Raw genomic sequence first — 144,179 nt, forward strand, 5'->3', positions numbered from 1 at the left:
TGGACAAAAAGGAGGGAAAAATGTCTTTCCATTTACCAATGTGCTTAGCAAGAAGTGAAAAAGGTCTGAGAAAAGTGAATCCTGAAATTAGTAAGAACTCACGCTTTTTGTGTGTTTCAGAGGAAATTGAAGACAGATATTATGCTTCCTTTACTGTGTAAGAAAAATGCAATACTTTTGCCATGATTGACATAGGCGCACAGGCCACAATTATGTCCAAAGAATTGGTAAAAAGTATCAATGAAGGAAGATCTCCACAGAATCAGATCACAGTGAGACAGAGTGAAGGCCCAGCGCATAACTGTAACAGTGAGGAGATACCTATTGTTGGTGTCACAGAGATTGACATAAAGATAGGAAAACACAGAATGAAACAGGAAGTGTTGATCACATCTATTTGTGAAATTCCATTCCTAATGGGAACAGATTGCCTGAAAAGATTGTCTCCTCTCATAGATGGGGTAAATAGGGTACTGTGGTCTTTAACCAAAAAACCATTAAGACCTAAGAAAATAAAATCACAAAACAAACGTATAAATGAATGCCACACTGTTGCTAAAACGAATGATGCAGTGGAGGTATACCTACAGAATAGCTGTGTGCCTAGTGTCACTGTCATTTTGATGTGCCAGAATAAAATGCAAAATGAAAAAGAAAAGCAATCTGTGCAGATTTATTTGGATCCCTGGAAGAAATGGCAAACTGAAATAGATGAACACACATTGCGTTTTTATTTAAAAGAGAAGAAATGCAAACAGAATACTATTCCTAAAACAGACACAGAAAAACACATTACCACCCTTGCTGAAATACATATGGAAGATGAGCAGCCATGGATTCACATTGTTATAAATGACCATTCTAGAGTGATGAAAGCTGCTTTGGTGCTTTAACAGGAAAGGAGCTTTATTAATGAGAAATTACTGCAGAAAATAATGGAGAGGGAGGAGATCCCAAAATTTAGAATCAAAAACCAATATGTCTCTGGTTTGGACAACCCAGATTCTGAAAACCGAATTGCAGGAAGATGCATGCTAAAGATTGATATTGGACAGAAAACCATCTACCACAATGTGTGGATAGTGAGTGGAACACAAATGATTTTTACATGGGCAATGATATCATGCACAGAATGTGTATGGTGTTAGATTTTCTTATTAATACAAAACAGGAGGGATAATAGGTATCAGAGAGGAGGGAGTAAACCTGATACAAAGATATCTAACTTGTGGAAAACAGACTCCCTGTCTCATAAGGTCAGGTAAGGTAACTTACTAGACTTATAGGGGATAAGTCACTTACGTTCCCTTAACATCTTGTACAGTTGTGTGTGTGGAGAATTCAACCAGGGTACACTTAAATTGATCATAAAAATTAAATTCCTTTAATACACAATTATAAAAAACAATTCAGTAAAACTTTATTAAAAAAACATTTAAAATCTCCTAAAGTGACATGTGCATCAACAACCACATAATGGTAGAAGCCTCCAAGGGGTCTACCTATCCAAAGTGCGAAGTGCAGAGGTAATGCAAATAAGAAAGCAAAAGAAAAAGCACCTTTTTACAACACACTCAAGTTTCACGTAATTTAGTACAACAACATTATTTGTTGGAAAAAATCCTAGTAACCACATTTAAAAACCACATACAAGAAAAAAAGCAAAAGGAAACCAAATTATAGAGCACTAAAAATGGTTGATATTTCTGTTACGTACTGCCCTATTGTCAACGTGTAAGGGTATTAGTCCCATTCCAAACACTTCATATTAGTGTTGACATGAACCCTACATGTTTCGTTCCTACAATTAGTAGTTTTGCTACAGGAACTTCTTCAGGGGTATAATGTTTCCAAAGTATGGACCCGACAAGGGTCACAAGATTAGTGGTTTCAAATCCACCCAATTAAGGGTATCGGAGTGTCAGATGTTTAAAAGGCGGGTGACATAGATGGTGTGTCTCCCCAACGGAACGGTTGCAATGTAACTTGTTCCAAGTACTCTTCTCTGATCAGTAGAGTATGAGCGTCTAGACCAGACCTATATATAAAAACACAAGAAAGGGACCTAATTAGTAATAGTCACCAATCTCATTACCCACAAAAGTAAATCATCATGGTGTAACATTGGCGCTTACCATAACACTGTTTAGGTGAAGCGCCCTTGGTGGCTGATAAGGATCACTACATAACAGTCACCACAATCCCTTTGGACACAAGAATGGGGACATGAGAGGATCCTGTCATCAAAACATTGCGAAATTCTAGCAGTTATAAAGGATTAAATTACAGTAGGCGGTGGAATAATCCACTTCGTGGTGATAAAAGTATTGAACTTACTGTAATTCTGTATAGCGTCATGTTCGGAAGTGGGTTAAATAAGTTTGAAGGTATTGGGTGCACCTGTAGAAAACAGACACACATTCATTAGCCCAATAGGGAATAGGTATCCATATATGTAAAATATACAAAAGTGCCGTCAGTCAAGTATTATCAACGTGTAACCAGTGCAGTGATAGATAAGTTTGTATCAATGCTGTATCGTAAATGGGCACGAAAGGGGGAAGAGCCTACATTGCATAACATTCACATGAACATGAGCATGGAGGGCGTGTCAGAACTGATGTACTATTTGACACGGTTGTAGTGAAACAAAAAATTGCCAGAGTAAAGAGAGGTACAATCGAGATCTCTCGAGCGAATCATCACGTGACAGACACGTTTGGGGTGCGGAGATAGAGAGGAGAAAAATCACTGCAAATGTACAAGGCTGTTTAATGTTCATTTTCATATAAAGGTTACACATTTGTGTAACAGCAATATCGTCAAAGGCGTGTAATAAGCTGACAAATGGTGTAGTATTTATCAACGGGACACGGTGTAGAACCGCGAAACGAATCGCATAAACCAGGAGATGGAGATTACAAGATCAAGAACGCTTACCGTGTTAGAACAGTCTTGAGGGGAGCAACGAGTGACGAGGTCTCGAAAGCACACTCTCCAACTGAGGTACGGACGCTTAGGGGAAAATAAAACATAAATAAAGAGTTGCATAATTAGTGCTGCACGCTCAAGGCGTCGGACGTATCAAAAATAAAGGAAGGACTCAAAAAATACGCAACCTCCGTTTTATGACGGCCTGCCATGTTAGAGTAGTTTAGTGTTTAAAAGTATTTATTTGTGTTGGACTAACACCTAATGAATGTCTTGGTAGCGGAGATGTCTATACTATCTATGCGATATAGCAGTAAAGTGTTAATACCACAAAATACATCCACGCCTAAGTGTGAAATCACAAAAAGACATCTCCCGATACAAGGACTAAAGGTCCTTGTCCCCTATTGTAATCTTCCTCACAGGAATGGCAAATTAAGGTAAAAAGTATATTCAAGCAAGAATGGGGATAGAGGACATGGTGCAGAGGAATAGTGACCGTGTAATAACTCACTAGACTAAAATGGCAATTAGTAAGATAAATGTCTCAAAAAACGAAGTGTTTAATCTAACGGATTTTGTTGTATATAACAGTAGTATAGTATAGCATTATCTCTCCTCAAGAAGTTAAGAACACACTCCAGTTAATGCCTTCATTTAAGCCCGACAAGTGACTTTTTGTAAGGAAAATCATTTTTTGCTCTTGTATGCTAAGCATGTGTTTACTGTTGCACGTATTATCTGAGTGTCCAATCTTCATTACAACAGTCTATCTATACTCTTCAGGCTTATGACCCACACTATTAAAGTGGCCTGTTAAGGGTGCATTTAGAGTATTGTTTCTTATATAACTTTTATGTTCTCCAATTCTGATCTTTATTTTTCTTTCTGTTTTGCCAATATACAGTCTGTCACATGGACACCAGATTGCATATACAACCATTGTGGTGTTACAGTTACTAAAGGATCTTTGTTCCCACAATTTTGGTAATCCTAGGTCAATCTGTTTGGTTCTATTAGTTTGGGCACAGCAGCTACATGAACCACACGGACTATGTCCGTTCGGTTTAGGTAGCCCCCATTGTTCCATAAGTGTGGTTTGGTTTACTTTGGTAAGGATATCATTTCTTGTTGTCAATTCCTTGAGGTTCTTACTCCGCTTAAATGCACATTTAGGTTGTGAAAGCGGATAATTTCCTTCTTCTAGAATGTGCAAATTACGTTTTATAATTTTAGAGATTTCATTTGTTAAAGGATTGAACGTGCTCACAAACACTAGGTTGTCTTCTAGTGTATTTTTTTGTTCGTACTCCAACAATGACTCTCTATTGTTGTTAGTAGCCCTTTTAAGGAAGCGCTTGACCATTTTCTTAGGGTAGCCTCTTTTGATTAAATTCACTTGCAGTTGGTTGGCCTCATGCACAAAATCTTTCTTAGTGCTGCTATTCCTCTTCAATCTGAGGAATTGTCCGAACGGTAAATTTTGTCTGGTATGTTTGGGGTGAAAACTAGAAAACAAAAGCAGTGAGTTTTTGTCAGTGTCCTTATGGTATGGTTTAACTTCTAACACTGCTTCATTTTTGTTTACAGATATGGTCAAATCAAGAAAATTGATTTTGTCATTGCTTTTAGTGTTCGTAAATTTTAAGAATGGATTTTGTACATTCAGCCATGAAATAAACAAATCCTATACAGTATCATCTCCAGACCACACCATGAGGATATCATCGATATACCTCTTCCATAGTTGTATGTGTTGTAAGTAAGGATAAGTCTGATTCAATATCACATTGATTTCAATAGTTTCAACATACAGGTTTGCCAGTGTAGGGGCCAACGCTGACCCCATTGCTGTCCCGTGTATCTGTTTGAAAAATTGACCGTTGAAAACAAAGTAATTTTCAAGGGAGAGCCATTTCCGTACACCACAGAATAAATGAATTCGGAGTTCTACCGGTTTGTCTGGACTCTAGCAATTTCTCTTCAATCATGTTTAGAGTTTCTGTTTGTGGAATTTTGATGTGTAGAGGGACCACATCTAAACCTACTAGTGAATAATTTGTCTGAAGCCTTCTACTAGTTTATTGACTTCCGTAGTATCCTGTACATATGAAGTCATTTGTTTTACATAGGGGCTTAAGTAATGGTCAGCAAATTTAGATAAGGGTTCCAGAAGGGAGCCTGTTCCTGAAACTATTGGTCTGCCTGGAGGGTCGACTAGAGTTTTATGAATTTTGGGCAGAGTACAGAACTTAGGCACATTCGGTTTGGGTGGCATCAGATATTCGGCTTCTTGTTTCGAAATCCAATTCCTATCAAGGGCTTTCTTGACTTTGTTATTAATCAAAATTTATAATTTGTCAGTTGGGTCTCCCATTAGATGTTCATAAAAGGAGGTATCGCTTAGTTGGCGATCACATTCATCAATATAATCTTGTCTGTCCAATATCACAATTGCTCCTCCTTTATCAGCTTTTCTGAGGATGATCTCCTGGTTCAGTTTGAGTGATTGAATCGCCTCACGTTCTTTTCTGGAGAAATTTTGAAATGTTCATGCTCTGTTCTTTTTCTCAAGTGTCTCCATGGCACTCATCACTCTTTTTTTAAATACTATAGATTCTGTCGTGTAGTTAGTAGTCGCTGGGTTAAATTTAGAATGTCTGCGTAAGCCCGTTTCATTCTCTTCACCAGTCGAGGCATTCTCCATGAATAACTGTTTCAGATGTATTTTCCTGAATAGTTCTTCCAATTCTGTTCTAGTTCTAAATTTATCTTAACCAGAAAATATGGTCCCAGCTAGGGGGACTGCACCTGAATTTGAAGATAAGAGAAAGGCTTATCATTGTGCACAACTGGTCCCATATGCAATTGAATTACAGGTGAAAAGGGATATTACTATTCCTGCATTCACCAAGCATGTTGCTATTACACTAAAGTGCAAGAATGGACAGCATATGAAAGATTCTGATGCATCTGTGTGCTTGAATGAATCTATGAAACAGCAGGGCCTGGATTATGAATACACCCCATTGATAAGTGTTGGAGAAGGATCTGCCAAAATTATGGTGAACAATAAAGGGTGTCAGGATATTCATTTAGAAGAGAATTCTTCATTAGGAATGGCCATACAAAAAGCACATTATACTGTAGACTTCAGTAACATGGTGATTGGAAATATCCCTGAGAGATATGTAGATGCATAGGGTGTGTTGCCAGAATATCTGGATTCTCAACCGAAAGCGATCTGTAAAAGTTCAATCTGTGTACCCTTATGATTCCAATGAAAAAGTGTGCTGTCACCAAGAGAATTGTATAGTATTTGACTTAAATGAAAATGAAATAGAAAATCAGCACATTGAAGTGGAGGCTGATATTTCAAATTATTTTAAAGTGGCAGCTTTACAGAGAGACACAGCCACACATTTGGAAGAAACCACAGAGATTCCTCCACTGGAGGATTTCCCAGAATTTTCAAAAATGGTTGAGGAGCAGATTTTGTTAGCAGATGCATGTGATAGCGAAGAGGATAAAAATGAATTGAGGAAAATATTTATGGAATTTAAAGAAGTTTTTGCCAAAGATGCATATGATTGCGGCCTAACTTATTTACATGTTGCCACATTACCGGAAGGATATGGTAGAAATCCAGTGTTTGTGCGCCAATATAGATTACCACTGGCATGCATTGAGTCATTGGCAGGGATAATTAAAGACTTGGAGTCTCGGGGAATTATCAGGCCCATTCATAGCACATCCAAAACTCCTATTTTGGGTGTGTTAAAGCCAAATGGTCAATGGCGTCTGTGTGCAGACTTGAGAGAGTTAAATAAAAGAGTGCCAGTGTCCAGATGGCCACTGCCATTCATTGATCAAGGCCTTGATCAGGTGCATGGCTCAAAGATATTTACTACCTTAGATCTCACATCTGGATATTGGTGTGTGCCACTGGCAGAGGATATTCAGATTTTGTTTTCATTTTCATTTGATAAAACGCAATACGCATGGGCTAGAACACCATTCGGGTACATCAATAGCTGGAGTGAATTTGGAATATTTTTGAGAAAGGCTATGCCTGATGCAGCGGAAAGAGGATCTATAGTTTATGTGGATGATGTCCTGTTAAAAAATGAAAACTTAAAAAGCCATTTTGATGAAATTAGACGTGTTCTTGGCCAATTGCAAAAGGCGGGTGCCAAAGTATCTTTACAGAAAGCACAATGGTGCAAGAAAAAGGTGAATTTCCTAGGCCATGAAGTAACTGAACATGGACTTAATCCACAAAAGAAAAAGGTGGAGGCCATACAAAAATTGAAAGATCCTAGAAATGTGAAAAGCTTAAAAAGTATATTAGGAATGACAGGAAATAACAGGAAATGTATTGAAATATATGCTGAAATTACTCAACCATTAACTAAACTATTGACGCTGAATACACCCTGGAAATGGGAAAAGGAGCCATCTGAGGCAGTTGCTAAATTAAAGGAATGTCTCATAAAGGTACCATGTTTAGCATACCCCATAAAAAACAGGAATTTCTTTATAGAAATAGGTTTCACTGAACATTGTATGTCAGCAGTGATATCTCAAAAACAAGATTTGAACCACAAAAACATTGCTTAGGCAAGTAAGGCATTTTCTCAAGTTGAAATTAAATTCAGTGAAAGTGAAAAGGCCCTTTTGACCACTGTGTGGGTGTTGCAGCATTTCCGCCCCATTGTTCAAGGAGAAAAGGTGATCATTGAGACAAATCATCAACCATTGCAGTTTTTACAGAGTAATAGGATTAGGTAAGGCAACCTAGCACAGTCCAGAATTACTTCATGGACATTGGCATTGCAAGGCTTTCCTGTAGAAGTGAGGTATGGCCAAAATAAAAAGAGCCCAATTGCTCAAGGATTAGCGGATTTAAATGACTGTGCAGCTGAATGTGTATCAGACGAAGTAGAGGTGGAATCTAGTTTGCAGGAGTTTGAACAATCACCACACAAAGTTTTTGATGAAAAGTCATGCAAGAATTTACCAACTGTATATTTTGACGGTTGTGCTATTCACATCGAAAATGACAGTAATAAACAATTGGTATCAGGAATAGGAGATGCCTGGTTGAAATGTGAAGGCATTCCCACTATAGGGATGAGAATTGGGGCTAGGAGTAGTCAGGTAGCGGAATTGGCAGCCATTTATAAAGCAATTACTACTGCAGTTGATAATAAATTCAGTGAAATTGTCCTGATGACTGATTCTGATTATGCACGAAATAGTTTTGTAGAGTATTTGCCTGGCTGGGAAACAAGAGGCATGCTCACATATAATAAAAAGCCCCATAAACATGGAAAAATGATAAAGGCTATAAACAAATTAGTGTCAGAGAATGATTAAGCAATATATTGGAGGAAATTTTGTGGGCATTTAAAAATTCCAGGAGACGATAAGGAGGGAAATGATAAAGCAGATCATTTAGCCAAAATTGGGGCTGTGATGGGAGAGTTGCTATCCATTGAACACTTAATTGGTGAAATACAGATTGATGCAGTTACACGCTCTAAAGCTCCAAAAGAGGAAGAACAACCAGTAATGCAATGGAGGTATGATACACCAGATCAAGATTTGATTAAGGCGCAAAAAGATGATCCAATATTGGGGATCTATTATAATAATTTAATGGAGCACGAACAAAATCCCTTAACTGAAAATGATTGTACAGGAAAAGAAGAGTTGAGGGTATTATTAAAGAATAAAAGACGAATTAGACTACAGGATGGGCTCATGATCAGGGAATCCATAACAGGACAAATACAGTGGGTGGTACCCCTTTCATTCAGAGGGCTAATGCTACACCATGCACATGATGCAATAACTGCAGGACACAGAGGTTCACAAAAGACTTTAGAAATACTAAAAGATTATGCTTACTGGCCACATATGTCCCAAGATGTGGAATTATATTCTAGGGGGTGCCTAGTATGTGCCCAATTTAAACGGCTTCACCAATGCATAGGGCCCCACTGAGGAAAAGAGGCTTAACCCTTCCATGGTCACATTTACAAATAGACTATGTAGGGCCTGTAAAAAGGTCGAGTAGGGGGAACCGTTATATTTTGAGGGTGGTTTGTTTGATGTCAAAATGGATGGAGTGTATTCCTGCACCATATTGTAGTGCGCAAACCGCAGCTACATTACTGGTAAATCATATATTTTCAAGGTTTGGGTTTCCACAAAGAATAGAGTCAGACAGGGGAAGTCATTTCACAAGCGCTTTAATGAGTAAAGTGTGGCAGATACTGGGGGTGAAAAGGAAACTGCATATTGCGTACCAACCCGTCTTTTCTGGGAATATTGACCGTTGCAACAGGTCTTTTGTGGAGCTATTAAAGAAGTTTGTAGCAGAGGCAGGTTCCAGCTGGGATTTACGATTACCCCTGGTTTTGATGGCAATCACATCGACTCCTGCAAAAGCAACAGGTATCAGCCCTCTTGAGGTATTGACAGGTAGGAGGATGGTACTGCCACAACATTTATTATACAGGACACATGAACAGACACTTGTAAGCGCATCTACAGTTCACGAATATGTGGAAGAACTGAGGAAGCATTTACAACATGCATTTGCTTTTGTGCAGCAAAATTTGGAGAGAGCTGCTGACAGTGTAAAGTCACATTATAATAGAAAGACGTCAGTGAAAGAGTATAATGTATGGGATCAGGTATATACATTTCATTTTGCAAAAGGTAAACAGAAAAATTCTTACTTTCTTGCGGCTTGGCAAGGGCCGTTTGACATTGTGGATAAGGTGGTCCCAGTAGTTTACAAAATATTGAAGACAGGGTGAAACGGTAACAGAGCAATTTTTTCATTTTAACCAAATCAAGCCATGTCATCCCAAACATGAAGTAAGGAGGCTTGAGCAAGTAGAAACAGCTTAAGTGCCCTGAGTACATGGAAGGAAAACATAGTAGCTATTTTCATACTATTCCACATCATAAAAGAAAATGCAATGTTTATTGTATTTATTGTAGAGATAAATGTAAATGAAAATACCAGGGGTGATAAACATTGACAAAAGGGGATGAATTAGAATGAATTATTATGGTGTAAGGTTGAAATATATTTTGATGTATAATGGTGTATTTTGTATATGTTTGTTTTCTCTCTAACATGTGCTTAGTTTCAGAAAGCGAGCGGAATGTTTTGGACTATATATATGTTTTTTTTGGTAGAAAGGGTGAAATGGGTATTGTGCTATGTACTTAATCTGTCTCTTTTCTATTTGATTTAGAACAACTAATATATCTTTTGAGGTTGGAGGTCGCAGGACCAGAGGACACGAGAGATGACGGAGTCTTGGAGTCCACGGGATGAAGCTCAAGTAATTCCTCTGGACTGAAATATGGAGGTGAAGACAAAGTAACAGGGACGCCCAAAGGGATGACCTCTATGGAAAAGAATCCAAGGGTGCCAGGATGGATTTCACCGAATGAACCAGATAACGAAAAAATGATGATCAGAACATCGTGGAGGTGCATGTTAATCATAAAAATGATAAACTTTTTAAAAGAACAGTAGTGAATTGAACTTAATTCTACGGCGTTCTTGGTGGGGATTCTGGAATGTTGGTGAACAAGGCAGCAGCTTAAACCAACTGCTCCTGCTCCCTCCCAGCCTATGGATAATAATAATACTGGAAATTGAGAAAAATGAATCCTGCGCTGATATCAAAGAAGAAGATTGAGATCCCTGACAACCCCAACTCAAAAAAGCTAAACAAGGGGAGAAGATGGGTGAGAGTTCAGAGAATGGTGACATGTATGCACTGCTTCTCCAGATTGCCCAGGATGTGAAGGAAATGAAGTTTACCCTCAGTGAATTGTCCTCTCAAGTCGGTCACCTGGAGAATAGAGTCACCAAAGTGGAAGCAGAAAATACAACCTTGGCCACGGAGATTGCAGGGAGTTATAGGGCCTACAAGGAGTTGAGATATGAAGTTTCTGATTTGAAGAGGAGGAACCTGATGTTGGAGGCTGATCAAAGGAACTTGAACTTGCGCTTGCTGGGTGTGAGTGAAGACTCTGCTTTGGACAAAAACCTCGATCACAGAGTCAGAGGAGTACTGGAGGCAACTTTGGGTAACAACATCCTAAAAGAAATGGACATGGATTACTCCTTTAGAGCTGGTAAGCTGGTCCAGGCCAGAAAACCAAGACAGATCATCATGGTGATGTCCAGAGTGAGTGCAAAGGAAAGGATTTTAAAGGCTGCGAGAGAAAAAGGAAAACTTCTGCTAAATGGAAATCAATTGGCGATCTATCCAGATTTCCCTAAGGAAATAGTGGAAATGAGGAAGGCGTTCAAAAGTGCAAAAGCTTTGGCACAAGAAAAGGGGATTAAAACTCTGCTGGTGAAACCAGCGACACTGAAGATATTTTTTGGATCAGGTGTCAAAACCACAGAGGATCCAGCTGAAGCTGAAAAGTGGCTGAGGGCTGGGGGCTTAAACTTGGATAATAGTATTGCAGATTGATGTGATGCATGATGTATGAAGCTGTGAAGATGTAAGGTTACTTTTCTTTATTGATTCATTTTTCCTGAATTTGTTAGATGGGAATTGGTTTGTTTAGGTATCAGAGCGTTATTAATGTTTCAAATATGCTGTAACGGTTTTTCGCTCGAGCGTAGGCTTGATGTGGGCTCGGATAATGGGTGCTTTACTCTACGGCTGTACGCGCTCTATAGATTTTTTATAGGTGATGGTGCTTGTTTTTGTTTGGACGGAGTGCGGGAGGTGTCGTGCTGTCCGGAAATGTCGGCCGTGCGACACCCTTCGGAGTCTTGCCGGCAGTGGTGTGTTGGATTGGTGGATGCGGGTGACCGGCCACTGTTGACGCACATTTGAGGTAAGGCGTAGTGGCGCGTTCTCCTTTGGGGCCGCAGCACGCGTGTTCCGGGCAATGCGCCTTGCTGCATGCTCAGGTGTTTGGGGGGCACAGTGGGTGTAGAGGCTGGGGTGCATGTGTTGTGGCTGAGGGGAGGGGAATGCTCTTTGCACTGCTTTATCCCGGACTGCTGTGGTACGTTGATCGCATTGTAATGTGTTTCCATAGCCAGAATTAGATGAAGGAATGCCACGTTTGCGAGTATGCTGCCCACTGCTAATCCCCTGCATATGTAACAGTTGTTCTTGTCCTGGTTGCACACCCCTGACATGCTGAGTGGGGTATATTTGACATGTACTTGTACTGTAATAACGAAGCCAACTGTATGCCATTACCATCACTGCATAAAGAAGGTGAGAGTTGTCACTATTGGGTACCTGGGGTTCCACTGTAGTCTACACCTTTTACTTTGCATGGGTACGTTTCCTTTCGTGCAGTAACGAAATCAGCTGTGAGAATGTAATAGTGCTGTCATCTAATGTGAACACTGACGAGGCCTATGGTTAAGATATGATTGTGCACCTCTGTCTACTTACCAACTCACAGACAGAATTTTCGATTAGGGTTTTTTTTTGCAGTAATGCTTACGTTGGAGAGGGTTTGATTGCATTCTCAAAGCGCATTGAGTGATGTGCCAACACGTTATATCTGGAGTGCCCAGTTATACAGTACATTTGGATTAACACGGTGGGGGTTGCAGTTTTGTGCCATGGAAGTCACATGGGGGAATGTAGTGTCCAGGAAATACCGGAGATTCTGATTTTTATGCTTGGCAAGGTGAGTGGTAAGGCCACCGGGATAGTCATGGATTGGTGTGTGAATGCCATGGAAAAGTTTAATGCTGTATCTGGCTTCTAATCTCATTTGGTAGAGTGCAGGGACACAGGTATTTTGCAACTCTCTGTACACTTGTTCACACTTTCTAGTGATGATTCACGCTCAATTGCTCAGCATGCCCGCAGTAGTTGGGATTTGTGATGTTTACACTGATGGTTGTGACGGTAGGTGGATTAGTGTGATTCGTTGATGGTTATAATAAGAGAATTCAGGTTTTGTCTAGGCATGTCATTGACACATGGTGTGGTATTTAGCGTTTTTGAGTAGGGGATGTTGCATCTATTCAGGAATGCTCTTATTTGTGCTTTCATTTGCTGGAGAGTTGTGGGAATTCCTTTAGACCAAATTGTATTTTCAACTTCATTTGAATTTGACCAAATGTGGTCTGTGACACCCTTTATGGGCTTTCTATAGGCTGACCTAAGGGAGGGAGGGGGGTAGTCCCTTTCAGCGTGTAGCTGGAAGGGATGTTCTGGATGGTTGGGTGGTTCAAGCCCAGGAGTGTGTTTTTTTTATTTTATATTTTATTTCTTTACTTGACTATAGGTTTAGGTAGTATTGTGTCTTGTGAATTCATTGCAAGGATTGGGAAACGGGATCTAGCAATGTCTTACACTTATCAGAGGAATTTCAGAGTGGTATCTTGGAATGTGAATGGTGCACATTGTGCTGTCAAGAGGAAGGTGATTTTGAGTAAACTAGGGGAGATGGGGGTGGATGTCGCGATGCTTCAGGAGACTCATTTGTTAGATGCGGATATAGATAAGTGGAAAAAGGAGTGGGTTGGTGATGTTTATGGTTCATCGTTCACTACTGGTTCTAGGGGTGTGTGTATTCTTTTTAGGAAGAATCTCCAGATCACTGGGGTGAAGTGTGTGAAGGATGGGGATGGAAGGATAGTATGTGTCACTGCACATATTCAGGATGCTCAGTATTGTTTCTGCAATATATATGCTCCGAATGGGGGTGATGGTAGTTTTTTTGTAGCTTTAACGCAAATGTTGCAGAATGTAAATGCGATTAATGTGATTTTGGGAGGGGACTTCAATGTGGTTTTAGAACCTGGACTTGATAAAAGTGTGGGGGGTGTGGACAATGCCAACGCTCTGAAAAGAACAGCATTAAAGAGACTAATTGATGAATGGAACCTCACAGATGTTTGGAGATTGCAAAACCCTTCTACGAGACAATATACTTTCTTCTCTGCAAGGCATAATGCTTATTCGAGAATTGACCTCTTTATGACCTCTGGCCTCTGTACACAATCATTCCAAAAGGGTAACATCGGATCACTACTTGTTTCGGACCATGCTCCAATCTCCATAGACTTGCGATTGACCTTCCCGGTTCCTAGGTCTAACACCTGGCGGATGAATGACTCCCTCTTGGACGACGATGAAATTGTGGACAAAATTGTTCAAGAAGCGAGATTCTTTATATCTGTGAATTGGACTGGTGAAGTCCGGGTGGAGTTTGTGTGGGAAGCCTTCAAATCATATATGCGAGGATTGTTGATTGGTTTGTCCAGCAAAAAGAAAAAAATGAGGGATGCAGAAGTGAAAAAGCTTATTGTGGACATTCAGGATCTTGAGAGAAATAATATGCAAAACTTTTCAGATGAGACTATTAAAATATTGAAGCAGAAAAGGAGACGATTGGAAGATTTGTATTCTTCGAAGGCTGAGTGGTTGCTTTTTAGAACCAAAAGCAACTACTATGAAAAAGGAGAAAAATGTGATTGACTTCTGGCACATCGGTTGAGGGTTATGGACAGTGGCAGATCTGTCAATGCAGTGGAAAGACAGGATGGGTTGGTGACTTTTGATCCTGTGGAGATTAATGCAGCATTTCTGTCGTATTATAAAACCTTGTACTCTTCAGAGATCAACTTATCTGAGCGTACAATTGGTCAATTCATTGATGACTGCCATCTGAAGAAAGTGAGTTTGGAATCCTTGGAGTGTATGGAAAGAGATTTGAACGTGGAGGATCTCAGGTTGGCTGCTTATGCGCTGAATTCTGGGAAGTGTCCAGGCCCGGATGGGCTACCAGCTGAACTTTTCAAAATTTTCCCAGAAGAGGTGTTTGCTTTGATGCTAGAGATGCTGCGCGCCTCTTTGAGGAATGGGTGCCTTCCAAGTTCAACAAGACATGCTTCAATCTCCGTTTTTCTGAAGGAGGGACGATCACCAGTGAAAACTGGCAGCTATAGGCCGATCAGTTTATTGAACACGGAAAACAAGATTTTCGCCAAGGCGTTAGCTTTGAGGATTGAGAATGCGCTGATGGATATCATAGATGTAGGCCAATCTGGATTTGTAAAAGGCAGACATGTTTCAGAAAATGTGAGAAGATTGTTGCTGACACTGTATGAAAGCAAAGAACACCATAGTGATGTGGTGACGTTGTCCTTGGATGCTGAGAAAGCTTTCGACCGTATTGAATGGACATATCTTTTAAGTACATTGAAAGGCTTTGGTTTTGGAGATACCATGATCGGATGGATAAGACTGCTGTATTCCCGGCCGACTGCTTGTGTTCGGACTAATGGCATGGACTCGGGCATTTTTGAACTTGGGAGAGGGACGAGGCAAGGCTGTCCACTGTCGCCAATTCTGTTTGTGATCGCCATGGAATTGCTGGCTGTGAGGATAAGAGAAGAGGATAGAATTGAGGGCGTACGCTTTGGTGCAGCCTCCCAGAAAGTTTGGTTGTATGCGGATGACATGCTGGTGGTGGTTCAGAATGTGGAGAGCTCCATTCCTGTGCTGATGGAGTTGATCGATGTGTTCAACAAGGTTTCTGGATACAAGATCAATTGGACCAAGTCGGAAGCGCTGCCGGCATCAACCACTTGCACTGTTTTGAAGATGCAGGGTTTTCCCTTTAAGTGGTGTCCGAATAAGATGAGATACCTTGGGATTTGGCTAACGAATGATGTCTCGAAAATAATGGATGTCAATATTACACATGTGATTCAATCTTTGGAGGTGGACCTGAAGAGATGGAATGCACTTAAATTGAGTCTCTGGGGGAGAGTGAATGCCATCAAAATGACATCAACACCGCAAATCAACTATGTGCTCAGTGTGCTTCCCCTGGACGTAAAGAAGGGCCATTGGCGGAAAATTGAGAGTTTAATCCAGTCTTTTCTCTGGGAGAACAAACAGCCACGCCTCAGCTTGTGGAAATTGCAGCTGCCCCAAGACTGTGGAGGTTTGGGGGTTCCTGACTTTGAGAATTATCATTTGGCCTTTGGAGCCAGGCATCTGGTTCCATTTATTGAAGATTCGGAGGATGTCTGGACGCTAGCGGAATCAAGTAGTTCTTCTCCGTTGCCGCCTAGGGCCATACTGTCCACGGTGGATGGATCTGGTTATCGCTCATTTCCGCCGACAAGATTCCTGAGAACTTGTTGGAGGGAACTATGGAAGAAAAGTAAGCGTAAGGTATGTGATAATGATTACATCCCTATCTGGTTGAATCCAGGTATTTTGCTGAATGGGAGGCCGCTATTGTGGTTGAACTGGCTCCTGAGTGGTGTACTATGGTTGAGTGATCTGATGGAAGACGGCAAATGGATCAGCTATAGAAGACTTTCACAAATTAAAGATCTCAGAGACTGTACAGTGGGTGAATACAGAAAATTGAGAGGTTTGCTGCGGAACCAGAGAACTGTTGATGGCGGTGGTTGGCAGTTATGGCTACCTGAATATTAGACATTAGGTGGTATGGCGTCCAAAGTATATAGAAATCTGAGCCAACAGTACACGCCAGCAGAGGGGTTGTTAACTAAGTGGTCTGAGGTCCTTGGCTCTGATATGACTGTGGAGAGGTGGAGGTTTCTTTGTAAAAACGTAACTCTGACATCCATTAATCTTGGAGAACAATGCCGCCAAATCAAAATTCTTAATAGAGTGTTTTGGACTCCCCAGAGACTTTATGCGAGAGGGATGATTGACTCAGAGTCCTGTTGGAGGTGTAAGCATGATGTCGGCTCCTTTGAACACTTGATCTGGGACTGTTATGAACTGAGGACATTTTGGAGGAGTGTCACTGAAAAGATTAATGAGGTTCTATTACTGCAAGAGGATTTTGATTATAACACTATCATCTTGGGTGAGGATGATAAAGTGGAAGATCTCACTTATCCACAGAAATGCTGGTTTTTTAGGGCTACAAATTCTGCGAAAAAAATTGTTTTCAGAAAATGGAAATGTGATGAGAGACCGACCTGTTCAGAATGGGTGGAGGACTTGAGGCAAGTGGCCAGAATTGAGAAGGTTATCCTTCGCAGGAACAAAAAGTTGAAATTGTTTGATGATATGTGGGGTGGGTTTTTAGATGACATGTGATAATAAGTTGGCCTGTTTTGCTTTTTAGATTCTGTGAAGGTTGGGGATGGATATGGGGTGTGGATTCTATGCAATGAGTTCTACGATTACAATGCTGATAAGTTTGTTGCTTGTATGTTTTCTATAAAATTCAATAAACTTAATAATAAAAAAAAAAAATTCTACGGCGTTCTTGATGAAGCATAGTATTATTCTATGGAACTGAAAAGGAGTGTGGTATAGAATCACATGTTTGTTATTTTAATTCGTTGTTTTAGTTAATTACGTAAAACATTTATTTTATTCATTTATTTTATTTTATTGTTTTGTTATTATACATAAAATGTTGATGGCGGTCACTTCGTTTAAAAAAGAAAAGCTATACATACATATGCACATGTGTATGAGGACTCATGGACACATTTGGAAGATGTTACTGACATTATGATTAAGTAGTGGTGTATTATGAAACGTTTCAATGTTCATTATATTAAGTTGCTTTTATTTCAATTGTGATTCATATGATGGAAAGAAAGAATAACAATTTGGGTTTCCTCCAATTGTGGATATGAGTAGACGGAATTGTCGGAAAAGGAGGGAATATGTAAGAATATATATAGCATTTTACTAAATGTGATGGCATTTTTTATATATTTTATTGCATAATGTAGTGGTATTTTGTTGCCAGCAGTAATATGGCACACACACAAATATATATATATATATGTAGTTTTCCCAGTATAACATGTAAATATGTTCTTGGTGGCATGTAAGGTACAGATTTTACAACACAGCCAAGCCCAACTTGAAACTACAGGGAATGAAATGCATGAATAGAAAAGCTTGGTGCTGCTAGGCCAAAATATTGAAGTGCACCATTGTTGGATACCTCATGCATGGAAACTACATTAGAATATACCTAACTACCTAACCTTATTTAATATTACTAAAATACTAACTCTAACTGCTCTAACATTAAATTGCAGTTTTCTATGCAAAATGAGGTGACAATACATGCTTTGGTGGCACTGCTGTGATTCGTTTTTAAATGCATACTGGCATTTTTTGTTCTTCTTTTTCTTCTGTGTTAGCTTGTGGAGAGCAGAGGGAAGAGGCAGCAGGAAACCAAAGAGATACAATTATTGTGTACTGAAACTCTCATTGTTTGGAACATGAGTTTGATACAGTATGAATTCTTGTTGACCTGATTGGGGGAGAATTATAGGCAGACATGCCACATAAATAAAGTGGGAAGGCTCAGAGTTTTGCTAATGGAAAAACTTGTGGAGAGGAGTTAGTTGGCGCTGGGCGGTGAAGGCTGACAGAGTTAAAAAGGGTTCCTAGCTCTGGCTGGGAGAGAAATCTTGCTGATGCTCCCCAAACAAGATTACAGGAGCCGTCCGTGCTGATACTGGGCCTGCATTTGCGAAAATAGCAAGGTCACGCTCGGAGCTTCAAAGAAATTATAATCTTGGTAAGATATATATGTGCCAAGTGAGGGTCATTTGAATGCTGTATTTTTGGCCAAGGTTTGTTACAGAGTAGAAAGGTTAGAAAATCCCTGCATGTTTATTATCGTCATGTTCAGAATGTGGGAACATTAACCCATATTTTAAAAGGATTGTTTGTTCTGCTTCTCTTTTATTTTGTATTTCAGATGCTGTTGTAAATAACCCTGGTAAGACTTGATGACATGCAGTAGTGCAGTTGCCAATTTACCAATGCAATTCAATTAACAGATAAGAGAAGGTTTGTGTGTGAGTGTGTGCCTTGTTTGCATGCTGATTGAAAGGAATCTGATATAATATATAGATTACTGGACGTCCATGAGCCATTGATACCTAAGGGCACATAGATTGCTGGATGTAGATAAGCCAGGGATACCAGCCACAAACTGTAGATGGCGCTCTGAATAAAATTATTGGGTTATAACAGTGCATAGGTCCAGGGCTCTCTATAGACCACTGGGAGGTATTATAATAGAAAGGAAGGTGTTGTTTTATGATGGGGTTATAATATAAGGAAGAAAGCTATGCTCATTAGTAAATACCCAATCCAAATGCAAGACAAATTTACCACCAAATTACCGTCAACATTTTTACAGTAAGAAAATACTGCCAAACCCCAAATTTACCCCAATAAGACAGGGGCCTCATTCCGAGATTGGTGGTAGTCCTGGCGCTATTTGCGCCATGACTGCCTCCATTAACGGATCCGGCACTGGTGTTGTTCAATGGGGACTTACCGGTGCAGTCCAACCCTGGTGGGACCGGTAGGTCCCCATTGAACAAACCATTCTCCATTCCCATTTGAGCCCCCATAGGGCTCAATGGGAATGGGGAGGGTGCTAATAGCGGGCTCGCGACTTGCAAGCCTGTTATTAGCGCCCTGGTCCCTTAGTGGGACCCGTAAGGGATGTGTGGTCAGACCACACGTTCCTTACGGTCCACGCCAAGGGACGGACCTTGGAATAGGGCGGTAAAAGATTACCAGCACCGGTCTCCTTACTGCTGCCCGGTATCCCTTACCGCCCAGGTCGTAATGACCCCCAAAATATCTTACAACACGCTTCATTGCGTAAAGTTCAGCATTTGAAAGGTTTATGCAGAAGAGTGCATTTTTAGTAAGATTAGTTGATGAGATCTTGGGGATCCATCTAAGTACATCACACTTCCCACCCTCGAATAACATCTATATGCATCACATCCCCTACCCCTGAATACCACCTAAGTGCATCATTTTTCCTATCCCTGTATACCACCTAAGTGCATCATATTTCCTACCCTTGAATACCACCCAAGGGCGTCACATTTCCTACCCCTGAATACCATCTAAGTGCATCACATTTCCTACCCCTGTGTACCATTTAGGTGCATTACATTTCCTACACCTGAGTTCCATCCAGGTGCTTAACATCTCCCACCCCAAATTCCATCCAAGTTCATCACATTTCCTACCCCTGAATACCAACCAACTGCATGACATTTCCTATCCTGAAAAACATCTAAGTTCATCACATTTCCTATCCTGAGAGCCATCTTAAGTATGTGAAAATTAGGTAATGGCACAAAATGGGCCTAGATTTTAAATGTGGTTAACTGATGCATTTTGCCTAAGTGTGAGATGTGGCTTGCGAACACGATTCACCTAGATGTGATATGGCTGACTAGTACAATTTGCTTAGATATGAAATAGGCAACTAGCACAGCTCACCAGAATACGAGAAATGGCTAACTAACACACCTACATGAGTGTCAGGCCGTATCGCTCTGACCATTTTACTTACACTAAAAGAGGTTTGGCTGCAATTTATTGTCAGGTGTGTTAGCCATTTTCATAGAGTTAGTGGTTATAGCATCCTCAAAAAAGGATGACACAATAACTGGCTTAACAAACACCATCAAAGTGAGTTTGCATTCAATGAAAAAGGACTCTTGATTTTGAATGAGCTATACATTGGTATTTTGCTTGTCACAGAGGGGGAAAGACTAAATGGGGTATAATCTCATTTGCTCTAGCTTGCTTATGGGTTTGCATGTTTGTGTACAATATGCACGCAAGGTATCCACTGCAGCCCATCCAATATGATGAGGGGAGATGGTAGAGGGGCAAGGGTGGTACCCACTGCGTCAGCTTGAAGGTATAGCGATATGCTGCAATTGTGATCCCCACAATGCACTGCGTTGGTGACCAGAACATTAGGAAATGCATGTTCCTCAAACTTTTCACAAAATAAGCACATATTTGTACCGCCTTCGTCACTGCCCCTTCTTCCCGGGTTCACCATTCTGCATGCCCTCTCCAGCAATGTCATGCGATTTATGCCAGTATTTTGTTCCTGTGAATGCCCAAAATATGCAGTTCAGCATCACAATACCTTTGTTGGGTAAACTTGGTGTTGACCTTTGATATACATATTTGCTATCAACACAAGAAACTGTTGCTGAGGCAGTTGCTCGCTCTCATAGCACAAATTGAATAGTACTATACAGCATGTGTGTATGGCACCTTTTGCTAAAATCCAAATGCAGATGAAGAGGGAAAGTGACACGTGTTGCGGGGTGACCTTTCAACTACAGATTAAGGCTCTGACTTTCATCCATGCATGTGAAGGGGTTGTGAGTTAGTCCTCACCATATCATGAGTGAAAACGACATTGAAAATAACCATTTTAGTGACATAGTGTGGCATGTTTGGTATCTATTGGTTGTTGACAGTGCTGCTGTGATCGATGTAGGCTTACACATGCAACACTCACATCAAAAGCCTGATAGATACCTAGAAACATACTGTATTGTGTTGTACTGGAATTTATTAAGAGCATTGTTTACCCGAAGGCGTCTTGATGGATTGATTTGGTATTTATAATGCGCCTATACACACGTGTTTCAAGGAGTATCTTGGCACTCCTTAGAAGGGAGGTGGTCAATGAGTTCATAACAGAACAGTTTTCAGGGCCTTATGCCAAGAGAGATGGCAAGGAATTACATAGTCCAGCGGCTACTACTGAAAAGGAACAGCCCCCAATCCGGCTATACTTAGTGTTAGGAACAGGGACTAGACAAGTATGGCACACTGCAGAGCTCTGCCGGGACATAGGGCGAAATTTGGGCTGCAGATATTCTGCTCCCTGACCATAAAAAGCCTGGTGTACCAGATGTGTTGGGCTACTGCTAGCTAGTGGAGTTTCCGAAGAATGGGAGCGATATGGGCACAGCAGGGAGTAGAAGTAGCCAACCAGGTAGAAGCATTTTGAAGGGCCTGTAAGCATTGTATGAGATAGATGGATTGGGCAAGGAAAAGAGAATTGCACTAATCGATAGAGGAGGTGACAAGGGCAGAAACTACAGGGGCATGAAGCTGCACTAAAATGGAAGGAAGAACACGGCAAAGGAGTTTAAGCTGAAAGTAACCCTGCTGACAAACTGTGCTAACCTGTGGCTCCATTGAAATAGAAGAGGAGTGTTTCACCCCAAGATCTTTAACAATACAAACAGGTGCAGGAAAAGGGCCCAGGAGGAGGGCCAGAAGTCAGGGGTCCAGAAAGAGGAAGTGGAAGAGGGGCCCACCACCAGCACCTCGGTCTTCTTGGCATTCAACTTAAGCCAGGTGTTATGCATCCATTCCCACACGCCTCCAGACAGACACGGAACCTGGTCGCAGACCAGAATCTGGGTGTTGTCATTTTCACTTTCGAGCACAATGTAGATAATCTGTGGGATATTTGTGTATCTTAATCACAGAGCTGGGTAGGGGAGCATAAGGAGAGCATCCACCTCCAAATCCATATCAGCGGAAAATACTTTACTCACATAACATTTTCATTTGGGCAGAGAGTCTCTATTCTACATGGAATTTTGCATGTTTTTTACACTTGCAAAGCCAGGAGGAATTAGTTGGGAGTCAAGTAAATGCCATCCATTATGAACAAACATGATGAGTGGTATTTATGATTTGTTTTCATGAATAGGTATATAATATGAATGGAAACCGGTCGCGCTCAATTGACGGTGCATTATTTATTTATTTGTATTTATTCATTTGCATTTGTATAGCACACCTGCAGCCAAAGGCATTGTGGCGCTTGTTACATGAGGTGTATAAACATTTCCAGTAGGAAAGGTTACATGTGACCGTGAGGTCTCTTGGTTGCAGGTACATAATTCAGCAGTAATACATACACAGAGTTTAGTCATACATAGGAAAGCAATTGAATGGTATTAGATGAAGAGTTTTGTTTTGATTGCTTTGCGGAAGGCTTGGTGAGACTCACTCATTCTTAGGTTGGGTGGAATACACACTGATTTTACGCAACCTTGAAACACTTATGTATAGGCGCGTTATAAATGCCATATCATATCATAACCAGATCATCAACTTAACTAGACGTGCTTTCACTGCGGCATTCATTATCTGAGGTATTTCTAGTGTGTCACACTATGCCTTTTTAGGAGTTTAAAAGGATTAGAAAAAAATTTGAATATTTACTCATGATCAGGATCTCTGAGTCGGGGATCCTTTTATAAAGCTGTCAAACAGATCTGGGTAGAACATCCTCTTTCGAGCCTTAACCAGGTGTTGTTGGGATATCCCATCAGACCTTTATTGCAGAAATAATATGTGAGCCTCTCTGCCATCTCTCAGATCACAGAGAGAGCTTGAATGCTTCCCGAGTCTCACAGATCGCCTAGGATAGCCCGTGTTCTCTCAGCAGGCCTCCTATGTTGTTGGTGCTCAGTGACATGCATTCCATTGTAGACCAAACATGCATGAAAAATGTGGTCGTCTCCTTGACTACAAGTAAATGGCCGCATGCAGGTGATTCAAAGAAAGACAAGTCTGGGGCTGTTCCAGGTTACATTCTCACCAAGGAACAGCAGGGACTAGTCCAGTCAGAGTCACTGGGCCTCATTACATGTTGTCCGGTAAACCATGGCGCCATTAGCGCCATGGTTGCCGCCAGGCCCTTACCGGGTCCGCCTTGGTGGATGGCGGAATTAGCGCCATATTCCAAGGTGAGTGGGGGCGCTAATTCCGCCATACACCATTGCCCCTTCACCATTGCCAGTCAGCCCCATAGGGCTCCATGTTAATGGTGAAGGGGCTAATTACGGTACCGCAAATTGCGGTACCGTAATTAGCACCAAGGTCCTTTTGCGGGTCCCGTCCTTAACGGCTGGAAAAACCAGGCATTAAGGGAGGACCCGCAAAGGGACCTCGTAGTAAGGCGGTAAGGGTTTACCGGTACCGGTACCCTTACCGGTACTGGTAAACCCTTACCGCACAACGTGTAATGAGGCCCACTGTCTCTTTTTCTCCTGCATCCCAAGTCCCTGTATCAGTCAGTTTACTCATATCTATCATCTCCTCACATCCACCACTCTCTCCATAATAACAGTCCTTTCCCAATTCTAGTAGCTTCTGGGCAATGGTCAGTCACCGACTGGACTCCTAGGCTCACTACACTCAATCACAGAAACCTTTGCAGGAAACTTCCAAGGCTATTATTTCAGGCTTGAGCAGGCAGTATTTAGACACTGGCTCTCATTCATGGTCCCAGTCTATAGCTTTCGTACTTTATCGATATAAATACAATATCATATCATATCATATATCTACTGACCTAGTGTGTGACGCTTCACTCTCTGGGTTACAGCTAAACAGTGTTGCGTGTTTATATATAATTACATGCTAATTAGCTGATTTGGTTGGCTTTTTTAGAGTAGAAACCTACTTAGGAAGGAACGTTGTGTTCCACAAGGATAGCGGAACACATTGGAACAATTCAAGATCTTGCAAATAGGAGGTAATAAGGGCCAATGAAGGGCGGTGTGCCGTGGTAGTCATTAGCAGAGGTCGAAGATGTGGTCCCTGAAGAGATGGGTTTTCAAGTCTTTACTAAATTCCATGATTGATATGATTGCATGTTGTTCTACATCCTGGGAACATAGTGGATGCAGGCTTGTTTCCTCGACTTTCACCTCTTGCGTGGTGTCCAGGCTGACGTTGTTGTGGCTGCTGGCGTTGCACTGAAATGTTGAGCATCTCTGTCAGATATGGTGATGTCATGGCTCTTACGCACTTGCAGGTGAGGCACCAAGTCTTCAGTACAATGCAGGCCGGGAAGAGCAGCAGTACAAGTTGAATTAAGTTGCAGTGATATGCTCAAAATTTGTCAGCCTTTTTTTGGGGTGATCATCCATGCATAGTTTCCTCTTCAGTGGTGTTAACGTAGCCTCTGGGATTTCAGTCATTAGGGCTTTGCCACTGTCCAGGTGGAAGGGGATTACGGCCTGGATGCTGGTTTTGAATCCTGGCAACATGCGTCTTGGAGGAAAGATCGCCTGTGTTGTGCACTCTGAGTGATTTAGCGTTGTCGACAAGCTGGGGTGTGAACCTCTTACGTTTTAAGCCAGTGACCCAGGCTTTTATTTGGCGCTTTCTGAAGTTGTTCAAAGTGAGGTTGGACTTTTAATCAATACTTCACGTCCAGGCCCAAATGATGGCAAGGCTTCTTTCAGTCAATGTATGTTCTACAATGTGTTTACATGTTCAGCTATTCCAGCCTAATTCAGAATTCAAGAAAAGTCCTGGACCCTCTACTCAGTTGATGTTCTATGTTCAACTATGAGTAAGAAGCCTATACCTTCACAGTGTGCTGAAAAGCAGATAAGCTAAAAATGTGACCCCTCTTTTTAGCTTACAAGCATTGCAGCCCGTTCCTCAGGACTGCAAGTGGCAGAATAGAACACAGGGAAGTGGGACAATATATATGCCAGTAGACAGACCTTTTAACATTTCAAACAGTCTTGTGCATCACTCAGCACCTCATTCAGGGCTAACAATGGCTCTACCTCAGCATGGTCCAAAAATGACCCTCAAGCCAGGACTTGGCCATGGCTCCCCGTTTGTTTTTCCCATGTGTAAGGTAAATAAACAGATGATAATGGACAATGTTGTTTTTTTCCCAATAGATGCCACTGCCACCAATGTTTAGAACCACATTATCAGTCTCAGACATGTTACAGTTAGATTAATGTTTTTGTCACACACTGAAGGGAAAACATATTATAGAGAATATATTGCTAAATTGTTTCAACATATAATACTGAATTCATCTCATTGGAATGAAGGCAAAACAATAATTACTACAAAAGAATCATACATTTCCTTCAAAAGAACCAACATTTGAACCTGCATTAACCTATTCTGATTTCCTTTCATCATTATATTTGAATATCTTTATTCTAGTCATTTTATGACTGTTTGTCAATTGTGTTATATTGAACACACCTTTTAATGTAGATTTTACTCCCTTTCATGCTGGGTATAAAAACACAATAGCGTCTGTTAGGCCATACAGCTTTTAAAGGTCACTTAGCTACTTGCAATAGTTAAGCTATGTCAGACACTTCTTAGGCCCCACCCCAATATTGTTTTGATGTAATTAGGGAGCCTTTGATTACCTATCTGAATAACAGCACTGATCTCACCAACTGCCCCCCCCCCAAGGAAGGAGATTCATTTGAAATATGGGTGCCTTCAATCCTGAGTGACCCTCCACCATCTGTGACAACTGAACTTGGTGTAACAGGTCCTTCCCTGGTCACACAAGGAGAGATCAATTCCAGTTCATAAGAATATCAGTTCACAGAGATGGATTGATTCATCCAAGGCAATGCTGCCAGTGTGGAACTTCCTCCTGATGATGAGGAAGGCTGACCAGGGTCATCCCTCCAATAAAAGAGTGCATTGGAGCGCAATTCCAGGGTCTGTGGGATGGCTCAATAACTTCCAAGTCCAACATGTTGAAAATATGTTCCTTGATGGTGTCCTTGACCTTCTCAGACATCCAGTGAATTGTACTCCTCACCAGTGTACTGTCCCCAGTATCAACACCATGTAAGCACCAGTCACTCTTTCCTAGAGTTAGCAAGAACTCACCTGTGAAACAGCCCTGCAGCTCTTAGAAGTCTTTCAGCTGCTGATCAGTTAGGTCAGAGGAGTCCCTCTAGAGACCACATCGGTGGACTCGGTGTGTGTAGCAAGTCTGTGTGGGATCTGTCTGTAATGAGGCTTCAGCCAGTTGACATGGAACATTCGATGTGTCTGCCTCGGGGCCTTGTTATCAATAATCGGGTACTTAACCTGACTGATTTTCTCCAGTACCACATAGGCCCACTCCACTTATCATGAAGGGCACTGGGCTTGACGGGTTCCATTATCCAGACCATTTGGCCTGGCGTGCACTCAGTCAGAGTTGCCTTTGGTCATGCCAGTGCTTCATTAGCTCCTGACTGACCAAAAGGTTCTAGGTACTCCCTTCCTTGTACTGGCCAGACTGGATCTGAGGCCAAGTACATAGTTCACTAGAAGAATATCAATATGGTTCCATATACATGAGCTGACATCAGATGAAAAAAAATCCAGGCCTAAGATACAGTACAAATATTGAAGAGATTCTTTATTGTAATCCTGATTGAGAAACTGACGGTGCCGACACTTGTTTCGACCATATAGGTCCTTTTCAAGGCACATAGAATGTTAGCAAATCGGTCCTTGTGAGTTAGCCTGATTAAGAAATATAGAGTAATCTGGTCACAGTCAATTGAATTTGCGCGTCACATGTGGGCTCAAAACACTTGTGACGCAGTCTTCTTGACAATAACAGGCACAATTCCAAAAATGTTAAATCTGTTGGGTACACTGAAATACAGCGACCCTGCCCCAGTCTGGCATCCGAAATTCAACTATGTTGTGGGACAGAGTTTGGGGATTGCCCTCCCATTCTTCATGCACCAGACGTAGAGGATCCAAAACAGGATGGCGAAGCAGGAGCTCTGAGGGACCAAGTCCTACACCATTCTTTAATGCCACCTGTCATGCCCTTTTTGGTCTTGTTGAACTCAACAGGCCCATTTGGCTGTGGGTGAAAGGCTATGGAGAACTTGTAAGTGACTCCACATTCATCCCACATGGCCTTTATATATGCAGATATGAAGTTGCATTCCCCTGTCACAAATAACGTATTTAATTCCTTAGGCAATCCCACTTGAAAGAATATCCCTATAAAGGCCTTTGCCACCACAATGTCAGTGATGCTCCTCAATGGTACACCCTCTGTGTACCAGGTGGCATGCCCTACCACTAGCAGGATTTTCTGGTTCCCAGAGTAGATTTGGAGATCCAAAGGACCCACAATGTCATACATATTCTCTCAAAAGCCTCAAAACCACTGGCGGTGGAATTAAGGGGGCCTTTGTGTCTCTGCCAGACTTGCCAGATGCTTAACAAGTGTAGCAGGACAAGACAAACTCTCTTAATTTCACTCCTATCTGGGGACCGTAAAAATGGGCAGACAGCCTGCCAGCTGTGTTGGTCAATCCTAAATGACCCACCAAAGGAATGCCATGCATCAAGTCCAGGAGGAACCTCGTGTGGACTGGGAGCACAACCAACCTCCAGTTTGCCCCAGCCTCAGAATTCTTAGGCTCACTGTACAGGATACAGTTCTCCCAGTACAACCCGAGCATCCCAGGGGCTTCCAACTGAGCCTGTTTCTCTGCCCGTTTTTGCAGATCTGCCAGTGTGGGGCAGTCACACTGTGCTTGGCAAACTACATCCTGGCTGGGGCTTCCAGCTAATGACAAGTAACTCACTTCTGGCAGGCCCTTGAGTTCTAGTGCCCCACAGCAGGCACCACAGTGGCCACTAGGCCCTCTATGGCAGGTGCCTTTGTGCACTCTCAATCTGGACTGGGTAGTACCGGCAGTGCCAGTCTTTCACCATATCCAGATGGAAGCTCCCCTGGGCTGATGTCCACCAGGGATGGTTACTGCGCAGCTTCCCTGGCCCTAGAACTAGTGACAGTGACAATAATTCCTTTGTTGGTCACGTCAATACCTAGCAAACAGTCCACTGGAATTGCGTCTTTGACAGAAAAGCAGAGCTGAGAGGTTGCATCGCTCCAACTGAACTCTGTGACAGCCAGTGAGCATTGGGTAAGGCCATGAAAAGATAACTAACTAGTTTGTCAGGAACAGGGAGGATCGGTTTCTCTTGTCCCCACTGCCGTCTGACTGATGTGATACTAGCAGAAGTATATCTGTTCCCGTTTATGAACACATAATCCAAGATTATTTCTGTATTAGCAGCAACCTGGACCTCTACTTGAAACACAGTACCTTTCCAAGCGAGGGACACTAAGGTACATTTGGCCAGCACCTGAACTATTGAAAATTCATCATCTATGAATCCCACAATGACTATCTCCTCCACCTCCATGAGGGTAGCACTAACTACAGCTGGCTTGATTCTACCCTTACAGGCAGGCTCTCCCTGGACACACAAGAGCTCTGTGGGGCTGTGAATTTGGGTGCTCCAGTAATATGTGTGCCCTCAATCTTCCTTTCTGTGGGCACCTAGGCTTTCCAGGGGAGCCACCAAAGGAGACACATCCCTACCTACTGGAATCTTTGCTAGCCTCCTTCTGGGCCTCAATCTACTTCTTGCAAATCATCACAAAATACCTCTACTTCCACTCTGCTAGAGCTTCTGCAGCCTTCCGCTCCTATTTGGCTAGAGCAGCTGCTTCCCTTTGCTTTCTCTCAGGTAGGGCCACCCTTCTTGCTCTCTGGAGGCACCTTTTATCGACTATGTCATCCCCATTCAGACCCACCTGTGACCTGATAGAATTTAAGAGCTTGCTGAAGTTTGGGATCTAACAGATGCTTGTGACTTGCGGGATGTTTGGGCCTTTTGCGAAACAACACTACCAACTTTATGAGAGGAATGCAGAGAAGCACTATCACTTTTACAATCTCCATCTAGTTCCTCATCACCCCAGATAAATTGGCAGCTGAGCTGGGAGCTCCAGCTCGCTGCAGTCCCCATGGAAACCCTCCACCCCCTAACTTCTTCAAAAGCGTGGAGGCTCTTGAGCAGTTCAGCCTTCTTAACTTTACTGCCATGATGGATTACCCTCTCTTTGTTCAAGCAAGATGCTTGCTTTTGCTTAACACTCACATCGAGTTGCATTGTAGAATAAATGACTATCAGTGTTCATAATGTTAATTGCACACACTTTTATTTTGGATGAATAAGCTGTAGGCACAGTCTTTCTCAAATCCCACCACTGACACCACTTTGACAAAATGACTTCTGCTCAGTAGGGGTATAAGTATAGTAGTGGCTAAACCACCAGATCAGCCCCCACACTTCTACAAACCAATGGTGATACCAATCATAAAGGTAAAATAGGCACAGCTAAGATTTATACCTCCTTCATCTTTTGTGGTAACATGGGGAGAGAGAAGGCTATACTCTCACAAGGGGTGTGAATGTGATCCACTAGCAATCCAAACAGCGAAGTAAAAACACACTAATGCACAAATAACTATAAAACACTCTAAAAACCCACCCCTGTAAGAGATAACAAAGAACATGCAAAAGATGGAAAGATGCAGCACTATGGGTAATGAAACAGGGATGACTTTGAACTGGAGCTCCAAGCCCTTTAAGATGAGGTAGCAATACCCTTGAGATGGATGGGGATGCAGAAATTATTCAAACATCCATAATCGAAATGGCTCAGGTAGTTGGCAAAAGGATAACTGTTTTAATATCAATTATCTAAAACAGGGAGTACAATGGACATCAACGGACGTCTCAGTGTAAGGACTATCAATGCATTTTGAATAAAGCTTGCTTTTATAACAAAAAATCATCATAGGTGACGTCAACCTACGTATTACTAACATCATTCTATGTGGCAAACTACAAAAACCTAGTGGCAAGTGTGATTGGGTTTTAAGGAACATCTAAGTATACAATCCATACTCATCTAAGGCAGTGGAAGATAATGATTTGTTTCTTAACTTCAAGTGGGGCAACTAAGTCCTCCCCTTAAACAGGTCACTATGAAGGTCACTAAATACACAACGTCCCATTTGCTACACAACTATAGGACCCTTATTCATGCAGTCCTCTACCATTGGTTGGCTTCTAACCTCTGTCAGTACTTTGCCACGTACGTTTGAAAGCAGCATGCAGGCTGAGCATCCAGGTGCTGGTGAGCTAGTCTTAACAATAGCTTCCCACCAATTAGCATAATCATCCATCATAAACCTCAGTGGTCTACTGCCAATGAAGGCTTTGAACTTGTCCTTGGGAGTGTTCTCTTTCTCTGGAGAATTCAGAGGAGTGAAGGCACGCTCTGCCCTCATGCGTAGGTGTGACCATCATGCTCAACCCACTTCATCCCTCCACGTGACTGTAGACCACAAAATTGAGTTTCTAGTGTATTAAAATACTATTTTTTACTAGACCTATGACGTCTTCCTTGTTTTTGTTCATGCCCTCTGAACAGGAGCTTCGTTCTTTCACATGATTTATATCCAATGTCTGCTCACTCAAGCCTGATAAGACCTTGGCTTCTTGGCTCATCCAGTCTCGCCTTTCTGAGATTCACTTTGTAATTCACTTGTTTTCTAACTGCGACTCACTGGAAACAAAGCCTTCCATCTTCACCCCAGCTCTGCTATAACACGTAGTGGAAACATCCATTCTTTACTGACTTCAATATATATGTATATGTTGGCGCATGCCGAAATCTATTCACTATAAGATTACTAGCCTCAAGAATACTTTGTCTGCTTGCGTTTCTTTGCATATGTACACGTGATCTCTTCATCCATTTTGCAGCATACGTTTCTTCATCTTGATCCCAATGATCTTCGATAATTTCTTGATGCCTTATAGAATATCTGCATTCTCTAGTCTCTGCATCTTTTCTATGTATGTCAACTCGACTCTGTATGACGTCACCATTCATCTTTGTCATTCAACCATCCTGTTTCTTCCAGGATTTCATTCAAATGGCCATCATACTGTCTCATATGTTATGTTATGTTATGTTACATGGCATTTATATAGCGCCTCATATATCATGGGTATGACCTCAAAGCGCTGGTAGGTTGAATGCCTTCGGGATCCGCAGTTCAAGTCAGTAGAGAGAGAGAGTGTTGTATGTGTGTGGGCGCACCGGATATGTATGCAGCTGCTGTGGTTGTTGCATGATAGCTGCTTCTTAGCAGTAGTAGTGGTACTGAGGAGATCAGTTGGATGTGTTCAGTCTGCAGGGTGGACACCCAGACTGAGTTCTGGCTGTGTTAGGCCTGAGGAGACGCCTAAACTAGCCGGTATGTGCTCAGCTAGCTGTGTTTTATTAGGATGATGAGGTGTTTGTGGGGTCATGTTAGTATCAGAACAGCTAGGCCGAATTTATCGTATTATAGCTGTGTTCTAGTTGAATGATGGTGTATAGGAGAGAGTGAGCGTAGTAGTGTGATATGGTGGTTATCAGTAAATCGCCTGCGACCATGCACGAGAGCAGGACAGCGGGGCGTATATAGCGGCATACGTATATAAAGCGACAGGATGGATAGTGGTAAAACATGTGATACAGATAACATTGGGATACAGGTATATAGCGTATACAGGAGATACAGATATGTACCATCTGCCGCAACATCCGTACCGTCTGCAGCATCCGCACCATCTGTAGCATCAGCGCCATCCATAGCATCCGCACCGTTCACACCATCCACAGAATCTGCATCATCCGCAGCATCCACAGCATCTGCACCATCCGCAGCATCCACACCATCTGCAGCATCAGCATCATCCGTAGCATGCACACCATCTGTAGCATCCGCACCATCCGTAGCATCCGCACCGTCCGTAGCATCTGCCCTGTCCACGGCATCCACACCACCCGTGGCGTCCGCAACACGCACTGCATCCGCACCACACGTCGCATCTGCACCATTCTTTGCATCCGCGTCATCCGTCGCATCCACGCCATCCATCGCATCCACACCTGTGGCCTACATTCCGTCTGTTCCGTCTGTTCCATGCATTACATGCATTCCAACACTCCATCCGTTCCATCACTCCATCCATCCGTTCCATCCACTCCATCCGTTCCATCCACTTCATGGAGAAGCCATCCACTCTGTCCGTTCCATCCACTTCATCCGTTCCATCCACTTCAACCGTTCCGTCCACTTCATGCGTTCCATCAACTTCATCCGTTCCATCCACTCCATCCACTCCAACCACTCTATCCACTCTATCCACTCTATCCATTCTGTCCGTTCTATCCACTCCGCCTGTTCTATCCACTCCGTCTGTTCTATCCACTCCGTCCTTTTTCTATCCACTCTGTCCATTCTATTCACTCTGTCTGTTCTATCCACTCTGTCTGTTCCATCCACTTCATCCGTTCCAACCACTTCATCCTTTCCATCCCTTTTATCCGTTCCATCCACTTCATCCACTCCATCCACTCTGTCCACTCATTTCGTTCTATCTGCTCCGTCCGTTCTATCCGCTCCGTCCGTTCTATCCACTCCATCCATCCAGTCCATCCACTTTATCCTTTCCATCCTTTCCAACCGTTCTATCCCCTCATACGTTCCATCCACTTCATCTGTTCCATCCACTCGATCCATTCCATCCACTTGATCCACTCCATCCTTTCCATCCAGTCCATCCGTTCCATCTGTTCCATCCATTCCATCTGTTCTATCCGTTCATTCACTCCATCCGTTCCATCCACTTCATCAGTTCCATCCACTTCGTCTGTTGCATCCACTTCGACTGTTCCATCCACTTCGTCTGTTCAATCCACTTCATCCATTCCATTGTCTTCATCTATTCCATCCACTCCATCCATTCAATTCACTTCATCCGTTCCATCCATTCTATCCGTTCCATCTACTCCATCCTTTCCATCTACTCCATCCCTTCAATTCACTTAATCCATTCCGTCCATTCTATCCATTCCATCTACTCCATCCTTTCGATCTACTCATCCATTCGATCCACTTCATCCGTTTAATTTTCTTCATCTATTCCATCCACTTCATCCGTTCCATCCACTTCATCCGTTCCATCCACTTTGTCTATTCCATCCACTCCATCCGTTCAATTCACTTCATCCGTTCCGTCCGTTCTATCTGTTCCATCTACTCTATCCTTTCCATCCATTTAGTCCGATTCATCTACTTTATCCAGTTCCATTCTCTTCACCTATTCCATCTACTCCATTCGTTCCATTCACTTCATCGGTTCTATCCCCTCATCCGCTCCATCCCTCATCCGTTCCATCCCTCATCCGTTCCATCCACTCTATCCGTTCCATCCACTCTATCCATTCCATCCACTCTATCCGTTCTATCTACTCTATCCGTTCCATCCACTCTGTCTGTTCCATCTACTCTGTCCGTTCCATCCACTCTATCTGTTCCTTTCCATCCTTTCCATCCTTTCCATCCATTCTATCCCCTCATCCATTCAGTCCACTTCATCTGTTCCATCCACTCGATCCATTCCATCCACTCCATCTACTCTATCCGTTCCATCTACTCTATCCGTTTCATCTACTCAATCTGTTCCATCTACTCTATCTGTTCCATCTATTCCATCCATTTCACTTACTCTATCTGTTTCACTCAGTCTATCCGTTTTAGTTACACTATCCGTTTTAGTCTTTCTATCTGTTCCATTGACTCCCATTGCTCTTTTGTTATCTTTTTTCAAACAACCTAGGATTTCTGTTTACTGTGGCTATCATTTCATTTGCTCTAAGCGTCGATTCTTTAAGGGAAGAGCCACGTTTTCAGTAATTTGCGGAAAGACTGGTAGTCTTCGGTGAGTCGAATGTGAAGTAGAAGCGAATTCCATAGAGTGGGGGCAAAGGCTGAGAATGATGATCTTCCTAACCTGATTGAGTTGGTGTTTGGTATCCCTAAAAGGAGAGCAGAGCTTGATCTTAGTGTGCGTGGTAGGTGGTAGGGTTTAAGCTTGTCCTGTAGGTATAGATGGCCGGTTTTATGCACTGCTCGGTGCGAGCTGCATAAGCCAGTGTGTTGAAAGTCACACTTCGTTCAACCGGCAGCCAGTGGAGAGTTTCTGAGAGCTGGAGAGGTGTGGTCTCTTGGGCCAAGTGCTAGAAGCAATTTGGGTGCAGCGTTTTGTGCTCTTTGTAGTTTAATGAGGTGGTATGCTTGGACCCCGAGGTAGAGGGAGTTGGCATAGTCCAGTCTCGACATTACAATAGATTGGACAGCGGCAAGTCTGTTGGGAAAGGAGAGGTACGGAAAAATGCGTCTGAGAATTTTGAGGTGGCAATGGCAGGACTTAGAGACATTGTTGATTTGGCGAGAGAGGGTTAGGTCAGAGTCGAGAGTGCATCCACGGTTTTTTACTGTGGTAGAGGTGGAGGGTGGATTGCCCATGGATGATGGTGGGAGAGAAGCTCGGTGTTGCTGCACGCCATGGTTCGGTTTTAGTGGGGTTTAAGAGGAGGCGGTTTGTGGTCATCCAGCGATCAATGTCAAGGAGCCAGGCTGCAAGGTCGGGCTGACAGTTGGGGTTTGAGTTGAGGAGTTTTAGGATTAATTGGGTGTCATCAGTGTAGTTATAGCACAGGATATTGTGCGGGCGGATTATTCCTGGGAGGGTGGACATATAGAGGTTGAACAGTAGGGCTGATAGGCATGCTCCTTGTAGAACTCCGGTATTGACTGGTCGAGCGGCAGAAGCAAAGGTGGAGAGGAGGGTTATTTGTTTCCTATTGTTGAGGAAGGATGCTATCCACTTGAGAGCGTTTCAACGGATTCCTAGGGAGTGGAGGCGGTCGAGGAGGATTGAGTGGTTGATTGTGTCAAAGGCGGCGGAGAGGTCTAGAAGGATTAGTGCAGCGCATCCCACAGAGTCTGCAGTGATCTTAAGGCCATCCCAGATTGAGGTCAGAGTGGTTTCTGTTCTGTGTTGAGGTCTGAAGACTGATTGTGGAGGGTCTAGGAGATTGTTGGATTCTACAAAGGAATTTAGTTGGGAGTATGCGGTTCGAACGATGAGTTTAGCAAGGAACTTGGTGTTTGAGATGGGGCGGTAGTTTTTGGGGTTGAGAGGGATGAGGGAAGTTTTTTTTAGAAGAGGCCTGGCATGGGCAGTTTTGAAGGTGTCGGGAAAGATTCCTGAGGAGAGGGAGTCATTTATGATGGTTCTTGCCTACTCTCCTGCGCAGGTAGATGAGAATATTTCTTTGAGGATTGAGGTGGGCCAGATGGTTTCCAGGCAGAGAGAAGTTTGAGAAATTGGTCTCTTGATATTGGTGGGTTGAGTTGTAGTTGCTGTGGCAGGTGGGGGGGTGACTGGTAGGGCGGTTGGATTATGTGGCGGGGGCATGAGGGCCAGTTTGTTGTTTAGAGAATTTGTTCTGTCGAGAGCAGTGGTGTAGAAGTGGAGAGAGAGTGAGTCGCGGAGTGACTGAGATGGGGTCAATTGGGTGGTGGTACAGGTTGGTTTGGTGAATTCAGAAATGATTTTGTAGAGTTCCTTGCTGGGATTTTCACAGTTGAGAATTCGAGAGTTGTAGTGAACTTTCTTTGCTTTTCGGATTATGGCTTTGTAGTGGTGCCGGGCCAGGGTGGATCTACTGATTTGGTATTATCTTTCCGCCATTTGCATTCGAGGGATCTATACAGATGTTTTGCAGTCTTCAGGTCTGGTGTAAACCATCTGCGATACGGGCCACGGTGAGCAGAGGATTGGCAAGTGGGGGTGAGCGGGATTAATGAGGTATTGAGCCACGAGTTAAAGGAGTCGGTGGTTAAGGGTTCATTACGTGGGTTGGTTGAGGGAGGGGTTTGGAGCAGCGCATCAGCTAGGTCAGGGAGGATTTTTAGTTTCGTCCAGCATTTGCATTGATTCGGGGGTTCTGGTTTAAGTATGGGGGGGGTGGACAAGAGAATGGTAAAAGGCACAATGAAGTGATCAGACCAGATGGTAGGTGTAGGTAGGCTTAGATGTATCTGGTCGTGGGAGCTAAAGATGGCATCAAGGGTACGTCCTTTAGAGTGAGTTGGCCCGTTCATGTGAAGGCAGAGGTTAAGCGCATCTAGGCAGTTGACCAGTGAGTAGGTCATGTGGTTGGTGGGAATGTCCAGCCAGATGTTGAAGTCCCCTAGAAGAGTGAGGGTGGGATGGTTAATTTGGATGGTGGCTATCGAATCGGGGACTGTAGATGTTTAGGAAGCTGTGGGAGAATGTTAGGAGGAGGGGATAGTTTGACGAGAAGCAATTCGCAGGATGGGATGATTGTCTGGCAGTCGATGATTGATCCGGAGAAGTGTGACTTGAAACCAATTGCTACTCCTCCTCCTCTAGAGGGTCGGTTGAGTGGGATGAAGGAGTAGTCCGGGGGGAAGGCTTCATGGGCGATAGGGGCGAAGTCGAGTATGCAGGTATGGTTTGCTCAATGGGAACCTTGCTTCCAGGATTCTCCTTGGTATCGTTATTTTCACTGGTACCGCACATGTCTCACTCTCTGGTTACAACATATAGGCAGGATGGGCGAAGTGGTTGAGGTGGGGGTACTTAGCTCCTTCTACAACATTTAAATAATTTAAAAGGATATGTCTTTCAGTGGAAAAGGTGCAAACAGAACTTATCCAATGTTTACAGCCCCAACATCTGGGACAGGGACACAGAGGGGTCATTCCGAGGTTGGTGCTAAGGGAAAAACAATGCCGGTAAAGGTTTACCGGCATCGCTTACCGCTATGGGCTATTCTGACCAGCCAGACCGCTTTTAGCGGCATCGTAAAGTACGGTGCCGCTAATAGCGGCATGGGCGCGGGCACGCGAGCCATCATGCTGGCAATAGCAGCATGCCGTAAACTGGAGGAGATCACAAGTGAAGCGGACATGCAAATAACGGCATCATGAAGGAGTTAAAAGTGGTTACCGGCATGCCGTAAATACCGGCATCTCCAACCTACTGTAAAATGCCTTGAGCAGTGTTCCCAACTGCCACAGGTGCGCACAATCAGCACAGGTGGAGGCAATGGAGTCTGGCCCAGTACAAAAGGAGCACACCCACACACCACACCCCCTCCCACACCAAGATGATTCAAATAGTAGCAGCATTACTGGAGCTGGAGTACATGCTTGCATTGCAACATCAACAACAACAGCCAGCACCACAGAGGAGACGCAGGAGGAGAAGGACGGTGAGACAGGCCCAGCATGCCCCAGCAGTGCAGCCACCGTTACCATGCAGGCAGCCCCCAATCCCTCGCATCAGAGCCAGTCTTTCAACCTAACCCCTGAGCAGATGCACACCCTGTACCATCTGGACCGGGACACCATCACCACCACTGTGGACCTGATACATGACGACATTGTCAGCCTCATTGAAATACACACCGCCATTCCCCCCTCTACTGAAGGTAGTGTCTGTGCTCCACTTCCTTGCCACAGGCACCTACCAGCACACAGTGGAGCACATGCATGGCATATCACAACCCTTATTTTCTCAGATTCTGAACCAAGTGCTGGATGCCCTCCTCAAGCACACAAGGGACTACATATCCCTACCACGGATTCCCCAGGAGATATTTGATACAAAAGGTGGCTTCCATGTACTGGCAGGCATGCCAAATTGTGTAGGTGCCCTCTACTGCACCCACATGGAGTTGGTGGTCCCTCATGCCATGGAGATGGTGTACCGCAATCGCAAGCAATACCACTCCATCAATGTGCAGATGGTATGTGACGCTAGCAAGATCATCACACATTGTTGTGCCCGATATCGCGGATCAACTCATGACTCTATGGTCCTGCGGAACTCCACGCTACCACGCTTCATGGGGCGACATGCTGGATGACGTGTCTGGCTGCTTGGTAAGTTGCAGGACTGGCAGATGGCATTGAAATGGGGGGAGAGATACACACACCACCATGCTGCCAATGTTGATGTGACTGCATGATGTGCACATCACCGAACACTGTGCCCCAAAGCATCACAAACGGTACATGACAACCAAATCCCATAGGAATGAAGTAAGGTCGACACCTATCACTACATGACTAACAGGAAACCACCCCACATCCCACAACACGTGCACCACTGATCTGCGGCCCTCACCCTCCGCAACACCATCCAGCACCATGCAGTGCACATTCACTATGCTGCTGTCTCCAGGAAATCACCACACAGGACAAGCATCCCTGGGAGTGCATCGAACTGAACCAACTAGGGAATCCACTGTCTGTCACAGGGCCGCCACACCCACAGGAGTGATGCATTTCACCATGGGAATGAACAGCGCTGATTGGCCAATATTGCACAGACTAATGCCAACGCTCCCTCTAAGTAAATTTCACAGAAAACAACACATCACAAATTTCACACAAACACAGCTGTTTGCGTACACGATGCATGTGCAACAAGACGTCAGTGCACACCATGTATCATCTTGAAGATGCAACCCACACCATTATTCCATGGCACAGGACACATTGAGGGACTGAAGATGGCGTAAATACATCCAGGGACATGTGCATGTGGCCAACGATAATCTGCAGGCATATTTGACTAGTACAGCTGTCCATCATGAATCGCCTAACATTTACCTTTCATTGCCCATCATGCAGGTGATAGTGGCTATCCCTTGAAGCCGTGGCTCCTCACCCCTGTCCGAAACCCACAGAACCGGCACGAGGAGGACTACAATCATTCCCATACCCGTACCCGTGTGGTCATTGAGCAGACCTTTGGCCTGTTGAAGGCACGATTTCGCTGCCTCAGTCGGTCGGGTGGGGCACTCCTCTACAGGCATGAGAAGGTGGCCAAGATCATCATGACATGTGTCATGCTGCACAATATGTGTATCCGCTGGAACGTGGCCCTGCCCCCTGACATTGAACTGCTACCACCTGATGATGATGAAGGGGATGAATTCGATGTGGCTGGACATCATCTTGGTGCCAATGCACAGGAGGGACGTGGTGTGCGCCAGTCAGTAATAGCACAATATTTCTGACACACATAGCAGCAGAGGGTGACATGATAGTTGGACAGAGGGCACTGGGTGTGGGGGTACATGTACACTATGCACTGTATATGAATGAATGACACATGCGCAATGATGAATGTCCACTCAGGTCTTGATTTTCACACAACGGGTGTATTAAATATAACAATGACAACTAAAGTGTAAAAACCCTCCACCACCCTCACCCACCTCCCCCTCCCCCCACAACTCCCCCACACACCCTCACCCCATCCCCCTCCCCCACAACTCCCCCACACACCCTCTCCCCTCCCCCTCCCCCCACAAAACTCACCCACACACCCTCACCCCCCCTCTTCCTCCCCCCACAACTCCCCCACACATGTCCCATCGAGTCACCAATGCCTACATGAGGCTGCCCTGATTATCAATTGGCACTCCCTGGTCCAGGTGGCGGCATGTCTTGCCGGTGAAGGGTACGTGCTGACCTGCGGAGCGGGCTTGTTTGGGTCGAACTGGATGATGACGTTGTGGCCACCTGAAGGGATTGGGTAGCCGGATGCCCTGCCTCCATGGCATCCGCTATGCGGCCTAAGACCTGGCAGAGGCCCAAGACCTCCTCGCAGAGGCGGCTGGTGTTATCTGCAATGGATTTGGCCATGGAGGCATTGCTCTCTGTGATGGACCTGCCTAGAGAGGTGAAGTTCTCACGCCACTCCTGTCTGGCCAGTCTGTTGTGCTCAACAAACTGCCGCACAAGGGCAGTTAGCTGTTCTGACCGCTGCGGCCCTGCGGAGGTTGATGCTCCCTGGCTGTCCTGCTCAGCCTGCTCAGCCTCCACACTTGGCAAAATGGGACTCATGTTCCCTTCCATCTGCTCCTGAGCAGACTGCTCCGGGGTGGTGGCATGGTCACTTTCGAAGGACGATATTTGGTGGGATGCCGGTGGACTGGGCGTACGGACCACTTCTGATACATCATCCTCAGCGGGCACCCATATGTCATCATGTGGGTCCTCCACAGCCAGGGGTGCTGTGATTGCCACCTCTCCAGCCAAACTGGACTCCTCTGAATGTTGTGCCTCGCCTGATTCCTCAGGATGGCCAATGTGTGGTGGTGGTGCTTTGCCCTCTACGGGCCTTGGCGGCACCAGTGTGATGGCTACCTGGGGTGTCTTGCCTGTTGGTGTACGGCGGCCCCTGGGTTGTCCCCTCGAGGTTGAAGGGCGGTTGGCGTCATCCCAGGACCTCTTCGGGGGTGTGGTCTGTGCAGGGGTTGCGTCCTGCCCATCGCTGCCATGGTCAGAGCCTGTGGGGGTCGAAGAGAGGAACGGCATGAGTGATGTTTTGATAGGCATCATACATGCATTTGGACAATTGATCATCCACACAATATGGGTTAATAGGCATTTGTGTTTGGATGAGCACGTTGTTTGATACATGGGTGGGTTATGCCGGCATACGTCGGCATCACTCATGTTGGCCAAGAGCAATGCTATCTGACATGCATAGTATATAGGTCCTGCACGCTGTTTGACTCATGGCATTTACATCTTTGTGTGGTATATGTCAGGTACGGCATTGCCTTGCAGCAGGCATCTGCATGTGTCTGTGATGCGTCCGCCTACTTTGCTGGGAGTGTGTGTGTGTTGGACCATGGCTTGACTCTTCGGACTGACATATTGGTTGACTTTCATCAGACTTGGCATTACAATGTTTTCTTAGGACACTCACCTCCATCGCCCGATGTTGTGGCGCCACACTCCATCTTGCCAACACCTTCTATCCCCTCCATTCCTATCATGCTGGCGCAGATATCCTCCCATGGGGTGAGCTTGATCAGTGAGCTGGGACCTCCTCCTGTTCCCATTGCCCGGCTCCGGTTCACTGAGAGAATATTTCGAACTCTCAGTCCCAGGTCATCCCAACGCTTGCAACAGACTTTGATGGTGCGTGGGGTGTTCCCAACAGCACTGACCTTCTTAGCAACACGTGCCCAGATCTCCTTTTTCTTCAGTATTGCCTCCCTCTTCAGGTTAATGGAGAAAACTATGGCAGCATGCTCCTGCAGTGTGTCAACCAGCATCTGCAGCTCATCCTCATTAAATCTTTCTTTCCGCTGGCAGGCAGCTCCCTTCTTCAGGGCCTTGGGCATAGTGGTGTAATAGGAGGATGTTTTCACGACAACAGCAGAGTCCAACAGGTGGAATGCAATGGATTGTGTTTTTAAAGATGGCCGCCGTGCTCCTTCCCGTTCCTGTACGATGACGCTACTTCCGGTTCCGCTTATTAGCGGTGACCGTTATTAGCGGTGACCGTTATCAGCGGTCATCGCTAATAATGGTCACCGCTAATGCCGCATTGGACCTTGTTGGTAGTGCTATCTGCACTATGCTTAATGCACTATGCTTAATGCGGCATGGCGGTAATGACCTTACCGGCATGGCGTAAAGCTCGTGCCCGCAAAGTCGTAATAGTCTTCTATTAGTGGACTGATGACTGCCCAGACACGCTATTTACGCCATGCCGGTAAGGACTGTTAGTTACGTCCAAACTCCGAATGAGGGCCAGAATCGGTTCAGAGTACCTTAATCCAATGTTCGGCAGTCGATGGAATCGAGCTGGACTTTGAACGGTTGTGTCTGCAGTCAAATTGGTGTTGAAAGCATAGAGTCGCATTGGCCTAGGCGGCGAGTCAGTGTTGAGTTGAGTTGAACGTGTGCTCCATGCAGTTCTGAAGCAGCATCAGACAGTGTAGGTCGTAGGGATCCCCAGGAGCTGTGTGACGGTCAAGTGGGTTTCGAGATGACGAGCGCCTCTGGTTTGGGTCGATGCATGACATGATGATCCAGTGGTTTGAGTCGAGCTGCAATGCAAATTCTTGGTGGTTCGATGCTGTGTCCGAAGCAGCGATTGAGTTGTGTGCACGGTTCAGTGGTGTTCGAGCTGGACAGGTGAAGAGACTCTGCTGGACGACACAGCGCTGAGCTATTTTGATGATGCAAGCCTGATTGTTCGAAGCCGAGTGAGTGCCAAAGGAAGCACTGGCGATTCCTGTTGGCTTGGCATAATCGAATGGAGCTCAGAGGTTGCTGAAGGCAGTTTGACAGTGGAAACAGGGATCCTGGATGTCCTAGCTCTCAGGATCCTGTGAAACCCACTGCAGGGGTTCTATGATGGTATGCTCATTTCATATTCTGCGCCCCAGTCTAGGGAGCTTTGGTGCAGAGTGACAGGTCCTGGACCTCAGCAAGACTCATCCCCAATGTGCTCTGGGAGTGGGCAGATAGCAGAGTTTGACTCTGCCTTGAAATTATCCTTTTTCACCTCCATGGATAAGGGCGTTAGAAAGATCAACTCCCCCAAAAGTGGTCCAAATTAATTATTCCTTATGTCTTGAAGTGCAAAGTGAAGGAGTGGGCACCCCCCTCTTTTATAGACAAATGTCCACAGGTGGTTTGACAAAAGCAAGGCTGTTTTAGGAGGTCCAACACCAGTTCTTGTCACAAGTGGGCTTTACCTGCTTTGTGCTTTAGTGCTTTAGTGCTTTGTGCTAAAGGAAGCGTAGAAGACAGGAATGAAAGAGAGGTATAGAGATAACTATGATAGTAGAAGCTGTTACACTCATCTGGTATCCACTGGGACGCCACTCAGCCCTGGTTGATTGATTTGCGCCTGGAACCCTCTTCCCGATTCCGGGTGGTGCCTTCGATGGAAGTCGGGACTGAAAGGTCTTCCCCCACCTCCCCTGGGTTCAACCCTTAGGCCCTCTCCTCACCTTATTGTAATATTTGGCGTGCTCTCCGTCCTGCCTTCCTTGCAGGGGTGCGTAGACTTCAGTGGGCTTGGGCGACCGAGTTACTTCACTGGTGCGAGCCAATTCATGTGTCTTTAAGGTAGGTCTTATTGCAGCAGTCTTTGTACGTTACTGTTCTTGTCTTTCTTTCTTTGTGGTTAATGTCTTTTCTCCCCCCCCCTTGGCGAGCGGGAGATTCGGCGTGTCGTGCAGGTTGGATTGAGCACCTGCCGGTAATGGATGGCGCAAGAAGCGCACTACAATTCGGTAAGTAGCGCGCTATGCGCGGCGCTGCTCGCCTTGTACTTGCTAACCTGTGTTTCTTCTCTCCTTACAGGTCGCGATGGTCTTCTCCGGTGAGCGTGGTATTCCGGAATGATGTTCTTTTTCTCCCCTGCAGGCTCGTTGCTCCGATGATTGCCACTATCATGGACACTGGACGAGGTGAGCGTTACACTGTAGGCTGCAGAATAACGCGAAGTGTGTTCTGTTGCTTGGGTGTGGTTTAAATAGCCTCCCAGAAAAGTAGTCCAGGTAAAGTAGTCCCAGGCTACCACACCCAAAACACTATACCGCATAGTCTAGTTCTAGAGAACTAGACTGTGTGAGTGCCTCCATGTTGACTGCAGGCCCAAGGAAAAGTAGTTCCCTTCAAAGATGTTCCTCATACTGAATATGAGCCTGGTGCCAAAGGCGACAAGACTGACTTCAAGAGAGTCTTGGAAGATGGTGCAAGGCCTCCGAGGCCCTAATGGAACCCCGAACCCTGACCTTACCTGGCATGTGGACATGCCAGTGGGGGTTTTGTTTAAGGGTTGTGACAGCACTCCCCCCAAGGCCCCTCCCACGGTGGTTCTTCTGCCCAGTCCTGGCTTGGTTGGAAAGTTCTGATGAAGTGCCTTAATCAAACGTGGTGCATGGATATTTTCGCTGGTTTCCCAGGATCTGTCTTGAGGTCTGTAACCTACTCCAATCGACTAAGTAATATAATTTGGACCTGGTAAATTTAGAATCCAAGATTATCTTTACTTCAAACTCCGGTTCCCCATCAACTATCACAGGTTCTGGTGGTGTCATAACCCGTGTACCGGGTTGTACCGGTTTCAGGAGTGAGACGTGGAACACCGGGTGGATTTGCATATTGGCTGGTAATGCTAACTTGACAGCTACTGGGTTGATGATAGATTTGATGTAATAAGGTCTCAGATAGCGAGGACGAAAGGTCTGGGTTCCTTTTATGGGTACGTACTTTGCTGCTAGCCAAACCTTGTCTCCTACTTGATAGTCGGGGGCCTTTTTTCGGTGTTGCTCATCAAATTTCTTTTGTTTGTGCTTGGCCTGGATTAGTTGCTCTGTTGCCTTTTTAAAGGCCTGAGAGATGGTTGCATGAAGAGTTTTTACTGCTGGCATTTCCAAGCTGGGAGGAAGGTCTAGTTCGGAAGTACGTGGGTGTATGCCGTATAGGGTGTAGAAAGGGGTTTGTCCCGCGCTGGAATGCAACAAATTGTTGTAAGCATATTCTGCTATCCATAATAAGTCTCTTCAAGTCCCTTCCACCTGATGCAGCATGCACTGCAAGTATTGCTCGAGGGTCTGATTGGTTCTTTCTATTTGTCCATCCGTTTGGGGGTGGTGGCTGGTGGATAATCGGATGTTGATTTGAGCCATAGAACAGCATTTTTTCCAGAAGTTGGACACAAACTTGCTACCTCGATCAGAGACCAGGACCGATGGGAAACCATGTAGCCTAATAATATTTTCTAGGAATACTTTTGCTAAACTGGATGCATCCGGGAGGCCTTTGAAAGGGATAAAGTATGCAATTTTTGAAAATGAATCTACGACTACCAAAATAGTGTTGAATCCTTGACTGGGAGGCAAGTCTGTAATGAAGTCGAGAGAAAGTGTGTGCCATGGTGCAGGAGGAATTTCTAATGGTTGAAGAAGGCCAGCTGAATTCTGCTTTTACGAATTGTTTTGTGCACACACACCATACGACTGGACATACTGGATGATGATGACGCCAAGTAGGCCACCAATAGTTGCGTTTCATTTTGGCTAGGTTTTTGGCGATTCCCGGGTGACCCTCCATCAGGAAATCATGGTAATCCAAAATGATTTGCTGTTGTAGCTCCTTTTTGGGCACATATAGACGTTCTCCAAAATATGGTAAATTGTCCTTAATGGTGTATTGTTCTCCTCGAGTACGCCATTCCAGCAAGGTATTAGGACTTATTACAAGTTGGATCTCATTTCAGAGTTCGGTTTGTGTCAAAGCTGTCGTGAGGCCTAAGAGCTTGTCCTCAGGAATAATGGCTACCGGATCTGGAGTTGCATACACCTTTTCGTCAATGCCCATGCGAGATAAGGCGTCATTCTTCCCATTCCTCACTCCTGGTCGATATGTGATTACATAATCATACTTGGCGAAGAAAAGGGCCCACCGCAGTTCACACGAGGATTGAGCCTTTGCTGTTTTCAAGTATTGCAGGTTCCAATGGTCCGTGATTACTGTGACTGTATGTCTGGCCCCTAAGAGATAATGGTGCCATGCTTTGAAAGGGGATTTAATGGCCAGGAGTTCCTTGTCGCTGATGGCATAATTGAGTTCAGGAGGTGAAAACTTTCGCGACCAGAAGGCCACGGGGTGTAACTAGCCGGTTTCAGGGTCCTTTTGTGAAAGAACAGCCCGCATAGCCATGCTGGAGGCATCGGTTTCCACGATGTAAGGGAGGTCTGGATGAGGGTGTTCTAGGATTGGAGCGGAAGTGAATCTTCTCTTAAGCTCTTGAAAGGCTCTTTCTGCTCCTTCTGTCCACATGAATATTTTATTGCTTTTTCGTAGTAGTAACGTAATCGGGTGTACAATTTGAGAGAAGTCTGGGATTAACCGGCGGTATAAGTTCACAAAGTCCAGCATGCTCTGGACCCCTTTTAACAAAGTTGGAGTAGGCCACTTAAGATTGACATCCACTTTGTGTACATCCATTCTGATGCCTTTTGGAGTGAGGATGAAACCAAGGAATTCCACTTCGGTTCCGTGAAAAAAGCATTTTTCAAGTTTCGCATATAGTCTATGTTGGCGGAGTTTGGTGAGAACGGAGCGGACATGCTTGACACGATCTTGTCTCGAAGATGAATACACTAGGATGTCATCTATGTAGACCAAGGCCCAAACATGGATTAATTCCCTCAGGACATCGTTCATGAAGTATTGGAACGCCACGGGAGCGTTGCAAAGTCCAAAAGGCATTACCTGGTATTCATACAAGCCATATTTGGTACAGAAGGCAGTTTTCTATTTATCTCCTTTTTTAACTCGGACCAGGTGGTATGCTCCTCTAAGGTCTAGCTTGGTATAAATCTGGGCATCCTTGACTTGGTTTTTACATTTCGGGAATGAGTGGCAGGGGGTAACAATTCTTTACGGTGATCTGGTTTAATGCGCGGTAGTCGATGCAGGTCCTCAAGTCCCCTTCCTCCTTTGGTACGAAGAATAAGGGACTGGCTGCCGGTGATTTAGATGGGCGGATAAATCTGTTTGCCAAGTACTGGTCTAGATAGGATTTCAAATGCAGGTTTTCTTGTTCTGTGAGTGCATATATTCTGCCACAAGGAATTTGCACACCAGGTATGAGGTCAATCTGGAAATCATAGGGCCTGTGGGGCGGTAGTGTTTTAGCTTGCTCTTTCTGGAACACATCCTAGAAATCTTGATATTCTCTCAGAAGAGTCCTAGTCGCACCAAGTGTTGATGCCACTGTTTTAGGAATCTCAGGGATGCAGAAATTGGGTTTCTCTTCTTGATAATAACAGGTAGGAGTGCAGTCATTGGGAAAGGTCAACTTCCTTGAACGCCAATCTATCTGAGGATTGTGAGCAACTAACCATGGCATCCCTAACATTTGCCGGAACTAAGGTGCCTTGATGAGATCGAAGGAAATGGATTCCCGGTGTCCATCCTGGCACAGCAGGGTTACTCCTGCTGTACATTGGGTTACTGGTCCGGAAGCAATTTCTGTCCCATCCACGGTGGTAACCTTTTCTGTGGTCGGCTTGAAACATAAGGGAATCCCCATCTTTGCTGCCAGTTCTTGATCAATATAGTTCCCACTGCTCCGCTGTCTATGTATGCCTTAATGGCGTGCATCCTAGACGGTTGTTGATGATTAATTAGGATCACTGGTATAGCAAAGTGTGAGGTTGGTGGCTCTTTCTTCTCACTCGACAAACTGACCTCTACATTTGTCGAGCTGGGTAGTTTTCTGACTCCTCACTCTCGTCCTTCTCCGTGGCCCCTACGGTTCTTCTTGGAGGCTTCACTGGGAATTCCATGAGGAAGTAATAATTGTATATCCTAATTGCAGCCTCTGTGCTGAAGTGACCTGGTTTTAACAGCAGCTGTCAAGAGGGCACCTTTGACCTCTGAACCTCTGCTGTGCCAATAGAGAGCAGGCATTGTAAATCAGGATATTGACTCAGTAGGGCATAGGTAGACACTATAATTTGGGCCTGGAGTTCACTCTAAGAGGGACCAGGTTTGCAATATCTGCAATATTGCATACTCTGCATCATTGTATTGTTAATAATTTTATTTTTAAAAAGCCAGTGCTTCTATGCCCTTGCTAGATGGCAATCCATCACAGTTAGAGTAGCACTCATTACTGGTTTTCCACTTAGGATAGAACCACCATGTGATTGGCAAGATCCTTGACTATCCGAAGAGTCTACACCCATGTCTTGTCTATCAATGGAGGCTGGACCTGTGAATTGGTATTGGTATTGTTTATTTGTAAAGTGATTACACACAAGTAAGTGTTTCAAAGCGCTCAAGGTGGGAGGGCACAAGGTAAAAACAACAGTTATTCAGAGACCTTGAATTTCTGAATGATACAAGTCTGCACCAGGCAGGATACGTGCATGAACAAGTGCATGTAGTACAGTTAACAGTGTAGATAACAGCAAATAGGTCTGCAGTTTTTCTAAGTGCATAGAGGCGTGACAATGCAAGGAGGAGAGACAAGGAAAAACAGATAGACGATCTTCAGGCATGGTACATATAGATCATGCAAGTGTGCAGACAGGTGCACAGGAGGGCAGCTAAGTGCTGTGGGGGTGAGGTGGGGGACAAAGTGAGCCAATTCAGTCAGACTCTTGGGGTAAATGCTGAGAGATGCCCTTTCATGTGTAAATTGACCAAGTGCAGTAGTGCTATGAGGCAGGTGCAAGGCACAGAGGCAAGTGCGAGAGGACTGGCTGGAGTGCCTGGGACCTGTGAGACTCTGAGGTAGACCAAGCGGCCAGTCAGCAGGCTTTGAAGAAAAAGGAGGGAGAGAGGGATAGAGTGGAGATAAAGGTTAGAATGGTAGAGGGAGAGAGAAGACAGAGAAGAGGAATGTTTTAAGGAGTTTCAGAGCATAAGGAGATCCGGCTCAAAACGGAGGGCAGCAGGTAGGTTATTCCAGAGGGAGGCCCCTGCAGAGGATAAAGATCTCCCTCCAAATCTCTGCTTGGAGAACCGGCTCACTCACAAACGGTTGGAGGTAGATGAGCAGAGGGCTCGGGAAGGACAGTATTTAGGTAGGCATCATTGCTGATAGGTAGGTCCCAGGCCCCAGAAAGCCTTGTGGACAATGCACAGGATCTTAAACTTGATCCTTGCAGCCACGGGGAGTCAGTGGAGGGATTTTAGCACTGGAGAGATTCGGTCCCTGGGCTTGAGGCCAAGGATAAGTCTCACAGTTCTGTTCTGAATGAGTTGCAGGGGTGCAGAGCAGAGACAGGGAGGCTGAGAAAGAGGCTGTTGCACTACTCCAGCCTTAATAGAACCAGGGCTGTGGAGACAGTCACTGGGGGAAGGTGAGAAAAGGAAGAGTACCTCTGAGGAGGCGCAGCTGGTAGTTGAACTTTTTGCAGATGTCGGAAATATGAGAGGAGAAGGAGAGAGTGGAGTCGAAGATGACCCCAAGTTTTTTTGCCACACAGGTGGGTGTGGGCACAGGGCCAAGGGAGGACAGCCAGAGTGAGATTGAGAAAGCGGATGATCTCAGTTTTACTTGCGTTGAGGCAGAGGTCATTTGCAGCACACAATGACTGAATTGCGGTCAGACAGTCAGATGTGAGCGAGGTAGAGGAGGTGGCTGAGGGTAGCGTGAAGGAGAGTTGCATGGTGTCCGCATAGCAGTGGAAGGTAGAGATGAGAGTGGCAATCACATATGCCAGGGCTGCCATGTAGACATTGAAGAACCAAGGGGATAGGTTAGAACCTGGGGGAACGCCACAGGTTGAGAGAGTGATAGTAGATTGAAAGGACCCAAGTTCCACCTGAGATGGGCGATCGGAAAGGAAAGAGGTTAACCACTCCAGAGATTGACCTGTGATTCCCAGGGTGTCATGGAGACATGCAATCAGGATTTTGTGGTTTACTGTGTCAAAGGCAGAGTAGAGGTGAAGAATAATGAGGAAAGAGGGGGTGTTAGTGTCGCGATTTGAGAGAAGGTCTTTACAGGTCTTTACAGGTCTTTACAGGTGTTCAGAAGAGCAGTTTCTGTGCCTCTGGATGCTTTAAAGCCAGACTGATGGTCATGGCAGCAACCAAAAGATTCAGTGTGGAGGGTAAACTGGGAGATAGCAACCTTCTCCAAGAGTTCATCTAGGAAAGGAGTGATAGAGATAGGATGGTAGTTTGCCAGAATGGAGGGGTCGGCAGAGTGTTTCTTAACCAGAGGGTGCACAAGGGAGTGCTTAAGCGAAGTTGAGAAAACTCCAGTGGAAAAAGGGAGATTGCAGTGATCAGCCAAGGATGAAGCGAGAGAGTCAATATTGTCCTTAATAGTTTTGGAGGGGCAGGGGTCCACCTGTTTGGATGAAGCCTTCATAGACCGGACTTGTCTGGCAACCTCATCTGGTGTGATGGGAGAGAGAGAAGAAAGGAGAAGTGGTTGAGGGGCCAAGGGTGGCTCCAGAGGAGTTGGTGTATGATGTGGCATGGGAGAGAGAGACAAAATGATGTCTTTGGTTTTTCAGTGAAGTTTGTAGCCAGGGCAGAGCAAAGGTCCTGGGTGGGTATGACAGAAGAGGAGACTGCTGAAGGATAGGCCAGTTCCTTATAGACCTTGAAAAGTTTGGACGTGTTGTTTGATGCCGTGAAGATGCAGGCTTGAATAAAGACTCTTTTATTGGAGTGGATGCAAAGTCAATATTGCCTTTGAAGGAAGCGGCAAGCCAGTTTGGCAGAGGGTCGGCCCTATGAATTCCATTTACACTCAGCTACCTTACACTTTCATTTGACCGAATATAAGGTCAGACTTCAGCCATGTCACAAATATTACTCTTTAGTGAATGTCTAACTATGTATGTGATTTTATGACATTATGGTTTGTTATGCAAAGTAATTATGCAAAGTAACCCTTGAACCACTGCACAAAAAAGTAAATAAACAGCTCACAATATAAAGCTAAATGAAAAATTAAAAATTCGTTCTATATACTGTTTGAGTTATGTGTTTAGCACCAGCTAGCATGTTAGTTTGCTTAATGGTTGCCCAGAATGACATGTGCTCCCATTAGGGTCAACATAAATCAGTGTACTCCTAACTAGTTTCGTGCACCCCTTAGACTCACAGAGGGGAGGACAACCCCCTTGTTACAGCTTACACTTTCATTTAAGGACAGCAAGATCGTAGTCGTACCAAGAGTTGCACTCGTTGGAAGGTTTCAGTCAGACCCTCATGACAGGGGAAGAGTATCAAGAGTGTTAGAGATAGATTGAAGTTAGCGAGGGCTGTGTCCGGGTGAGAATCAGGCACAGGTATAGGAGGAGGAGAGTAGGTGGAGGCAAAGGCCACCGCTGTCACTCTTTTCATGGGTCTGGTGATTTTGAAACTGAGTGGCTGTGTGCCAATGCAAGAGGAGAGGAGAGCTTCAAGTGTAAAGAGAGAAGAAAGTGGTCCGTCCAAGAGAGAGAGGTAATGAGAGGGATAGAGAGGGGGATGACGGTAGAGATGAAAGCATCCAAAGTGTGGTCCGCTGTGTGCGTTGGGCCAGAGGATAATATGGAGAGGGAGAGGGAGAATCACATAGGCTGCGGATTAATCCCGTAATCCAAAAAGGAGCCGCTCCACAGAGGATTGCGAGGAAACGCTCTGCCAGAGTGTATGCACACCAGCCTTCCAGTGATTAAGCAGAGGCCGAGTGTAGTGTCCACTTCTGTAGAGGAGCAGACAACTGCCCTGCAGGAAGTCCTACCCCCCTACTACTTTTATGCTGGAAGCCTGAAATAGTACCATGCTTGTCACCAGCAGTTGTGACTATTCAGTGTCGAGTCTTCAAGAAAAGGTATCCACTAGGAAAACCCTATCAGATTTATTCCAGAAGAGATGACCATTTCTTGGAGGAGATCCCTGGAGGAATATACAAAAAGATTGTATTTCTTGTGGGAACGAAGTTGCAGAAGCCAAAAGAGTTACATATTCCCCAGATATCTCAAGTTTTGACACTCCAAATTTCAAAGAGAAAGTAGTCATGATTATGGTAATGCAAGAAGGTTTTAATCATTTGCCAAAGTCCCAGTTAATGGAGATTGAAGGGAGTGCACCACAAGAAGAGCAGGAGTTATGGAAACAAAGGGTGTGTTATTTATCCCCCAAAGAAGTATTATGGTGACAAGATAGCACTGGAAAGCCGGTGATGCCAATAGCATTATTAAAAGTGGCACTTGAACAGCTGCATTACCCCGCGCATGTAACTAGGGAAAGTCGTGCTGCAGCGATTGCGGAAGACTGGTTCATCCTAAATTTGTTAGAGCATGTTGGATTCTTTGTAGTGAATTGCATTGTGTGTTAAATCTTTACCGCTGGGCATACACTGAGAATGATTAGAAGAGTAATACCTCGACCAAATGGTCCTTTTCAGGATTTACAAATGGATTATGTTGACATGCTGCAAGTATGTAATGGATACAGGTATCTGATAGTGGTGGTGTGTCCCTTCTCTAGGTGGATTGAGGCATGTCCGTGTACACACCCTAACACCATTTGCACAGCAATGTTTTTAGTACGTGAAGTCTATCCAAAATGGGGTGTTTGTGAAGTGCTGAGATCCGATAATGGGCCACATTTTGTTAATGAAGTGTCCGAACAGATAGGAATATTATTGAGTATTAAACAGAAGTTTTCTTCTGCTTATAAACCGCAAGCAAATGGTATATGTCAGAGACTCAACCGTCTCCTTAAAGAAAGATTGCCAAAATCAAGCTAACTTTGAAGAAGGGATGGCTATATTACCTGCCCTTAGCTTTATATGCACTAATGAATCAGCTTGATTCGGACCACCGCCTCACCCCCCATGAACTATTGACTGGGAGGTGAATGAGAATATCTCTTACAGGTCCATTGAGGAGTAGAAGTGATGCCCAGAGTACAGTGAAACTGTCAGCTGATGAACTGGACAATTATTTGACATGTATGACCTCTAGCATTTCTCTCATTTCAGATCAACTTAAGCATCGGAGTGATCGGTCTCAGAACACAGATGAAGACAATCCAGCAACCGAATCTCCCGAACTTTTATCGGCACCTAAATTGTTTGTTGGTGGCACCGTTCTGATTAAAAACTTTAGCCGAAAGTGGCATGAGCCACGTTTCAATGGCCCCTTATCGTTGAAAATATAACCCCCTCAGCAGTAAAAGTCCAGGCGAGCTTAGCTGCATTTGAACAACGTGAAATTGTACAACAGTGAGACCGCCCCTCCTCCTCCTACTGTTGCCGATCCAGAAGCAAGACAAGAAGAATTTCAGCGTGTGCAGCCCCGATCAATGATGAAGAAGAAGGACGACAAACCAACCAGCTAATAAAGCAGATTTTGCATTTGGACTGTGACTCATTTGGACACTCCTTGTAGATATTATAGCGGGAGTGCAAACCTTTGCTGAGAGTCACTGGAATCATGAAAAAATTGAACTTTAGAATTGACATAGATAGGTCAAAGTTTTCCTTAAACGACAGTTCATAGTTAAGAACTGGAAATGTGAGCAATACCGTGATTCCTTTCTCACCTAGTATCTATTAAGTTAGCCCCATTGTCCTGACCGATGAGGATGTATGCAGGCTTATATTTGCTGTTTTTGTATTTATCCTTCAAACTTATCCTGCTCTTGTCAGAAGAAACGTTGATGTTTTCACTTTTTTACAGGAGCCTAAAAATGGCCACGTGATTAGGAGGTTGTTAAGTGCAATTATTGAGCAGATACTGCAACACCAGGAGACATTGCAATTGCAGCAGTAAAAAAGTGTTTCATTTTCCTTAAATGAGTAGAAATGAGGAATGATGAGGCAAACACAATTTTAGGGAAAGAAAAAGCATAACCAGTACCAGGGTGGCGAGAGAGGAGAGTTGGATGTCGATATTCTTATGCATATTGTATGCATGTACAATTTCTATTTTTGTCTTTCTGTTTCTCCTGGTTCATACTGTCTATTTCATTGATCGAAATAAGGTAGAAACGTTTGTAATTCCCTCCACTATTGGAACTGCTGTTGATTTACCCTTTAGTGATGAGACAAGACCCTTCATGATGTCACCTAGGAGCAGAGCTGCTTTAGAGCTGTTCCCATGTGTCACAGACCTTCTGTTGGGGAGAGTTAGGAGAAATGCAGAGGAAGATAATGAAGGGATAAATACCTATCTAGATAATACAGCACACCTGGGTAATAACATGTGATACCAGCACATGAAAAAGGTGGGAGAGTGAACATCTAAGGAGGGTTGCTACGTGTGTTCCCTGATACCTTATGCGTTGGGAACCTCCAAAATATTCATAGCCACAGAAGTATCAGTGAAAAAAGCCCATTGCCTGACACATCTCGCACTTTGCCTGACAAGAGCACAGTTCCAAGACAGAACAGCATCCATGGTGTGGATGAATAAAGCAACATCTCAAAAAGAAGACAATTATGTGCAAGATTTAAAGACAAGAGAGAAGCCAGACACAAAGAATAAAATAATAAAATATGAACAGCCTGGAATGAATGGAGCCCGAATCAAGATCGAAGAAAACAAGATTATGCAATGCAAAGATAGAAATGGGAAGGAAATACGATAATGTTGGGAAAGAGGTCAACTATAAATCAAAGGTACTGTGCTTACTCACGAAGGATGGGCTGATCGACTGGTTGCATACAGAGCAACAGCATTAACCGGACAGTGGGATGCAGATGTGGTAAATGCGGAAAAACAATGCAAAGATTGATGGCTGAAGATTGCAGGATTGTTGACATGGGTCGACGATAAAGGAGGACCAGTGCAGAAACTACCCCTGAAGGATGCATCCTTATGTTTAAAAAATAATGGTACAAAGAAGGTTGGAGGTAATCGCCTGTGTGGCCACATTTTTGATGTACCAGGCATGAAGGAAGGGACAGTCGTCCTGATGGAACAGTATGGTTTGTGGGTCCAGAGCCTACATGAAGCTGCCCAATGACTGGGGAGGGACGTGTTCCTTAGTACTCATCCATGTTCCAGCATTAGTGATTCATCAGAGTGACCTGAACATTGGAGAATTTCCAAAAGCAGATGCCCATTTAAGAAGGAGAAGATTGCTCACATTTCTCAATTGAACAAGGAGGGAGAATTATTTCTCAGCAAAATCAATAGAAACCTTTGATGCAATCTTATATGAGCACAGGTTGCTTAGCAAGATTGCCTCAATATTCACAGTTATCCTTATGCCTGGCATCCAGACGATCACCAATGCCAAATGGTCACAGATTACCAGATGGGAACTTCTGCAGACCATCAACAACACCATAAAGTGATTCAATGTTATTAGGGAAGAGCTTAGAGCCATACAACAAATTACCCTGCAGAACAGATATGTCCTTGACATGTTCACAGCAACGGATGGAGGAGTTAGCGCCAAAATCAGGCCCTCATGTTGCATGTTCATACTTTCTCAAAATGACGAGAATGGGACCTTGACAGAGGCCATAACGTTGCTGACAAACCTGCACAACAAGATGGACGATGAGACTGAAGACATCACAGATGATGGATGGTTCGCGCACATATTCTCATGAGTTCCACAGTGGATGGCAAACATCTTCAAGCTTCTTGGAGCAGTATTGGTGATGGTGATATGTGGATTCTGTGTGATCAGAATAATAATCACACAGTGCAAGAAGACAGTGAAGAAGGCAGTAGGAATGAAAATCATGATCCATGTCGAATCAGGGTTGAGACCCGAGGAGTTGACAGATGAAGATATCAGAAAATACATGGAGGCCTGCATTGTAGCACCTGAGGGAACGAAGTTCCTGTATCCGAAGAAACACAAGAAATACGTGGGACGATGGTTCTATTGTAATCTGAATGGACAGTGCATCTGCATGACCTGGAGTGTGGATGAACATGTAAAATCAGCTGGATCCCTGAAAGGAGTAATGAAGATTTGGACCCCGAAGAAGCACTTCTTCAATAGAAGAAATCAAAATGTGGAGATTAATGAAGGTGTGGTCAATTAATCAACCAGAGGGGGGAGTGTAAAGGAGCAGCAAACTGCCCCTGCAGCAAGTCCATCCGCCAGCTACCTATATGCTGGAAGGCTGAAATAGTGCTATGCTTGACACCAGCAGTTGTGACTATTCTGCGTTGAGTCTTCGAGAAAAGGTATCCACTAAGAAAACCCTATCAGATGTATTTCGGAAGAGATGACAATCTCTTGTAGGAGATCCCTGAAGGAATGTGAAAAAGAGAGAAAGAGAAGTTAGTGACGTCATAAGAAACGAGCGTGACACACAGAGAAGACTGGCTGAAGAAGAGAATGCATGAACCTTATAGAAACTGATGACGAAGTAAAGAATCCATTAAACTTTCATGTGCAAAACGAAGATTGCACATGTGAAAAGCACTGTAAAAAATTCAAATCATTCGATAAACTGTACAGATGCAACAACGCAAGCAGACTAAGTGATCATAGAAGCTGGCTATATGTTGTGAATAAAAGTTCATGCTGTTACATTATCATGTTGCCCATGCGCCCACGTTTTACCGAGAAAGAAGACAAATGACCCCTTTCTCAGTTTTCTGATATGTTTTTATAGTTTTCATTTTTCAGATTTTTTCAAAAAATGATATTGGGCATTTGACAGTGCCCTTTGTGATTACACATGTTTCGACGATATCCTCGTCTTTCTCAAATCAGGGCTAATCATATTTCACTGCAAATAATCATGTTTTGTATATGGAAAATAACATTCACATTGACCATTGCATGTATACGCATTTTTGTGTATAACATTAACAGACATCTAAACAGAAAAATGTACCCTTGCTAATAATTATTTTCATATTATTTCTTTTTTTCTTTTTGTTTCAAATAATGAATTAATATCTCTGAGAGGTTTCCAAATTGTGGAAATCCTAAAGTATGAATCTACCGCTGTTCTTATATAACCACCCAAATAATAAAGTAGCTGTGTGTTTCAAAGGACAAACATTACGGTGGTGCTTCCAGTGTTTGAGAAATAAAATAAAAGGTAACTCATATAATTAAGGAAAAAGTGCAAGACATTCACTTTCTACCTCCGAGGACATCAAAAACATATATTTAAAGAAAACCAGAACACATAATCGGAAGTCAACAAAGTTATAATCTCAACCAAAAAATAGAACAAAATACAAATACATCCACATAATACATTTAGGAAGCAACGTTTTTTTGTAGAAAGAGATTACAATGTGCATAAGTTTTTTGACACAATAAAAAACAAAAAACACAAAGAACATTGGATTAATATTCATTTCTTTACATTATAATGATTAAATCATAAAGAAGAGTGCAAATAGGACATACATGTGATATTGGTTCAGTAAATAAACGAGTATCATGGCCCAATTTCTAGGTATTGTTCAATGATAGTCCCTTTTTGCAATTGTTAGTTTCAAGCAATTAATGCTGCAGGGTCTTTGATACAAGATATCTTTTTTATCCTTGCCAACGTGAGATTTGATGGTTGGAACCGGAATGTAGGCTCCAAACGATCAGGGATATGTATGTATGGTTTGAATCCCTGTCTTCGTCACGTTTCGGCGGTTATTCTATTACGATAGGTCCGCCTTCATCAGGGCTCCTAGTTGGGGACCCTGCCGGTGTTTGAGATCCCAGAGGTTCGGGTGTGGGCCACACAGGGAGGGAAATCAGGCGACAGGACCAGGCGTCTATGTGAAGAGTGAGAACTCTCAGGTAAAGTCACAGTCTCGTCTTGGTGATATCCTGGATTAATTTGCCGAGTAGTAGAGAGATTGCGCCGTATGGGTAAATTTTCTCCTCTGTCACCGTTATTGTGGAATGTGGTTGTTCACTTTGGGCTGGTGGCTGTTGCCTCGTCATACGCACACGAAGGATCAACGTATAGAAGTTTTTCTCTCCCTCGACACAATATGGTGCAGGTACTTGAGCAGTCCAATCAGGCTCGGGATCACCGCACCCAGCACAAACATGAATTACAGTGGTCCATAGATATATGCACCCTTTTTAGAACGAACATAACAGGGAAGGGGCATTACAAAAACCCATTTGAGAAATTGGCCGTTGGGGGGGGAGGGTAGGAGTGTTTTAGGGATGGTAGAAAGAACATCAAAGAAAAAATGAAAATAATAAATAAAAAGAAATGGTAAAAGACAGTTGTTTAGTTCGAAATAATATTAGACTTCACAAGGTAAACAAACAATAATAATACCATATTTCACATTTCTTAAAGTTTACTTGTAAGTTCTTTGCAAAACATGGTTTGTATGGTATTTTGGTTCAATCTAAATCTGCTTACCCAATGATGCTTGTTTGAAAATATAATCTTTAAGTCTTTGGTATCAAATAACGGGTTAAATCCCAAGCTAATCAAAAAAATGGAAATAAAATGGATCAGGACATTTGTGTTTGTCACTTGGGCTGTAAGTAGAATGAACAGCATTTAGTCCCACTCTTGTTTGGTGGCATGTAAGGAGGATACAGTACACTACGTCTGGCGCATGCCTCTTTTGAATGTACTAGTTTTCCCTTTGATTTATATAACCTGGAAGCACTGTACACGTGCTTAAGTATCTCAAAATAAAGCCCCTTTATTATTGATTATCGATTCGTTTAGACTACGGACAGATCTCCACGTGATACCGTGTGTGTCCTTATCAGCGGAGTTTCCCTGGGGAGCCCCTCATGTACGCTTACCTCCATTTCTCGGTCTTGTGCGAAAATGTCCTCGTAAGCTTCGCGTCTCTGCCGAGCCCTTTCTGTAAACAGTTACGTTGCTTGGCAACATAGTCCTACTGCCATCTCAACTACGGCGGCCATGTTTTGGGCTTGGATAAAGGTTATAACATTGTTCCTACGTATTTTGATGAGAGTTAATATTAGTCCGAAACAGGAATTGTTTGAAATTGACACGTATGAATTGTTCAGGTGCATCCATCTTGATAGATCAACTTTATTTACCTTAATGGTGCTAAATTGAGTTATAGGATAAATGGGAAAATGGATGCATTGACATTTTTGTTACATGTCACCTAATACCATACATAACCATTTTACAGTATTTGAGTTATCATGAATAAACAATATATATTTCCTTTTTGTAATCTGTAATTAGTAAACAATACAAATGATATATATTGTTTATTCATGATAACTCAAATACTGTAAAATGGTTATGTATGGTATTAGGTGACATGTAACAAAAATGTAAATTCATAAATTTGTAGTATCAGGGTATAAAGTGGCACCCCATATTCTCCTTAAACACTTCTCACAAATATTCAATGCACCCATTTTCCCATTTATCCCAGAACTCAATTTAGCACCATTAAGGTAAATAAAGTATTCCAACATTGAGGATTATAAGTAACATGCAACTAGTGAACAAGTGAATTACGTATTAACTATGACTAAACCTTATTTTTGCCCAAAATATGGCCACTGGAACCGAAACCATAAAAGGACCACGGTGCTGGGCGGCGCAATACTTTATAATTTAATTACAAACTTGATCTATCAAGATGGATGCACCTAAACATTTCAATCGTGTCAATTTCAAACAATTCCTGTTTCAGACTAATATTAACTCTCATCAAAATACATAGGAACAATGTTATAACCTTTATCCAAGCCCAAAACATGGCCGCCGTAGTTGAGATGGCAGTAGGACTATGTTGCCAGGCAATGCAACTGTTTACAGAAAGGGCTCTGCAGAGACGCGAAGCGTACGAGGACATTTTCTCACGAGACCGAGGAATGGAGGTAAGCGTACATGAGGGGCTCCCCAGGGAAACTCTGCTGATAAGGACACAAGCGGTATCACGTGGAGATCTGTCCGTAGTCTAAACGAATCAATAATGAATAATAAAAGGGCTTTATTTTGAGATACTTAAGCACGTGTACAGTGCTTCCACGTTATATAAATCAATGGAAAACTGGTACATTCAAAAGAGGCACGTGCCAGATGTAGTGCACTGTATCCTCCTTACATGCCACCAAACAAGAGTGGGACTAAATGCTGTTCATTCTGCTTACAGCCCAAGTGACAAACACAAATGTCCTGATGCATTTTATTTCCATTTTTTTGATTAGGCTGGGATTTAATCCGTGATTTGATACCAAAGACCTAAAGATTATATTTTCAAACAAGCATCATTGGGTAAGCAGATTTAGATTGACCCAAAATACCATACAAACTATGTTTTGTAAACAACTTACAAGTAAACTTAAAGAAATGTGAAATATGTTATTATTATTGTTTGTTTACCTTGTGAAGTCTAATATTATTTCGAACTAAACAACTTTCTTTTACCATTTCTTTTTATTTATTATTTTCATTTTTTCTTGGATGTTCTTTCTACCATCCCTAAAACACTCCTACCCCCTCCACGGCCAATTTCTCAAATGGGTTTTTGTAATGAATGACAAAATTGCAAAAAATACCAATATGACTGTCTGTTAATATTATATACAAAAATGCGTATTACATGCAATGGTCAATGTGAATGTTATTTTCCATATAAAAAACATGATTATTTGCAATGAAGTATGATTAGCCCTGATTTGAGAAAGACGAGGATATTGTCGAAACACGTGTAATCACAAAGGGCACTGTCAAATGCGCAATATCATTTTTTGAAAATATCAGAAAAATTAAAACTATAAAAACATATCAGAACACTGAGAAAGGGGTCATTTGTCTTCTTTCTGGGTAAAACGTGGGCGCGTAGGCAGCATGTTAATGTAACAGCATGAACCTGTCTATTAATCAAACGGAGTTGAGAAACCAGATACTCTGTTGTTACAAAATCCCAACGCGACCCTGAAAAGGCAATCATCAAGCACATACAAGGGCGCTGAGAACCAACTATAGGAAAACCCCCCTAAAAGGTTCCTCAACATTGTTTCATATATGTAGTGAATAGACTGCAGGCGAAGCTGCCATTATAATAGAAGCTCGACCTCTGTGTCACAATTTTGGTGAGTTCAAACCATGAAGAGTATGGCTGAAAGCTGTGTTGCAGTAGATAATTTGCTGGGAGCATGGAAGAAACGAGAAGGGCTGTCTGGCCTGGTGACAATACTGAAGGCAGCCAAGAACTGGTTAGCTATTCTTGAAGGTAGAGAAAGTGAGAAGCTGAATTATCCCTCGTTAATGTACAAGGAAAGAACACCATGAGTGGCAAGTTTTATTCATTTAAGACAATTAAATCCTGGAAAATGGGCCAAATTGCTGGCTCCTGTCACGTGAGTCCAGGATGAAAATAGAGTTGGGCACGCAGTTCTAAAACTATGATAAGCGTGTGCTCATACTCCCTTATATTCCCAGAGACGAGAATACATTGCAAGGCCAAGTTCAAAGACAATCGGCATGGCAGAAGGCATGGGTGATGAGAGATGTTGGGCTAATTGGGTGGGAAGGTACAGTCCAGTCCACCCCCCCGCAACTGGGTCTGAGCTCACATACTGCTAAGTGAACGAATGTTCCAGAAGTATACTTAGATGTTCCACTTCAGCGAACCTAAATCCCCATAGGTTTTTCTTATTTGACACGTAGTGTGACGTCCCGTATGATGTGTTTATACTATAAACGTGTTGTTTTTTATGAAATGCTTTGAGAGAATGTTGTGCGATGTCGGTTGATGTCTGTTGTAACTCCCTGTTTTAGATAATTGATGATGAAACAGTAAACAAACTTTGCCATCTTCCTGAGTTGGTCTGATTATTGGTGTACAGAGTTATTCTGTTTCCCATCCACCTGCATGACATGTTACCTAACAACGGCCCTAAGCTCACTTCCCCTTTCCCGACAGGACTAGCCAAGGAACAGCTTCTCCACAATATCTCCCCTAAAATGAATGGCTTTGACCCCTGCATGGATCCTGTCTCAAGAACAGTGCTTAATTTGTAAAACAAATAAGTGCCAGTGCCCAAAAAATATTGGCCCCATAATGCCGGGCGCGGAGCCGCCCTGCAGTGCGGATGCGCCGCCGGCACCGCCCCGCAGTGCGGACGCGTGCCCCGTGCCAGTTGAGTGGTAGACCTAGCTAGATCGGCCCACCAGCAGCCCATCACATTGCTGCTGCTCCATGTCACATGTTTGGCGCTGCAGCAACTGCTGGTTCAGGCTAGTAGTGGGATGGATGGGGAAGGGCACACATGGGTTGAGAAAGTATAATGCTTTAAAGTTGGAAAACACTTACTTTTTATAGTAGATGTAGTGGTTCCAGCATTCCGGCAACCTCAGAGGCAAAAGAGTGCATTTGAACACACTTCTAAGTTCTAGACCACATTCGTTAGACATCTGGACCATATTTGCTGTCCTCGAAGTGATAATGTATTTGAAAATTGTTGCAAACCTGTGGATGTTATCTTATTTGTCAATTTTGTAGAATGACCCCCCACTGCCCACACCCTCCCACCGCCCTGTTTCCCTGTTAGACCAGGTTCCCCAAGCTACCGTGTCCATGTTAAGGGCCTGGATGGCAAGTACCATTTTGGGGCCTCAAACAGGAATTTGACTCATTGTGACATGGGATATCAAGCAAAACTGTGGAAAAAAAGTGCTGTCTTATTCAAACGGCAAGTGATTGGGACTCTTTTGTGTGGTAACCTATTTTATTGCCGCATGTTCTCATACTAAAAGGGTTGGGGTTTCTGAAAACGTGTAACACGGGGTGACATTAAACGTTATTTCCAGGGTCTCTTTCGGCTCCCAGTCCACCCCTGAGTTGTCATGGTTGCCATAAATAATTGTTTACCCAAGCTCTAACTTAAAATGAATGGAGGCGGGGGTGAGGGGATTGGGGAAAGGCAGCCAGCGTTGTGCGGTGCTATACAACCATTCTCCATTGCAAATTGTAACGGGGTGGCTCTCCCTGCTCACATAGTAATTGTTCTGTTTTATTGTTTGCCTCATTACAGTGTTTGCTGGCATTTTTTGCAACCAAGCTAAACCATTCTTCAAATAGTTAATTACGTTCACCCTTGCGAACTGGATGAAAGACATGTTCTCCATATGGGTGGAAATACCAACCAACTTCGATTGGCAGATGCCAGTGCTAAACCCGCTAGGCTATCTTGCTAGCCCAGCACACATGGTCCCTCAGTAAACCTGCCCGAGTACCTGAAATCAGAGGGGATGCACGAAACCCGTCCCCACTCACAGTGGCAACGAACTAGCAGTAATCCCTATGCAAAACAAAACACGGCAAATAAAAAGCTTGCATCTCTGGTGGATGATAATTAGCTAGCCAACAGCTGTTAAGGTGACAAATGGTGGGAAAGAACCTACAGTATAAACCCCAGTCAATGTGTCAAAAATATTGTGGTACATTTGCATGCCCCACAGTCCAAGCACTATGCTGCACTGCTGCACGGGCATGTGTGTGGTACCTCAAATAACGATTTTAAAACCACTGGGTTGCACTATTATTCAGACTGCACAGGACTGCCACCAATAGCTAGTTTGCAATTGCAACTGCCACCCACCGTCAGCTGTACAGAAAAAAACCTGCCCAAATTGTTGCACCTTTGCACCCCTCGATCGTGTACGCCACACCTGGCAAAAATGTATGGTTCCCTGATAGTCAGGATGGAAAGAGCTGCCCCCCAGGCCAAAGTTCATCGTGTTGCCGCCCCGGGCAAGGCGGAGTCTGGCTCGGGCACAGGTTGGGTGGGGGTCTGCCGTGTCATCTTCTCTGAGAACACAATGGGTTTGCCCCCAGCCAAAGGGAAGCGAAAATGTATCAGATTCAGCAAAAGAAAAATAAGTGAAGATTATGCGCCGTGCTCAGGGCCTACTTCAAGGTCACACATCAAACTTCAAGCACATGCATCTGTTTGTAGCACATACAGGAGTGAACGACTGTGCATGGATGTAATAATTCACTGCATGTATAGTACTAGAGACCACCAAATCCAAGTTAACCTACACTGAAATTGGTGACAGATCTATCAAACTTTATATCATATTCAAGATAATTAGGAACTAAATTCCACCAATCTCCCAAAACTTGAGTAACAGGAGCAACCTCCAACATCACAACTTTATGATTTGTAAACTAACCCCCCCTCCAGGGGATATCTCCCGTGTCTTCCCGCGACCGGGATGGCCACTGGGTCCAGAGGACAAAGTCAAGTGACCTTTTGACTCACCATGTGCACGTCTCCAGCATAATCAGGCATGTCTAAAACCCTCCAGTTTCTCCTGCATGGAAACTTTTGCCATAAAATGAATGAAATGCACGCCTAAACCGTGCCATTTTTTTTAACATATCACTCATTCCGTGTTGTACATATACCATTTTAGAAATACATATAAATACGGAATTGCGTGACCCCAGTGGCCATGTATGTCCCCCCAGGCAGCCTTGGTTGTCCGACTCCGAGTCTGACCAGGGCTGCCGGGGCGCTTTCCGCACTTCTTCACGCTCCGCTTATTGCGGGGCCAGACAGCGGCCGCACTGGCTGTGGGATCATCTGCATCATCAATATTGATGCATGCAGATGATCCCCTTAGCAGTGCCGCCTCCGCTGGCCTGCTCGAATTTGCCTCGCGGGCCGCGGCCTGCTGCTGAGTCAGACTCGGGCGTTCGGGTCAGGCGCCAGCCTGGCTGCAGAGCAGGCAGGGTGGCCACGGGGCAGGCAGCCGCGGCGACAGTGGCACACACACTGCTGCAATGCATGCAGCATTGCATTGCACGCCACACGGCACCGATGGCCGGGGTGAAAGTTGGGGGGGGCGGGTGCAGGGGGGTCGCACCCGACTCGCCGTCGCCATCATATGGATGGCGGCATGGCACACACGGCCCGCCTCCGTGGATGTCACAGAACTGAGCATCATGTACATTTCATGGTGGCGGGCGGAGACGCGGCACTGCAGGCCTGAACAACAGATAGATAGTCAAGTAAAAAAAAGACAGTCAACAAGTTAACTTTCACAGTACTTAGTAGCTGTGAAAAGGAGTGGCAGGCATTAGACGGCTGTCCACCGTTTACTTCAGACTCAAAATGAGTGAACAGGAGGTGTGGTGGCTAATCTCCTAGACTTCTGCCCACCGTATGCCCGCACACCTATTGAGCTAGACATGTTAGTATGCACTCGAGCACCATGGTGCATACTCTTTGGCACAGTATCTCCTAAACCTCTGGGGTGACCCCATATCAAATGTGACCGCTCCTTTATTAATTGCCACATAGAGACAGCTTTGTTAGAATATACAGCCGCCGAGTAGCCACCACACCACCTGTGCACTCATTTTGAGTTGAAGTAAACGGTGGACAGTCGTTTTATGCCTGCTCCTCCTTTTCACAGCTCTGATTCGGCCAATCCATGCACTGGGGATCTAACTCCCACGGCTAGACCACTCTGGACTAATTTCACTACTCCGAACCGTTTCGGACTGCAGGCTGGTAAGCATTTTTCCTTCCCCGGCAAGTGCATTCCATATCACTCATGTTCCTGATTCTTTTTAATACATCGTCATTATCCACAGACCGGCATGTTTGAGATGTAACATATCTCCCGCTCCTCGTTGAAGATGAGGACCACCAGTAGCTATGCTACTAGACTCTAGATTACAGTAAGACCCATGATCTCCTGATCATTATCCTGCTAGAATGTCCACTTATGCATCCATTGCTCGATAATTCTTTAAATAGAGCCCTTTCCTCACATCATCCTGATTATCCTTTGTGTATATTCTTTTTGACAGATATACATAGGAATCTCCCATGTGCACCATGTTTCCCGTCCTGATGAAGGCCATCCCACCTACAGCTACTCAAAGCAAGCTCCTCAGCCAAAACACAGTTGTGTTGACCCATATCGCTTGTGTTGTAAACACTTCCGTTTTGTACAGTTTCTACACACTTGTTAAAATATGTACCCCGATTACATCCTCAATATTCTAATTCTTCACCCCTAGTAGGGAATGCAGGGTTTGTAATTGTTGGAAATTTAAACCCAAAATGTATATTGGGCCATGTTACTAATGTACCATGCCATGTTTTGTGTTCATGTTTTCTGTTGAGTATCCTTTGTCTCTACAAATGTACATTTAACACTCACTGCTATTGCATTAAATAAGAATCAAAGTAGCAGTCATCTTAAACCGTTTGGTTTTCTGACTATCAGGATTGAAGGTTGCGTTCCTTGTTTTGGGCGCCCATATGACCTTACTCAACTCCTGCCTCAAGAAGGCATGGGGCTTAGAACACTGAGAGCTTGGACAGCAATCATAATCCAAGACCTTTGTCTGTGACAAGCATTGCTAGATGCATGAGAGACCTCGACAGGTGCTGACACTCATGTCTGGAGGGGTTCCTTCCGACATTATGTTATGTTATGTTAGTAGAATTTGTAGAGCGCACGCAGGCCCATGGACATCATGGCGCTGTGAGGAACCAAGATAGTAGAGAACAACAGAAGAAAGATCTAGAATAGCAGTGTTTTTAATGTCCATCGAAAAAGGAGGTGGTCAGCAGTCTTTCGAAGGTCAAGAGGAAGTTTATTCTAAGCCTTTGCTGCCACAACAGAGAAGGCATGCCCACCAGTACGAGTGTGCCTGAACCGGGGGACACTTAGGAGATGAGCAGATTGGGAATGAACAGTGCAAGTAGGAGTACAGTGTACAAACTTAGCTTGCAAATACTCATCACTGATGCCGTAAAAAGCCTGGTGAACCATACTTAAACATAATCCTAGCCTCCACAGGGAGCCAATGGAGTTGTCTAAGTAACGAGGACCTGTGTGTACCAAAAGAAGGGCAAAGAACCGATCTTGCTGCTGCATTTTGAAGAAGTTGCAGCCGCCTGAGCAGGTACAGGGGCTGGCCTAAGTAGAGTGAATTGCAGTAATAAATTCCGCTTAAAACCAGGGCAGCCACCACAGGCGCTTGGGAAGCAGTTGGAATAAAAGGAAGGACTTTCCTTAAAGTATGTAGTTTGAACTGACCCGTTTTACACACCGCTGCTACCTAGTTCGGCATAGTCAAAGAGGCGGTTATTTTTATACCCAGGTTTCTTACTGATGCAACAGGCGTAGGAAGAGGGCCCAAGGAGGATGGCCAGAAGTGATTGGTCCAATACAAATGAGGGGAAGCCGTGCCTACAACTAGAACCTCCCTTTTGCTGGTATTCAGCTTGAGCCAATTGGAGGTCATCAAACATTAAACTTACTTTTCTCAATAGAAGCCAGGTACGTGGGTGCTCCACGGCTCGGGCACCCACTGGAAAAACCAATTACTATTAATAATACTTCCCTGACATCTGGACAGTGGCGCACCCTGGAAAATTCTTATGTTCACTCTTTGGTCATTCTCTCTGGAGGATAGCTCAGGGGAAACATGTTCGCCTTGGAAGCAAGACAATGCAGAGCAACACAGGTTCGATCCCCAGGCCTGCGCTTAGAAACCACTGGTTATTAAGTGTGTTATAAATAACCAATTATAATTATACCACAGTCATTAATACTCTGTAATGCCCCCACAGCATTTCCCAGTACCGGGCGTAGGCTTGCCAACACTGTGATATACTTCTTTTCATGAGACACTCACAAAGTTCAGTTTTACAAGTATGATATGATATGATATGATATTGCATTCATGACGCGCCTATACACAAGTGTTTCAAGGCGAGACGAGCCAAGGCTGGGGAAACGGAGGACAAAGACACCGATCTTACTAGGCCTAGTGACATTGAGATCACGCAAGTGCAGGGTAGTCGGAGGTGAAAAGTGCTATGGGAGGGGGAGGATGGGAGAGTGCAGTACAAAGGATAAAAATAACAAGTAGTGCAGCCAAGCAGGTGGCAAGTGTGAGGTTAAGTGCTGTAGGGTGACAGATACAGACCCAAAGTGCAGGGGTTGCCAGGAGGCACTGCAGGTGTGAAACTGGGCAGGCAGGGACCTGGGCCCAAATTCAGAGAGTAGCCAGGTGACCAGTGCAAAATCAGACAGGAGATCAGCAGGGGAGAGGAGGGGACAGAAGGCAGAAGCAAAGAGGAAGGTCTTGATTTGCTTCCGGAACCGGAGATGGTTCTCCTCAAGTTTCAGAGAGGCAGGGAGGCTGTTCCAGATGGAGGCTCCAGTCGGAGAAAGAGATATACCCCCAACTTGTTGCATGGAGAAGCGTGTGACCCTGATGGAGTTGGAGGTGGAGGAGCGGAGAGCTCGAGTAGGAAGGTATTTCTGAAGAGAGAGTTAGAGGTATTGAGGACCCGGACCCCAGAAGGCATTGTGAACAATGCAGAGGGTCTTGAACTTAATCCTTGCAGCCACTGGGAGCCAGTGAAGAGATTTCAGTGCTGGAGAGATACTATCCCTGAGCTTGAGGCCAAGGACAAGTCTAGCAGTCCTGTCCTGGATGAGTTGCAGAGGGTGGAGAGTGGAAGCAGGCTGATTTAGAAAGAGGCTGTTGCAGTAGTCCAGCCTAGAGAGAACCAAAGCTCTAGAAACAGTGAGCTTCTGGGGAAGGAGAGAAAAGGAGGAATACCTCTGGGGAGGTGCATTTTGTAGTTTGACTTCTTGCAGACACCAGAGATATGAGGAGAAAAGGAGAGTATGGAGTTGAAGATGACCCCAAAGGGCCAAGGGAGGCCAGCCAGCGAGTGACAGGAATGGAGGGTGCAGGTGCGCCGATGAGGAGAATCCCATCTTGCTGGCATTAAGGCAGAGATCATTGGTGGCACACCACTCCCGGATAGCAGACAGTCAGAGAGGTGGCAGAGGGAGCCTAAAAAGAAGCTGAGTGTAATCCGCATACCACTGAAAGTTGGAGCAGAGAGTGGCAATGCAGTGGGCGAGAGGTGCCAGTTATTGGTTGAAAAGCGAGGGAGAGAGGTTAGACCCCTGGGGAACACCACAGGTATAGAGTGAGATAGAGGAAATGAAGAACTCAAGTTGGACCTGGGAGGGTCGATCGGAGAGGAAAGAGGTCAGCCAGGCCAGGGCCTGAACAGTGATACCCAGGTCATCACGGAGCCGGTTGAGCAGACTGGCATGTTTGACCATGTCAAAAGCAGATGAGAGATCGAGTAAGAAGAGGACAGAGGGATGATTAGCATGAAGGTTAGAGATCATGTCTTCACAGATGTTCATGAGAGCAGTTTCCCTGCTTCTGGCTGCTCTGAAGCCAGACTGATGGCCATGGAGAGAACCAACAGATTCAGTGTGAAGATTAAGCTGGGAGATGGCCAGCATCTGCAAGAGTTTGCCCAGAAAAGGAGTGATGAAGATCGGGCGATAGCTGGACAGGGGGGTCAGTTGAGGGTTTCCTGAGAAGAGGGTGCACAGGAGAGTGCTTCAGGGTGGAAAGGAAGGTTCAGGTGTCGAAAGAGTGATTGCAGAAATCAGCCACGGCTGGAGCAAGGGTGTCAATGTGGCCCTTGATGGTTTTGGAAGAACAAAGAACAACCTGTTTTGACGAGACTGTCATAGATCAGACTTGTCTAGAAACCTCATCAGGGGTGCACAGAGGAAAGGCAGAGAAGGGAGGAGTCCAGAGGTAGAGGAGAGAGTAGAGGGAAAAGGAGGAGAGGACGAGATGTCAGACAGGATGTCCTGGGTTTTAGAGATGAAGTGAGAGGCCAGGGCTGTGCAGAGGTCCTGGAAGGGGACAGGAGAGGTAGAGACTGCTGCAGGATTGGCCATCCCCATGCAGGTTATAAAGAGTTTGGCCAAGTTGTTAGATGTCGCAGAGACGCAGGCTTGGTTGTGAGCTCTCTTCTTAGTGGGACAGAGAGTCGGCATTGCCTTTGGAGCAGGCGGCAGGCCAGTTTGACAGTGGATGCACACGATGCCAGCCATTTCCTCTCATCCACCCTTACACTTACGTTTAAGGGTGATGAGGTCTGAGTCGTACCAGGAGTTGCACTTGGCTTTGGGCTTCAAGCTGATCCCCATGACAGGGGCAAGTACATCAAGAGTGTTAGAGACAGATGAGTGGAGCATGGAAAGGGCTGTGTCAGGATGTGAGTCAGCCAGAGGTGGAGGAGGGGGAGCGAAAGTGGCGGTGAAAGCCAGTACAGGGAATAGGCTTGCCAAAGCTGTGATATACTTGTTTTCATGAGGCATGCACAAGTTCTGTTTACATGTAGAAGGAGCCTAATTGGGGAGGTGGCATTCTTGCAAGCAGTTTAGCTTAATAATTCATGAAATAATCGTTGTTGTATTTGTGACATGAGATACAATATTGGTAATTATAATTATAATTGTCATGAATACCAAAATCGCCATAGAGGTGCAATCAGAGCACGTTTTGCGTTGTAGAATTTCTTCGCCGAGATGCAACGATACATATTTAAGGTAACCTAAAACATATTGTGGGGATATTGAAGCAAAGCACAATGTAAGGAGGAGTCATACAAAGACCTTAAAGTACACGGTTGATATAATGTATGAAACGGTTTTGTTTCTCATCCATACTTCAATTCAGAAGGCAAGCTGTTTATAGTTTGCATTTTTTTAAATAATTGGAGCAATTAAATGCCTCTGAGTTCAGCCTCCGTTTCTTTTAGTATGTTGGCCTGCACCATATTTTGCCACCTTACTGAATAGGCGAGTTTCGTTCAGAAACACATAGGGCCTCATTATGACTGTGCCGGTCCGGTAACAATGGTGCCGGTAAGCCTACCGGGACCGTTGTAACCGGACCGGCACAGTACAACTCTGCGGGCGGGTGCCATCCTTCCCGCCAGGGTCAGACCTGGCGAGCAGAACAGCACCCGCCCGCAGAGTTTCACAGAAGCACTGGCACCGTTATTAACGGTGCCGGTGCTTCCGTGGTCCCCATTCCCAGGACTCAAATGGGAATGGGGATTTACAATTTACCTAGGCCTGACTTTCCAGAACATCAGGGTTGTAATCCCCCGGTGTTACCGGCAAGCCAGGCGCCGATAAATCTTGCAAGTCCGGCAGCAACCCCCGGTAGGATCGGCTGGGTTACCGCCGGACTTGTAATGAGGCCCAGAGAGTGCTGTAAACCCAGAGCTCTTCGCTCTCCCTCAACAAACTCATCAATTCCTGTTTGTTTTGCATTATGGGATTTGTAGTTTATAATCGGAAAAGCGGCAGACGGAAATTAACACTGGGGTATGTACTCTCGCCTGACACAGGACAGTCTGTGGGCTCTGCTAACACCCATCAATCTTCTTGGGGTGTGGCCCTCTGTGTTCATCGTTTTCGTTCTCTACACAACACTCACTCAATAATGCATTCCCATAACGTTGATAATACTCGCATCTTGGACACAAAATGCATTGGGCCTTATTTAAAAAAGTGTTTTTACAATGACGCAATGCCATTGAAAAGGCCTTTGTAAACCAGGCCCATTGATGTTGTACCAGTTTACTGCCTGGCTCTAAGCACCCGCTTCTTTCAGAAGAGAGCATAACTGCGTCGAGCGAGGTTACCGCTAATAGTATGTAATCGCGGATCACAGTTACTGAAATAATTGTGTAGCGATCAGATGGCAAAGCAATTCCCAAATACTTACAGCCATCTGGAACCAGTTGAGAATTCCAGTCTACAAAGTCATCGCTTTTAAACGTCCCTTTGAAAGCAGAAACGTTTCTGATTTAGACTGGCTTCTGCTGAAGTCAGACAGACTACCACGTGCACCTACAGTAATGGGACGGCCTGGTTATCCGTGACTGGCTAACCCTCTTGCCTGGCAATCTAAAATGGCTCCTTTTCAACCACTGCATTACCCGACTTCACTGTTTAATCCTGAAATGTTCATCAGAAATTCTATGCACACCTCTGCAGATTACTATTAGTTTAGCTTTAAACATTTACCAAAGCCCTATCATTAATTGACGCCTCTGCCCTCTGCCCTAATTTCAGTCACCTCTAATCCCCAGTGCTGGAAATGGAAAAAATGAAAGGGGGATATCACAAGGGACAGGGTGGGGGCGGAGTTTGAAGGAGGGGGCGGAGTTGGCATTTGTACTCCACACAAAGGAAATGTTCAAAATAATAGCTTTAAAATGGGGACATTTCTTTCATGCTGTTTCTTTACAAACTCCACACTGCACAACAATTCCACTTGAAATCACTTCCACGGCAGTGGTGTACCCAAAATATTGTTGTTTAAGCAGTGATTTTTAGTACATTAACGGATCCATAGACACGCTCTACAGTAGAAGGTTCCCAGGGTAGCTCAGCAGATTGAGAGGCAGTTGCTGAGATGTTCTATATTAAAAACTATCTGTTAATCGTATGACTTTTGGGGAAAGGAGGACATAAGCAGATTAGATCGAGGAGCCACTAGCTTCCCTCTGTGAAGCTGGTGGCTCTGTAAAGCCTTGTCAGGGCTGAGGCAGGCTGGGCCTAAGATCCGGTCAGACATCTGATGCCGGATCTCAGACCCGGCAAGAGCCGGCCCATTGCCCACCGTTGCTTATCCCATGATGATCAGTATACCAGTGTGACATTGTACGGACTTGATCAGTATTCAAATAACATGAGAGCTCATTGGCTAGCGCTAATACTGCTTGTTCCCTAACATGCAGCACTTCACTGTGATCAGTAAACCCAAAACAATTGTCCACACATTTTTACTAGCTCTTGGCTATTCCATGAGGCGCTGGTCTGTTGATCTCGGGAAAAGAATAACTACTCCCATGTGTTAAGGACGGTGGATCATGTTACCGTCAAATAAAAAAACGGAGCAAATTACGTTTAAAGGCATGTAGCTGTTCCTTTGTCCTCCGTGAATTAGGAGATTTGCTTTTTATGAGTGAGTTGAGGGAAAGATGATGCATTGGATTTATACCAAACCAGCACAACACACACACTCACATGATCACATGTTCTCTCTCTATCTCCTTCCCCCTCTCTCTCTCTCTTTCTCTCTCTCTCTCTTTCTCTCTCTCTCTCTCTCTCCCCCTCTCTCACAGACACACTGCTATTAAAAGGAAACATCAAACAGAAGAGGAGCCACAAAACTCCTGTGTTTACCAAGATTACGTTTCTCTTTCACACACCTTAAAATGCAAAAATGTTTCCTGCTTTCTTGTGTGCAAATACCAGGGCTTTAAGTGGGCCGGTGTTCATGCCCTAGCAATCTCCAAAGATTGATGCCTGCCAGGACTAGTCGATCTGTGAAAGCAATACATTTAGAGACACTTATGTCCTCTTCTGCAGCGCTAGTTGTAACGCCTTTTATCCATGCAGCATATTTATGTTTCTAATAATTGATTAAGTGCATAGAAATATCATTGATCTAATACTGCCAACCACAAAAATCCCACCCCAACGTCTGGAACAAGAAATAGACTGTTTTAAAATAGAATAGTATGTTGTATTTAAAACAATAAATCAACAAATTAAAGGTGGTCCACTAACTTTCAATGCCGGGGAAGTCAGCTTCAATATTACACATGAATACAGGCAGCAAATACAATCAAATATAAACAACTATTTTAGACAGGATGGGTTCATCTAATGCATCATGATACAGACACAAAGACACATTGATTTGCATGGAAAATTATTTGCACAATCTGCAGTATGGAATAATAATCTATCTGAAAGCAATCTCCCCTTGAAATCAAAAGGTGAGCCAGTTCTCACAATAAAGTTTATCTGTAGCCATCGACAGGTGTTGGCATCAGAGAAAAAATATTGGCTTAGCATTTGCTTCTCTTATTTTGAGATTGATTAAAATCTAAAATGCTGGACACAATCTCTGACGCATTATTGATTTCTAGCTTGGGCATAGATGCAAAAAAGTTCTCGTGGAGCTGACTTGGTTACAATTATTTTAAAGGCTTGCGTTTAGGAATTCATTTTCTTTTTAGAAGGTTGGGATAGTAGTGCCTAACTGCCTCTAGGAATCCAGTACACCATCTCAACACACCAGCTCAATGTGCACATTAAGAAATATGGCAGACACCAATGACAAAGGTTTGTCATTCTACATTTCAATATGGCATGTCTAAGGCCTCCAGAGATCCCAAATTGCCGGAGAAAAATTCTTATGGTGAAACTATCAAAGGTTTAAATTGTAGTTATTAATCACAAAACATATATGCCTTGTACTGTATTCCACCTTTCACCGATATAGCTTGTGCATAGGGTTGCCCGAAAATACTTTGAATTGCTATCTCTGATTTAATTAATTATTGGGTCATTTGTCTAAGTGCTCTGGGATTCTTGTACTCTCTTCTGATTTGTCTTTCAAAGGCCCAGGCGGGTAGGGACTCCACTCCTGGCCTTCTTGTAGCTGCCTCTCCTCCTCCCTTCTCTTCCTTTCCCTTATTCACCCCTGACGACGTTTCTAGACAAGTCTGATCTATGAAAGTCTTGTCAAAACAGGTTCTTCCCTGTTCTTCCAGAACCATCAAGGACCACATTGCACCCTTGCTCCAGCCTTGGTCGATTCCTCCAATCATTCTTTTGCCACTGGAATCTTCCACTCCTCCCTGAAGCATTCCCTTGTGCACCCCCTCTTAAAGAAGCCCTCTGCTGATCCTTCCTTTTCAGCTTCCTATCGCCCAATCTCTATCACTACTTTTCTGGATAAACTCTTGGAAAAGCTGGCCATCTCCCAGCTTAACCTTAATTCTGAATCTGTTGGTTGTCTCCATAACCATCAGTCTGGCTTCAAAGTGGCCAGAGGCACAGAAACTGCTTTCCTGAACATCCGTGAAGACCTGCTCTCCAACCTTGATTCTAACCTTCCTTCTTTCACTATTCTCCTCTATCTTTCTTCTGCTTTCGATATGGACAACCAGGCCACCCTGCTCAAATGCCTCTGTGATAACCTGGGTATTACTGATCAGGCCCTGGCCAGGCTGACCTCCTTTCTCACTGACCGAACCTCTTAGGTCCAACTGGGGTTCTTCTTCTCTTCTATCTCTCTACCTACCTGTGGTGTTCCCTAGGGGTCTGACCTCTCTCCGTTGCTGTTCAAACAATACCTGGCACCCCTTGCCTACTGCATCGCTGCTCCTGCTCCAACTTTCAGTGTTATGCGGATGAAACCCAGCTCTCTTTCAGCCTCCCCTCAGCCACTTCTACTCCTTTTCTCTTTTCTGACTGTCTGTCTGCAATTCAGGAGTAGTCTGCCGCCAATGATCTTTGCCTTAATGCCAGTAAGACGGAGTCCCTTCTCATCGGAACAGCAGCTCCCTACTTTCCTCTCTCTCTGGCCACCCACTCTGGGTCCTCTTCCTGCTCCTACTTGTGAGGCTAAGAACCTTGGGGTCATCTTCCACTCCACCCCCTCCTTCTCTCCTCACATCAGCTGCACCTCCTTAGAAGTATTCTTCCTTTCCTCACTTTCCCCCAGAAGCTCACTGTCTCCAGAGTACTGGTCCTCTCCAGGCTGGACTACTGCAACAGCCTCTTTCTAAATCTTACTGCCTCTACTCTCCATCCTCTACAACTTATTCAGAAAAGGACTGCGAGACTTGTCCTTGGCCTCAAACCCAGGGATCATACCTCTCCAGTTCTGAAATCTCTTCATTGCCTCCCAGTGGCAGCAAGGATCAAGTTCAAGACCCTGTGCATTGTCCACAAGACCACACTACCTCCAACTCTCTCTTTCTAAGTATCTCTCATCTCGAGCTCTCTGCTCATCCACCTCCACATCTATGAGGGTCACTTGCTTTTCCAAGCAGAGAGTTGGGGGCAGATCTCTTTCTTCAGCTGGGGCCTCCCTCTGGAACAGCCTCCCTGCTTCTCTCAAACTTGAGCAGAACCATCTCCGGATCCGGAAGCAACTCAAGATTTTCCTCTTCGCCACCGTTTTCTCTCTTCCTATCCCCTGCTGATGACCCATCTGTTCCACGCACTGGTCACCCAGCCTCCCTATGAACTTGGGGCCAGGACCCTGCCTGTCCAGTTGCACCTTGCACTGCCTCTTGGCTCCCCCAAGCACTTGTCATCTGTATCTGTAACCCTACAGTGCTCTCTCTCTGCACTTATGAGCCACCCATTGGCTCCACTTTCTGATTACCTGCACTGAGAAACTAGCCGCCTGCACTTTTTATTACCTGCACTTCTCCATTATCCCCTCACCCCCTTTTGCACTTCTCCTCTTCCCCGCGCTTGCGCAATCTGAATGACATAAGGCCTAGTAAGAGCGTTGTTTTGTCCTCCCTCTGTTGCCCTCTCCTTGTCTTGTCGTGCCTAGAATCACTTGTGTACAGGTTGCGTTATAAATGCCATACCATATCATATTATAACATGCCTCGTCAGTGGACAGGATTTGTGAAATTGCCATTAGTGAATGACAATGCAACTATCAATATCTTGCCAGGTTGGCCTTCCATAATCTCGCAGAAATAAGACCACACAAACCGTGTGTTTGGAATTAATTTGTACTTATCTTTATATGTTTTAAACAGGCTGTGTCCATTAGCTTTTTAAGCATTTATCAACGTGAGTGATAATGGGGCCTTCGGACATTCATGTTTTAAGAAGGCTGACACTTGAACACACAGTTTAGATGGACCAAAGTTCACAGCTTAGGTTCACAGTATGGAAAAGCTACACGAGATATATTTCATCCCAGGTACCAGAAATGAGCTATGTTCCACTCTTTATTTAAAAAAACACTAAAATATTAAATTGTTCTGTTCATAAGTATGATATAACCCTAAAATGATTCGCAATTAACATTTTAACCATAACGTCTTTGTAGAATCCTTAAATACACGTTGCACAGTTCATTATTTTTCCTTTTCATGTGGCAGCATAAATACAGAAGCTTCTTTGAATTAGCCAATTTTGTTTTTCAGTAAAATATATGGTCTTGTTATGTGAAGCATTAATTACATATTATTTCAATTTTCTCCTAAATCCAGACTATTTGATGAAGAGAATTACATTTAGTCAGAAAATGTTTTACGTAATTTATTTACAAGCTGTGAAAGGAATTCGTTTTAGGAATCAAGAAGCCATTGTCTGCTCCAGCTGGTGAGCCCAAACCCGTAACACTAAAAGCTGAGGCTGCCCAAATGAGAATGCATGGTTCGTGATTATGGACATTTCAATTTTAGTGATCAGAATGGTTTCATGCTTGAATCACTATCAGACATATTTGTCAAATATAAAAATCTGTGTTCATTCATGTGTTCGCAATAGGCTATTTGATTGTAAGCAAATCAGCCAGAAACCCTGGAATTGGTGGCATTTGACATTCTACCCTTTCACATATGTGATTTAGTTAAAGCGTGAGAGTGATTTACTCAATTATTGTTTATATACTGAGAGGGAAAGTGATTTATCTGCAGACAGCAATTTCTTTTCAAACCCATCTAGAGAGATTTATTTACAATAAGCAGACACAGGCGACCATCTGAGAGCATGCTGAGTGTCGCAAAATACATGTTGGCAGGGTCTCAGTATGTATTGTTTTGGACAGGAGGCTCCCCTTTTGGCCATGCTCAGATTTATTTAGACCCAGCCCAACACGTATGCCGTGCCCCCTTGTTAGTGCCCACCACTGGATTTCATCTTCCACTTAAAGCACATTCTTCCTTGTAGCATACGTGTCTAAGTAAGCAGTCGATACCCTCAGGTGCATGCAAGTAGCTGCTTTGTCCTTGTTTATTTGCAAGTTACATGAAACAGGTAACACACGGGAGCACACACTCATTCATCCAGCACCATTCAGCTCAAGGGACCACCTGACGTAAACTTAACTGCCAATATTCTCTCTCTCTCTTTCTTTCTCTCTCTCTTTCTTTCTCTCTCTCTCTCTCTCTTTCTTTCTCTCTCTCTCTCTTTCTCTCTCTCTCACACAGACACGCACTCACACACACATAGTCCATCATCATCATTACTTAATGCAGTTACATAGAACACAAGAATAAAACATCCCGTCTCTACACAAACGATGCCCAAGGGCTGTTGTGCGCTTTATAAATGCAAATAAATAAATAAATACAATAGGAATGACAAATACCTACTGCAAAAGATGCCTTAACAGCCGAACCCCAAAGACAAGACTTCAACTCTACATAAAAGCACAACAGTGAAGATAAAAAATAATGGGTTCTCTAAGCACAGGACCAGCTTTCAAACCCATGCTGCTTGGCGTTGTCTTGCTTCCAAGACAAGCACATAGACACCACAATCGTACACAGTTAAAGACGATAGGAGAAATGCAACACTGATTACTCCTCCAAGGAGGTTCGACTGTCAAGGAACTATCCACAAGACTAGAACAATGCAACATAACCATCCAACAGTTCACTTTGGAATTGCTCAGTTCAGCGATCCCCTCACGGTGCCATTACACTAAACATCTTCTCATAGGCAATTGCAAAGTAGACAAAAGCTTTCCCTCCAAAATAACATATGATAATACTGACCTACAACTTTCAAAGTGCTTCATAACCTGCAAGGGACAAATTTTGGGCAATATAACACATAAGTAAGTAGAGCTAAAGTAACTCATGCATTCAGGCAACAATCTAACTTGTCTGAGCTCTATATGAAGGGACCTAACTTCTTAATCCGAATAATAGCAGCAACTGTGTGTAGATGTTGCATTCAGGCATTCACCTTACTCCTTTGCATCTAAACCCTCCGTAACTAGAATGGCATCAACTGTATTTCTACTGTTCATCCAGGCATGCAATTAACTCCTGTGTAATCTAACAATGCACCTAATTTTATCAATCAGAATAACAACTGTGTGCACCATCGATTCAGTCATGTACCTAGCTCCTATATCCTCTAAACATTCCAAGTGGCAGCTGGTGATTTATTTTAAAGTGTAGGCGTGCACATACCTTTGGAATTAGTGCGTGCACCCGAGTGACCCATAAACACTTCAAATGAAGCTTGAGAGCAGGTGGGGTTCACCCTGAGAACATTTTAGAATTGATCAGTCGAATGGTGCATGTTACAGCACTTTGTAACATGCACCATTCACCCCATAGCGTTCTGTAGGATAACACAGGAAAAATATTCAGTAGATGTCACATAGCAATTTTCAGTAGCATCTTACAGCACATTTCCGTGATACCTGTGCCCACAATATATACCAGCACTGAAACTCTGCATACCTCATGTACCTACTTGACCCTGCAGTGCACATTTTCAAGATGCCTGTGTCCAAAATATAGGTCAAATTAAACCTGTTTTAATTGTGCATGTCACAACAAAATATGACACCATAGACTAGTAAAGCATATTGCCATGATGCATCCCCACAAGATATGTTATGGTTGACCTGTAAAAAATAATTCTTTCATAATGCAGTCACGCAATATATGCCAAAAAGCTATGTAAAACACATTTTCATGGCGATGACGTGTGCAGCCACAATATATGGCAGGATGGCCCTGTACATATTTTTTTTATGATGATGCTCTCACAATAAATGCCATCATTGGCTGTAAAACACACTTTCTTGATGCGTGTACCCGAAATATATGCCAGTATATATATATATATATATATATATTGAAAAAAGAGGAGAGGGGCGCACTCCAGTTCCCTGCACAGTAAACCTTCTCAGCTACAGGTGTTCTCCTCCGACCGGTTTCTGTGCCAATACACGTCATCAGGGAGGCTGTCTTAACTTGCAGCTCACAGCAAGTGCAGGTGTTAACACTTAGTGATGATTCTGCTGCAAGGACTTCTGGTAGCTGTAGTCATCAGGTTTGCAAGGAACAAACTCACACCCAATCCCATAAATGGGGAAAGGGGGGGAGTAGCCTACAGTGAGGCACTCCAAAGTTGGGCATATATTACCCCGGTGCAGCACCCTATAAGATTTCTGAAGATTCCACCCTTCAGAAAACTTGCAAATGTGTTGAAAAAAGAGGAGAGGGGCGCACTCCAGTTCCCTGCACAGTAAACCTTCTCAGCTACAGGTGTTCTCCTCCGACCGGTTTCTGTGCCAATACACGTCATCAGGGAGGCTGTCTTAACTTGCAGCTCACAGCAAGTGCAGGTGTTAACACTTAGTGATGATTCTGCTGCAAGGACTTCTGGTAGCTGTAGTCATCAGGTTTGCAAGGAACAAACTCACACCCAATCCCATAAATGGGGAAAGGGGGGGAGTAGCCTACAGTGAGGCACTCCAAAGTTGGGCATATATTACCCCGGTGCAGCACCCTATAAGATTTCTGAAGATTCCACCCTTCAGAAAACTTGCAAATGTGTTGAAAAAAGAGGAGAGGGGCGCACTCCAGTTCCCTGCACAGTAAACCTTCTCAGCTACAGGTGTTCTCCTCCGACCGGTTTCTGTGCCAATACACGTCATCAGGGAGGCTGTCTTAACTTGCAGCTCACAGCAAGTGCAGGTGTTAACACTTAGTGATGATTCTGCTGCAAGGACTTCTGGTAGCTGTAGTCATCAGGTTTGCAAGGAACAAACTCACACCCAATCCCATAAATGGGGAAAGGGGGGGAGTAGCCTACAGTGAGGCACTCCAAAGTTGGGCATATATTACCCCGGTGCAGCACCCTATAAGATTTCTGAAGATTCCACCCTTCAGAAAACTTGCAAATGTGTTGAAAAAAGAGGAGAGGGGCGCACTCCAGTTCCCTGCACAGTAAACCTTCTCAGCTACAGGTGTTCTCCTCCGACCGGTTTCTGTGCCAATACACGTCATCAGGGAGGCTGTCTTAACTTGCAGCTCACAGCAAGTGCAGGTGTTAACACTTAGTGATGATTCTGCTGCAAGGACTTCTGGTAGCTGTAGTCATCAGGTTTGCAAGGAACAAACTCACACCCAATCCCATAAATGGGGAAAGGGGGGGAGTAGCCTACAGTGAGGCACTCCAAAGTTGGGCATATATTACCCCGGTGCAGCACCCTATAAGATTTCTGAAGATTCCACCCTTCAGAAAACTTGCAAATGTGTTGAAAAAAGAGGAGAGGGGCGCACTCCAGTTCCCTGCACAGTAAACCTTCTCAGCTACAGGTGTTCTCCTCCGACCGGTTTCTGTGCCAATACACGTCATCAGGGAGGCTGTCTTAACTTGCAGCTCACAGCAAGTGCAGGTGTTAACACTTAGTGATGATTCTGCTGCAAGGACTTCTGGTAGCTGTAGTCATCAGGTTTGCAAGGAACAAACTCACACCCAATCCCATAAATGGGGAAAGGGGGGGAGTAGCCTACAGTGAGGCACTCCAAAGTTGGGCATATATTACCCCGGTGCAGCACCCTATAAGATTTCTGAAGATTCCACCCTTCAGAAAACTTGCAAATGTGTTGAAAAAAGAGGAGAGGGGCGCACTCCAGTTCCCTGCACAGTAAACCTTCTCAGCTACAGGTGTTCTCCTCCGACCGGTTTCTGTGCCAATACACGTCATCAGGGAGGCTGTCTTAACTTGCAGCTCACAGCAAGTGCAGGTGTTAACACTTAGTGATGATTCTGCTGCAAGGACTTCTGGTAGCTGTAGTCATCAGGTTTGCAAGGAACAAACTCACACCCAATCCCATAAATGGGGAAAGGGGGGGAGTAGCCTACAGTGAGGCACTCCAAAGTTGGGCATATATTACCCCGGTGCAGCACCCTATAAGATTTCTGAAGATTCCACCCTTCAGAAAACTTGCAAATGTGTTGAAAAAAGAGGAGAGGGGCGCACTCCAGTTCCCTGCACAGTAAACCTTCTCAGCTACAGGTGTTCTCCTCCGACCGGTTTCTGTGCCAATACACGTCATCAGGGAGGCTGTCTTAACTTGCAGCTCACAGCAAGTGCAGGTGTTAACACTTAGTGATGATTCTGCTGCAAGGACTTCTGGTAGCTGTAGTCATCAGGTTTGCAAGGAACAAACTCACACCCAATCCCATAAATGGGGAAAGGGGGGGAGTAGCCTACAGTGAGGCACTCCAAAGTTGGGCATATATTACCCCGGTGCAGCACCCTATAAGATTTCTGAAGATTCCACCCTTCAGAAAACTTGCAAATGTGTTGAAAAAAGAGGAGAGGGGCGCACTCCAGTTCCCTGCACAGTAAACCTTCTCAGCTACAGGTGTTCTCCTCCGACCGGTTTCTGTGCCAATACACGTCATCAGGGAGGCTGTCTTAACTTGCAGCTCACAGCAAGTGCAGGTGTTAACACTTAGTGATGATTCTGCTGCAAGGACTTCTGGTAGCTGTAGTCATCAGGTTTGCAAGGAACAAACTCACACCCAATCCCATAAATGGGGAAAGGGGGGGAGTAGCCTACAGTGAGGCACTCCAAAGTTGGGCATATATTACCCCGGTGCAGCACCCTATAAGATTTCTGAAGATTCCACCCTTCAGAAAACTTGCAAATGTGTTGAAAAAAGAGGAGAGGGGCGCACTCCAGTTCCCTGCACAGTAAACCTTCTCAGCTACAGGTGTTCTCCTCCGACCGGTTTCTGTGCCAATACACGTCATCAGGGAGGCTGTCTTAACTTGCAGCTCACAGCAAGTGCAGGTGTTAACACTTAGTGATGATTCTGCTGCAAGGACTTCTGGTAGCTGTAGTCATCAGGTTTGCAAGGAACAAACTCACACCCAATCCCATAAATGGGGAAAGGGGGGGAGTAGCCTACAGTGAGGCACTCCAAAGTTGGGCATATATTACCCCGGTGCAGCACCCTATAAGATTTCTGAAGATTCCACCCTTCAGAAAACTTGCAAATGTGTTGAAAAAAGAGGAGAGGGGCGCACTCCAGTTCCCTGCACAGTAAACCTTCTCAGCTACAGGTGTTCTCCTCCGACCGGTTTCTGTGCCAATACACGTCATCAGGGAGGCTGTCTTAACTTGCAGCTCACAGCAAGTGCAGGTGTTAACACTTAGTGATGATTCTGCTGCAAGGACTTCTGGTAGCTGTAGTCATCAGGTTTGCAAGGAACAAACTCACACCCAATCCCATAAATGGGGAAAGGGGGGGAGTAGCCTACAGTGAGGCACTCCAAAGTTGGGCATATATTACCCCGGTGCAGCACCCTATAAGATTTCTGAAGATTCCACCCTTCAGAAAACTTGCAAATGTGTTGAAAAAAGAGGAGAGGGGCGCACTCCAGTTCCCTGCACAGTAAACCTTCTCAGCTACAGGTGTTCTCCTCCGACCGGTTTCTGTGCCAATACACGTCATCAGGGAGGCTGTCTTAACTTGCAGCTGCTAACCTGATGACTACAGCTACCAGAAGTCCTTGCAGCAGAATCCTCACTAAGTGGTAACACCTGCACTTGCTGTGAGCTGCAAGTTAAGACAGCCTCCCTGATGACGTGTATTGGCACAGAAACCGGTCGGAGGAGAACACCTGTGGCTGGGAAGGTTTACTGTGCAGGGAACTGGAGTGCACCCCTCTCCTCTTTTTTTCAACACATGTAAGTTTTCTGAAGGGTGGAATCTTCAGAAATCTAATAGGGTGCTGCACCGGGGTAATTTATGCCCAACTTTGGAGTGCCTCACTGTAGGCTACTCCCCCCCTTTCCCCACTGTGGGATTGGGTGTGAGTCTGTTCCTTGCTAACCTGATGACTACAGCTACCAGAAGTCCTTGCAGCAGAATCCTCACTAAGTGGTAACACCTGCACTTGCTGTGAGCTGCAAGTTAAGACAGCCTCCCTGATGACGTGTATTGGCACAGAAACCGGTCGGAGGAGAACACCTGTGGCTGGGAAGGTTTACTGTGCAGGGAACTGGAGTGCGCCCCTCTCCTCTTTTTTTCAACACATGTAAGTTTTCTGAAGGGTGGAATCTTCAGAAATCTAATAGGGTGCTGCACCGGGGTAATTTATGCCCAACTTTGGAGTGCCTCACTGTAGGCTACTCCCCCCCTTTCCCCACTGTGGGATTGGGTGTGAGTCTGTTCCTTGCTAACCTGATGACTACAGCTACCAGAAGTCCTTGCAGCAGAATCCTCACTAAGTGGTAACACCTGCACTTGCTGTGAGCTGCAAGTTAAGACAGCCTCCCTGATGACGTGTATTGGCACAGAAACCGGTCGGAGGAGAACACCTGTGGCTGGGAAGGTTTACTGTGCAGGGAACTGGAGTGCGCCCCTCTCCTCTTTTTTTCAACACATGTAAGTTTTCTGAAGGGTGGAATCTTCAGAAATCTAATAGGGTGCTGCACCGGGGTAATTTATGCCCAACTTTGGAGTGCCTCACTGTAGGCTACTCCCCCCCTTTCCCCACTGTGGGATTGGGTGTGAGTCTGTTCCTTGCTAACCTGATGACTACAGCTACCAGAAGTCCTTGCAGCAGAATCCTCACTAAGTGGTAACACCTGCACTTGCTGTGAGCTGCAAGTTAAGACAGCCTCCCTGATGACGTGTATTGGCACAGAAACCGGTCGGAGGAGAACACCTGTGGCTGGGAAGGTTTACTGTGCAGGGAACTGGAGTGCGCCCCTCTCCTCTTTTTTTCAACACATGTAAGTTTTCTGAAGGGTGGAATCTTCAGAAATCTAATAGGGTGCTGCACCGGGGTAATTTATGCCCAACTTTGGAGTGCCTCACTGTAGGCTACTCCCCCCCTTTCCCCACTGTGGGATTGGGTGTGAGTCTGTTCCTTGCTAACCTGATGACTACAGCTACCAGAAGTCCTTGCAGCAGAATCCTCACTAAGTGGTAACACCTGCACTTGCTGTGAGCTGCAAGTTAAGACAGCCTCCCTGATGACGTGTATTGGCACAGAAACCGGTCGGAGGAGAACACCTGTGGCTGGGAAGGTTTACTGTGCAGGGAACTGGAGTGCGCCCCTCTCCTCTTTTTTTCAACACATGTAAGTTTTCTGAAGGGTGGAATCTTCAGAAATCTAATAGGGTGCTGCACCGGGGTAATTTATGCCCAACTTTGGAGTGCCTCACTGTAGGCTACTCCCCCCCTTTCCCCACTGTGGGATTGGGTGTGAGTCTGTTCCTTGCTAACCTGATGACTACAGCTACCAGAAGTCCTTGCAGCAGAATCCTCACTAAGTGGTAACACCTGCACTTGCTGTGAGCTGCAAGTTAAGACAGCCTCCCTGATGACGTGTATTGGCACAGAAACCGGTCGGAGGAGAACACCTGTGGCTGGGAAGGTTTACTGTGCAGGGAACTGGAGTGCGCCCCTCTCCTCTTTTTTTCAACACATGTAAGTTTTCTGAAGGGTGGAATCTTCAGAAATCTAATAGGGTGCTGCACCGGGGTAATTTATGCCCAACTTTGGAGTGCCTCACTGTAGGCTACTCCCCCCCTTTCCCCACTGTGGGATTGGGTGTGAGTCTGTTCCTTGCTAACCTGATGACTACAGCTACCAGAAGTCCTTGCAGCAGAATCCTCACTAAGTGGTAACACCTGCACTTGCTGTGAGCTGCAAGTTAAGACAGCCTCCCTGATGACGTGTATTGGCACAGAAACCGGTCGGAGGAGAACACCTGTGGCTGGGAAGGTTTACTGTGCAGGGAACTGGAGTGCGCCCCTCTCCTCTTTTTTTCAACACATGTAAGTTTTCTGAAGGGTGGAATCTTCAGAAATCTAATAGGGTGCTGCACCGGGGTAATTTATGCCCAACTTTGGAGTGCCTCACTGTAGGCTACTCCCCCCCTTTCCCCACTGTGGGATTGGGTGTGAGTCTGTTCCTTGCTAACCTGATGACTACAGCTACCAGAAGTCCTTGCAGCAGAATCCTCACTAAGTGGTAACACCTGCACTTGCTGTGAGCTGCAAGTTAAGACAGCCTCCCTGATGACGTGTATTGGCACAGAAACCGGTCGGAGGAGAACACCTGTGGCTGGGAAGGTTTACTGTGCAGGGAACTGGAGTGCGCCCCTCTCCTCTTTTTTTCAACACATGTAAGTTTTCTGAAGGGTGGAATCTTCAGAAATCTAATAGGGTGCTGCACCGGGGTAATTTATGCCCAACTTTGGAGTGCCTCACTGTAGGCTACTCCCCCCCTTTCCCCACTGTGGGATTGGGTGTGAGTCTGTTCCTTGCTAACCTGATGACTACAGCTACCAGAAGTCCTTGCAGCAGAATCCTCACTAAGTGGTAACACCTGCACTTGCTGTGAGCTGCAAGTTAAGACAGCCTCCCTGATGACGTGTATTGGCACAGAAACCGGTCGGAGGAGAACACCTGTGGCTGGGAAGGTTTACTGTGCAGGGAACTGGAGTGCGCCCCTCTCCTCTCTTTTTTTCAACATATATATATATATATATATTTTCTTTTTTTTTCTTTTTTTGTGGAAAGGAAAAGTCCCCGAAGCGGCGTACCACACCCCGAGTCAGCAAAATATCAGCTTCGAAAAATGAACACTTGAGGTCAAATGACACAAACGTACATACAACAGAGGCAGGACACCGTTAGGACAGGTTATGTATGATGTGTTTTGCGCTTCACATACATTTGTTCACATGTATATATACTACAGGGCCTGCGGCTGCCACTCTGTAGTTATGTTAAGTTGCTCAACCCATATGAAGAGACCTTTTTAGCCAACTTATAACATCGGCCCCCCTGCATGAATCCTCACCAAACATTGCAAAGTATATGGCGCCCTCAGATAGATTGTTCGAAGTTTGGTGAGGTTTTGTCCAGGGGGCGGGGACAAAGTTATAGGGGGGTCCCAAAATGTGAGATTTTCCTAATAGACACAATGGAAAAAAATATTTCTCCCGTCTACAGCCCAAACCGCTGAACAGAATTTCACCAAATTTGCAACAAGAGTGGCGGCTTAGTCCCGAAAGCATGCTTTTGTACATTTGGTGTAAATCGGTCCAGTAGTTTTTTTTTTTTAAAACAGTCAAAAAGCAGTTTTTGGATGGCTTATAACTTTGGCGCCACTGAGTAAAACTGCATGAGATTTTTTTGTATATCATTTTAGATCTGACGTTGAATTGTTCTACAAAGTTTGGTGCTGTTTTGCCAAGAGGGAACAAAATGTGAGGGGGGATTTCCAAAATATTTGAAAGGCTTATACATTTGGTGCTGTTTTACGAATGTGCACACACGTTTGCAAAAAGATTTAAGACCCAAATTTGAATGTTTTTGCAAAGTCTGGAGTGATTTTGTGAAGAGGGGGCAAAATTAGAGGGGGGGTTTGAACATTTTTAGATGGCTTATAACTTTATTGCCGTTTGACGAAGTGCACAAAGATTTTAGAAAGATTATAGATCCAACCTTGAATGTTTGTGGAAAGTCTGAATGGATTTTGTGAAGTGGGGGCTAAGTTATATGACTATTTTATGTACGTACATTTCGACACTTTTCAAAAAATAAAACATGGACAGATTTGCAGCAAAGTCATGGAAGGAGCATTGGCAAGGACCTGAAAGCAATGTTTTGCAAATGTGTTTGAGTTTATTATTGGAAATGTGTCATAATGTAGGTATACAAAAAGTGATATGCCTTTGGTGACTGAAGTATAGCCGGTGGCCATGGGCAGTGACCAGATTGTTCGAGTCGTGGCATTTTGGCCATGACTCAAATAATCTGGCCACTGCCCATGACCACTTTGGACTGACAATGGGGTTAAAGTGGGCATCGCCACCAGGGACTGGCTATCTGGTAATGTTTTTTCCCAATTGGGATAGGTTTGCATGTGAAAAGAAATCCTGCCTCTGGCTAAAATTCTGCCCGTGGCTACAGCCCAAAGTGCTGCACTGGATTGTATCAACAGATCTCCGTGACTACTGCTGTACACACTCTGAGACAATGCTAATCAGCAGAAAATTACCAAGCACGTAGAACCAGGTTCCCACGTGGTCACCAAGCCACCCCTTCAAATCATTAACCACCCTCATTTGTGATGATAGCGAGACAAAATATTGGGATTGCATACCGGACTCATTTCCACAACCTTGTTACAATGATTGGCCCACAATCCATATGCCTTGAGAAAGATCCTAGAGAGTCGAAACACATGTCGGCTGACTTCTAACATTAAATGTAGCACCAACAATGGTTTTGAAGACTACTTTACTACAACAACAGTGACTGATTGAATAAACCAGCACTCAGGTGAACAGCGCTCACTTTCCTATTCGAAACCTAACACTTGAAGAAGGAAGGGCACCTTCACAAAAGAATCCCATCACCAGCAGCGGGGTAATCCATTTAAAGTACTAGATGAAGCACAGTGATCTAACCATTCTACCGCCCTGCAATTAATAATCGTGTACTCTGCTTTGATTATTGGGGCATGTAGCATGGACGAAGCCCTAGATTTGAAAGGGAAAAAATATTCTGGTTGCAGCTACAGCCTAAAACGCTGTACTGAATTACAACAAACCTGCATGAGAAGTATCAGCAAGGACATGAAACCATGCGTTTGCAAATCTGTTTTGTGTTTTATTTTTCCAAAGTGTCCAAATGTAAGCACAACAAGTAGAGATATAAGTTTGGTGCATGGACAATGGGCCTAGCCCTCGGCAAGGACAAATGCCTATTCTGATTTACTTACTGAGGCACATGGCATGGTGGAAGTTCTAGGTTTTTTTTTCTTTTTCTTTTCTCTCAAATCTTTTTATTAGTATGTCAACAAATATAATTCATCCCAATATGATACAAGGGTTTCAGTTTACATCAAGAACATACACTTTCAGTTTAACCATAGTACAAGAAGTACATATTCCGAAGTATACATTATAATTACCCCAACACACCCCCATAGACCACTCCTAACAGAACATAAACACAAACACAAACACAAGACTACACACAGACAAACACCAACCAAACCACTGTGAGGAAGCTCTAGCTTTAAACGGGAAAAAAATTCTCCTTGTGACTTTATCCCAGAGTGCTGGACGGGATTGGAGCAAACTTGTGCGAGGAGTATCGGCAAGAGCCTGAAAGGATGCTTTTGCAAATCTGTGTTGTGTTTTACTTTTTTGAAAGTGTCAAAAACGTAAGTACAAAAAATAGTGATATAACTTTTCTGCCGTGGGCAGTGATCCTGGCCCTTGGCAACGACAAATGTCTACTCTGATTTGCCTATTGGGGTATGCGACATGGCCGAAGCACATGCCCCATGGATTGTGGAGACTGGCCATGCAAGCCATGAGCACTGGCCATTGGTTACATTATGAGGATATGGTGGACACTGAACTAGGATGCTGGGAGGTACTTGGTGGGGCTAGGGTCATGGTAGAGCATAATTGAACAATGACTTGTATCCCCAGCATGCGCTTCTGATAACGACACATATAAGTATGTGTTGCAAAAAGAGTGCGGGGGGTGTGGCTTGGCGGCCATGCGAGAGTGAGCGAGTTGCCGAGAGCTCCCGGGTGATCTGCTACATGATCCTTATAAACGGCTGAAAAAACGGCAGGAAACCTGAACAAATCGAAGGAACGGCACCCGGAGGGTCTAGGGCATGCACGGGCGGAAGCCCGAACAAAATCGGAGGTCGGAAAGACCAGAAACGAGGTGAAGCGGAGGCGCGGGGCAAACACACAAAATGGCGGCCGCGGCCCACTGAGGACCCGCCTGCGCTCCGAAAGGCATTGGATGCTGAGTACGCAGACGGCTGGGTGCGGTGGCGCGGATGGCAGCCCACCGGATGCCCACACACCACCCGCGGAAGATCGAGAGAGGCCCCAGACCCGACCGTCCACTGTAACAGGGACGTGGAACGAGGCGCACACCACCACGCCGCGTGAAGGGGGAGCAGGCAACCGAGGATAGCAGCAGAGCAGAGCGGAGGGCCGAGACACGGGAAGAGCACAGCGCCTGCAGCCTGAGGCATTGACTGGGCGCCCCCCAGCACACAGAAGTCCTACCGGAGTGTGCCCTCACAGCGCAGCCCGGTCCCAGCCCTTGACAGCAGAGGGCAAGTGGGCTACCGGCCCGAGGCCACGGTGGTGCAGCGGGCAGCAGCAACCAGCGGAGATGCAACCGGAGCCCCCGGTAAGGACGAGACAGCGGAGGCAGGAAATCGTAACGCCCCGGCGAGGCTGCAGCTGGACAGAGTAGCTTTAGCTGCTGCGCGCCGGGCCCAGGGAGGTGCTGGGGAGCGGCAGGGCCCAAGCAGGGAAGGGAGAACACCGACTACAAAGTGGAGGCCGCCCAGGGGCACAACACCCCCATCCAAGCACAGACACTCAAGGCCACAAACATGAGCATGCCTGAGAAACAGAAAGGCAGCAGAGGGAGGCAAACAAGCATGGAGACATTTGCCCACAAGAGCGAGGACTCACAACCTGGGACGGCGGCGGCGGACACAGCCACATCATACGCTACGCAAGGGGAGCTCAAACAAGTGGAAGGCAGTATCCTAGAGGCCATAGAGGGGCTAAATGCCTCAATAGAGGGCAAGCTGGATGCAGTGATCTTGGACATGGGGCTCCACAGACAGGACACGAGGAACCTAGCGGAGAGAGTGACAACGGTGGAACAACAGGTGCAGTGCAATACAGCAAACGTGACCACCTCTCAGTCACAAATGTCGGATGCACTGGAGTGGATTAAAACACTAGAATGTAGGACCGAAGATGCGGAAGGCCGGGCCAGGTGCAATAATGTGCGCATTGTAGGGCTGCCGGAGGGGGTGGAAGGCAGAGACCCCACAGACTACGTAGAGAACTTACTGCTCCAGGAAGTAGGTGCAGGGACCATGTCCCAGGGCTTTGTGGTGGAAAGGGCGCACAGAGCACTAACCAGGAAACCCCGCCCGGGTGCGCCACCGAGACCCATGATCGCGAAGATCTTGAACTTTAAAGACAGAGAGAAAATCCTGACATTCTCGAGGGAAGGCGGGGAGATAACGCACAATGAAACCAGGATAACCATCTACCCTGACTATACAGCACTTGTGCAAAGGCAGCAGGCCCAGTTCTGGCCGACCAAAGAGTGCCTTCGGGCAGCGGGGGTGAAATTCATGTAACTTTACCCGTCCAAGCTCAAAATCCTGCACAATGGGAGGACACAGATCTTCGAGACCATGGCAGACGCCCAGGAGTGGATGGACCAGCAGGGGATCCCACAACTAAGAGAGGGGGTCGAGAGGAATCGTGAGGCACCCCAGCGAGAACCAAAAGCATAAATTAATGGATCAACCCGGGAGCTCGAGGCCTCCGGCACTGGACCGCCAAGACCCACAGAGGTGGCCCGAAGTAGCAACAAGTTAGCAGTGTCAGTTTTTAAGGCACTACGCTGCAACGAGTGTGCCCACGGATCGATGGTGGCACCTGGAATGCGGCGGGGCCCGAGCAAGGGGAGGGAGGCTGGGCGTTGGTTTATAGCAGTTGTAGTAGTGTGGTTAAGTTTGTTAAGAGAAGGCAAACTTAATGATTGATGAGGTCACGGACACGGCAAAGGCAACGCAAGGGCGCAAGTGAGGCGGCACTCAAGTGCGGGAATCTGGCGTGGAACACCGAAGAGTGGAGGTGGAGAGAAGCGGATACGGGTGGCAGGGCGGTCCGCCAGGACAGTGGAAGTAAAGAGGGAAGGCAGACCCGCAAGCTACCAGGGGAACAATTGGGAGAAGATGATAGATGGACCTCCCAGGCCAGCAGGCCAGAAAGGACAAACTAAACAGGCCGATGGGAATGAGCGGGCCGCAGGAAACTGTAAGACACAGGAACCGAGATGAACTAAAAGTGGTGACTTGGAACGTCAGGGGCTAAACGTCTACGTGACGAGACTGAGGGTCTACGCATGGCCAAACAAAGCGAAAGTCCACATCGCAATGCTGCAGGAGACTCACCTGACGGCGGAAAAACAAGCCAAGATGGCCACGAAATGGGGCGGCCAGACATACAGCTCCACATATTCTAACTACGCGAGAGGGGTAGCGACTTGGATTGCCCCGGGTATCCCATTCCAACTCATCAAACAGGAGAGAGACGCCGAAGACAGTGTCCTCATCGTACACAGAATGCTGGAGAACCGGGAAGTGTGTCTGGTGAACACCTACACCCCAAACCACTACGCAACAGATTTCTTTAAACCACTCACAACCCGGCTGGCCCCGTACAGGAACGCCACAACCATCTGGGCCGGAGATCTGAACTGCACACTGGATCCCAGGCTGGACTGGTCGGATGACAAACACAAAAGGGCCGCACCGCCAGCACGGGTGTTGCAGAAAACACTGGACCAGCTCGAGCTAGAGGACGTCTGGAGGAAGGTACATGGGGGTGAAAGGGGATACACGCACTATAGTGCCCCACACGGGACATTTACCCGCATTGACTATTTATTCACGGATAAAGAGACACTAGGCAAATTCACTGGGGCACACATTCACGCACGAACCCTATCTGACCACGCCCCACTGGAAGCAACATGGGCACATATATACAGGAAAGCCCCCATACCCACGTGGAGACTTAGGGCGGAAGCACTCCTAGAGGGGGATTTCCAAGACCATATCCAAACTTCAATAGACGACTAGTTCGAGCACAACACGGGTAGTGTAGACAGTACGGGAACGATATGGGAGGCCTTTAAGGTGGTGATCAGGGGAGTGGCAATTGGGAAAACGGGAGGCCTTAGGAGAGAAACCCTGGCTGAACTGGATGAGATAGAAAGGAAGATAGAGAGGGCAGAGGCACAGGCAGGGAGAGAGGGGGGGCGGGTGACCTCACCACTCTGAGACAACAGTGTATGGCGGCCTGGGAGAGATTAGGGCGGTTAGACTATGGGAAGTACATACAAAGGCTGCACGCAGAAGGGGATAAACCTGGTAGACTTCTCGCCTGGCTGACCAAACAGGAGACCAAGCGAGAACCGATAAATGCAATTCGAAATAGTCAGGGGGCGATTGAAAGGTCCCAGGAGGGTATAAACACGTTGTCCTCACATTTCTATGAAGAACTATATACCAGAGTACAGGAAGCAGAAGAGGGAGACCTTGAGGACGCATTTGCGGAGATCAAACTCCCACGACTGTCAGAAGAGCAGGGCCAGATTTTGGATGCCCCCCTTACCGTGGAGGAACTGACAGAGGTTATTGCCCAGTTACCGACAGGGAAGGCCCCGGGCCTGATGGGTTGCCAGGGGAATTCTGTAAAAGATACAAAGATAGCTTGGCTCCGAGATTACTAGAGACACTGGAGGAGGCGTACGAGTGCGGACAACTCCCGAGCAGTATGTCAGAATCTCTAATAGTCCTGATATTTAAAGCGGGGAAGCCGCCCCTCGAGTGCGGTTCCTACAGGCCAATCTTTCTGATAAATCAGGATTCTAAAATACTGACAGCGGCATTGGCCAATTGGCTAAAAAGGGTGATACCCACACTGGTACACACAGACCAGATGGGGTACGTACCAGAACACAACACGGCCTGGAATCTCCGGAGACTCCATCACGTCATTGATAGGACGAACCAGGAGGAGGGAGAATACGCAGTGGCGTCATTAGATGCAATTAAAGCGTTCGATTCAGTGAACTGGGACTGGCGACTGGGGGCGCTCGCCCACTTCGAGATAGGCGGGGGGTTCCTACGTTGGATAAGGCTGCTGTACAACGACCCGAGGGCCAGAGTTAAGACATGGAGGCATGTCTCAGGGGAGTGGAGCATAGGGCGAGGTACGAAACAGGGTTGTCCGCTGTCCCCGATATATATATATTGGCGCTGGAACCGTTCGCGGCCTTCCTAAGGGCGGAGTACGGAGACACCGGCATAGTGATAGATGGGGAAACACACCAGATTTCAATATATGCAGATCACATGCTGCTTTACGTCCAGGACCCACAAACCCATTTACCAGACCTATTGGAGGCACTGGGAGCGTTTGGCAGGCTATCAGGAATCACCATCAATAAGGGGAAGTCCTCACTGTTCCCCCTGACGCGCCTGAGGGCAACAACGTCAGACCAGCTGTCACGTCTGGGCCTGACATGGACCCCAATCACCTTCAGATATTTAGGGGTGGACATATATCACGACACCGCGGAAACACACATGGCCAACATGCCGGCAGCCCTGGACAAAATAGAGAACGCCATGCAGTTCTGGAAAACACTACCGCTGGGGATGGTAGGCCGGGCGGCCCTAATGAAGATGATAGTTTTACCCCGACTCCTATATTATTTCACCAATATCCCCTATAACATCCCCAGATCATTTTTCAGACGATTACACTCCATAGCACGGTCCTTTCTATGGGGGGGAGGGAGGAACAGGGTAGCACTGAGCACATTACAAAGGGGCTACAGATGGGGAGGGATCAAGCTCCCGGACTTTGAATGTTATTACTTGGCCGCACAACTTCAATTCGTGGTCCGATGGCTGGGGAAAGACACCTCCATAGATGCAATACTGTTTCGGCCATCGCTCCAGCGATACTATTTGAAAGAACTACTGTGGATAAATGAGACCCAAGCAAAAACCCTTCCCAGAATAGTCCAACTAGGCCGAGCACTGTGGAAGAGAGCATGGAAAGCGCAGAACATAAGAAACCCCTGTTCAAGGCACATTCCTTTGGCGGGAATGGTAGACACCCGTATAGCAAGCATAGCAACATTCAGAACACAGTGGCAAGACAAAGGAGTGGCCCAAGTAGGTGACCTCTGGCAAGAAGGACATTGGGTAGACTTTCAGAGCCTGGCGGAGGAGCAGGACATACACAGTAGCCAAGTCATACTGTATAATAGCATGGTCCAAGGAATAAGGAAGAGGTGGGAGACCCTGCCGGAAGAGGAAGACATGGATGGGCTGCTGGACACCTGGTACGATGTATCGGAGGGGGGACACACCGTGTCCAGACTTTACGAACAATTGCTGGGCACCATCAATTCTCGGACACTGAACAGCCGGACAAAATGGTAGGAGAAACTGCAGCGACCTCTCGGGGACGAAGAATGGAACAGAGCCCTTCAATACGTGAAGAATGTTTCCAGAAACGCAAGGTTCAGACAGCTGCAGTTCTACATAGTGCACAGGGCATATTTAACGCCTAAAAGAATGTCGAACATGGGGTACAGTCAAATACAGAGTTGTCCACGCTGCCAGGAAGAACAGGCAGATATGGTGCACATATTTTGGACATGCCCGGGTGTGACAGCCTTCTGGAATACGATACAGGAAAGGGCGTCGAAGGCAGGAATCCATATGCGAGCTTGGTCGCCGGCGTTCAACATACTGGACCTGTTCCCGAGGGGCGACAAGCAAAGGATCCATATAGCTAAGATGATAGACCTGATGACAATTCTGGCAAAACTCTGCATCGCAATGGCATGGAAAGCAAGCGCAGGACTATTGATAGAAGGCTGGTGGGCGGACCTACAAAAATGGGCAACAGCAGAAACTACGGTCTGGACCAGAAACTCGCAGAGGGTAGAAGAGAACAGTGGGACCAGAATACTAGCGTGGAATACCTTGGTGCAAGACTTATTTGGGAGCGATGAGGAAAACAGCGCAACTGACTCGAGGGAGCCGGGAGGAGAGGAGACTTGACCTGCCCGTACCCGTGCGCAGCACGCAGACAGGAACGAGGACAATGCGATGGAGGAGGAGGGTGCCTAACCGTGACCCGAGCGGATAACGTACATTATGAACTTAAACCCGAAAGTGCCAGAGCAAATGTTGAGAGTTGTTGTTATTTGTTTTGTGTTTGTTTGTTGTTAAAAGAAAATAAAGAAAATTGTTTAAAAAAAAAAAAGTATGTGTTGCAACAAATATGTTTGTTAAAGGAGGCTTATAGTTCTTTCACATATGTTAAAAGAGAGATATACAGTGATGTAACATTCTGAAACATTTTCACTTATAAAAACCTATTCAATTGACAGAAAAAACATTGTTAGAGGGACGTTATGGTTAAGATGTACCCCACCCTTGGGACTCCTCTGCCCCAGAAGTTAGCTAGTGGCCTGCCACCTTGGCATCCCTTGGCACTTCCCTCCTGGGCTCCCATGAGCACTTGTCCATTGAAAGTGGTCATTCCCCAAACATAGATGCCAACTCAGAATACATGGACACACCCGAGTAGGTTATGAGACCAGAAGATAGATTGCAAGTTGAACAACGTTTATATCAGGTAAAAGATGCACACAGCGGACTCTGCTCCTCTGAGAGCACTCTGCCAACAATACAGAAATGGTAAGTTTTATGTACATTTTATGTACAACTTTCGCTCAACAGTGACAAACAGTCTAGGTGATGAATATTACATGGTCATTGGTTCATTACAAAGTTGCAGTATAGGCCATACTGGGATGGTGCTGCTTGATTGGCCGGTGCAGAGCTGTCGCTTCTCACAGCACGTGGGTCAGTTGGGCTCAGATGGGAGGGGTGAAGGTCAGAGGCATCAGGCACAGATCATCTAACTAATCTCTTTTTTATGACAACCTACAGAAAAGGCTAGAAACAACTAATCACATTAAGCTCTGACATTTAGTGGAGGTCCTATAAAGTTCAGCTAAAAACCATATATCCAGCTTATATTTTGCCCTCGGGGAACAGTAAGCCATAGTGCCTTAATCCCAGCGCCCACAACGAAAGGGTTTGAGCTATCTGGTACCTCATGATACAGATTGATAGGTGTTGTTTCTTCATTGAATATATGGTACTGGGGTATTAAGGGCTGTGGTGGGTGCGTGCTTTGGTCACTTCAGGAGGTTAGATGTGTATCAGCATCAAAGGGACAGAGGGGTCTGGGTTTCGTGAATGGTGGGTGTGAAGGTGGGGTTTGAGAGGGCACATGCGGGTTGGTGGAGATGGATGAGTACACAAGTCAAGATTCACCCCAGTCACACAGCGCGCAATGAGCTCAGAGGAAGAGAAAGATACAGGCGAGTTGCAACAATACATGGCTATACTTCCATGGGAAAGGAGCTTGTGCAGCACAGATAGGGGAGGAGTGGTGGGGGTTTCGGGGCTGGCTGTGTGCAGTGCTGAATGATGGGAGGGATGGCTTTTGGAAATCATTGTGTGGCTTAGTAAAAAGATGGAGTTTGGGGTGGCACAAAATGGAGTCTGTATGTGTCATCCAATGGCTTCCTTCTGCTGTCGTCAGAGGAAAGACAGGGGAGACGTCTCCCCGCAATGGGATGAGCAAACAGATTCTTTTCATGCAGAATGTACAGGGGGGCAATAAGAGCCTTCCTCCCTTACATTTCCCCCTTTCATTACTTCTAAAGTAACAAATAACCCTGGCCATTAGTGAGCCTACATTCTTCTGTCTCCATCACTGCTTCATCCCAAGCTGGAGTTCCCTTTATTGGCATCCAAGCCCTACAAACAGATCTCAGGCTCTGACCCCTTCTTGCATATCCATCAGGAGTGCAGGTCATGTATATACACCCACCATCCCCAGCTAGATCTACCCACACCTCCTTGTACCATTCAAGTTCATGGGGTTCTTTGATGGTTGTGGGCCACAAGTTATCCACTCTATCCCCTGTGTTGTATACTGCTGTCATGCGGTATGTGGGCACTTGGTTATCCCCGGTTTGTACTTGTGCATCTTTCACATTATGAGGTACCTTTGTTGGGTTGCCCACTGTCATCATCATCATTGCACTACTAGGCACAGATTTTGCACAACATCGAACCCCTACCTGGCACACACAAAATATCAGCAGTAAAAATACCATGATGGGGACCAGTAGTTTCAATGCAGTCCTGAACCAGGATGGTGCACAATCAAAAACTGTGTTGAACCAGTCGCTTGGCTGCACACCACCCTCCTTCTTCATCCTTTCTCCCAGGTCATCCTTTCTACTGCATCTATTACATGTGATAATGTTCCATTGTCAGCATCTGCAGAAGGCATGAATGTGCAACATGCACTCCCGATTTTTCGGCAAACACTGCCTTCCATTGCTGCGAGGAGGTCCAAGACATAACGGTTTTGCATTGCCATCAGCCACAGGGCTCTGAGTTCTACCTTGATGACGTTGAACCCTTCTTCAGTGTCGTTTGCTAGCTAAATCAGCTCCCACCTCACAATCTGCAACCATTTGGCGTTTGCTCATGCCTGGGTGCGTGGTATGAAAGATGCGAAACATTTCTCTGCTAAGTTAAACAACTTAAGCTGATCCGGTATCTGTGCCAGAAGATGGGACGAGTCTTTAGAGATGTAATTTGATGCTGTTCTTTTGCGTGACACTCTGTCTTGTAGCTTATCCTCCAACAGCACATCACATGTGGGCGGTTCTTCGGTTGTTGACTGGGGTGCCAGGGACAATTAGGTGGGCACCCTCTCTCCCCCTGGACATGGCTCTCCGGAATCACCATCAGGGCCGAATGTGGTGTAGCCAGGGCACAGCTACCTCTCCATGACGGTGGGAGGTGCAAGTACGCCTGCTTGCCCATACCCAATAATTGTCCATCAAGGCGGCTGTTCCTTTTTTCATGTCAGGGAGGATGAGCATTTTGTTGCAATGTTTGTTTGACCCCATGGGTATCTTCCCTTCTCCCTGGAAGCAACCTTCGTATTCCACTTCGCGTTGGATCTTGATCGGCTTTTCGAGAGCTGTAACCCACTTTAGTTTGGCAGTGTGCTGGGACCATGTTTGAGTGCATGTTTTTTGACTCATTGAAATTTTTCTTCTGACAGTCCTCGTAGTGCTTCTGCCTTACACATCACTGTTTCCTCTTTCCATTTGTTTTCTGTAAACATTGTCCCTTTTAGGATGAAAAATGGTTCTTTTATGAAAAGTACTCCTTGACGCTTGCTGTGACAGCTCTTCCCGCTCTGGAGCAGTTGTAATGTTACTGTGTATGCCTGGAAGGTTCTTCAAATTCTACAAAGTGCAAGAGGAATGAGACACTGGTCATCTGCTATGGGGTTTCCTGGGGTATTAGAACCTTAGGTGTTCCTGATGCGTGAGGTATCAGGGAACACACATAGCAACTTTCATATGTTGCTTGTTTACCCATGGTGCTCATGTCAGAGTACCATTTGTTAGACTGACCTGGGTGAAGGGGGTATTCTAGCGCATCCAGTCCGAGACCATCGTATGCATCATATCTTTTTCGTTCCATTTCCCTTTTCCTTCAGTTACTCCCCCCTAGACCATTGTGTAGCTTCATGATTCTTTGGTCGTGGATAGGGAAGATGCCTAAATTCATCTTTTCATTCTGATCAAAGTTATGTTGCTAATACTGTATGGTAGGATGGGTACGTGGGGTGGGTGTTTGAGACCCAAAGTGCATATATTTGTCATTTGAGGTTCAAAGGTTGTCTGTGGGTGAACGTATGGCAGCATTAATACATCAGAAGTTGGTTGATCCTCGTTATAAACATACAATACATTATCATGGTGTGCAGTCATAATGTCGAAAATAAAAAGTCGAATGACAAAAATGTCGAAAAAAAAATGTCGAAAAAAAAGTCAAATCTATTATTTTTTTATTTATCGTGTATTTTTTGGGTTTAGTAAGTATAAAAAATGGGTAAAATAAAAAAAAGGGGTTGGGGGAACCCCCCATTTCGAAAAAAAAACGTATTGAAAAAAAAATGCGACTTTTTTTTCGACATTTTTTTTTCGACATTATGACGTTCGACATTTTTGTTTTCGACCAAATGACTATAAACCCATTATCATCACTATTCATTGTCCATCATTATCAGGTACTCAGACTCAGGTGCTCTCGTTGTGCAGTTCTTGTGCAGTGAGGTGAGATTTGTAGAGGTATTGTGGGCCCACATCAACTTCACACCATCCCATATTAACTGCGTTCCCTCTTGCACCAATTTTCCCCCAACCCCCTTATAATCCCTCTAAAATAAAAAACACGCTCCAGTAAAGCCCTAAACGTAACAATAGTGTGGAAAATACAATGGCCGTCAAATATAAGCCGCAGTCATACGAATAAGCTCTATTGGCACTAACATTTCCCCTACTGCTAACTATCTCTGTCGCATTGAGAGAATAACATATAATTGTTACTCTACTTTATGTACATATTAATTAGTTATTCATTCTTTTATTTACACGGGTATCCCATTCCTTGGTAATTTTCAAATATTCTATCATGACCCATTTATTTTCTTTTGGGAACTGCCCTTCATGTGCATTGGGCTGTTCTCCCTCTGGTGTCACATTCTAACGTCAGAGAGCTGTATCCAATATTTCAGGCCCTTCACCTTTACTTGAGAATGTGTGCAATATATCCCCTTGTAAGGGTCGTGAAATCTTGGAGAATTCCATCCCCTCACAAAAAGCTACACGTATACCAGCTCCCCGGGCATTAACTGTGTCATGGGGTTGTCTGTAGCTGCAGTATTTGTGTCAGTTTTGCTTTCCCTAGTAAAGGGTGCGGCCACTTCTTTATCTATGCTCCTCACTGCCCGTGTAAGCTGTGTCAGGTACTCATTGAATTCTTCCCTCAGAATTGTGGCAGTCCTATGAGCATCTGATGCTCTTCTCATTGGGGACAGGGGTGTTTGTATGCATCTTCCTGTTACTATTTCGTGCGGGGACAAGTGGTGGTCCTTACTTGGTTGTGTTCATAATTGGAATAATGCCAAGGGCAGGCAATACACCCAATTCTTTTTGAGGGTGTGGCATAACTTTGACAGTCTGCATTTAAGGAGGCCATTGATTTCCTCGACCGTTCCGTTCACTTGCAGGTGGTAAATGTAATGTAATTTGTGTTTTATACCTAGCAGTGATGTTACTTCTTTAAAGCGGTCATTAACAAAGTGCATTCCATTATCAGATCGTATGACATCACAAATGCCCCATCGCGGGAACACTTCTCTCACCAAATATTTTGCAGTGCATTTTGCATCTGGGTGTGTGCAGGATCCTGCTTCCACCCAGCGTGAAAATGGGCAGACCACCACGATCGAGTATCTAGCACCATTGCATCTCGCATGTCTGCCTAGTCAATGTGCAGCTCACGGAAAGGTCCGATGGGGCGGGGCAGTGTCCCTCGCAGCATCCTGAGGGTCATCCCAGAGTTGTATGTCGGACAAGTTACACATTCAATTGTCATTTTGGCAAGGTGCTCTTGGAGATTTGGGACAAACCAGTGTTCATGGATGTCAGCAGCTATGTGTTTTTAGTTGTGTGTGCTGGAACATGTAATTGTTGGAATGTGAGCTGTAATAATTCCAGAGGCATCACTACCTTTCCTGTTGTTTATTGCTGCTAAAGGAGATCAGCGGGAGATTGCACACAACCCCTCTATGACCATATCTCTTGTTCTTCCATTGGGGCCCTTTTCTGTAGTTCAATTATCTGTGTGATGGGCAGTGAATTATACCCTACTTCTTTTTCCTCTTGCGCGCTACCCTTTAGCACATACTCTGATTTTGGGACTTTTGGATGTATGCTTCCTGCTTTGCAGCAGAGTCTGCTGCTGCGTTTCCCAGTGATATTACGTCACTATTATTGGTATGTGCTTGACATTTTACCAAAGCCACTACTGAAATGGCATTTTAAGGTGAAACTTTCTAAAATTGACAAACATGTTGCTATATTGGGGTAAGTATGATATTAGTAAGTTGTAGCAAATTAGGGTACACTAGTAAAAACCCGTGCAATTCACTGAAAAACCTTGTTAAAGGGACATTATGGTTAAGTTGCACTAATGAAAACCTATGAAATTCAATCGAAAAACTTTGTTGCAACTTGAATGCAACAAAACCCTTGAAATTCAGCAGGCAATTCAGGCAAACCCACCTTAACGAATCAACCTCTGTTGCGCAGCGTATGCCCACAAAGATGTCACAAGAGATAACATCACTGATAACATCACTGGTGATATCACCAATTAAATAATATATGACATCACTGATGACATCAGACATGAGATCACTCATTATGTATGTTACAATATTATTGAGTCACTCACTTGATACATATGTTATTTCAGTATACTTACTAACAATAAGAACATGACATAGAACAATAGACGGGTTCACATTAATGATATGAGTACTTGTGGAAACATTCATATGTAGTGTTTATTAAAGCATGACATTTAAAATATAAATATGTAATATTTTACTAAGGATTTTTTACTGAATTTGAAAGGTTGTGTTGCACTGTATTGTTCATCTTAACTTTTTTTAAACAAGCTGTTTTTTCAGTCAATTATAAAGGTTTAGTTGCTGTGCATATTTCACATTAAATCAGATCACTTTAACTCGCTCTTAACTAAAGTTGTTTCTCAGAATTTCAAGTGTTTCGTTATACTATAGTTTCTATGGGGCCTTCAGTCATGGACAGTGGCCACTGTACATGTTGCACCAATAGATTTCATTATCGCCCACTAGGCACAGCCTTCAGTCATGACAAGCTGTCATGGCATATGTCTGTGGCCATTTTATGTGTTGCTCCAATAATTTTCTTTGGCGCCGACTATCCATGGCCTTCGGCCGTGGGCAATGCACATTTTGCACCAGTAGGTTTCTTCAGACCCACTAGCCATTTCCTTTTGCTGTGGCCACTGTCCATGTTGCACCAATAGTTTTCTTTGGGGCCCACTAGCCATGGCCTTCCACCATGACCAGTGGTCATGGCCTTCGGCCGTGGCCACTGTACAATTTGCACCAAGAGTTGTCTTTGGGGCTCGCTAGCATTGGCATTCAGCCATGTCTAGCGGCAATCGCCTTCAGTCTTGGCCACTGTCCATGTTGCACCATTAGCATTCTTTGGGACCCTCTCACCATGGTCTTAAGTAATGGCCATTGGCCACGACCTTTGGTCATGGCCACTGTATATGTTGAACCAATAGGTTTCTTCGGGGGCCACTAGTCATGGCCTTCGGCCGTAGCCAGTGGCCATAACCATATGTCTTGGCCACTGTCCATGATTCACCAATAGCATTCATTGGAGCCCACTAGCCATGGCCTTCGGCCACTGTCCATGTTGCACCAATAGCTTTCTTTGGGCCCACTAGCCATGGCTTTTGGCCATGACCAGTAGACATGGCTGTCAGCCTTCAGCACTGTACATGTTGCACCAATAGCTTTCTGTGGGGCACACTGGCCACGGCTTCAGCCATGACAAGTGGCTATGGATTTTGACGATGGTCAACGCACATGTTGCACCAATACATTTCTTTGGGGCCCACTAGTCATGGCCTTTGGCCATGCCGAGTGGACACAGCCTTTGGCCTTGGCCACCATACATAGTACATCAATAGGTTTCTTTGGTAGCTAGGGCCTCTAATTACATCACACATTTAATATCTGATGACATCTCTAATGGCATCATAGATGACATCACTGATATTAGGGGTTTTATTAATTACATTTTGTGATATGACAACTCTGTTTTGTTACACAACATTATGGACATAGTTCATACTTATACTGGCACATTATATTCTGCCCTTGTTTCTTCAAATGCAGTGCACAGTACACAATTGTAGGAACATACAGAGATTATTACAATTAAGAGTAGTCTATAAGCATTCCGTACTTTGGAAGGTAATCTGTTATATTACAATTGCGAAATCTATAATTAAATACGTTCTTTATAATCTTCATTTATTTTCTATAAATGTAATTGTGTAGTGTAAGCAATTGATTTTTTTGTATATTAACCAAACATTCAATTCTTAAATTCTATGATACTAAAATGCACACAGGCACACGCATTATGTATATTTTTTAGTTTCTAATTTTTATACTTGCGGCTTTCGTTAAGAAGTGATCTTACACAAGTTTATTAAGTATAATATAACATTTTCAAGTTAAGCACTTCAATATTGAAAAGAAATAGAGCAACCCTGCTCATTCAGCGTTTGAGTCTGCAGATTACGCTCTTCATAGATTTTTATTTGGGGCAGAAATTGTTCCTTGAACAAGCAGATCAGTGCTCCATCAGTCATCTCGGTGGCTCTCTACGGCATTCTGTGTTAATAGCCCAATTCTGTCTTAGAATCACAGATAATTTTTTCCCCTCTTTCTCTCTCTCTCTTGTTATTGCTTTTCAAGGTTTACGGATGTCAGGTATTTAACGGTGGTTATGTTCAAAGAAACTGAGTTTATGTTGAACACTACATGTGAGAGCCTTTGGATTTGGCTTGGTTTTATGTAGAAGCTGTCTTTCCTTTGAGCATTAAGAGCTTGACAGCTAGTTAGCAAGTGCTCCAGGGTTTCCGCACATGTGATGTCGGCGCAAAATCGGCATTTGGCTTCCCTCCTCTGGTTCCGTTTTCTTGAATTTAACAGATCGGTCATTGGCCACAATTTAAAACGCATAATCATTATGCTCATCCTGTATGCGGAATCCGGGAATTTTTGTAAGTAAAAACTTACTTTCATGATGAAAGGACCAGCTTGAAAGGCTTTGTATCTTGAGCAAGCCTCCCATACTTTAATCCATTCGTTGTCCCTAAATTTCTTCTTTGCTGGTTCTGGTCTTTCTAGGAGTGACATCAGTTTGGTGTCTGTTGGGTTTAGGAGGTTTTCACAATGTAGTTTCCATTTAGCCATGGGTGATGACTCTTTATAGGTTAATGCTGCAGCTAGTGTAGGCAACTATGAACAATCTTCTTTTGATGCCATGATGGTTTTTCTGTAGACCATTAGTGTTTGCCATTCAATCCTGGATTGCAATGGGAGAATGCCAAGTTCAAATCGTATTATTTGTATACGAAAGCTCTTCGGCAGACCTAGTAGGGTTTTCCACAAGTTTCCTTCTAGTATACTTCAGTTGGGTTGGTGATTCAAGGGCTTAGCATGTGCTCCATATATGATAGTGGGTGCCACTTTCTGCTCATAGAACATAATTATTGGAATGTAGGTGAATTTACAGTATTTGGCTTGAATTAATTTAGCAAGTGATGTTAGATTTTGCATCTTTGCTCTGATTTCGGTTGCATTTTTGTGCTCATTTGGATCATTGTTGACATTCTGGCCCAAGTATCTGTATTAATTTACATTCATGAGCAGTTCTCCTCCAATAGACTATCTATATTGCAATGATTTTCTACGGGGTTTTTAGAGACAATTAGCGTGTTTGATTTCAATATATTGATTTGAAGGAGGTTTTTATCAGCATAGACCCGAAGGGCTGCTAGATTTGCGCTGTAACCCGATTGGTGTACGATCTATTATCACCAAATCGTCAGCGTATAATAAGTACGATACCTCTGTGATTCCTACTTCTGGCGGAAAGGATCTAATCAAATCAAAGGCTTCTCTGATATCTTTTATATAGAAATTGAATAGCTTTGAAGCAAGGATACATCCTTGTTTGAGTCCTCTTCAGGTCTTGATTTTTTTGTTAGCAGGCCCTCTTTATTTAGTTTAATTTGAACTGTAGTGTCTGTATATAGTTGTTGAATCAAGTTGAGCAGATAATTAGGGAATCGAGCCTGCTGTAATTTCACCCAAAGCAAAAAACGCCTGTTTGAAGTCTATAAATGCGAAGTATACAGTTTGATTGGCTTCCAGCATTAGCTCTTTTATGGTTGTGTCAGGTGCCTTGACCCACGTTCAAGTTATTATGCTGCAACATTTGGTGCTGTGGGCTTAGAAAATCCAGGATGGCCATAAAGTCCACATTTATGCCAGAATCCGGGAAAACCACGCAGATTTGCGCACACCAAAATGGTCGGCTGACCTGCCACCCACCAGTGCGAGCGTGATGGGCCAGAAGCGCCATGAGTGAAACGTGGTGCCAAAGGAAAAACAGCAGTGCCTGTTAGCTCAAAAATAAAAAAAAGCGCTTTGAAATCACCTTTGTTTCTCTGAAATGCAAGCTAAAAATGCCTATTTTAAACATTGCAAGATATTAAAAAAATTTCACTGAACATCAGCAGACATTTGGCAGTCTTGTGTGCATACAAAATCTGGAAAGATGAAGAGCCTAAAATAATGTTCATAACACAACTGGCTGAGCGGTGGATGTCAGGAGCTTAAGTGAAATTGGATTTAAAACTACTAAAATCGAAATGTTTAAAATAAATGAGTGACCTACTTTTGAGTGTCACGTAGGTTGCAACTGTTTAAAGGTCATAGTTCTGAACTTAGAATCAGCGTTCTAGATGCATGTGTAAAAATTGTAGGTTTGATTTGAATGAAGAAAACTGGAACAAAAGTGACATTTAGCTGAAGCCTGGCTTGAAGAGATTGAATTCTGCCTGGCAACTACCCCCGACAGGAGTTGAAACTTGCCCCGTAACTGCATTCCAGGCCTGGCTGCCTTCTGCTGTTCCCACCAAAAGGAGATTACACCTCTCTGATTGAATCAAGGGAGGAGCACCTGGGAGCAGGGAAACAGAACAATGAGCTTTCCTTGGCTCAGGCAAATGTTAAATTAGGGGGGTCGTAAATGGCTTCCTCTTGGAAGAAACTGGGAGGAGCAGTGCCTCTGTGAGCAACCTGAGTTGGAGGAAGTGGATAAACCAAAAATTCCACCATGTGCTTTGGAAAACCACACCCCTCTGGGCCTGGGCATAATTTTAAAAAGATGGATAATTCATGGTATGGACTTGTCAAAATTATATAATTACTATCATTATTCTTGTGATTTTTCTGTGCACATTTTAAGAGGTGCTAGGACTCTGTGGTATGTTCTGGGGGGTAGTAGCGGAAAATAAGGTATTACTCCGAATGTCTGTATGTTAAAAATCTGACACTTTATCATCTGATGCCCATATTCCTTGTGCAAGTTTGTGTAAATTCTGGAAAAGTTTAGAGGTTGTGTTCTTGATGAAAAGGGCAGAATTCTGTCATAAGTGAACACAACATTTTACAAAGACAGGGATCGGATTGGTTTGGTGCTACAGAAAATATGTTAACTGGACATATAATATTAGAAAAATGGTACATAGATAAATATGTATTTGGATCAAAAATAGATTTGTGTGCAAATTGACAAGGGGAGTGTTCTTTCTGTATGCCATAAAATTGATGCCTGATTATACTCCATTCCTTCCCCCAATCAAGGGAGAGAGGAGAGCTTGGCCAATGATAAGTTGTGAGGGGCAGGCTTAGTTATGCCCACGCACACACCCATTTTCAAAACACATAAAAAGAGACTGCTTTGGACAGGCAACACACTCACTTTCCATTTTCTTGCAAAGCGCTTTGCCAGACCAGACAATATCCAGAAGGACCATCCCCAGAACTTAGAATCCAGCCTTCAGAACTTTTTCAGCAGGCCTCAAAATATTTTGCAAATTATTCAAACAGCCGGGCTGAGCTGTTTGATTCTGGCTAGAACCCTGTGCCAGTACCCAGAAAGCAGTGCTGTATCCAGAATCCACTTGATCCAGACTAGCAGAACCAGAGACCCAGACAGACTGCCGCTAGCAGACCCAGACCAGATCGCTGTGAGCAGAACCGGTACTAAAGTCCGTCGGTGGCGAGAGAACCGCAGACAACCTGACCAGATCTTGACTGCCTATTTCAAATTTATAGTGTGAGTACTCAGCTAGAACTGTGCAGAACCCATCTCTTAGTTTAAAATAATCTGATTCAACACATTTGAACCTGTCCAGAACTGCATCATAGGAATCGTGTGTTCATTCTGTCATTTCAAAGCTGTAAAAGTGTCATTTTTTCATTCTGATCCTTCACTTTAATTTTGAATCGTAGGTGCTAGGAACGAGATTTAAAGCTAAGATTCTAAGCTTTCTAACAAGCCTAAAACCGACTTTCTATTCCTTCTAGTTTTTCCGTTCTCGCGCTTGATGCACTCGGAAAAAAGTGCCACGATTTCCGATTTGGCTCAAATTTCTTCACCTGTCAAAATAGCCGCTTTTGCTTGAACTGCTAAAATTCGTTTTCAACCTACTAATCCCTCATTGAGTATTGCCAGTGTGATTTGAACTAATCTTAAATAGCTATCACCTACCCTGAACCTCCGACAGGGAATTAAAATCACTTTTAGCATATTTTTCCCTTCTTTGCATACCATATTTACAAGTACTTTTGCCTGCGTTTAAATTCATCCCTGTTTCTCTAAGCTTGCTGGGGGGAACGGGAACTGAACTTCATTTGATTGTATTCCTGAGAACTGTGTGCTCTCCTTTCCATCTTTTTATATTGCATAGGGGGGGAGTGAATTGCCACAAGGGGAAACGTGATTATACTATCTCTGGTTGAAACCATATCAGTTTATTTCTGTACTGCATTCTTTTCCATCATTGTTTTTCCTTGAAACCATAAAAGCATTCTCAGCTACCTTATCCCTTCTATACCAACTCCTAAGTAATTAAATAAGCGTACAATTGTAATATTATCCATTGTTGATCACTGTCATATTCTTAAGTGTGATATCAAATATTAATTTATTATAAAAGTGTGATATATATATATATATTGTTTAATTTTTCCAATAAATCTTTTAAATTGCAAAACAAACCTACTTCTTGGCTCAGTGAGGTCAGGGGGATTCAAAGAGAGGGGCATTATATAAGGGTTTATCATCCAGAGTATATCTTGTCATAAAAATATATAAATAAGGGCTTCCCTTGGGCGTCCCAGACGAGGCACTGACTTAGTGGGATTGCTGAATTGAAGTCACTTAACAGATGCTAGTAGTTTTAAGTTGATTGACGTTCCCAATCCTACCATAAATCCTGATTGCGATTTATCAGTGTGTTGGGAATGTTTAAGCCAACACTGTAGGTCCCACAGAATTAGACAAGCAAATATGTTGCCAGGCACATCAAGTTGCGCTATATGGCTGTTGTTTGCTGGGTCTTGTCTTTTACCTTTTTTTAAATAATGGAATGATTATATAATTCTTCCATGTTGATGGAATTTTATTGGTCACTATTATTCTTTGGATGCCCATGTTCAGGGATTGGATTTCAGCGCCCAATTTGTGAGGCCATCTGGGCCGGGGGCCCTTGAAGTACTCAATTAAGCGATAATCAACTTGATATCCAGGTGGTCGCATTGCAATTGACTTTCCTCTGTTCTCATTGTCAGTAACATTATTATTGGTTCTTTGGGATTAAATAATTCTGAATAATATTTAGTCCACTCCATTTCAGTGATGATGTTCATTATGGTTGCTCCTGGTGGTTCGTTATAAATAGTTTTGATCAAATTCCAAATTTGTGTGGTGTTTTTGCCCTTCATTTCAGCTATTATCTGCTCTGCATCTAATTGAATTTTACTCAGTTTATGTTGCTTCATTGTATTTTTATATTTATTGAGAATCGTTTTGCAAATGAAGTTTCTCTCACTATTTTTGTCTTTAATCTTTCGGGTTTGTCTGATTTCTCATTTCATCTTGGTTTTTAACTTCATCATAATCGTAAATGTTTTGTTCATGAAGAGCCTCAATTTGAAAGTAGGCCTTTGCCCGGTGATATTTTTAGATGGTTGCCCTTGAAGGATGACTGTGCAAAATGAGTATAGTAAGTGGTCTTCTTCTGTATTTTGGTTTCCCAGGTGAGTTCTAGGATGTTATAGTCGCTCTCATTGCAAGGAGTGACTTTGAATTTTATCACTTGCTCATATGTGGTTGCACATACAAACACATAATCCATAGTTGACGATGACTGTGATCTGTGCCATGTAGGGGCTGCAGGAATGTCTCTTTTTTTGGCGCTGGTCACCATAACAAACCCTCTTTTTGCCATGTGTGTTAGCCATCGTTCTGCTCTTAATGACATTGATTTCTCTTTCAAGGTCATACATTTCAAGTTAAGGTCTCTTGCAATTGATCTTGGTGTGATAGTGGAATCAGCTATGATTAAATCCAGCATGTCTACAATGTATTTGAATTTTTTTTCCTCCTTTAGGGCCACGGGTTTCCAATCAGTGTTCATGATGGCAGCTCTTATGCTAGCATTCTGTAATGTTTGCGGCAGTATTCATTTTGTCTGCTGAATTCTCAGCTGAGGTGAAGCCCATGCTTGTACTGATGCGCCTGTCGCTATCTTTACTGCTGTTATCATTTCAATTGAAAGACGACCTAGATTATACTTTATTGCAGGGATCCAGCAAAGACATTAGCAGGTCCAGATGGGCTGATTCAGGATCCAAGTTTCTTGTAAGAGTATTATGTAGTGCTTGGCTTGGACGAAAGTGGAGGATTTTGCCATTAGGTGTTTGTAACCTCTTGTATTCCAGCTTGCCATCGACATTTGATAGGTTGGATGTTCCACTTGGTTCTATACTTTTTTTTTTTTAAACTTCTTTTTATTATTCAGCGTCAGCGTGGCAGCAAAACACAAGCGAACAGCATAAGGCGTTACAATATGAATATCGTATACATAATGTAGGTGCACAGAGGTTACTTCACATAATATCACAATCAATGGGTACAATCACAGCATGGATTGGGCAACAGAAGACCGCAATAGGGGTGAGGACCCGAGCAGGCGGGGGGAAGGGGGTGGGGGGAGGTATCCGGTGTCGCGATTAGATCGGATATGTAAGAGTGGAACTTAAGCCATACATTTCTAGGTCTGGAGTGGGCAGGTTGCATATGGGACCAGGCTTCCTCAGAGTCCGAGGCCCAAGTGACCGCCCTCAGCCATTGAACGTGTGTGGGAGGCGAGGGGCGAAGCCAACAAAGCAGGATGGAGCGCACCGCCAGCAGCAGGCAGAGGCCGGCTAATTTTTTGGAATCACAGGAGAGGCCTGGGAGATCATGAAAGAGACATACCAACGGGGAAGGAACAATGGGATGGTCGAGAACCGCAGATATTGTCGAGCAAACTGCCTCCCAAAACTGTGAGAGGCGAGGGCAGGACCAAATCATGTGAATGTAGTCGGCATCGTCTCGATAGCATCTAGGGCAGCTGGAAGGGTGATCCCTGGACATACGATGTACTCTGATCGGGGTGTAGTGAAACCTGTGTAGTACTTTGAACTGAATGAGTTTAACACGGGAGTTAAAGGACGCTCAATGTGTACGCTCGCATAGATGTGCCCAGCGCTCATCCGACATTTCAACACCCAGGTCTACCCCCAACACACACACTTCAGTTTAGTGAAATCTGGGACAGATCTGGATTGCAACATCGTGTATAACCTAGAGATTTTACCTCTTGTGGGCCCAGGGGAGGTGAGCTCCTCAATAGCCGGGTCGTCCGGAGGCAGCGCAGGAAACGTTTGATAATTACGTTTGAAGGTCCTGCGGAGGGATGCGTATTGAAGCCATGCACCCTGGTCACTACTCAGGGGCAACGGGAGATCAGGCCATTCAACAAATATACCCTGGTCAAACACATCATGCAGCAGCTCGTAGCCTGAGTCCGCCCAGCGACGAACCGTGCCCGGTGGGACCTGCAGGACCCCCGGGACTCCCGGGAGGAAATTCCAGAGTGGGAGGTTGCCGTGAAAGGCGTAAGTTGTTTTGACTAGTCTCCACATCTTCGCTAATGCGATGGAAGTGCAGGCGACCGGGCTCTGTGAGTCCAGTGCTAAGGGGGCGGGTTGTATCACCAAGGAGCGGATATCCCGGTCACAAACCGCAAGCTTTTCGAGTCGAACATGCGGGGGAGGGTCAATTGTATTAAACCAGTGAGAAGTATATTGGATTTGGGATACCAGCCAGTATTTGAGGAAGTTAGGGGCACCGAAGCCCCCGTTAGAGATGGGAGTGGACAGGGTATCAATTTTAAGGCGGACCGCACCCGAGTGCCAGAGAAAGGAATTCACAGTGCGAGTCAAGTCCCGGAAGAAGCCCTCCCCCGGCCACAAGGGTATGTTAGTGAACCTGTAAAGCAACTGGGGTAACACCACCATCTTCAATAGCCCTATCCTGCCTGCCAGGGAAATCGGGAGCTTGTCCCAGGCCCGGACCTTAGCCGTCAGGTGTGTGAGATACTTCTGATAGTTTTCCTTGAAGGTCAGCGCTGCTGGCGCATCACCACTATTCCCAAGTAGGTGAATGTGGACTGAGCCCATGTGAAGCCAAAGGTGTCAGGAGGAGGGAGAGTGCATTCTGTGAGTGGAAAAAGAATGGATTTCGAACAATTCACTTTAAGACCAGAGATTCGACCGAACCAAATGATGTCCTCCAATATTGGGGGTAAGTTGATGGAGGGAGAGCGCGCAAACAACAATGCATCATCCACATATAGGGACACTATGTCCGACTGGCCCGCAGTGCGGAGGCCTCTGTGAGCATGAAGTTGGCGGAGCATATCAGCGAAGGGCTCTATTGCTATAGCGAAGATCAAGGGAGAGAAGGGGCACCCCTGTCTCGTCCCCCTGGCGATCTCAAAGAGGGGGGAGCAGTGGTCGACGGTTCGGACCCTAGCCACCGGGGAAGAGTAAAGCAATCTGACCCAGGAGAGAAAGGAGGGGCCGAATTTGCAACTATCGAGAACCCGCCATAGGTACCTCCAAGAGACCGAGTCAAACACCTTTTGCATGTCGAGGGTGACAGCCACTGCTTGCGTGTCGGGACTGATTCTGTTAATTATATTAAATAGGCCCTCAGGCTCAAAGAGGTGGAGCGACCCGGAATAAAACCCGCCTGATCTGGATGGATGATAAATGGCAGGAGGGGAGCCAACCGGAGCGCCAGAGCCTTGGCATATACCTTGACGTCACAATTTATGAGTGAAAGCGGCCGGTATGAACCACATTGCAGGGGGGATTTACCTGATTTAAGTAGTACTGTGATTGTGGCCTTCCGGAGTGAAGGGGGGAATACACCGGACTCCACAGACTCCTCCCAGAGAGCTAGCAAGTGAGGAAGCAGCTGTGACTTAAAATGCTTGTAAAATTCGACCGGAATACCGTCCGAACCGGCGGCACGCCCCGAGGATGAGGAGTCAATAGCGTCCGACAGCTCCTCCAGTGTGAGGGGGGAATCGAGGGAAGCCGCGGCTTCCGGGGACAGGGCTGAGGGAGGGAGGGCATTGAGAAAGGAGTCGATCTCCGCCACCGACACCTCATCTGAGTTAGAGTATAGGGTTTCGTAAAATGTGAAGAATTCCCTGTTGATGTCTTGCGAGGAGACAGCCATGGAGCTGTCAGGTCTCTCGACTCCGATTATGTGTGGGGACCCCGTCTCATGACGGATCAGATGTGCCAGAAATCGAACGGGGCGCTCCCCCTCCCCATATCTCCTCGCCATGCCAGGACTATCCAAAAACCTTTGTTCGCGATCCGCGAGGGATCGAAACGTGTCCAATTCCGACCCTATGTCAGCCAGGTTGCCCGGGGTGGAGTGAAGCGAGCATGTAGCTTCCAGGGTAGAGAGTCTGGATTCACTAGCAGCAAGATCCCTCCGGATTGACTTAAGGACCCCATTCTCTTTGGACAACGCAATCCCTCTGATATAAGTTTTAAATGACTCCCATAGAGTGGCCTGGGTCGCTACCGAGCCCGTATTAGTCTTGAAGAATTCCTCAATCGACCGCTCGAGCTCGGAACAGAACTCCGGGTCCAGAAAGGACAGGGGTTTCAGCCTCCAGTTGCGTGTCTGGCCGGGATCAGGGCCCCAACCGATGGTCACAGTGACTGGAGAGTGGTTGGACAGGGTTCTGGGGAGAATCATTAGCTGTATAACGCTCTTAACCAGTTCGTTGGAGATCACCCATCTGTCAATGCAGGAATAGGAATCGTGGACTGAGGAGTAAAAAGAGAACACACGGGAGTCCGGGTAGAAGAACCTCCACGCGTCTACCATGGCGAGGCGGTGCTATGTGGATGATAGTGCAGCGTAGGCTGCCCTAGAGAGTAGACGGGGCCTGGATCCAGATCTGTCAAGGGCCACATCGAAGATCGTGTTGAAGTCGCCCCCCCAGAGGATGGGAACCAGGGGGAAGCCTTCAAGGAGGGACGTGACCTGTACATAAAAATCCGGGTCATCTAGGTTAGGGCCGTAAATGTTCATCAGGACCACCTCCCTGTGTTGTAGCGTAGCATGAAGCAGTACATATCTGCCTTGAGGGTCTATTTGTGAGGAAATAAGAGTAAACTTGAGGCTCTTGTGAATGTGGGTCATGACCCCGCGGCTTTGGGTAGAGAAATCGGTAAAGAATCTATGGGGACCCCAGGTTTTGGCAAAACGCATACATTGTTCCGTGCGGGCATGTGTCTCTTGTAAAAACAGAATCTTGGACCCATGACGCTCGGTCTGCAACTGGAGCTGTCTCATCTATTTATAATTTCCCAACCCTCGTACGTTCCAACTCAGGAAGGTCAGGTCACTCTCGGTCACAGATACAGTGGTGTTGAAAAAGAACAAATGTCAGTACCCTGCGGGCCAATTTCACGGCCCTGCAGCACCAAGTCCTGAGCACCACCTCGCGGCTCGCCTTAGCTGCCAACGCCAACTTTTTAACAACAAAAACCCTGACATGACCCACCCCCAACCACATCCCCCCCCAAACAGAGGGATGACAATCCCAACCCCCCTCAACCAAAACCAAACCAAAGGCATCAGCGCCTGGGGGCCTGAGGGAAGGAGTAGCCGCCGCAGTCCGGGCTGCGGCAGATCCAATAAGACAAGGGGTGCCCACAGTGGACCTTAGCAAATAACTTGAACAGGGTTCTGGCACATGTTGATGTGGCACACATTTGTAAAATGAACACAACAAGCAGATTCCGAAATAGAGGATCAAGTAACCCCAATGCAGGAAGGCGGCCTTGCCTGGCCCCTCCACGTCGGGACAGAAGGATAACTGCAAAACTGTGAACAGAGGGGAGGGGTCAACTAGGGAAATGTTCGTCGATGAACCTGGAGGCCTCCTCCGGGATCGTGAAAAAAAACACCTGGTTGACGTGTTCTATGCGGAGTTTGGCAGGGTAGAGCATAGCATATTTGACTGAGTGGTCCCGCAGCCTGCGCTTCACAGCCTGGAAAGTCTTGCGTTCACGTTGGACGGCCATAGAGAAGTCCGGATAAAGATGAATCCTTGCACCGTCCAATAGTAGCTCCCCTTTTAGTCTAGCTGCCCTGAGGAGGGCATCCCGGTCACGGAAGTTCAGCACCCGGGCTATGATGGGCCGAGGTGGAGCACCAGGTCTGGGCTGAGCCGTCAGGGCTCGGTGTGCCCGCTGAATGGCGAATTGCGGGGAGAGCTTGGGAGATTCCAGGAGCGAGCTGTCATGATCTCTGCTTCCAAAAGGTCAGGACTTACCCAACTCCCTTGGAAGCAGACCCATAACCCATGTTCCGAGTGCCAACCAGTCCCAATTGGGACCTTTTGGACCCTGTCCTGGCGCCAGTGGCACCAGGCTCATAAATATGCCCAGTCCCAGCGCTGGAAGCGCCAGGCTCATAATGCTTGGGTGGACTTACCTGCAGCAGACCATGCTGCTTACTTACCTGCCAGTTGAGCCTCTAATCCTCTTCTGTTTGGGACTACTTTTCCTGTTGGGTGGGGCAGGAGCCACTCCCTAGGTTCAGAACACTGGAACTCTTCTGGAAAGCAGGAACTCTTTTCTTACCTAGGCGAGGCTGTGGAAGGAGACACATAAGCACTACAGGAGGCTATTTAAACCACGCCCGATGGATGAATCTTGCTTTGCGTTATTCTGCATCCTCTGCAGCAGAACGCTCATCGTGTCTTCTGCATCTGATCCTGGGCCTAAGGGAAAAAGGCTTACCATCCTGAATCCAGTCTTCAGCAACACCTATAAAGACAAGAAAGAACAGGTTAGCATTACGGTCTTCAGTGACAGCGCTTCTCTTACCTGGTCCATCAGCTGTCACCAACGCCTCGCGCTGCATTCCGGCATCTGAAGGACAAAGGCTTACCTACTCTTCGCGTGCTCCGGAGGTCTTCGCACTGCATTCCGGCATCTGAAAGACAAAAGCTTACCAACTCTTCGCACGCTCCGGAGGCCTTCGGCGCTGCATCCCGCATCTGAAAGACAAAAGAAGGTGCGTTTAAAGACATTGGGTAACTTTATTACTCACGTGCCATTCCTCCTTCCCACGCCGAACCCAGTGGGTATTCCGGCACCCTTCAGCAGCTCCGAACTTGTACCTGCAAGATAAAAGGACAGTTAGTGCGCATCGTGAAGCAGGCAACAAGCGCTTACTTACGTGCTTCCAGGCGCTTCTATTCCTCACACGGGTTGCATCCTCAACTCACTTCAGCCCGTCATCCGCCATCGCCGGAACCCTGCAAAACAAGAGACATCATTACAAAAGACTTTTAAAGACATTTGAAATACTCGGAACTTACTGTTCGTGCAGTAAACGACGGACAGCAGTCCTCTGAGGTCAAGAGGCCTGCACCCTAATCCAGTGAAGAAACTGGTTACGGCACCCTGCCCCGAGGCAGATGGAGAGCTCGGCGTTCACTTACCTAAGGTGAGAGCGTTAACCTTTGGGGTTCTACAGGAGAAGAGAAGGGGAAGAAGAGAGAGACACCCAATAACCCCAGTTCATTAATCCCATATTTTCTATCTGCAGACATCTTACTCTTCGAGTCAGACATACAGTGCACAGAGGTCCAGCCCAAAGAGCCAACCTTGTGTTACACATCACCTTTGAAGATACGGTATTCGCCCAGTCAAGACCGGAGCCTCTGCGGGAATCAGGTGAGCGTTACAGAACGCAAAGCCTACCGCAAAACTCCCGCCCAGGCGCTATGGAAACCTCGGATACCGACCAGCTAGCCCAGTTACTTGGGGAACTAAGAGCAGAAGTGCATGCAGCCCGTCAGGAAACGAACGCTCTAAGAAGGGAACTGATTATTTCCAAGGAGCGAACAGACGATCTCGCTAGACAATTGCTACAGTCACAAGCCGGACAGACCCCATTACCCGCATCAGGGGCAAATCTTCCTTCAACATCCTCTATGAATCCAGTGCAAATCAACCTACCTGGGAATGTACCTCTGGCTCCGCCCGAACGATTTTCTTTGCAGTATTTATTAATCAGTGCCGGTTGCATTTCTTATGCCGGCCAGCAGCCTTTCCAACTGATCAAGCTAAAGTAGCTTTCGTGCTTTCGTACCTTAGTGGCAATGCAGCAGACTGGTCGATCCCTCTAGTTAATCAAGATGATCCGGTTCTCCATGATTTTCAAGCTTTTCAGCTCAGTATGGAAAAACTGTTCGCAAGACATTCACAGGGGCAGGCCTTGGACAATGAGCTTCTTTCGTTGCGACAGGGTAATGAAGACCTTTTGGCTTATATTGCGTCTTTCAACAGACTGATAGTGGAAACTCAATGGCCTGAAGACAAAAGGATTACGCTGTTTTATAGAGGTCTACGTAGAGAGCTCAAAGATGTGTTAGCCCAAGTAGTGAATCCCCCGCAAGACTGTTCGGACTATATAGACTTAGTCGTTCAAATAGATCACAGACTGCAGAACAGGAAGGCCGATCGTTCCAAGTTTGATGCTCGAGTATTTTCCAAACCACCAACTCCTTCCAAAGGAGTAGACTCCGGGGAACCCATGCAAATAGGGGGCCTGAAAGACCACTAACACAAAAGGAGCGGGAAAGGAGAAAACAGTTGCAATTATGCCTCTATTGCGGAAACTCAGGGCACTTTCTTTGAGACTGTCCGGTGAAACCAGCCAAGAAGGCAGTAGGAGCTGCAGTTACCAAGGTCACAAACTCTGTGCAGGGAAATGACCTCGCCCGACAAGAATAGAGGTCCTCTTGCCGAGTGTTAAAACCAGTTCCGTGACCTCGCATTTCGTGATACCTATGGTCCTCATTAGCCCTGATCATCCGGATCGATTACATGCGATTGAAGCTTACGTCGACAGCGGTGCCATCGGCAATTATGTGGATCATGAAATGGTTTTGAGGATGAATCTAACTCTTTGTCCCAAGGCTGTAAAGGACGTCATTACTACGGTGGATGGTACGGAGATAGCCTCCGGACCAGTAACGCATACCACTCAAGAAGTGACGCTAGTAAGTCAAGATGGACACCATGAGAAGATCGTGTTCGATGTGATCAAGGCCCCTCAGTTCCAGATTATTCTAGGAATACCTTGGTTAGAGAAACACAATCCTCAGATCGATTGGCGAGCAAGAACGGTTCAGTTTCCAGAATGTGTCTCTACTTGTCACCCTCCACCTGGTGTTGCACTGGCAGCAATTTCTTCGGAGACTCCCCAGTTACCTCCCGAATACCTAGAATTCCAAGATGTTTTCCGGAAGGATCAGGCTAACTCTCTACCTCCTCATAGGTCTTATGACAGCCAGATAGACCTGATACCTGGATCTACTCCTCCTTGTAGTAGAATTTATGCCCTCACCGAGCCTGAGAACCTTCACCTCCGACAATACCTGGATCAATACCTAGCGAATGGGTTTATTCGTCCTTCCAAGTCCCCTGCTTCTTCAGCTTTGTTCTTCGTTCCAAAAAAAGAAGGGGACCTTAGAACTTGTATAGATTATCGTGCCCTGAACCAGATCACCGTTAAGAATAGATATCCGTTAGCTTTGATCCCTGAACTCCTGGACCAAGTCAGAAAAGCATGCATATATACAAAGCTGGATCTTAGAGGAGCCTACCACTTGGTACGAGTAAAAGAGGGCGATGAATGGAAGACAGCCTTCCGCACCAAGTATGGGCTATTTGAATATCAGGTCATGCCCTTCGGACTTTGCAATGCCCCGGCCGCCTTTCAATATTTTATGAACGATGTCCTCAGAGAGCTCATAGATGTGTGTGTTGTTGTTTACATTGACGACATCCTCGTTTATTCTTCATCGGAATCTGAACATCAGAAACACGTGAAAATGGTCCTCGAGAGATTGCGTCAACACAAACTTTTCGCCAAGTTGGAAAAATGTGTTTTCAATGCGACTGAAGTTGAGTTCTTGGGATTCATATTATCACCTAGCGGAGTGCGTATGGATTCAAAGAAAGTCGATGCAATTCTCAAATGGCCATCACCATCCTCCGTAAAAGGTGTTCAAAGCATGTTAGGCTTCGCTAACTTTTACCGCAGGTTTATCCCCGAATTCTCTCGAATAGTCCAGCCCATCACCGCCTTGTTAAAGAAAAACAAACGTTTTGAATGGTCTACCGAGGCGGAGCAAGCTTTCCAGAATTTGAAGACTAAATTTATCTCTGCACCAATTTTAAAACATCCTCGCCCCGAACTCCCCTACATCGTTGAAACTGATGCTTCGAGCCTTGCCATGGGGGCAGTTCTAGCACAAAAGGACCCAGTAACCAATCAGTTGCATCCCGTGGCATTTTGGTCCCGCAAATTCTCGCCTCCTGAAATCAATTACACTATTACTGATAAGGAACTTCTGGATATCAAGTCTGCCTTTAAGGCTTGGCGGCATTATCTTCTGGGGGCCCGACACACCGTTACTGTGATTACGGATCACCGAAACCTGCAATATTTGAAAACCGCAAAAGCCCAATCCTCTAGACAACTCTGTTGGGCACTATTCTTTGCCGAGTTTGACTTCATAATTACCTATCGACCTGGTACAAAAAACGGTAAAGCTGATGCCCTTTCTCGGATGGGAGTGGAAGAACACTTGATCAACCCTAAACCTGTACCTATCATTCCCGAACAAAGAATTTTGGGTGTAATCGCCACACAATCCATAGAGGAAGTTAAGGATAAAGCCAGACAACTTGTAACTCCAGCAGACATACAGAATTGGCACCTGCAGGGAAAGGACTTTGCAGTGAAGGACAACTTATTGTATTTCCAAGAACGATTATACCTGCCCAGCACAGATTTACAGAAAAAGGTAATCTCTTGTTATCACGATTCCTTAATGGAAGGACATCCCGGTATGGCCAAAACCTCAGAAAAGATCAAGCGCTACTTCTGGTGGCCGTCTTGGAAAAAAGATATCAGAGACTTTATAATGTCCTGTGGAGTATGCGCCCAAAACAAGAGTCAAAAGGAAAAACCAGCCGGCCTCTTACGCCCTATTGACATCCCACCTCGCCCTTGGCATACGCTTTCTATGGACTTCATCACCGATCTACCTCCATGCTCCGGATACAATACGATCCTAGTAATCGTGGACTTATTCTCCAAGATGGCGCATTTCATTCCACTCAAAGGCTTGCCAACAGCAACAACTCTGGCCCGAGAATTTCTCGAAAACATCGTCCGACTGCACGGTTTTCCTTCAGTTCTAATTTCGGATCGAGGTAGTCAATTTATTTCTCATTTTTGGCAAAGTTGCTGTCGGTCGGCTCAAATTGATGTGAGACTATCGACCAGTCACCACCCTCAAACCGATGGACAAACCGAGAGGACCAATCAAACTCTGGAACAGTATTTATGCTGCATGCTGCAACAAACTGAAAAAACTTGGAAAGATATCCTTTGGTTAGCCGAATATGCCTACAATAACTCTGTCCACTCGGGAACTGGGAAAACCCCATTTTTTCTTCTATACGGCAGTCAACCTCGAACCTCGGATTTGGATCCTCTCCAAGATCTTGGAACAGCAGCAGTAGACTACCTGCATTCTACAATCACCCAAGCCTTTAAGGAAGCCGTTTCTCACCTTCAAAGGGCTAAGGAACAATACAAGAAAGGAGCAGATCAACATCGGAAGGAAGCCCCCCAATATCAAGTAGGAGATCAAGTCTGGTTATCCACCAAATATCTACCTCTAAAAGGACCACGCACATTCAACCCAAGATACCTTGGTCCCTATTCCATCACTACCATAGTAAACCCAGTAGCGGTCAAGTTGGACTTGCCCCCTCACATGAAGATACATCCGGTCTTCCACGTCTCTCTATTAAAACCCGTGCAACCTCAAACCCGACTAACTAAATCTCCAAAACCTATCCTAGTTGATGGAGAACTCGAGTTTGAAGTCAAAAGCATCCTGGACTCCAAGATCTCCAAATCTAAACTATTTTACCTAATTGACTGGAAAGGCTACGGCCCCCAAGAAAGATCCTGGGAACCTGCAGAATATGTCCACGCTCCTAGCATAATCAAAAGATTCCATCGAACATTTCCTGACAAGCCCAAACCCCCGGAGAAGCCCGGTTTGGGAGGGGCCTTGAGGGGGGGTGCTGTCATGATCTCTGCTTCCAAAAGGTCAGGACTTACCCAACTCCCTTGGAAGCAGACCCATAACCCAGGTTCCGAGTGCCAACCAGTCCCAATTGGGACCTTTTGGACCCTGTCCTGGCGCCAGTGGCACCAGGCTCATAAATATGCCCAGTCCCAGCGCTGGAAGCGCCGGGCTCATAATGCTTGGGTGGACTTACCTGCAGCAGACCATGCTGCTTACTTACCTGCCAGTTGAGCCTCTAATCCTCTTCTGTTTGGCACTACTTTTCCTGTTGGGTGGGGCAGGAGCCACTCCCTAGGTTCAGAACACTGGAACTCCTCTGGAAAGCAGGAACTCTTTTCTTACCTAGGCGAGGCTGTGGAAGGAGACACCTAAGCACTACAGGAGGCTATTTAAACCACACCCGATGGATGAATCTTGCTTTGCGTTATTCTGCATCCTTTGCAGCAGAACGCTCATCGTGTCTTCTGCATCTGATCCTGGGCCTAGGGGAAAAAGTCTTACCATCCTGAATCCAGTCTTCAGCAACACCTATAAAGACAAGAAAGAACAGGTTAGAATTACGGTCTTCAGTGACAGCGCTTCTCTTACCTGGTCCATCAGCTGTCACCAACGCCTCACGCTGCATTCCGGCATCTGAAAGACAAAGGCTTACTTACTCTTCGCGTGCTCCGGAGGTCTTCGCACTGCATTCCGGCATCTGAAAGACAAAAGCTTACCAACTCTTCGCACGCTCCGGAGGCCTTCGGCGCTGCATCCCGCATCTGAAAGACAAAAGAAGGTGCGTTTAAAGACATTGGGTAACTTTATTACTCACGTGCCATTCCTCCTTCCCACGCCGAACCCAGTGGGTATTCCGGCACCCTTCAGCAGCTCCGAACTTGTACCTGCAAGATAAAAGGACAGTTAGTGCGCATCGTGAAGCAGGCAACAAGCGCTTACTTAAGTGCTTCCAGGCGCTTCTATTCCTCACACGGGTTCCATCCTCAACTCACTTCAGCCCTTCATCCGCCATCGCCGGAACCCTGCAAAACAAGAGACATCATTACAAAAGACTTTTAAAGACATTTGAAATACTCGGAACTTACCGTTCGTGCAGTAAACGACGGACAGCAGTCCTCTGAGGTCAAGAGGCCTGCACCCTTATCCAGTGAAGAAACTGGTTACGGCACCCTGCCCCGAGGCAGATGGAGAGCTCAGCGTTCACTTACCTAAGGTGAGAGCGTTAACCTTTGGGGTTCTACAGGAGAAGAGAAGGGGAAGAAGAGAGAGACACCCAATAACCCCAGTTCATTAATCCCATATTTTCTATCTGCAGACATCTTACTCTTCGAGTCAGACATACAGTGCACAGAGGTCCAGCCCAAAGAGCCAACCGTGTGTTACACATCACCTTTGAAGATACGGTATTCGCCCAGTCAAGACCGGCGCCTCTGCGGGAATCAGGTGAGCGTTACACGAGACCAATGTGCGCTCGACAAAGTCCTCCATTGGTTCATGCACTTCGTTCTCGGGAACCCCGATGATGCGGAGGTTGTTACGCCTCGATCGAGATTCCAAGTCCTCGTTTTTCTTCTCTACCTCAAGGACTCGGTTGGAGAGAGCGGTGACCTCGGAGCGCAGGGCTCCCAGTGCATCCTCTGCGGAAACCGACCCGTGTCTCGACTTATGATACCCGGCTGTCAGTCCGCTCGATGTGGGCCTTAATGGAGGATATAGTAGCGTTCATGTCATCCAGTTTTGAGTGGAGTGCGGTGAAGCCCTCGCGAATAAAGTCCATCATATTTTGGGATTCCGGTACTGTGTCGGGTGGAGGTGCAGCAGGGGCCTGCTCAGTGGTCTCCTCTGATGATCTCATCGCAGCCTTAGTAAACATGTTGATGGAGCTCTGTTTCCTCGCCCCTCCCTTGGTCATCCTGGCGATGTTGGAGGTCGAGTGGGGGCGAGAGGGGGGACCCCGGTCGCCCCGGGAGAAGGGGGGAGCCCAGGCCCTGTACCACTTTAGGCAGAGTGCGAAGTGTGGTATAAGACAGGGAGTAATGCAGGGGAAGCCGTGGCTGTGAATCCGTGTAGATGTGATGTTGCGGCCACCAGCGCAGGCCACGAGGTCTCAGCCAGCCCAGAGAGCCGTGGGGAGAAACGCGAGGAGACCTCGGGTTGGAAGACCCCAGGGTTGGGGGCGATGACGCCCAGCGAACAATGTGAGAGCCTGGATCCAGATATGGGTGGTCGAGTGCGATGAGTGAAGGGGGGCGTCTCCCAGCGCAATGCCCCACAGGGTAGACAGGCCGCAGCCTCAAGCACAGTGATGGAAAATAGGGCAGGCAGCCGGTGAGCAAAAGGTCCTGGGCGAAGTAGTGACACCAAGATCACCGCGTAATGCAGGGGAAGCCGTGGCTGTGAATCCGTGTAGATGTGATGTTGCGGCCACCAGCGCAGGCCACGAGGTCTCAGCCAGCCCAGAGAGGCGTGGGGAGAAACGCGAGGAGACCTTGGGGGTGGAAGACCCCAGGGTTGGGGGCGATGACGCCCAGCGAACAATGTGAGAGCCTGGATCCAGATATGGGTGGTCGAGTGCGATGAGTGAAGGGGGGCGCCTCCCAGCGCAATGCCCCACAGGGTAGACAGGCCGCAGCCTCGAGCACAGTGATGGAAAATAGGGCAGGCAGCCGGTGAGCAAAAGGTCCTGGGCGAAGTAGTGACACCAAGATCACCGCGGCCCCCTCAGAACACAGGAGACCCCCAAGGATGGAGACACCCGCAGCCCGCGATGACCAGTGGAGCGAGGGGACGAGAGAGATTCCGGGGGGGCTCCAAGACAAATGCAGGCCGGGGAGGCGCCAGGCCTGGGGTGACACCAACCGCTAATGGGCCCAGAGGCCGGGGGCGCCGGCGGGTAATCCGCAGCCCTGTGTATGGAGGGGGTGAGTAAATGCTGCCGCCCAGGAAAAGTCTGCGGGGGCCTCCCCGACCCACGTACCTGGTGGCCGCAAGGATCCGGTGCACCGCGTGCGTCCCCCGGGCGCCGGAGTCCAGCTGTCGGCGGGGGGGAGAGCTCCGGCGAGGTCCAGCAGGCAAAGAGAGGGGCCCGGGCAGCTCCGATGCAGGGCGGACGTCCCTCCGAGTGTGCCCCGGGTCGCGGCCACTCGTGCCGGCGGTGCGCGGTCTCAGAACGCACCTCGGCCGTCTCCAGATCGCACCACCAGTCAGGGGAGATGCGGACCGCCACCCGGCAGCGTACATCCACCGAGGTGGGGGCCCGTCGCAGGCCCCCGGGCGAGTCTGTCCGCTCTGCCAGGGGACGAGTTTTGGCGCGGGAGCGCTGCAGTCGGTTGGGGGATGGTACGGCGGTGCCCAGGAATCGCGCTCCGCAGCTCCGATTTTCAACAGGATTCGATCCGCTGGGTCCCTGGGGTAGCTGTTCCAGAAACGTATAAGCCAGGATCGGCTATCAGGCGTTAAGAGTGCCAATTTAGGATCTCGTGATCTGCCGGCTCCGGAGCTCGAGCCTCAGGCGGCCATCTTGTTCGGCGCTCAACAGCGCCCCCCCACTTGGCTCTATACTTTTGACGCATTTCTATTGTGATCTTAAATTAATCTGTTGAGGGTCTATTCACTATCACATTTCTCCTAAGATGACTGAAAGCCCCTGTACAGTTTATTTGCAGGGCGAGCCACTGACAGGCTTCTTGTTTACTTTCCGGAAAGTAGGGGTTCTTTCTCTTGACTTTGGTGGCATTGTCTGATGCGACAGGGAGACTTTGATGTAGTAAAATTCTCATACAATGATCCTTCAGTTGGTCTTCAGCATTTATAATTATCTCTTTGATAATTAACGATGGAACTCTAACCTCAATGGTATCCATGTTTCTTTTGTTGGTATTTCGAATGGATGCTATATCTGTAGTTTTGATCAGTTGAAGACATGGGATGCGACTGAAAACCTTGAGTAATATAGATCTTGTGGGTTAGGGGTCTTTGCGATGTCTCTCAATGATTTGCATTGGTATACATTCATTTTGGTGACCATGATGATTAAGCTCCTAGCTTTCAGTTCTCACTCGACTGTCTCTGGGCATTGGGTCTCTTTTGGTTGTGTCATTTTGAGGTGATTTTTCCCTATTTGACCTCCAATGAACATTGGGAGTCCTATGATCATCTTGTATCGGTATGTTATTTTTTGCTTTAGTTCTCATTTCCTCAAGAGTGCTAAAACTTTGCTCATCATGATTTTCGGATCTCTGATTTAATGTCCTAGCTATTGACGATAAGTCAGTTTCTTCTTGTCCTTGTGCCACATTATATGTTTGTTGCTCATTGTGCATCTAATAGGTTGATAAACTCAAGAGGGCCGCCATTTGTGAGTTTTCATGGTCAGGTATCATTTGCACTTCTGCTTCTCCAATTGTAATGACCTCTGGCCTATCAGCTGGCGCATCTTGTAACAATATTAGTTTTTCTTTCTTCTTCCTTTGTTTTCAACTCCTTACATTGTTTAAAGACAGTGTTGTGATTCGGTTGAGATCTTGTTTGAAATTTGAGGATGTATATTTTTGGGAAGCTGCTTCATTTTTCATTTTATTTTGTTGTTTTATTTATTTCCTGGTCTAATATGTTCTCATCCACTGCCTCAGTGGGTGGTTTCTTCTTATTGATATTGCTTTTTTTTACTTTTGGAGGTTTTCTTTTGGAATACCTCATAAAGAGACTCGCTATTGATGTCAGAGGCAGTTGGTTCTGAGGGTCTCAATTAATAGTAGAGATGCGTCACTGACCTCTCTTGATATTCCCATGCATGGATTATTTTCATGTTCTTTATCAAGAATCATTTGGATTTCAGAAATGTTTCAAGCTGTACGAGAGTCTCCAGCATGTTTGCTGTTTGTACAATTCGGAGACTGTGAATTTGTAGGATGCAGGGTCGCTTGAACGACAGTCGCTATCCTGTCTATTTTGGGAATCAACAAATTAGTCATCACCGATTGAACATCTGCTTTTTTCTCTAAAACTTCAAATATTTTCAGCAGGGCATGCATGCCCGTGGTTAGGGCGTTCAGGGCCACCTCTCCCCATCCTGGTAAGATAGGGTGCATTCCAAAGGTCCGCTTAGACTGCATTGATGTGGAGGAAATTGAACACGAGTCCTGGAACAAAGCTGGGGATTGTGATAAGGGTGATGTCGATGTTTCAAAATCCTGATGTTCTAATTCACAGTTTTGTGCCGATGAGCATGGTGGTTCCGTTTATTGCTTATGGTCGATCAGTATTTGTGATTCAGACGATTGGTGAAGGGAAATGTCTCCAGATGCGTTGTTCAGAACTGGGCATAGGTTCTGCATTTGCTCTCGAACATCAATGGCATTATGTGTGTTGGTTCACCTGGGTCCTTCGCTAATTGAAGTGAGCAGTCACATTGCAATTGTGGTTGCGGTAGCCATATGGGTTTACATGCAATGCCTATGCCGTTCGGGTCAGGCAGTATTAATCCGACGATGAAGCTACACATGCTGATGCTTGTGTTTTACTAGATAGCGTGGAAGCTCCTAGAGTTCTTATGCCCATTGTAATGGACTTGGCGCAAGGCTTATTTTAAAAAAACTGTTGTTGGGTTGAGTGTTCCACAGCAAATTTGGACCGCTGCTCGAGGCCAATTCAATACAGCTTGTGTTCATAAGAGTTAAAGTATTAGCGTTGAACGGCATGTCGTTGTTAGATGGTAGGCCATCAGGCAATTGGGCACCTGTGTTAGATCAGTGAATTACACTGACAGAGTGCATGGAGGGCGCTGGGCGCCGAACTAGCAAACAGCAAACAGAACTCTCTGTGCACTCCCACATTGCGCGCGCGCAATTGCGCATGGCCTTCACACTTTATTGGATTTCCAAAATGGGGGTGTGGCCACACACAATCTATAAAGAATACAATATATATACAGTTAGGAGCTGTATTTCTGAAATACTAAGCGTACTCTGGGCTCTATAATAGTGGTGCTTACCAGTAAAGCAGGGATGTCCACAAGAAGGAAGTTTCACAGGTTTATGCAACGAGGGTACATGGAGTCAGGCAGCTGTCTGGTCCAGCAAACAGCACTCTCTGTGCACTCCCAAGTTGATCGCACGCAATTGCCCACAGGCCTCACACTTTATTGGATTTCCAAATGGGGCGCGGCCACACACAATCTATAAAGAATGCAATATATATACAGTTAGGAGCTGTATTTTTGAAATACTAAGCGTACTCTGGGCTCTATAATAGTGGTGCCTACCAGTAAAGCAGGCATGTCCACAAGAAGGAGGTTTCCCAGGTATATGCAACAAGGCTACATGGAGTCAGGCAGATGGCTGGTCCAGCAAAAAGCACTCTCCTTGCACTCCCATGTTGTGACTATTTAGTATAAAACTTTTCATTCAGAAAATGTTTTCATGTAAGGTTATTAAAGTAAGAAGAATTGTCAATTTAAATGTGTGCACTTACTATCTTCATAACACTATTAAACAGGTTTCTACTTCTATTTGTTCTTATTTTATTCTTTACTACTACAAATACAAATAAAAAATAAAACATTAAATAAACACATACTTATTATGTTATGCTTGAAATATCTGAAATAGATTTACCTGAATCACGTACTTTCCGAGCAATTAAGTATTGTAATTGCTTACTAATACATGTCATATTTTTATAATACATTTTATAAGTTGGTAAGTACTAAAAATGATTGTTCCACAAGTAATAATATGAAACGTATGTATCATTGTGTTGGAAACATTTTGTTTGGAAATTTCATCCAAATCCATCCAGCAAGTCAAAAGTTATTACCAATAGAACTTTGGGACAAAAAGGCTGCTTTTTTCATTTCTGAAACACCTCCCAGACTCTGTGCTGCAAAACAGCATGGGAGATATAGCTATAATTTTGGGTAGAAGTGGCGCCCCCACCCCTTCTCATCAAATATTTTAAAACCTACTGGATGGAATAACCCTGTCCCAAAATGAAGTCAAAACTTTCTGTCCAAGTTTTCTTATTTGGTCCAATTCCGTCCAGTAGTTTTTGTGCTTCAGTGTGCAAAATCTGGACTTTTTCTTTATGGTAAAATGAATGGGAGTAGGCCAAAAACAGTGTTTTTTTCGCTTTCTTAATAATCTTTTTTATTTTTTAACAAATATTTCCCAAAATGTCAAGTCTGGGGTGGGGGGAGTGTGAGGGACTAACATTTTGTTTGGAAAATATTAGCCAAATTCATCATGCAAGTCATATACTAGATTAGATATCTCCCTCTCCTTCTTTTTCTCCCTCTCCCTCTCCTTGGTATGCTTGTTTTTGTTTGTAATGATATGCCTTTGTGTTTAATTTGAATTTACCTCCTCAAAAATTTGACCGAAAATATTTTTTTTTTATGATCTGGAAAGGGGGAGATCATAAATAGGATTCAATATCCATCCAGACTGTGGCCTCTCTGTGGAGATTTGCTAATAGACCATGGAGGCACCAACCCCACTTTCCTCACTTCCACCACAACAATTTACATCACCAATATTTGGGAAAACAAACTGCCATTGATGTGTGAATGTCACTTACAGGCATGAGGTTCGCCCAATTACTCCCCCATCATCCATCTTGGGGATAAACTCTTCACAGCAACTGATGAAAACCACATCCATCAATACATTTTCTCAAGGTCTAACCCAATTACCCCATCACTCCACAAGAAAATCTTCCCACAACATTACAGGGTGGGAGGGACGGAGAGAGGATGGGACAGTGTCCATAACGATGCACTGAGAGGGTGTGCTGTTGTGAGTGGGCACCTTTATGCTCTCACTCAATTCACCACCCACAGGACCCAAAATCCCAGAGGCCACTTCTGTCACCGAGCACGACACCATCACGCCGATATGCTGACACACAAGCTCTGCCCAACTATGGTGTGTGGGGGGGAGGGTTGCACCCAACCCCTTTCCAAGGCTGTCCCCAGGTAGGGCGCTTTTTTGATAGGCTGTCCATTTGAATCACCACCACAAAATATCCTTATATCCACCACAATAATTGACATTCACTTATTATTAGGACAATATGCCATCTTTATTACGATAATTATAAACTCCAGCACTGCCAACAGTTTTTGGCTTTGCTGGAGGCATGGGGAAGACACTTGCCAGGCACTTCCATAGTGGCAATAACTGACCATTGTTGGTAGCAGCTGCAAAATTAGGCATATAAAAACAGTGCCTTGCAAATTCCTAATATTGTTACACAAGCCAAACATGTTGGCTTTGTTTTAACAGGACTTCAGTGAAGGACACGCATAGTACTTATACATCGAGTGGCTGAAGAAATTTTCTCACACCAGTTATTAGTTTACACCTTGAATTAAGTCATTAACTCCCAGGAGAATATTTAAAAAAACACTGGTTAGCTCATATAGATCCCAGGAGTATGTGGTTTGAGTGGGGAGGGCGGAAAGTCAGTGGGAATGGCCATAGGGATTAGCATTGCCATGAGCAGCCAATGGGTACCTAAATAACCAAACAACACCCCTCATATGGCATTTCTCCACAGCTGTACTATAAAGCAATGTTTCAGCTTATATGTGGTGCTTTCGCTTCACCTTATAGCTACAAGTAAGCATGACACATCATTTTAAAATTATAATGTGAACTAGTCAAGCTTATAACACTGCTTGACTAGTTCACATTATGGTTACTTGAGCCTGCTGCCATCAGACCAGCAGGGAAGAACCAGAAATAACCTTCCACTTAACTGCGTCCCAACCTCCAGTGCTTGAGTGCTTCACTCGACTTGCTGACCCTCTTTTCTCTGCTGTGCCCTTCTGGTGACAATCCTGGTTCCTGACCTCTGAATACTTCCAACCCGATCCTGCCGGCTCCAAAGGACCTCCCAAACCTCCACCTCAGGGGAATTGTCTTCAAAGCATCTAATGAAAACCTCATCCATCAATCCATTGTCTCAAGGCCCAAATCAAATCACCCTGCCACAGCACGAATATAGTTTCCTCTTATTCACCACCCCCTAAGCAATCCAAGCAAATTCCTTGATGTCCATCAAGAAGCAGTCCATGGCACTGTTCAGCAAATGCACCCGGCAACTGTGGAACACTGGTTATTCCACCATGATGAATACTCTGAAAATTCCTATTTATAATTGTCACTTTTGTCATTTCTCCATGACCTTCCTCACTGCAGTGTTGCACAGGTTCTCTTTCCCTGGTGTTTGTCAATCAACATCATGGAGTCGTTTGCAACCACCCAATTAATGTTACAGCTAATAGCTGTGATAACCATGCCAATTCTACAAGTTGCAGCTGTCTTACCTTTCACTTAGCCAACGCGGACAAATAATTCCCTCTCAGCGGTCGTTCAGCCCTTCACATAAATGATTGCCCCAATATCACACTCAGACTCATCATTGAGCTTGAGGCAACAATGCCAATCACAAAAGATGTGAGCAGACGTACCGGTAAAACCACCTGCCAACTCTCTGGTCTTATCTGCCACTCAGGCCCAAAAGACGGCAGCCAAATGAATGCAAAGAAGTGGAGGCCTCTGTACCCCCTGCATTCACGGCATGCAGCAATGCAAGCTCAGAACTGGAACTGGAAGAGTATATGGATGGACTTGCCTGATGAACGAATTATTGACCCCACTCCCTCCAACTGCACTGGGTCCTTCCTCCACTCCTCACACTTATTGGGGACAAACCTACGCCCCTGTTCATAATTGCCTCACAGCTTGGAGCTATTCCCCATCCCTGCTGAGAGGCCAGTTTCACATATGTGGTGTCTGTACCCACACCACACATGTCCATGGCCGCCCGGCCTCACAGTATCTCCCCCTCTCCCAGCAACATATGGGGTAAGGCAACATTTCTATAATACAACCCTGACCTCCGGTTACGTTTCAGAGCTACCAAACAGGTGCCTACACACACACACTCACCGGGAATGCACAAATCTCCCCTCATTCCAATATTTTGCGGGTAGCCCTAGTCTGCCCAACCTAATTGGACCAAAGAAAGGCTGCAGTGATGCTGTTCAGGACCATATGCTCTTGATTTCCAATCTATAAAAAAGTCCTTATCATTGCATCACCGTCCACATGAAATGAGTAACTTTGCATCCAAATATGCGCCCTCCCACATTATCATTACCATACATTAATTAAAATCAGTTGCTGTTTCTTGAGAACACAGCTGTGCTAATAAGGTGGTTGCAATCATACCAGGAAACTTTGTTGAGTACAAGCTCTATTTTGACCTATTAATTTTCTGACAGTGATTGATGGGTACGGCGGCCGGATAATCACAATGCCACCGTTGCCCAACAAGTACCACAATCCATGTACATTGTCTAGGTGTGGCTGTCATTAGATACATCTAGGCAGAGCACCACTCTGCATTGAGAGGTGATTGGACATGATTAGCCACCATGCTAACGTGCCGCCACCAGAATTGCAATTCAATAAACTCTGTCGCAGAAGGCCTTACCCCACAGTTTTTCTGCTTAAGTGCCACAAACAGACATAATGTCCTGTGAGGTTTCTGCATTCAATGTCTGCTCTATTCCAGCCCTGTATGTGCTTGGTAATAACTTTGCTGTTTATTGGCCCCATGCACTGGATTCATCGACAATGGTGGTCATAGTCCATGTTACGGAGAATTTTCAGAAATGTGATAATCTTTTCATTTCTAGCCTGAAGAGAGTGAAACCTTTTTTCCACTCTCTCGTGTATTTTTCTTTAATTTGAACACTGTGTTTCTTTTGGTTTTGGAGTCTGACAAACTCCACAGGCATCATCTTTTTACATTGTGACACACAGCACCTTCAGTGCAGTGACACCGGGAAGTCTCTTAGATTTCTCAAAGGTTTAAATACCTTCTCTTGGTTAAAATACTGTTTCCAAGAACAGTAAAGTGAAATTGACTTTATATCAATTTGTAACTTTCTAGACCCAGCACACAGTATCGTACAATAGGGTGCTGGAGGGGTTACTTAGGATCCCCTTTGTCTAGTTTCTCATGTAACATTTTTATGTTACCCTTTCTACAATGAATGGCTGGTGACAGTGGTTTATTTTTTCCCCATCATTGTGTCTTTCTACCATGGGCTGCAATTGCAGCTGCAGTAATGCACCCATGTGTGCCCATTTTGTCAAAATGGCCCCGGTTTTCTTTTTTCGCCATTTATTGTTGGAAAGGTCTGTCTTGAGATTGACTCTGTGCACCAAACCAGGTTTGGTCCCTTTGTTCATTTTGTCTTTGGCTCCAGCATGTCTGGCAGGGCAGGAAGCGAGGGAGGTGCCCAAAACTCCCTGTGCTAAGTCTCCTTGGTTTCAGGAATGCACCCAAAGGTGATTGGCTGGCTGGCTGTCCTGGACAGCCACCCTGCTGTGTGAGTGACAGCTAGGCTGCAAATGAATGGGAGAAACCTGCATAAAAGGCAAGGCGTCATGAATCTCCGATACCGCCCCCTCTGGACGGCTTGGTCACTCCGGCGCTGTATCACGGCAACCATCCTGAACCCCCAACATGGCAGACGCTATCCAGTTTCGAAAAAATAGTTTCGACATGCAAAAGTTTCGACACAAAAGCATCGAAAAAAAGTTTTGAATGCATTTTTTTCATGTTGCAGGTTTTATTTTTTTCGTGTACAAAAAAAGTTTGTTTTTAAATTTTTTTTAAAGAAAACGGGGGGTTGGGTTGGAACCCCCCCTTTAAAAAAAAAAGAAAAAAAAATGCATTAAAAACTTTTGTTTTCGATGCTTTTGTGTCAAAACGTTTGTATGTAGAAACTTTGACTGTTGAAACAGTCACTATAAACCTGGCAGACGCCATGTGGGAACAGCAGTCTAGCTCCAGGAACTACCCTCCACTTCCTTTGTAAGCGCCACACCCCCGAGGCTTGGTGTGTTTTAACGCTCGGTTTGTTCTGTGCTCAGCGCATTGCTAGTGTTAGTTCCTGGACCTTTCCTGTTCCCGGTCAGCCTTTGCCTCCCCGGCATCGCGCACCTTGCAGGACCTATTCCCCGCTCCTTGTCAGTCTTTCCCTAGTGTTCTCGGCCTTGCGCCGCCCCTCTCCCTGCTTCCTCCTGTTTGCGGTTCTCCTGCAAATCGCTTCCTGGATCCTTCCCAGACTAATTGCTTTCTCCCTGAGGAACCTAGTTCTCTTTGATCCCTGGAATCCTCCCTGGAATACATACCACCTTCCTGGATTGAACGCCTTGACCCTGGGCAGGAGCCTCGGGTGCTGCCTGCCTGGCATTAACCAGCAGGGTGGCATCAGGGGAGACTCGCCCATATCTCCATGAGACCCGCTCTTCCAGAAACATGGAGAAACCTGTGACTTCAGAAATAAAGACATCCAAGTTCAAACAGGTGAGCCAAGAATCTGACACAAGGTCTTTTAGACAGAAGGCACAGTCGACCACAGTACGAAGGAATCTGAAGAAGAACTAGGAAGAGATGCTTGCTGCAACTCCTGGACCGTTGGTTTGCCTGGTGAATCCCTGCTGCAGTGCTGAAGCTCCGAATTCACCTAGACTAGAGAAGCCCTGCAAAGACTCATCTGGAAATCCTGTTTGATGGCTGTATTTCCATTGCTGATACAGGAACCGATCGCCAGGGAGAGGAACACCAGAATCGAGTGTATCATTTTTAAGTCAGACCCGAGCTCCAGGAAGATACTCTGGACTCCCTCAAAGCAGGACTAACCAAGCCTGAGCCACCTCAACAGAGTGCTGGACCCCAGAAGCAAGTAAAGCCCACAAGGTATCCAAGAACCGCAGTGGTGCTATTCATAAGAAGCTGAAACTGTGAAGTGCTTTTGTCATTTCTCCATGACCTTCCTCACTGCAGCTGATCTGAAGTTTGCCAATTGTTGCTGCCGACCGTTCAAATCATAGTGCAGGAGTCCCCAGACGTCCTCCCTTTTGTCCCCATGACTGAGGCAGAGGAACAACAGGATCTGCCATACTACAACAGGAACAGAAGCCAGCTGGAACCAATTTCTTCATACCTAAGGTACTGCAAACTAAGGGGTACTTACCTCTTGCTGTAGCACTGCTAGCTCTCAGTTGAGGCTTGCCTTTGTTACCTTTTGCAGAGTTGCTTGAAGCTTTGCCCATCACAAGCCTCCCAGCTTGTGGACCAACAGTGATTTATTTTTCAACAACAACTCTCTACAACATTGTGCAAGACTTCTTACTTACCTTCAAGAAGAACTCCAGCTCCCCTAAACTTTGCTCAATTGACATTGGCTGTCCTAGCTCCCCGAAGACTCTTCTAACCTCTGATTTAGTGTTTTGATCTGTACCTCCAAAATGTCACACATTCCTAACTTGTGTAGCTGGGACAGGGTTAATCTACATTGCATTGGGGGCTGGGCGTGGGGAGGTTAAAAGTGCTTCCCTGTTTCCACAGTGTCCTAATTATTTAAGTCACTTCAGGGTGTAGGAAGTGTCTGTGTGCCATCTCAAATGGGTATCTACTGATTTATTGAAACTGAGAGTGGGTATTTTTTAGGTATATTTAAGTGTTACATATTTGCTCCCTTCTAAAGAAGGCTTATTCAAACTGACTATTAAATTAATCAATAATTGTTTAATGAAGAAACCTTGAGTGTAAGTGTTATTTGGATATGTGTCACTGTGAAACTCTATGTTGCAACCCTACAGCTAACTTTGACCCCTCTTGAGATAAGCCTGGCTGCTCAACACTCTACCAACTTGTGACGTACATGCTTATACCAAAGGTTGGGTTAACTATTGCCAAGAGGCATACAATCATGCCTAACAGTCCCCAAACATTCCTCAACTTTCCCTGCACTGGTACACCAACCAGACATTTTCTGAGAGCACTCCGTTTTATAACCACATTGGCCTTGCATACAGCTTTCCATCTGGACCTGCGAAACGCAAATAGCAGTCTGTAAGCACCCTGTATGCATTGGAATTTCCCATGTAACTGGCCTGTGATGGGGGACCAGAATCATGGGAAACAGACTCAGGCACAGTTTTAATTTAAGAGTGTACCCCTTGGTAAACCTATCAGGATCCTTTGCTTGTGCAGGTGCACACGTCAGACAGCGTCTGATGTCTGGGTTGCATGTTGTAATGAGCCTACTTATTAACATTTCTCATGATTTGTGATCCTTGTCAGTTATGTGATAATCAAAGCCTGAGTAACCTCCCCACACATTCTAAACCACTTGGGCATTTTATATATCCTGCATTGGATCTTTTACAGATTAACACACGTTGACTATTCCACATGGTCTGAATAGGAATCCTCGGGAATCATTTAACAGTCAAAACAAAACCAATTTATCTCATTTTTGGACATTTTCCCAGTAGCTAACTTTGTAGGCAGCCCTAAACTATGTCCCCAGAGGCCGGGTTCAGATTCTATTGACATGAGGTGCCTACGTTTAATGATGAGCTTTAATAGAGACTGTGACAAAATGACTATTGCTGTTCAGGAGTACAGAGAGCTCCTACAAAGCATTGCAGACCGTTTAAAAGAACAAAACATTTATATTTTCTACTTTTTGTATTGTTTACACCATGACACATACCCACATGCCACATTTCAGGTTTGTAGCATGTTGGGAAATATGCTGAACATTTCGAACAGATACACACACATATCCAGATATTGAAGGGGTTAAGCATTGCAGACCACTTAAAAACAAAAGGAAACATTCATATTTTATACTTTTTACATTGTCTACACCATTGAACCTACCCACATGCCAACTCTCAGGTTTGTAGGATGTTGGGAAGTATGCTGAACATTTTGAACAGACACACACACACATATCCACACGTTTCCCTTATATTTCCCTTATATATATATATATATATATATATATATATATATAGAGAGAGAGAGAGAGAGAGAGAGAGAGAAGATGTTATCTTTAAACTGGTTTGCTTTCTTTGTGTTTGTTGTCAGTGGCGACGCTTGGTTGTTGTTTTTCTTTTTTTAGAGTTATAGCTGTGGGTTTGTGTCCCAGAGCTTGAAATATTTGGTATTCAAATTTTGCTTCACTTTCCAAAAGATCTGTTCTGCACAGTTTAGTTGAAACTGGTAATCTCCACATAGTGTGACATTCTCTATTACTTCGTATCACTTCTTTCATTTAATGCACACATGGACGCTTTTATCATATGAATACTAATATAGAATATTACATTCAATAAACAAAAAATGGAAGGGCATAAATTAATCTTAAGCACTGATTTTACTCTGGGCAACCTTCCAAACCATCGTTTGATATCCTATCTGTGGCATTAGACAAGGGGATTAGTTTTGGTTCTGCTACCAATGGGATCAATTCAGCTGAACTGCTTGATCACATCTCCAGTGAACCAGTTACCAGACACATTTTAGCAAACTATACAACAAGAACAGTGACACTGCTTTCAGTAAAACTGTTTCTGTTCAGCCATTCGGGGTAGTCCTTCAGTTCCTGCTTAGTACCAGTCCAGATGATGAGTATGCCTTCTATGTGTCCAAACCAGAAGCTATTCCTTTATTATTCCAGTTGGATGCTCCAAGCATTTGCCATTTCAGACTGTTTTGTCCCATGAATACGTTTGAAGCATTTGCAACATATTTTCTCTCCGTTGCTGTGTCTTTAGGTAGTTTAAATATGTTGTTGTCAAATGTAAATATACTGTTTTTAAATGTGAATTCAATTATTTCCTTCATAATTTGATGTTGTGCATGGTAGGTTACCGATTTAGTTCATAGGAAATAGTACAATGCTGTAATATCTAGTTGCACTAGCGGAATATTTTCTGTGAACTAAATACCACGATATAATATTAACAGTTCATGCTGGAGAACAAAGTAATGGAGATAGGATCCTTGTGATGAGTATAACACTCTACAGTGGAAACAAACTGAGGTAATATGACAACAACATCATAATGAAAAAGTATAAATACTGCAATTAATATATTTGGACTTGTTAATAATGCAGGTGCAGTCATCATGAATTGAAGGCTATTAAGAGTGATTGGATAGCATGCCGTTTTTTTTTTATAGAAGTGTATATTCCTGAAGAAGAGCTTCGCTTGAAACACTTGTTGGCTAGGAGACTTTGATAATGGCCATGAAATGTAGGATTTACATTCTTTAAGCTATTATTGATTGAATTGAGGCAATGAGATTTGTATGATAGCCATGTAAAGTAGGCTGAACAAGGTTTTTTCAGCTATGTTTGAATTATCAAGATTTTGATTACATTTTTTAATATAATGCAAATGAAATGGGTAATTTTTCACTGTCTATCCTTTACAAGTTGGAACAAAAGCTAATTTAAGTTTCTAATTTACTGCACAAGGAAATATTGTGAGACAATCAGAGAAGGGTCTCCAATTTAGCAGTTTGCAATTTAGTAATTCATTAATCTGTCCTGTGCTGGGAAATATCTGCTCTGAGTTCTAATTGTCAACGTTAAGTAATATGAATGACCTGGAATATCAAAGTTGAATGGAATCAATGTAAACCATAGCTATGCACTAGAAAGTATGAGACAGCATTGAGGAAACTGCTGGTAGCATGACCAGGCCCTGCCACTCTGTTCCTCTGCCCACCACTATATTTCAAGTACTCAAGACCAGCTCCAGACAGTGTTAAGGAGGCTGCTGGACAGGCCCTGCCACTCAGTTGCTCCACCCACCACCTTTTTTGTTCCTTCAAGGCAGCTATTTAAGGACTCCAGGCTAGCTCCAGGGAGACCGCATTGAGGAGGCTGGTGGTCATGTGACCAGGCCCTGCCACTCAATTGCGACACTCACCACAATTCTTGGCACTTTCCATGCAACTACTTAAGGAATCTGGGCCAGCTCCAGACAGAAAGCATTCAGGAGCCTACTGGTCACATAATCAGGCCCTGACACTCAGCTGCTCCTACTTATTCAACTAATACACCTTAGTCATCCTCTTCGCTGGCGTCCTCCGCAAAGGATGAAATGGAGGCAAGGACCTAACCTGTTTGTGCCTGTTTGGCCTGAGAGGGCCAAAGGCCAGACCTGCTATCCTGCCTTTCACCTACAAAGTAGTCATTACTACTACTTGTCAAACGAAATCACCTTGTGTTTCCTCCATTCACAGTCTGTCCCAACCATAGCAAGAGTTTGAATGGCCAAGTGCCCTGGCCAGCCCCGGTAAGCTACCCTAGCATCAATATCCCACTTGCCCTCATCCAATGCTCACGACCACACACTCACACCCCCACATGCTGATTAATACTCGCTCAGCTGTCCCTTATGCCTCAGAGATGGCCAACCAAATCTCTCACTTTATCTCACAAGAAATCCATCACCACCTCATCGATAGATCACCTCACAGGAGTTACTCTTTCATTGCCAACATCCTCAACGTACTCTCCTCTGTCAAATTAGCCCACACTAATGATGTCTTCCTCTGAGATTTTAATTTCCCCGAGTCTCACTGTGAAAAACACATTCGAAGCATGCTTTTTGCACTGACCAGGTCCATTGACCTTAAGTAAATTGTTCTCTCGCCCACATACAACAACCGCAAAACACTGGACTTGGGTCTTTACATCATTTCCCACATCACCTGCGCAGACCAAATCACGCTCAACTGGTCTGACCTATCCCAGTGTCGATCAAACAGCCAACCGCGGCCCTCAAAGTTCAGGCTAATTACCCCCTCTCTCAGAGTTGCTCATGGAATGTATTGGTCCTCCTAGAATTATTCAAGAACTCCACTATAAAACTGGTAGACCCACATGTCCCCCTAAAAACCAGATGTGCTTACTCCAAACGATCCTCCCTCGGTACCACCTTGAGCTTGCCTCCAACAAACGCTCAATCAGAGACCTAGAGAAATGGTGGCAAAAAACCTCTAACACTGGAGATCTCACAACCTCAGCTTTCTCCCTGCCAGGCCCAGTGATTAACACACTCCTCAGTATAATAAATGCCTCCCTCACAGAAGGGTGATTTTTATGGACACCCTCTAGTCTGATCTCTTATGATCTCTTTTGAAAAAACCAACCCTAGACCTAGTCGACCTGTCCAATTTCCAGCCCATTGTGAACCTCCCGTTTATTGGAAAAAACATGGAACAAGTAGTCGCTATAATACTACTCGCCAGTATTGAACAACTACACCTCCTAAATGATTATACGTTGGGGTTTCACCCCAAGTGTATCATCGAAGCAGCTACCAGTCAGGTGTTGGATTATGCCATTGTCCTCTCTGCTGCATTCGACAATGTCATTGACTGCATCCTACTCTCCCTCCTCTCTGACAGGATGGAACTCTCTGGCACTGCCCTGAATTGTTTTACCATGTTGCGTTCTAACCATTTCCCGGTCTCCTATGGAGTCTCCAATGACTCCATACGCTCACTGATCTTTTTTAACCTTCATTTGGATCATCTGGGCATACTCCTTAAATATCCAGATATAGCCATCCATCAAAAACGAGGACGGCACTAAAAGGCCCACAGTACATCAGCTATTTCACGATTATCTAGCTATCACCCAGTCCTGGATGTTGACTGATGACCTAAAAACCGCTCCAAGATTGAATTTGTCCTCATTGATACCCCGCTAAACAACATGCCCAACAATGGCTCACTGATATCCACCTAGAAGGATTGAATCTGCAACTCTATGATTCAACAAAATGCTTAGGCTTCACCATTGACAACTGCCCGTCCTTCCAGAAACCCATAGCCAAGAAGGCACAAGCTGCAATGCTTCAAATCTCCATCCTTTGCAAAATCAAACCCTTGCGCCTGTAGCAGTACTTCTGGACTGCAATGCAGGCTCTTGTGGTCTTGCACATCGATGGGGGAAATGGGCTCCTGAAACAACTCCCAGCCGCTCACTTGGCTCCCCTAAAAGCAGTCCATCACACTGCATCAGATCTTATTATGGGTGTGTAGAAATGTGTCAGAATCACCCTGTACTACGCAAACTATATTGGTATCCTCTCTAGGTCAGGATACTGTTCAAGACTGCGTGTATCTTCTACAAAGCAGTCACAAGTATCACACCAGTGTACCTCATGGCTAAACTCCACATATCTGGTGACAGTCTCCTCATGCAGCAAAACAACAAACTAGTTTGAATCACGACTCGTCCACAGAGAGGACCCGCAAACAATCTTTTGCGTGTCATGCACCCACCGTCTGGAACTCGATCCCGGTATCGGTTTGGAATGCCCCCACAATTCTCTGATTTCGCAAGTCTTTTTCAACAACACCAGACCAAGGACTAATCCCAATGGCTGCACAGACTGACACACAGACAGGGACTCACAGTACTGGACTACTGTTAAAGGTTGCCAGCCCTGTACAGCGTTCACTGCTCTTGAGCTACCTCCGCAATTTAAACAATAAAATAATAAATAAGAACTCACCATGAAAAAGCACATGTCAATGACACAGAACAGGACATTTCTTTAGTGCATTTGTAAAAGTGATCAGGTAGCCAATTAAACTCTCCTGCTCACTTACACCAATATAAGTGTTCTTTACATGAGTTTACTTTTTATTCTGGGTGTTATCGGTTGCTGAATTACTCCATCAAAACATATTTTGGCAGAGTAAAGCCCGATATTGAAAGTGTATTGATGAGGTTCTGTGTCGGTGCTCCTGTAATCTTCCATATGGCATGAGTAGCTTTTTGGCGCACGCAGACTTCTACAAACAGTGGGTATTTCATCTTACAGGTGGCCAGTGACTATGGACGGCATCCTCAGAAAGGGGCCATCACAGAAGCCTTCCAGGATGTTAGGGTTTTGGAGCACGTCAAGTTGGCAGAATTGTTTTATGTGCTTGCTCACATCCCACAAAGATCAGAGCTTGGGCGCTGGGAGATGAGTACGCCCTCACGAGGCCTTCCACCAGGCGTGATTTACTGTGTGCTCAGAGCCTTAGGCCAGATGTGTGCATTTCCTATTTATTCTCTCTGATCTGCTGTGCTTTGAGCGGAGTTCTTCGGAGCCTCGCAAGGGCAGTGTTCTTTGTAAGAGCAGACTGTTTTACCCAATAGTGTCTCCGGATATTCTAGGCTGTCGCCTTGCCACGTCTTTCCTTCTGCACTCTGGTTGAGTTTATGTGTTCCCTGTCACCTATGACCCATCCAGTTTTTCCGGAAATAGTCTCGTTGGTTATGCACTTTGCTTTCTGCACACTCTAATTTCTTCTTTACCTGAAATCCACAAGAAATGTAATGCCCCGGATTTGCATTTTGATGGCATGAGAACACACAATGTGCATGCACATGCTTAGATTCCTTGCATGGTTACAGCGCAGCATGTAGAAGTAGACATTTGTATTATTATGTTTGCCAACTTATATCTCACCCTAGCTTTTAATGCTGGTGGGGAATCCACCTCCAGTCTGCAGATTCCCACACTTTTTGCTTTTCTGGATTTCCTCACATTGTGATACACTGGAGTATCCTGGCGCGTGCATTACTTGCCAAGTTCCTCATTACATGCATAGTGGTCAAACCTAATATCTTGATTAAATAAGCCAATGCAATTATTGTGCAGTCAAAAACGTGTGCTAGATCTATGGCAGGTACGGGCCTGATTCATGGAATGTTTAGCACGGTGCACAGTGACTTTGCACTGCCAACACACACCCTGATTCACAGATCAGTGCAAAGTCACTTTGCACTCCACAAATACACTTTGCACTGCTCTGTGAATCAGGGTGTTTGTTGGCAGTTCAAAGTGACTTTGCACAAGTGCAAAGTCACTTTGGACTGCGCTATAAATTTCATGAATGAGGCACAAAGTATTTAATTTGGCACTGGCCCCATGTTGCAATCAGCTGAAGTCCAACGCCCAATTTTACAGCTTATTTTCGTTGTACATGTCTTGTAAATTCATATGGAGTATGCATGAAAACAAACACAGGAAAACACATTTGACGAAACATACACCTTAATTGTAACTTTTTGCAAGTTTTCAATTGTAACAAGGGTTTTTTAAGAATTGGACGCCCTCTATTTGCAATATTATTGTATCAGCTGGAACAGGCCTCAGCAAGCATACTTGTTTTACACACAGTTGCAATCTGTCCTGAAGGTGGGACAGTTTCATAGAATCTGAAAATGTGTCTCAGAAGAATGAACATCATACTCTACTGTGTAGGTGGGGGTGGGGGCCAATCTTCACATGCAAATACTTCCTATGTGTTGCATCACATGTTGGAGCCTCCACAGCCAAAACCTTGTCGGGGTTCTGTGCTGAATTGGACTATAGTCCTTTGGAGCCATTGGTTGTTGATCTACTGTTCTCAACAACAATTTCCCTGCAACAAGCCATGTCCCTGTAGTTGGGTTACAGACAGGTAAGTCTCAGAATATGTGAGCCTAGCTGTGAATGTGAATGTTGTAATGTAGGTGAGTGGCGCAATTAAAGCCTTAACAATGTCTGGCCTTATTTCCTCTGTGAGGGGTGATGCTTGTGTTTCTACTGTTGTACAGTGAGTTAATGAATGCCATATACGTTATTTAATAGAATTTCATTTATTGACCACTATTTTGGCTTTACAGAAAACCTTGTACTGTAAAAAATATTCATGAAATTATAAAATCACGATTTCATTACAAAACAGTATGGTAGCAATAATTAAATAATCTGTTTAGCATTAATTATGTAGACCAAAAAAGAGTCCAACATCATACAATAAATATCTAATATAATTAAAAAATATATATTTACATGAGCGATTAGATAACGCAGGACATTCAACGCGAAGATGTTTCAATGTTTCAAACTTCTGATTCTATCATGTACACTATGTTCTAGTTGACTCGTTTTTGAGATGTCGTGGAGTGCTGTGCAATGTAACATACGATGAACGGGCTCGAAGGCTAACCCGGTTCTTTGTTTGAAATGCAGTTGGCCCAGCTTAGTGGGTGAAAATGGGGAACCAAGCATCTGACCAATCCAAAGCTTTGCAAAAATAATCCTCTTTACTCTGCATGGAGTTAATATTATTATTAATTTGTATCCCTTATTTTTGATTGTCTGGATTTGGAGGACTGAAACCATTTAATTGCAAATAGTTGTATCCTAAGAAAGGCTACCTGCCGTCCATCAAACAAATGTTGTCTCTTTAGCTACACAATGCCATGCAGTCAACATGTGCTGAATGGATCAACATCATTCATAGCTAAACAAATTCAGGGGTTCTCTTATAGTGTCTTCCATTGCTGACAACTTATATTGAACATTGTGAAAGTCACACATCAATTGGGAATTTTGGAGTTGTGCATAGTGTTTTCCATTGCAGAGAATTATATTGAACAGTGTGGAAGTCACACATTAATTGGGCAATTTGGAGTTGCGCATAGTGATTTCCATTGCGGAGAACTTATATTGAACATTATGGAAGTCACACATGATTTGGGAAGTTTGGAGTTGCATATAGTGTTTTGCATTGCGGACAACATATATTGTTCATTGTGAATGTCATACACCAATTGTGAATTTTGTAGTTGCGCATAGTGTTTACCGTTGCCGACAACTTACATTGAACATTGTGGAAGTTCTTGGGAATTTTGGAATTGCGCAGATTGTTTTCCATTTCAGATAGCTTATATTGAACATTGTGAAACTCACACATCAAATGAGAATTTTGGAGTTGCGTATAGTGTTTTCCGTTGTGGACAACTTATATAGAATATTGTGAAAATCACACATCAATTGGGAATTTTGGAGTTGTGCATAGAGTGTTCCATTGCGGTCAATTATATTGAACATTGTGGAAGTCACGCATCAATTGGGAATTTTGGAGTTGCGCATAGTGATTTCCATTGCGGACAACTTATATTGAATATTGTGGAAGTCACACATCAATTGAGAATTTTAGAGTTGCGTATAGTGTTTTCCATTGTGGACAACTTATATTGAACATTGTGAAAGACACACATCAATTGGGAATTTTGTAGTTGCGCATAGTGTTTTCCTTTGCGGACAGCGTATATTGAACATTGTGGAAGTTATTGGGAATTTTGGAGTTGTGCAAAGTGTTTTCCATTATGGACGGTTTATATTGAACATTGTGAAAGTCAAACATCAATTGGGAATTTTGAAGTTGTGTATAGTTTTTTCCATTGCGTACAACTTATATTGAACATTGTGGAAGTTATTGGGAATTTTGGAGTTGCGCATATTGTTTTCCATTGCGTACAGTTTATATTGAACATTGTGAAACTCACACATCAATTGGGAATTTTGGAGTTGCGTACAGTGTTTTCCGTTGTGGACAACTTATATTGAACATTGTGAAACTCACACATCAATTGGGAATTTTGGAGTTGCGCATAGTGTTTTCCATTGCGACCAATTATAGTGAACATTGTCGAAGTCACACATCAATTGGGAATTTTGGAGTTGCGTATAGTGTTTTCCGTTGTGGACAACTTATATTGAACATTGTGAAAGTCACACATCGATTGGGAATTTTGGAGTTGCGCATAGTGTGTTACTTTGCGGACAATTATATTGAACATTGTGGAAGTCACACATCAATTGGGAATTTTGGAGTTGCGCATAGTGATTTCCATTGTGGACAACTTATATTGAACATTGTGGAAGTTACACGTCAATTGGGAATTTTTGAAGTTGCGTATAGTGTTTTCCGTTGCGTACAATTTATATAGAACATTGTGGAAGTTATTGGGAATTTTGGAGTTGCGCATCTTGTTTTCCGTTGTGGACAACTTATATTGAACATTGTGAAAGTCACACAGCGATTGGGAATTTTGGAGTTGCGCGT

This window comes from Ambystoma mexicanum, chromosome 6q (genome assembly GCF_040938575.1).
Source record: "Ambystoma mexicanum isolate Mex_15411 chromosome 6q, UKY_AmexF1_1, whole genome shotgun sequence".
NCBI lineage: Eukaryota > Metazoa > Chordata > Amphibia > Caudata > Ambystomatidae > Ambystoma > Ambystoma mexicanum.